This window comes from Oncorhynchus keta, chromosome 21 (assembly GCF_023373465.1).
Source record: "Oncorhynchus keta strain PuntledgeMale-10-30-2019 chromosome 21, Oket_V2, whole genome shotgun sequence".
Lineage (NCBI taxonomy): Eukaryota > Metazoa > Chordata > Actinopteri > Salmoniformes > Salmonidae > Oncorhynchus > Oncorhynchus keta.
In genome coordinates this window covers 23894926-24014877 of record NC_068441.1, presented here as the reverse complement: position 1 = coordinate 24014877, position 119952 = coordinate 23894926, and the positions used below count along the sequence as shown (strand labels likewise).

The 119952-nt window shown below is 43.4% G+C and overlaps 5 protein-coding genes and 1 long non-coding RNA gene across 8 annotated transcripts; 2 read left to right on the top strand and 4 right to left on the bottom strand.

Annotated features, from left to right (window-relative positions):
• Window positions 1-23796: 23796 nt before the first annotated feature.
• Window positions 23797-27420, top strand: LOC118399774 (vasopressin V2 receptor-like). The gene is made up of 2 exons (XM_035796018.1): window positions 23797-24731; window positions 24888-27420. The coding sequence occupies exons 1-2, from the start codon at window positions 23867-23869 to the stop codon at window positions 25055-25057; spliced, it is 1035 nt and encodes a 344-aa protein (XP_035651911.1). The 5' UTR covers window positions 23797-23866; the 3' UTR covers window positions 25058-27420.
• Window positions 27421-43856: 16436 nt separating this feature from the next.
• LOC118400306 (uncharacterized) lies at window positions 43857-45540 on the bottom strand. Its single transcript, XR_004828993.2, has 4 exons — window positions 45423-45540; window positions 45294-45320; window positions 44545-44567; window positions 43857-44198 (listed from the first exon to the last, which is right to left on the bottom strand). It is a non-coding gene; the product is annotated as an uncharacterized LOC118400306 (long non-coding RNA).
• Window positions 45541-46516: 976 nt separating this feature from the next.
• On the bottom strand, window positions 46517-55106 carry pa2g4a (proliferation-associated 2G4, a). The gene is made up of 12 exons (XM_052473554.1): window positions 54888-55106; window positions 51501-51629; window positions 50991-51096; window positions 49861-49930; window positions 49617-49773; window positions 49373-49451; window positions 48957-49035; window positions 48685-48818; window positions 48409-48503; window positions 48193-48320; window positions 47909-47962; window positions 46517-47826 (listed from the first exon to the last, which is right to left on the bottom strand). The coding sequence occupies exons 1-12, from the start codon at window positions 54970-54972 to the stop codon at window positions 47761-47763; spliced, it is 1182 nt and encodes a 393-aa protein (XP_052329514.1). The 5' UTR covers window positions 54973-55106; the 3' UTR covers window positions 46517-47760.
• Window positions 55107-55751: 645 nt separating this feature from the next.
• On the bottom strand, window positions 55752-99022 carry LOC118400304 (receptor tyrosine-protein kinase erbB-3-like). Its single transcript, XM_035797006.2, has 28 exons — window positions 98421-99022; window positions 88182-88336; window positions 85164-85350; window positions 84658-84783; window positions 83708-83770; window positions 83465-83583; window positions 83186-83327; window positions 82855-82968; window positions 82613-82730; window positions 75599-75672; window positions 75383-75473; window positions 72111-72328; window positions 71853-71985; window positions 71663-71756; window positions 71219-71373; window positions 71088-71141; window positions 70803-70944; window positions 70563-70682; window positions 70298-70396; window positions 69345-69530; window positions 67521-67670; window positions 67168-67243; window positions 66886-67032; window positions 63284-63381; window positions 62894-63055; window positions 62639-62698; window positions 60136-60400; window positions 55752-57875 (listed from the first exon to the last, which is right to left on the bottom strand). Exons 1-28 carry the CDS (start codon window positions 98497-98499, stop codon window positions 57016-57018), a joined length of 4287 nt encoding a protein of 1428 aa, XP_035652899.1. The 5' UTR covers window positions 98500-99022; the 3' UTR covers window positions 55752-57015.
• Window positions 99023-105977: 6955 nt separating this feature from the next.
• Window positions 105978-110534, top strand: LOC118400302 (peptidyl-prolyl cis-trans isomerase FKBP11-like). The gene is made up of 6 exons (XM_035797005.2): window positions 105978-108044; window positions 108255-108317; window positions 109290-109380; window positions 109768-109801; window positions 110042-110112; window positions 110268-110534. Exons 1-6 carry the CDS (start codon window positions 107931-107933, stop codon window positions 110465-110467), a joined length of 573 nt encoding a protein of 190 aa, XP_035652898.1. The 5' UTR covers window positions 105978-107930; the 3' UTR covers window positions 110468-110534.
• On the bottom strand, window positions 110519-117999 carry ccdc65 (coiled-coil domain containing 65). Of its 3 annotated transcripts, none has more exons than XM_035797004.2 (9): window positions 117818-117999; window positions 116683-116915; window positions 116383-116550; window positions 115958-116127; window positions 113940-114078; window positions 113323-113520; window positions 111335-111553; window positions 111066-111218; window positions 110519-110987 (listed from the first exon to the last, which is right to left on the bottom strand). In XM_035797004.2, exons 2-9 carry the CDS (start codon window positions 116827-116829, stop codon window positions 110694-110696), a joined length of 1488 nt encoding a protein of 495 aa, XP_035652897.1. In that variant the 5' UTR covers window positions 116830-116915; window positions 117818-117999; the 3' UTR covers window positions 110519-110693. The 3 variants fall into 3 exon arrangements, with proteins under 3 accessions (XP_035652897.1, XP_035652896.1, XP_052329513.1); XM_035797003.2 differs by lacking the exon at window positions 117818-117999 and adding an exon at window positions 117158-117786; XM_052473553.1 differs by lacking the exon at window positions 117818-117999 and having other exon boundaries at window positions 116683-117786.
• Window positions 118000-119952: the final 1953 nt, after the last annotated feature.

Genomic DNA, 119952 nt, shown 5'->3' with positions numbered 1-119952 from the left:
GTGGTTCTGGGATTTTTGCTCACCGTTCTTGTGATCATTTTGACCCCACGGGGCGAGATCTTGCCTGGAGCCCCAGATCGAGGGAGATTATCAGTGGTCTTGTATGTCTTCCATTTCCTAATAATTGCTCCCACAGTTGATTTCTTCAAACCAAGCTGCTTACCTATTGCAGATAGGGCGTTGGGGCGGTGTGCAAACTGAAGTGGGTCTAGGGTGGCCGGTAAGGTGGCGGTGATATGACCCTTGACTAGCCTCTCAATGCATATCATGATGACAGAAGTGAGTGCTACGGGGCGGTAGTCATTTAGTTCAGTTATCTTTGCCTTCTTGGGTACAGGAACAATGGTAGCCATCTTGAAGCATGTGGGGACAACAAACTGGGAAAGGGAACGATTAAATATGTCCGTAAACACACCAGCCAGCTGGTCTGCGCATGCTCTGAGGACACGGCTAGGGATAGCCGTCTGGGCCAGCAGCCTTGCGAGGGTTAACATGTTTAAATGTTTCACTCACGTCAGCCACTGAGAAAGAGGGGGGGAGGCACAGTCTTTGTTAGCGAGCCGCGACCGTGGCACTGTATTATCCTCAAAGCGGGCAAAAAAATGGTGTTTAGTTTGTCTGGAAGCGTGATGTTGCTACCTGTGACGTGACTATTTTTGTAGTCCATGATTTCCTGTAGACCCTGCCACATACGTCTTGTGTCTGAGCCGTTGAATTGCGACTCCACCTTGTCCCTGTACCGGCAGTTCACTTGTTTGATTGCCTTTCGGAGGGAATAACTAGACTGTTTATATGCAGCCATATCACCAGACCTCTTTCCATGGTTAAATGTGGTGGATCGCACTTTCAGTTTTTCGTGAATGCTGCCATCCATCCACGGTTTCTGGTTAGGGTAGGTTTTAAGTCACAGTGAGTATGACATCTCCAAAGCACTTATTTATAAACTTACTCACCGAGTCAGTGTATAGATCAATGTCGTTATTTGAGGCTGACTGGAACATATTCCAGTCCGCGTAATCAAAACAATCTTGGAGCGTGGCTTCTGATTGGTCAGACCAGCGTTGAATGGTTCTCATCACTGGTACATCCTGTTTGAGTTTCTGCCCAAATCCGTCATGGTCGGATTTGCCAAAGGGAGGGCGGGGGAGGGCTTTGTATGCATCGTGGAAGTTGGAGTAGCAGTGGTCGAGAGTATTAGCCCTTCGTGTCATGCAATCGATATGCTGATAACATTTAGGCAACAATGATCTCAAATTTGCTTTGTTAAAATCCCCAGCTACAATAAATGCAGCCTCCGGGTATATATTTTCTAGTTTACATAGAGTTGAGTGAAGTTCCTTGAGTGTCGCCTTGGTGTACGCTTGAGGGGGGAGATGTACACAGCTGTATAACTGACAAGAATTCTCTTGGTAGATAGAATGGCCGGTATTTGATTGTAAGGAATTCTAGGTCGGGTGAGCAGAAGGACTTGAGTTCCTGTGTGTTGTTATGATCACACCATGAGTTGTTAATCATAAAGCATACACCCCCGCCCTTCCTCTTCCTAGAGAGGTGTTTATGTCTGTCAGCGCGATGCATGGAGAAGCCCGGTGGCCCGGTACCGGCCAAACTGTGTTATAAACGTTGTGAGCGCCCTACTCTCTGGTGACAGCGGTATCTGCCAAAAGCCTGAGCGGGCATCCAGCTTTGTGAAGACTTGTGAGCCATCCAACTGAGCCAGTGACTCCTCCAATGATGGAAAGATGTATCTCTCTCTGCGGAGTGCCTTATTCAAGTTAGTCATGTCCACACAGATCCTCATGTCCCCATTGGCTTTTGGGACCACTACCATCCCTGCACACCAGTCAGTGGGACTCTCTATTTTAGACACCACCTCAATTTCTTCCATCCTCCCCAACTCTTCCTTTACTCTGGCCAATAAAGGGATAGGCAGAGGGTGGTAAAGGCATAGGGGACAGCATCATCTTTCAGGCGGATTTTGTAGTCACCTTCTATCCTTCCTAGACCAGAAAACACTTTTGGGAATTTCTTTTTGAAAACTTCACCTGGGTCCTCCAGTTCGCTCACTCTCTCAATGAGTTGCAAAGCTTCAATTACTGGCAGCCCCAGCAACGGTCTGGCTAGAGAGTCAATGACGAAGACAGGCTGGATGGCACTTTTGTCTTTACTCTCCTACCACTGGTAATATCTTATTACTGGGCCCGTACAGCTTTTTGTTTATGGAGAGCTATACAGCCTAGTTGGGATTGCTGTCACTGCTGCCCCAGTGTCTAGTTTAAATGACACAACCTCCCCATTGAGTTTAATGTCTGAGTGCCAGCCAGCATTGTTTTCCCTTACTTCTCCCAGCAAGATGCTGTCCTGCTGTACCTCCTCTGAAACCTCATGCATTTGCTTTAATCGACAAACAGCTGAAAGTGTCCTCTCCTGTGACAGTTCCTGCATTTTGCATCCTTTGCTGGGCAATCTTTCTAGCTGTGGAAAGGGGATTTCCCACATTTGCAACAAACACTTTAAGTAGCTACTTGTGCTGTCTGTGATTGTTTTCTCCAGTCTGTCTCTGTTCTGTTTTCCACTCCATTTTTTAGCTCGGTATGAAATAGCATTTATTTCCTCACTCTCTCCGCTCTGCAAGGAGCTGCTGCCAAGCAGCATTGTCTGCTGTCTTTGTACTGTCTCACTTTGCCTAAACTGAATTACAGCTTTGGACAAGGTAAGCTGGGAATCCAACTGTAACGTTTCAGAAAGTGATATATCTCTTATTCCCACGACAATCCGATCTCGGATCAGCTCTTCCCTGAGTGCACCAAACTGACAATGTTCTGCTAGCTTGTGAACTGCTGTGATAAAACTGTTGGTGGTTTCACCATGCTCCTGTTTGCGCACATTAAACCTAGCTCTCTCAAATATAATGTTGTGTCTCCCTACAAAATGCATTTCAAAACAGTCTTTAACGGCACTGTAGTTAAGTTTCTCTTCCTCAGTCAACAGTGAAGCATTTAATATATCCTGGGCTTCATCACCCATAGAGTAGATCAGTGTTTTCATTTAAGCCTAATGCTTCTCTGTACCTTTCAAAGCGCCTGATCCATTTAGGCCAGTTTTGAATGTCCATACAATCACAATTCTCCATGGGACTAATGCGAAATCTGTCAGCACTAGCCACTGACCTGTCCTGGTTTGCGGGAGAGCCTGTTGAACTTGGAGTCGCAAACCCTGAAATCCCGCCAGTTTCTTCCTCTTGCAACATGTTGCTTAGCAGTAACTTAGTTCTTGCTAGTTAGCTAACACAATAATGATCTGAGCTGTTTATCTCCAACACTGTGCCCTCCCTGCTTTCAAACAGCCTGAATGTATGATTTACTTGGTACGTCCTTCACATTTATGTGATTTTTAAAACCACTTCTGACACCATGTAGTATTATATAAAATAAGGAGGCACAACAACAAGGTTTTAGTTTAAGCCTGTTTACTAGCCCAGTCCCCCATGGGACATCCTACTACACTAGAATCCATGAAAGATAAGAATGTTTCATTAAACTTCAAACATTGAAAATAGCTAAAGCTTCTCCTCCTTCAGACTCTTGGTAATCCCAGTAAGGTCTTGTAGGCTCCAAAGCTGTGTCCATGACCTAGAGCAAGTATTACATCATTATCAGTCACCTGGCTGGGTGCTAGTCAACATCATCTCCAAAGAGACAATCCATTCTATCATAACTCACAGGCATGCTGTTACTCTAAAATATAGGCATCGCTTTGGGCCTCTCAGTCTGAAACCCTTTTATGGAGACACCAATATGCACTACTTCACAAAGCATTGTACTGATGATCAAATCCCATGCAAAGAAGGTAAGTCAGAGAAGACATAGTTCCATCCAAACTGTATGTTAGCTGATATTTAAATGTATATTCCGGACTCTGGCATTGCTCATTCTGATATTTCTTAATTTCTTTCTTTACATGTTTTGGGTTGCAATAACATCTGGAAATCTGTATACACAACCAATAATACTGTATTTCCTGTAGTGTTAAACCCTGGCATATGTGAGAATTAATTTACTAACCTACACGAGTCAGAAACATTTAGATAAGGGATCTAAGAGGATCTAAAGCAGAGGGAGGGAGTGGGTTACAACCAAAGCCTGTAGGAGAAGAAGGGATGGGGATTAGAGATCCTGAAGCAGAGTGGAGGATGTGTGTCAACTGTGGAGGAGGGATGGGTGTCAACTCTGTGGAGGAGGGGGAAGGATGAGTGTCAACTCTGTGGAGCAGGGGGAGGGATAAGTGTCAACTCTGTGGAGCAGGGGGAGGGATGAGTGTCAACTCTGTGGAGCAGGGGAGGGATGGGTGTCAGGCAGGGGAGGGATGAGTGTCAACTCTGTGGAGCAGGGGAGGGATGAGTGTCAACTCTGTGGAGCAGGAAGAGGGATGGGTGTCAACTCTGTGGAGCAGGAAGAGGGATGGGTGTCAACTCTGTGGAGGGATGGGTGTCAACTCTGTGGAGCAGGGATGGGTGTCAACTCTGTGGAGCAGGAAGAGGGATGGGTGTCAACTCTGTGGAGCAGGGAGGGGAGGGGGTGTCATGAGGGGAGGGATGGGTGTCAACTCTGTGGAGCATGAGTGTCACTCTGTGGAGCAGGGGAGGGATGAGTGTCAACTCTGTGGAGGATGAGGGATGGGTGTCAGGGGCAGGAAGAGGGATGGGTGTCAACTCTGTGGAGCAGGGGGAGGGATGGGTGTCAACTCTGTGGAGCAGGGGAGGGATGAGTGTCAACTCTGTGGAGCAGGATGAGGGATGGGTGTCAACTCTGGAAGAGGGATGGTGTCAACTCTGTGGAGCAGGAAGAGGGATGGATCTGTGGAGTGTGGGTGTCAACTCTGTGGAGCAGGGGAGGGATGAGTGTCAACTCTGTGGAGCAGGAAGAGGGATGGGTGTCAACTCTGTGGAGCAGGGGGGATGGGTGTCAACTGAGTGTCAACTCTGTGGAGCAGGGGGAGGGATGGATGAGTGTCAACTCTGTGGAGCAGGAAGAGGGATGGGTGTCAACTCTGTGGAGCAGGAAGGGGATGGGAACTGTCAACTCTGTGGAGCAGGGGAGGGATGAGGGTGGATGGTGTCAACTCTGTGGAGCAGGGGGAGGGATGAGTGTCAACTCTGTGGAGCAGGGAGGGATGGGTGTCAACTCTGTGGAGCAGGGGAGGGATGGCAACTCTGTGGAGCAGGGATGGGTGTCAACTCTGTGGAGCAGGAAGAGGGATGGGTGTCAACTCTGTGGAGAAGAGGGAGGGATGGGTGACACCTCTGTGGAGCAGGGGAGGGATGGGTGTCAACTCTGTGGAGCAGGGGGAGGGATGAGTGTCAACTCTGTGGAGCAGGAGGAGGGATGAGTGTCAACTCTGTGGAGCAGGGGGAGGGATGAGTGTCAACTCTGTGGAGCAGGATGAGGGATGGGTGTCAACTCTGTGGAGCAGGGGGAGGGATGGGTGTCAACTCTGTGGAGCAGGGGGAGGGATGGGTGTCAACTCTGTGGAGCAGGGGGAGGGATGAGTGTCAACTCTGTGGAGCAGGGGGAGGGATGAGTGTCAACTCTGTGGAGCAGGGGGAGGGATGAGTGTCAACTCTGTGGAGCAGGAAGAGGGATGGGTGTCAACTCTGTGGAGCAGGAAGAGGGATGGGTGTCAACTCTGTGGAGCAGAAAGAGGGATGGGTGTCAACTCTGTGGAGCAGGGGGAGGGATGGGTGTCAACTCTGTGGAGCAGGGGGAGGGATGAGTGTCAACTCTGTGGAGCAGGAAGAGGGATGGGTGTCAACTCTGTGGAGCAGGAAGAGGGATGGGTGTCAACTCTGTGGAGCAGGAAGAGGGATGGGTGTCAACTCTGTGGAGCAGGAAGAGGGATGGGTGTCAACTCTGTGGAGCAGGAAGGGGGATGGGTGTCAACTCTGTGGAGCAGGGGTAGGGATGAGTGTTAACTCTGTGGAGCAGGGGAGGGATGAGTGTCAACTCTGTGGAGCAGGAAGAGGGATGGGTGTCAACTCTGTGGAGCAGGGGAGGGATGGGTGTCAACTCTGTGGAGCAGGGGAGGGATGGGTGTCAACTCTGTGGAGCAGGAAGAGGGATGGGTGTCAACTCTGGATCAGACGGAGGAATGGGTGTCAACTCTGTGGAGAAGAGGAGGGATGGGTGACACCTCTGTGGAGCAGGGGAGGGATGGGTGACACCTCTGTGGAGCAGGGGGAGGGATGGGTGTCAACTCTGTGGAGCAGGGGAGGGATGGGTGTCAACTCTGGATCAGAGGGAGGGATGGGTGTCAACTCTGTGGAGCAGGGGAGGGATGGGTGTCAACTCTGTGGAGCAGGGGAGGGATGGGTGTCAACTCTGTGGAGCAGGAGGAGGGATGAGTGTCAACTCTGTGGAGCAGGGGGAGGGATGAGTGTCAACTCTGTGGAGCAGGAAGAGGGATGGGTGTCAACTCTGTGGAGCAGGGGGAGGGATGGGTGTCAACTCTGTGGAGCAGGGGAGGGATGGGTGACACCTCTGTGGAGCAGGGGAGGGATGGGTGTTAACTCTGTGGAGCAGGGGGAGGGATGAGTGTCAACTCTGTGGAGCAGGAAGAGGGATGGGTGTCAACTCTGTGGAGCAGGGGGAGGGATGGGTGTCAACTCTGTGGAGCAGGAAGAGGGATGGGTGTCAACTCTGTGGAGCAGGGGGAGGGATGGGTGTCAACTCTGTGGAGCAGGGGGAGGGATGAGTGTCAACTCTGTGGAGCAGGAAGAGGGATGGGTGTCAACTCTGTGGAGCAGGAAGAGGGATGGGTGTCAACTCTGTGGAGGAGGGGGAAGGATGAGTGTCAACTCTGTGGAGCAGGGGGAGGGATAAGTGTCAACTCTGTGGAGCAGGGGGAGGGATGAGTGTCAACTCTGTGGAGCAGGGAGAGGGATGAGTGTCAACTCTGTGGAGCAGGAAGAGGGATGGGTGTCAACTCTGTGGAGCAGGGGGAGGGATGGGTGTCAACTCTGTGGAGCAGGGGGAGGGATGAGTGTCAACTCTGTGGAGCAGGGGGATGAGTGTCAACTCTGTGGAGCAGGGGGAGGGATGAGTGTCAACTCTGTGGAGCAGGAAGAGGGATGGGTGTCAACTCTGTGGAGCAGGGGGAGGGATGGGTGTCAACTCTGTGGAGCAGGGATGGGTGTCAACTCTGTGGAGCAGGAAGAGGGATGGGTGTCAACTCTGTGGAGAAGAGGGAGGGATGGGTGACACCTCTGTGGAGCAGGGGAGGGATGGGTGTCAACTCTGTGGAGCAGGGGGAGGGATGAGTGTCAACTCTGTGGAGCAGGAGGAGGGATGAGTGTCAACTCTGTGGAGCAGGGGGAGGGATGAGTGTCAACTCTGTGGAGCAGGATGAGGGATGGGTGTCAACTCTGTGGAGCAGGGGGGGATGGGTGTCAACTCTGTGGAGCAGGGGAGGGATGGGTGTCAACTCTGTGGAGCAGGGGAGGGATGAGTGTCAACTCTGTGGAGCAGGGGGGGATGAGGTCAACTCTGTGGAGCAGGGGAGGGATGAGTGTCAACTCTGTGGAGCAGGAAGAGGGATGGGTGTCAACTCTGTGGAGCAGGAAGAGGGATGGGTGTCAACTCTGTGGAGCAGAAAGAGGGATGGGTGTCAACTCTGTGGAGCAGGGGGAGGGATGGGTGTCAACTCTGTGGAGCAGGGGGAGGGATGAGTGTCAACTCTGTGGAGCAGGAAGAGAGATGGGTGTCAACTCTGTGGAGCAGGAAGAGGGATGGGTGTCAACTCTGTGGAGCAGGAAGAGGGATGGGTGTCAACTCTGTGGAGCAGGAAGGGGGATGGGTGTCAACTCTGTGGAGCAGGGGTAGGGATGAGTGTTAACTCTGTGGAGCAGGGGGAGGGATGAGTGTCAACTCTGTGGAGCAGGAAGAGGGATGGGTGTCAACTCTGTGGAGCAGGGGGAGGGATGGGTGTCAACTCTGTGGAGCAGGGGGAGGGATGGGTGTCAACTCTGTGGAGCAGGAAGAGGGATGGGTGTCAACTCTGGATCAGACGGAGGAATGGGTGTCAACTCTGTGGAGAAGAGGGAGGGATGGGTGACACCTCTGTGGAGCAGGGAGGGATGGGTGACACCTCTGTGGAGCAGGGGAGGGATGGGTGTCAACTCTGTGGAGCAGGGGAGGGATGGGTGTCAACTCTGGATCAGACGGAGGGATGGGTGTCAACTGTGGAGCAGGGGAGGGATGGGTGTCAACTCTGTGGAGCAGGAAGTGGGATGGGTGTCAACTCTGGATCAGACGGAGGGATGGGTGTCAACTCTGGATCAGACGGAGGAATGGGTGTCAACTCTGTGGAGAAGATGGAGGGATGGGTGACACCTCTGTGGAGCAGGGGAGGGATGGGTGTTAACTCTGTGGAGCAGGAAGAGGGATGGGTGTCAACTCTGTGGAGCAGGAAGAGGGATGGGTGTCAACTCTGTGGAGCAGGAAGAGGGATGGATCAGACGGAGGAATGGGTGTCAACTCTGTGGAGAAGAGGGAGGATGGGTGACACCTCTGTGGAGCAGGGGAGGGATGGGTGACACCTCTGTGGAGCAGGGGAGGGATGGGTGTCAACTCTGTGGAGCAGGGGAGGGATGGGTGTCAGGATCAGACGGAGGGATGGGTCAACTGTGGAGCAGGGGGAGGGATGGGTGTCAACTCTGTGGAGCAGGAAGTGGGATGGGATGGAGGGATGGTGTCAACTCTGGATCAGACGGAGGGATGGGTGTCAACTCTGTGGAGAAGAGGGAGGGATGGGTGTCAACTCTGTGGAGAAGAGGGAGGGATGGGTGACACCTCTGTGGAGCAGGGGGGGGATGGGTGACACCTCTGTGGAGCAGGGGGAGGGATGGGTGACACCTCTGTGGAGCAGGGGGAGGGATGGGTGACACCTCTGTGGAGCAGGGGGAGGGATGGGTGACACCTCTGTGGAGCAGGGGAGGGATGGGTGACACCTCTGTGGAGCAGGGGGAGGGATGGGTGACACCTCTGTGGAGAAGAGGGAGGGATGGGTGACACCTCTGTGGAGAAGAGGGAGGGATGGGTGTCAACTCTGTGGAGCAGGGGAGGGATGGGTGTCAACTCTGGATCAGACGGAGGAATGGGTGTCAACTCTGTGGAGAAGAGGGAGGGATGGGTGACACCTCTGTGGAGCAGGGGGAGGGATGGGTGACACCTCTGTGGAGAAGAGGGAGGGATGGGTGACACCTCTGTGGAGAAGAGGGAGGGATGGGTGTCAACTCTGTGGAGCAGGGGGAGGGATGGGTGTCAACTCTGTGGAGCAGGAAGAGGGATGGGTGTCAACTCTGGATCAGACGGAGGAATGGGTGTCAACTCTGTGGAGAAGAGGGAGGGATGGGTGACACCTCTGTGGAGCAGGGGAGGGATGGGTGACACCTCTGTGGAGCAGGGGGAGGGATGGGTGACACCTCTGTGGAGCAGGGGAGGGATGGGTGTCAACTCTGTGGAGCAGGGGAGGGATGGGTGTCAACTCTGGATCAGACGGAGGGATGGGTGTCAACTCTGGATCAGACGGAGGGATGGGTGTCAACTGTGGAGCAGGGGGAGGGATGGGTGTCAACTCTGTGGAGCAGGAAGTGGGATGGGTGTCAACTCTGGATCAGACGGAGGGATGGGTGTCAACTCTGGATCAGACGGAGGGATGGGTGTCAACTGTGGAGCAGGGGGAGGGATGGGTGTCAACTCTGTGGAGCAGGAAGAGGGATGGATCTGTGGAGCAGGAAGAGGGATGGGTGTCAACTCTGTGGAGCAGGAAGAGGGATGGGTGTCAACTCTGTGGAGCAGGAAGGGGGATGGGTGTCAACTCTGTGGAGCAGGGGTAGGGATGAGTGTTAACTCTGTGGAGCAGGGGGAGGGATGAGTGTCAACTCTGTGGAGCAGGAAGAGGGATGGTTGTCAACTCTGTGGAGCAGGGGGAGGGATGGGTGTCAACTCTGTGGAGCAGGGGGAGGGATGGGTGTCAACTCTGTGGAGCAGGAAGAGGGATGGGTGTCAACTCTGGATCAGACGGAGGAATGGGTGTCAACTCTGTGGAGAAGAGGGAGGGATGGGTGACACCTCTGTGGAGCAGGGGAGGGATGGGTGACACCTCTGTGGAGCAGGGGGAGGGATGGGTGTCAACTCTGTGGAGCAGGGGAGGGATGGGTGTCAACTCTGGATCAGACGGAGGGATGGGTGTCAACTGTGGAGCAGGGGGAGGGATGGGTGTCAACTGTGGAGCAGGAAGTGGGATGGGTGTCAACTCTGGATCAGACGGAGGGATGGGTGTCAACTCTGGATCAGACGGAGGAATGGGTGTCAACTCTGTGGAGAAGATGGAGGGATGGGTGACACCTCTGTGGAGAAGAGGGAGGGATGGGTGACACCTCTGTGGAGCAGGAAGAGGGATGGGTGTCAACTCTGTGGAGCAGGGGGAGGGATGGGTGTCAACTCTGTGGAGCAGGAAGAGGGATGGGTGTCAACTCTGTGGATCAGACGGAGGAATGGGTGTCAACTCTGTGGAGAAGAGGGAGGGATGGGTGACACCTCTGTGGAGCAGGGGAGGGATGGGTGACACCTCTGTGGAGCAGGGGGAGGGATGGGTGTCAACTCTGTGGAGCAGGGGAGGGATGGGTGTCAACTCTGGATCAGACGGAGGGATGGGTGTCAACTGTGGAGCAGGGGGAGGGATGGGTGTCAACTGTGGAGCAGGGGGAGGGATGGGTGTCAACTCTGTGGAGCAGGAAGTGGGATGGGTGTCAACTCTGGATCAGACGGAGGGATGGGTGTCAACTCTGGATCAGACGGAGGGATGGGTGTCAACTCTGTGGAGCAGGGGAGGGATGGGTGTCAACTCTGTGGAGAAGAGGGAGGGATGGGTGACACCTCTGTGGAGCAGGGGAGGGATGGGTGACACCTCTGTGGAGCAGGGGAGGGATGGGTGACACCTCTGTGGAGCAGGGGAGGGATGGGTGACACCTCTGTGGAGCAGGGGAGGGATGGGTGACACCTCTGTGGAGCAGGGGAGGGATGGGTGACACCTCTGTGGAGCAGGGGAGGGATGGGTGACACCTCTGGGAAGAGGGAGGGATGGGTGACACCTCTGTGGAGAAGAGGAGGGATGGGTGTCAACTCTGTGGAGCAGGGGAGGGATGGGTGTCAACTCTGGATCAGACGGAGGAATGGGTGTCAACTCTGTGGAGAAGAGGGAGGGATGGGTGACACCTCTGTGGAGCAGGGGAGGGATGGGTGACACCTCTGTGGAGAAGAGGGAGGGATGGGTGACACCTCTGTGGAGAAGAGGGAGGGATGGGTGTCAACTCTGTGGAGCAGGGGAGGGATGGGTGTCAACTCTGTGGAGCAGGAAGAGGGATGGGTGTCAACTCTGGATCAGACGGAGGAATGGGTGTCAACTCTGTGGAGAAGAGGGAGGGATGGGTGACACCTCTGTGGAGCAGGGGAGGGATGGGTGACACCTCTGTGGAGCAGGGGAGGGATGGGTGTGGAGCAGGGGAGGGATGGGTGTCAACTCTGTGGAGCAGGGGAGGGATGGGTGTCAGGGATCAGGGAGGGATGGGTGTCAACTCTGGATCAGACGGAGGGATGGGTGTCAACTGTGGAGCAGGGGGAGGGATGGGTGTCAACTCTGTGGAGCAGGAAGTGGGATGGGTGTCAACTCTGGATCAGACGGAGGGATGGGTGTCAACTCTGGATCAGACGGAGGGATGGGTGTCAACTCTGTGGAGAAGAGGGAGGGATGGGTGACACCTCTGTGGAGGGATGGGTGACACCTCTGTGGGCAGGGGAGGGATGGGTGACACCTCTGTGGAGCAGGGGAGGGATGGGTGACACCTCTGTGGAGCAGGGGAGGGATGGGTGACACCTCTGTGGAGCAGGGAGGGATGGGTGGGTGACACCTCTGTGGAGCAGGGGAGGGATGGGTGACACCTCTGTGGAGCAGGGGAGGGATGGGTGACACCTCTGTGGAGCAGGGGAGGGATGGGTGTCAACTCTGTGGAGAAGAGGGAGGGATGGGTGTCAACTCTGTGGAGAAGAGGGAGGGATGGGTGTCAACTCTGTGGAGAAGAGGGAGGGATGGGTGTCAACTCTGTGGAGAAGAGGGGGGGATGGGTGACACCTCTGGATCAGAGGGAGGGATGGGTGTCAACTCTGTGGAGAAGAGGGAGGGATGGGTGACACCTCTGTGGAGAAGAGGGAGGGATGGGTGACACCTCTGTGGAGCAGGGGGAGGGATGGGTGACACCTCTGTGGAGCAGGGGGAGGGATGGGTGACACCTCTGTGGAGAAGAGGGAGGGATGGGTGACACCTCTGTGGAGCAGGGGAGGGATGGGTGACACCTCTGTGGAGCAGGGGAGGGATGGGTGACACCTCTGTGGAGCAGGGGAGGGATGGGTGACACCTCTGTGGATGGGTGACACCTCTGTGGAGCAGGGGGAGGGATGGGTGACACCTCTGTGGAGAAGAGGGAGGGATGGGTGACACCTCTGTGGAGCAGGGGGAGGGATGGGTGTCAACTCTGTGGAGAAGAGGGAGGGATGGGTGACACCTCTGTGGAGCAGGGGGAGGGATGGGTGTCAACTCTGTGGAGCAGGGGGAGGGATGGGTGACACCTCTGTGGAGCAGGGGGAGGGATGGGTGTCAACTCTGTGGAGAAGAGGGAGAGATGGAGTTAACAGGGAGTCTGCAGAGTCTGGTGGCAGCTTTATAAATATGAGAGAGATGAAAGTGTAAAGGTTGAGAAGGCCAGGGATCTTGCACAGCGGGAACTTAAACTAAAGAGACTTAAGGAGAGATCTCATTCCCTTCTCTCACATGTGTATGTGAATGTCACACTGTCCCGTGTGATATAGGTTATGTAAACCTGTGTAACCAGGGAGACATAAGAGGGGAGAAGACAAATGCCTGTTTATAAGACACTCACATTTAGGGGCCTTCTTCTCGATGGGCCAGTAGCGGAAACCCCTCCTGGCACGGTCGTTGTATTCGTTCCTGTACTGGGGCAGGTTTTGGAGAGAGGTGTTACCCCCCAGAGTACTATGGGACATGCCTAGAGGCAAACAAAACAGCATGACATGAGCAAATATGACCAGAAAAATTCCAGTCTGAGCTCAGTTAGATCAAGTCATTATCTCCGTCATTATTTATGTTGAACAGATCATTAATAACAATAGGAACCCTGAAGAGGATTTACCTTGTGCCTTAGAAGTGTTAGGATGATTAGGTGAAGCCTCAGACATTTGAGTCAGGGGAGGAAATAGATGGTTGTGCAAACCAGCCGGACCCATCCCATACACTTGAGGATCTAGGAACAAGGGCAGGGACCAACAATGTTCTTCATGCAAAATATGATTTTTATGTTTTTGGGGAACTCACCCCAGCACAGTAGAGCCTTATTTCAACCTACCAAGCCAACAACACACAGGACCCTCATAACCGGCCTAGCAAGAAGACCTACTGTAAGAAATACCAGTCACCAAATGACTAGATACACCAACCTACAAGCTGCAGAAGAGATAAATACAGCAAGCAGATCAACAGCTGTCAGCGCAGAGACAGTCAGTGAGTTTGAAAAGAGCCACTGCCACACTCCTAGTGACAAGGCTTTGAGGTCATGACAAAATATGTTGAACTTTACAGAACTATTCACAAAACCTGTTCTCTGGACTCTCGGGTTATGTCATCAAACTGCAAAGTAGGAGAAAGGCGAAACATAATCACAGTCAGTGTCAAATGTTCTCTTCAAAATCCCATCTATTACTTTTTGGAGACTGGTCAATGACTCCAGTGCTTGTGTGTGAATAGAGTAGAATGCTAAATGTGATTAAAATCTAATTCAATATGGACTGGTTGTGTTAATGAGAGGTACACTATCAGGAGTGGAGGAATAGTAGACTTGGACTTCAATCAATTCCATCAGCATTACTTAACTTAATTTAGAAGATGATTGGTTGCATGATCAGTTATGAGAAACCTTATCATATGTCTAATTAGTTTGCTCATGCTCAGGCGTAACATTACAGTACCTTTTTCCTTCACCATGGCAGCTGGCATTGAGACCAGATACGTGGGTACCTGGGTGAATAGAACCCAAATGTGATTTACAAATCATTCTAAAGGATATACAGTGCATATAGAAAGTATACACCCCTCTTAGATTTCTTCACATTTTATTGTCTTACAAAGTGGGATTAAATTGGACTTAATAGTAATTTCTTTTGTCAACGATCACAACAAAAAATAAAATGTCAAAGTGGAAGAAAAATTCTAATATTTGTAATAAAATAAAAAAAACACTAATACAGTGCATTCTGAAAATATTCAGATCCCTTGACTTTTTCCAAATGCTGTTATTTTTATTAACTAGGAAGTCAGAGCACCACGGGAAAATGTATAAAGAGTCTCTATTTCCCTAATTAAATCTTCTATTAATGTATTACCACATCAGTCTCATTCCTGAATGTCACAAACCCTTAGATATCTGCACAAACCCTATCATCATAAATCATGAATCAGTGATATACAAATTGGCTGAATTATTTATTTACTACCAAACTAATCAATCGCAGAATTACATTAAAAAAAACACACAACAGTTATACATTGGTAACTGGCATGATACACTGAAAAGTCCCGAGTGGGCTAAGCCGATATGACAGTTTGGTAGAAAAGGAAGGGGGGGCAGCTCAAGAGCGGGAAACTCAGAGTGGACCCACGTCCATACAGTCAATAACTACACTCATGGAAATGCGAATACTTTGAACATGAACAACCGCTCATTCGAAAAGAAAATGCAATTGACATATTTACGAGTGTCTGCCTTTGTTGTTCTTCTCTGCGATCGCCGGTCTGTCTGCTGGATAGTCTGTTGACAGATCAAAGTCTTTCGTAGTTGTGGCTTGTTATAATGGATACGTCAGAGTACCATTCGGAATTGTTCTTGAGAATAGATCTTTCAGAGTACCATTGTTCTTAGATCCGATGCGTTTACCAGACTAAAGTATTTAAACAGCTGCAGACTGAATAGTTAGTCTTTAGTTTGTAGATTTCTTAACCATTTCAGCGTGGGGAGGATCTCCACGTTCTCTGGTCCTATGGTAGAGATTTAGTTAGAACATTTTTGCAACATCCGGCTCAGTCTGCTTGGTCTATAGAGTGGAAGCCATTCCAACGTTGGGACCTCGTCCCTGCGTTCTCTTGACTATTTAAATTGCCAACCATTTCAACATGTAGCAACAGCTCCATGCTTTCTGGTCTAATATACATTGTGTCATGAGTCATTTATTAACTCTGTGCAAGGGGAAGTTCCATGAGGTTTGGTTATAATGTCTGCGCTCACCCTTAACTCAGTACTTTGTTGAAGCACTTTTGGCAGTTATTACAGTCTTCATGAGTATGACGCTACAAGCTTGGCACACCTGTATTTGGGGAGTTGATCCCATTCTTCTCTGAAGATCCTCTCAAGCTCTGTCAGGTTGGATTGGGAGTGTCGCTGCACAGCCATTTTTAGGTCTCTCCAAAGATGTTAGATTGGGTTTAAGTCCAGGCTCTGGCTGGACTCAAGGACATTCAGAGACTTGTCCCGAAGCCACTCCTGCGTTGTATTGGCTGTGTGCTTAGGGTCGTTGTCCTGTTAGAAGGTGAACCTTTGCCCCAGTCTGAGATCCTGAGATCCTGAGTACTTTGGAGCAGGTTTTCATCAAGGATCTCTCTGTACTTTGCTCTGTTCATCTTTCCCTCGATCCTGACTAGTCTCCCAATCCCTGCCACTGAAAAGCATCCCCACAGCATGATGCTGTCACCACCATGCTTCACCGTAAGGATGGTGCAAGATTTTCCCCAGACGTGACTCTTGGCACTCAGGCCAAAGAATTCAATCTTGGTTTCATCAGACCAGAGAATCTTGTTTCTCATGGTCTGAGAGGCTTTAGGTGCCTTTTGGCAAACTTCAAGTGGGCTGTCATGTGCCTTTTACTGAGGAGTGGCTTCCGTCTAGCTAAACCATAAAGGCCTGTTTGGTGTAGTGCTGCAGAGATGGTTGTCCTTCTGGATGGTTCTCCCATTTCCAAAGAGGAACTCTGGAGTCTGTCAGAATGACTATCAGGTTCTTTGTCACCTCCCTGACAAAGGCCCTTCTCCCCCGATTGCTCAGTTTGGCCGGGCTGCTAGCTCTAGGAAGAGTCTTGATGGTTCTAATCTCCTTCATTTTAAGAATGATGGAGGCCACTGTGTTCTTGGGGACCTTCAATGCTGTAGACATTTTTTGGTAGCATTCCCCAAATCTGTTCCTCGACACAAACCTGTCTCAGAGCTCTACGGACAATTCCTTCTACCTCATGGATTGGTTTTTGCTCTAACATGCACTGTCAACTGTGGGACCTTATATAGACAAGCGTGTGCCTTTCCAAATCATGTCCAATTAATTCAATTTATCACAGGTGGACTCCAATCAAGTTGTAGAAACATCTCAAGGATGATCAATGGAAACAGGATGCACCTGAGCTCAGTTTTCAGTCTCATAGCAAAGCGTCTGAGTACTTGTGTAAATTTGGTGTTTCTGGTTTTTATATGTTATAAATTTGCAAAAGTTTCTAAAAACCTTTTTTCGCTTTGTCATTATGGGATATTGTGTGTAGATTGATGAGGAAAACAATGAATTGAATCCATTTTAGAATAAGGCTGTAACTTAATGTGGAAAAGGTCAAGGGGCAAGAATTACTCTCGATGGCACTGTATACCTTATTAGATAAGTGTTCACTCCCCTGAGTCAACACATGTTCGAAACACCTTTGGCAGAGATTAGAGCCGTGAGTCTTCTTGGGTAAGTCTCATAAGAGCTTTCCGCACCTGCATTGTGCAATATTGGCCCTGTATTCTTTTCAAAATTCTGTCAAGGTCTTGTCATCTTCAGTTTTCTCCCATCAAACCACTGTAGCTGTTTTAAAATCAGCACTGGCCGCAATGTGACCATCTCTGAGCAGTTTCCTTGCTGCAGCTCAGTTCAGACGACTGCATCTTTGATGTATCTGGGTGGTTTAATACATCATCCAGAGCATAATTATTATATTGACCATGCTTAAAGAAATCTACCAATCACTGCCCTGTTTTATGAGACTTTTGAAAAGCTCCCTGGTCTATGTAGTTGAATCTATGCTTGAAATTCAATACTTGGGTGAGGGATCTTACATATGTTGAATGTATGGGGGACAGAGGAAGGGGTAGTCATTAAATTATTATGTCAATTTATTATGAGATTTGTTAATAAGCCAAATTTTACTTCTGAACAAATTTAGGCTTGTCTAAATAAAGGGGGTGAATACATATGCAACGACTATATTAAGTTATTAACTTTTTATTAATTAGTAAAAACTGTGTATAATTTTCTTTTCACTTTGACATTATGGAGTATTTTGTGTGGATCAATGACCAGAAATTACAATTAAATCTATTTTAATCCCACTTTGTAATGTAACAAAATATGAAAAAGTTCAAGGGTGTAGCTACAGTATATGATAGTTTTCCTCAATTATTAATGTAGGGCCAGGGGATTTTCCTGGCCACAAGACCTTACCAGTTAAGACACCTGGCCCTGTGCATAACCAGTGATACTGCTTTGAGCACATCAATCAGGCTACATATAAAGTACTGGTGACGTCCATACCGCGGTCTTCATTTTGGTCCAGTGGTCTGTGTGGACATGTGGAAACACCACAGGGTGACCCTGGGGCCAAAATGTCATGCTGTTGAAGTAAACCAGAACTTCATCAGTGTGTTAACAGTCGCATCTTTACTATTGGGATAAATTCACATAACTGAAAGCTGGCAGGAAACCGTTTATCTTCTATTCTATATCTGATTGACGTCTTTGGCAGAGGAACATGTTGTAATCTGCAAATGTCTGCCAGAATCAAGATAAGAGGCAGATAAATATCCACCACAAAGAGAGCACTCAATCTGTATCTGTGATGCTGTGTGTGTCATTGTGTTCACACATTCAAAAAAATATGGTGGCATAAATGATCTCCACATTTTCACCCATATGAGATACAAAGTGCCTTCCTACATACAATTGCTTGCATGCATACACATTACAGCCTACTGCATACTATTTTGGTATGTGAATCAGTATTCAAGTATAATCAATACAGCCTTGCTTAACCCACGAAAGTAAATAATCTAGCTGTGTCTACTCTGCATATAACCCTGTGGTGTATGGTACATGTACTGTACTGTACATGTACTGTATGTCAGACAAATGAGCTGTGGAATAGGGATAAGAGTTAAATGGTTCCACAGTGAAAGAAAAATGAAAGATGATTGGACTCACTGCTGTTGCCTGAAGGGACTGGGGTCCCAGGTTTTCTTCCTCTTCTCCCCAGCCTGCATGTTTCTGCAGCAACTACAAAGATAGGGACAGATTGTGTTTCTTCGTAGCCTAGCAACAGGTCACCAACAATCTCCCTCCTCTGGCATGACGGGTGCTGGGGGAAATAATTTTAGCCACTGCCTTGTAGCACAAATTCATATCTTCAGAGGTGAAGTTGCATAGAATGCACACACACACACACACACAAACTGAATATAAAAATGACATTGGTCTCTTTCCTTAATAGAATTAAACTCTGTCGGTAGTATAACCAAAGCATATATTCACTTATGCTTGAGGAACTTTTCACCTTATGCAACATTGGTGGTCTCATGAAGATAACATATGTATTATTCTGTCAATGGTTAAGAATTTGTTGTCCCGACTTCATCTTTAATCTCTTCCAAACCCAGTAAATGTGACTAACAAGCTGATGAGCAAAGCCTGCTCTAAAGTCAGGCCACTGAATTGGTATTATTATTGTTATTATTAACACATTATTGACTCAATGAATGCACAGACATGTAGGCTACAAAGTCCATATTAAGCAATGGCTAAATAAATGGAGAAGACCTCACTAGTTGCTACAGCACTGAATTCACCCTAACCTACCTGTGTCCAGTCATACCATTTTACATGCTGTTATCTCATTATTTGTATAGATTCAGAATTCATCAAATACAGCTGAATCAAAGCCATATAAAGATATCTAGTGTATATATATATATATGACTCTGAGCTGAATAATTACATTACTATCCATGTCATATTCATGAAGTGTCCTAGAGTAGGAGTGCTGATCTAGGATCAAATCAAAATGGAATCAAATTTTTGTCAGGATTTGGCCAGGGTTGTTCCGGTTTTGGTCACTAGACGCCCCCATTGTGCTTTTTGACCCTTTTGTTTTCCCTTGTTCCCAGTTATTATTTGCACCTGTGCCGTTTCCCTTGATTGTATTTAAACCCTTAGTTTTCCTCAGTTCTTTGCTCTGTGTTTGAATGTTGGCACCCAGTGATGCTGTGAACATTTGTTGCTCCAGTTGGACTTGCTTGTGGTATCTGTTCTTGTTTATTTATTTTTCTGCTGTACCTACCACCTTGTGGATTTACCTTTTTGTCTTGGAGGATTACCTTTGTTCTCTTGGAATTACTTTTGACGTTGTGGATTTATATTTTTGCCTGAAGAACTTTCCTTTTACTTTATTAAAACACCGTCTCAAGTACTGCTGTGTCTGCCTCATCTTCTGGGTTCTGTTGACTATTCGTGGCTCAGTTTGCTAAGGGACTGTTTCTCACACCGGGGACCCGGGTTCGTAACCGGGTCCTGACAATTTTGTTGGTCACATACACATGATTAGCAGGTTTTATTGTGAGTGTAGCGAAATGCTTATGCTTCTAAATCTGACGGTGCAGCAGTATCGAACAGGTAATATCTAATAATTCCACTACAAAATCTAATATCTAACAAATTCCACAACAAAATCTAATACACACAATCTAATAAAGGAATGGGATGAGAATATAGAAGTATAAAATATATGGATGAGCAGTGACAGAGCTGCTAAGATAAGATTAAAAGGACGGGGGGACCTGATCCTAGATCAGCACTCCTACTCTGAGACACTTGATACATTTGGCCCCTGTCCTTATGCCTCCTTGGGTTGCTGCCTGTCCTCTAGGTGGCACTGTTCCACACACTGGGTGATGTGGCTCAGGTCGTTCAGCACGCTGGGAAGGTCCTCATGCTCCTCATGAAGACACCAGGCTCCATGAGAAGAAGACTGAAGAAGAAGAAGGAAGATAGTTTCCAGTAATCTATCTAGGTTTCCCCTTTTATCTGTGGATTAATTGTCGGAGTAGAGAACACACTATTTTGTGTGACTCAAAATGGGTCCAAATTCTAAAAAGGTCCAGAAAAAAGGACTTTGAGCATTTCAGGTAAAACAAAAACCCAATGTTTATATCCCAGGACTAAGTAGCTAGCAACAGCAAGCTAGCTAGCTAAATGGCCATGAATGTTTCATGAGTTTTGACCTGTCCCCAAATTAATACAAACAATTCCAGTTCACAAAACTTTGACGATTGTAACAGTTCCCAGTTCATCCTTTACCCAGCATGAAACAACATACTGTATGGGTCGGCTAAAGCAACCTCACTCATACAGGTCCAAAATCATCTCTCATAGGACTCTCAGCGCAAACATTTGAAATCTCTACCAACACACCTGCCACCACAGGTAGGCCTTCATCCTGGTTGGGCTCAATTTCAGAGGAATCATTACTGCCGACTGACTCCATCTCATGATTCTCAAGAGAGACAGCAGACCGATGGGATCCAACATCCTAAGGATAAAATCATATCAGAACTTTATTTGTCACATGCGCCGAATACAACATGTATTACCATAAAATGCTCACTTACAAGCCCTTTACCAACAGTGCAGTTCAAGAAAGAGTAAAGTAAAAAGGAATAAAAAGTAACACAATAACGGGGCTATATACAAGGGCTACTGGTACCGAGTCAATGTGCAGAGGTACAGGGGAATCGAGGTAAATTGTACATGTAGGTAGGGGTGAAGTGACTATGCATAGATAATAAACAGCGAGTAGCAGCATTGTACAAAAAAATGGAGGAGGGGGGTTGTCAATGTAAATAATCCAGTGGCCATTTGATTAATTGTTTAGCAGTCTTATGGCTTGGGGGTAGAAGCTGTTATGGAGCTTTTTGGTCCTAGACTTGGTGCTCCGGTACAGCTTGCCGTGCGGTAGCAGAGAAAACAGTCTATGACTTTGGTGACTGGAGTCTTTGACAATTTTTTGGGCTATCCTCTGACACTGCCTAGTATATAGGTCCTGGATGGCAGGAAGCTTGCCCCCAGTGATGTACTGGGCCGTACGCACTACCCTCTGTTGCGCCTTACAGTCAGATGCCGAGCAGTTGCCAAACCAGGCGGTAATGCAACTAACTGGTCAGGATGCTCTCGATGGTGCAGCTGTAGAACTTTTTGAGGAACTGGAGACCCATGCCAAATCTTTTCAGTCTCCTGAGGGGGAAAAAGTGTTGTCGTGCCCTCTTCACAACTGTGAACTATCATGGTGTGTTTGGACCATGATAGTTCATTGGTGACATGGACACCAAGGAACTTGAAACTCTCGACCCGCTCCACTATAGCCCCATTGATGTTAATGGGGGCCTGTTCGGCCCGCCTTTTCCTGTAGTCCACGATCAGCTCATTTGTCTTGCTCACATTGAGGGAGAGGTAGTTGTCCTGGCACCACACTGCCAGGTCTCTGAACTCCTCCCCATAGGCTGTCTAATCGTTGTCGGTGATCAGGCCAAATCACTGTTGTGTTAGATTAGGGCCTAATTTATTTATTTCAATTGACTGATTTCCTTATATGAATTGTAACTCAGACGGATAATCAGATTCCCCCCTCCCCCTCCCCCTCCTCCTCCTTCTTAGTGGGTAAACCCATGCTGTATGTCTTACAGGACCAGAGGAGCACCTGTAACTCACAGGGATTCTGATCCAGAGGAATATGTGCAGCGAGGGAGGGGAGGACAAGCTGGGCACAGAGGCTGAGCTCAGTCAGATTCACAGATCATAAGGCACCTATCATCACAACATCTTTACAATGGGCATGTGAGAGTAATTAGTGATATAATTATCCTGATTTTTCATTTTTTCCACATGAACACTAGCGTGTGATATAGTTGTGATAGTCACCTCCAGAAGGAGGAACCCAAAGGGCAACAGTGTCTGAGTAATTTCTCCACAGAAAAGATATTTAACCAGCTGAAGTCAATTGTCTGTCTCGAATCAACACGGACTGTTTCAGGACATCTGGGGGTTGTTAGGAACACTAATGGTGTTCTGCTACATTGGCACATCTCCATGCCCTGTGATGGGACTGATTGTTTGTGTCTGTCTGGATAGGCCAATATAGGGAGGATATAGGGAGGATGAGACTATAGGTCATTGGGTATTAAGGCACTCAAAGAAATATAATATCATTAATTTTTAAGCAATGCTACCGACCATCAGATTTAGGATTATGAATTGTGATAATTGTATCAAGTTTTGTTTTTTAAACGTGTAAATTTGTATTATGGAAACCTACTTATTTGAGGAACATTACATTTTGGAGTTTGGGGTTAGGGTTGCAGGAACGCTCAGATCTGTGTAAATTGGGATGATCTCATCCTCCCAGGAAGCTAATACATAGGCTAAAGACCTGAATTATTATGTAGAAGCATGTAGCTCTTTATGGAAAGGGAAACTGAATTCCAGGCTGAGACAACTTCCAAAGACTGGGTGCTTACTGTATATAACAAGTAGGCCTATACCTAGTGCAGTCCAATGTAAACATATGTTAGCCTACAGTACAGACAACCTACTGTAGCAGCATGACACGCTAGAAATTATTTGAATTCTAACGACACATCCAACCTTTACACACAGACTTACACACACACACACACACACACACACACACACAGAACATACACACAGTCAACTATGATGTTCTATTAATGATTCCACTACCCACTTTATTCTTGTAAATACAGTCCATTATTACTATGCATACTACCTCTTCTATTACTTCTACTACTTTTATTTTTGTAAACTATTTTCGTTGTTATTGTTTATTATTTATTAATGTAGGCCTACTGCGTTGTTGAGGGAGCTATAGCACATTTTGCTGCACCTTTTATACCTGCTGTAAACTGTAGCTATGTGACAAATACGTTTGACTTAGATTTAATTCGATTTTAGCTGACCGAACTAAATAAAAAAACGAACGCGTTATGCTAAAAAAGAAAACAATATTTACATTTTTTAAAATTATACAAGTGATCATATTTGAGACTTCTCGCTAGAGTGTAAAGGGCTCTCTAGTCAAGAAAAGCCGCAGCCGCTGTACGCGCGGATTGTGGTGCGGAAGCTCCACCCCACCCTCTCCCATGCGAATAATATAAAACCCAGAGAAACCACTGGAACACCTCATCAGTAGACTTATCCTGCGCACTTCAATCAAATGAATTATCAGTAAGTTGTGTCTGTTTAAGTTATAGGCCTACGTTTCTTTAGCCTATGGTCCTATTTTTTGATGGATTGAAATCATTGAGTTCTTTGGACATTTATGCCATTTTGTTTTGACATAGATGTGATGTCAGTATTTGATACGCATTTATTCATTGTAATTTCGAAGTTTAATTAGCCTAAACGCAACTTAACTTGCTCACTCAGACTCGCTTTTTATTGTTATTTGAGAAGTTAAGATCAGATATGGTAGGTAAATCATAACAATAGTATAATAGCATATCAACGTTTCTCATTTAGTCAGTGTATGAATCTTTGTATTTGTTTCTCTGAAGAAGAACACTCGTGCGTAAAGTTGCTGCCCTCCTCTTCGCTCTCCATCAGTAAACCATGCACCCGTTTAACAGCAGTCTCGGTAACTTCAGTATGATGATGGAGGTTGAGGACACGCCCCGGGATGAGAAACTTGCTAAAGTAGAGATCGCGCTGCTCAGTGTTATCTTCGTAAGCGCCTCTATCCTGAACACCGGGCTATTACTGGTTCTGTGGAAGCGGCGCAAACAGGTCTCCAGGATGCGTGTCTTCGTGTTCCATCTGTGCATCGCAGACCTGGTGGTTGCGTTTTTCCAGGTTTGCCCGCAGCTCATGTGGGAAATTACTGACAGGTTCATTGGACCAGACCTGGTGTGCCGCTTGGTGAAGTATCTGCAGGTAGTGGGCATGTTTGCGTCCACCTACATGATTGTGGTGATGACCATTGACCGCTACCAGGCTATATGCAACCCCATGGTCAAGTTTCAGAGGAGGCACGCGCGCTGGAACATCCCAGTGTGCGTCGCCTGGACGATCTCCCTCTTGGGCGGCCTGCCTCAGATGTTCATCTTCTCGAGGGTCCAGGTGGCGCCCGGGGTGTTCGACTGCTGGGCGGACTTCATCCAGGCCTGGGGCCTGAAGACCTACATCACTTGGACCACGCTGGTCATCTTTTTCTTACCCATTTTGACTGTGGTGGTGTGCCAGGTGCAAATATGTCGAGCCATCCAGGTCAACCTTTATCTAAAGACGCATCAGGAGGGGGGCAGCGGGGTGACCTTTCGACTGCCCTCCAGAACCAGCAGCTTGGCCGGGGTATCCAAAGCACGAATCAAGACCGTGAAGATGACGGTGGTTATTGTGTTCGTCTATATCATCTGCTGGACTCCGTTCTTCATGGTCCAGCTTTGGTCTGTTTGGGACATGGACGCGCCGACGGAAAGTAAGAACACGGATATCAATCTTATTATAACTAAATAATAAAGTTAACAATTATGACTGTTGATGTAGCCTAGTGCTTTATTGTTTACACGCCCTCTGATTTGGGGTAAGCTAGTCTACCTGTGCGTAATTTCATATTGTGTTATTGTCATTGTAGCGACAACGTTCACCATCCTGATGCTGTTGGCGAGTCTGAACAGCTGCACAAACCCCTGCATCTACCTGCTCTTCAGCGGCCAGCTGCCCAAGAAGCTGGAAACGGTGCTTTGCCGGAATCCGTCCGAAGTGAAATACTCCATTAATGATGAGGCCGCGGTGGTCAGCTAGCTCTACGTGAGCTTCAAAAGCATTTCCGACTCCAAATAGAACGCACGGTTTTCAAATCCCCACGGTGTGTTGGGAAGCAAGTGACTAGAGGCAGGCACAGTCAATCAGGTAACCAACGGCGAGTCAAGGGCAGTTCTGATGACGGGCCATTTACTCCCTCGATATCACGGTCAAGATGTATCAAGTGATCTTTCGGGGACATTAAAGCACTCACTATAATGGAGCCAGAAATAGGTAGGATAATTGTGAGCGGACCGTAGGGTATTTGCGCAAATACGCGCCAAATCCTGGGGGGTAAACCCCCGCTAATGGATAAAGGTAGGCGGTTGGTGCTATAGGCTGGTGCTGGGCATCACAGGGAGCTAAATCACGGTTGTAAAACCTCTGTCAGACAACATAGTAATGAGAGACATTGTGACAAGGTGTGGTCAACATGTCGGTGGAGTCCAGAAAATAGATTCGTTTGGTACCTTATGTGAATAATTTTCCAAATCTAATCTAACAAAATCCATGTTAACACCTGCAAATTGTTTGACAAAATATTGTGTAGCAGGCATATAGAATTCATTTACTGCCTGTTATTATTGTTATATTTCAAAAATATATTGTAAACGATCAAACTTTCATCATCAACATTGGAGAAGCTGTTTAGTGCTTTTATGAATTTTTATTTGATTTATTTAACCTTTATTTAACTAGGCAAGTCAGGCCAGGCAGAGACATGGTGAAATAATCCTTTACTAAATAGAAGCTGTGTGTTCACAGAGACAGTTCGAGTTTGATGTAGCTTAACAAGACAGGCCGACAGGCCAACTTTAGAGTGACCAGACAGATCTTTGGTCAAACTTAACTTTGTACATATAAAAAACGATTTATGAAAGTCTTCTCTAATGTTCATCTTCTATGTTGTAAACTGAGAAAGACAACAATGATTTTGCAGTGCATGCGATTATAAAATAAACTACCACATTTGTGTGTGTCAATAGCTAGGTTGTTTTCATCCAACAGATTTTCATGTGAATTAATATTAAAGAATTTTAAAATCCGCATAATAACAATATGCGCATTTTCGCACTAAACATGTGTTTCCATCAAATTGATTTGTTGCACGATAAAAAATACATTGTACCGATAAATTGCCATGTACCGAATAAAAAAATACAAGTTAAATGGGTTTCCATCGCATTTTCAACTCTACAGATGGTTTACTCACACAAAAAAAGCGCTTTGTTTAGCATGTGTGCCCACTCTGGTATTGGCGCGTGCGCTCTAGCCATATAGTAGATTCTGTACAGTACTATATCTGAGCGCTGTTGACGAGAGCGCACGTATAGCCTACATGATGAGATTATTATGGATAAAAGAGCGAGATTATAATTTTTTGTCAAATGGCAGCCAAACATCGATCATATGTCACCAGAATAAGACCCTCAACATGTATTGGAAAAGAGCAATAAGCTCATCACAGTGCACTTTCACCATTCTGTGAAGTTCATCATAATTTATTTAATCTGCAGTTTAATAAACTGCATGCTTCCCGGTGTCGTAGTGGAAGGAACACACAAGTGTACTTAGTTAGATATGATGGTTATTGCAGTATATCAATATTTGCGCATAAAGGCGTTTCCACCGCAATTTCTCGCATAATAAATTGTACAAAACGATCCCATTTTGTCTAGAGTATTTTGAAAAGTTTACCGACAAATTGTTGTTTTCATCATCTGTCACGACATTTTTTATTCAACATGTCCTCTAGTAGCATAAAAAGGTTGGATGGAAACCTGGTTACTGACAGCAATGGAGCTGGCATGAATAAGAACATACCTGGGACCAAGCTAGGTTTAGGAGCCTGGCAGACCGGTATGTATCTTTATAAGAGCTGCTTGCCATAGTTTCTCCCTGCCGGTTTCAAGAAGTGGTCTGATTTCGGTTCACTGCGGTTCCCTTTTTCAGGGAAATGTTTTATTTATTTTACCATGATTTAACTAGGCAGGTCACTTATTCTTTGAGTTGTAATTGCAGTTGTAAATGTTTCCACTAGGGATTGATAGATTTACAGTTAGTGTTACTTTATAGCCTTTTATCTATTTCACACAGCATTTTATGTCATAACTAGATAGCTAGCTACGTTTTTAAGAGAGAGCTTTTCAATTCGCATCTCTCCCACTGTTTTCAGTCACAGGAGGGGACTGGATTAAGTGTGAGCAGTGCAGGAGGTTGGCTACAATTTTACAGGGGGTAGCTTTATTTGTGACCCATGTTCAAATTAGAATTGTGCAATAGCAGAGCATAAGAGCCAGATCAATGTTACACTGAGTTAAGTTGTTACAAAATGTTATATTCCAGTGTTATTTAATGTTATTAGTTACAGTATATCCCATTAATTAATTAAAAACAACTATCGAAAACCTTTTGCTCCTGAATGTCATTTTAAAGGCTGCTGGGATTCAAAATCTTGCATTATTAAAATAATATTTAGTGCAATTGTACATAATGGATTGTATGGAAAAGGAACAAAGAAAGAACAAAGAAAAGGAATGAGGAGTTAAAGAGTGATTTTACATCAGATCTCCTCACAGTGCGGATAATAATGGTGACATGTGCAACACCATTCCCTCCCCCCATATTTTATTAAAATAAGACAACTAGACTTAGCTTTTAAGTATTACTTACCAAATCATTTCTAAATAAAACAGATACATGGATTTTAACACACTTGTGTAAAACCCTATGCCATAATCTTCTACCGGGGTGACCCTGGTACTTTAAAGCAATGCCATTTCTAACTAAAAAAGTGTCAACTGTAACCATTTATTTCCCTTAGTTTATTTGCCTAAACATGACCTTCATCCACATACACGTTGCTTTTTTGTGTCAGCAATTAGACATTGTTCTTAGGGGGGTCTCGTTACCCCCTAGAAACCTACTCACAAGCGTAGGAGTGCCACAAGCGGGGGTGGAAGGCAAAACAACTCAAATTATGTATAATTAAACTAAATGAATGCCACTTTCATGAGGCCCCGGATGATGTGAGGCCCCAGACAATTGCCTAAGTTGGCTAATGGTAAGAGCGCCACGGTGTGTGCGTTTTTGTGTGTGTGTGTGTGTGTCAGTCTCATTTCAGTCTGATCTAAGCAAAATTACGACTCAGTTGTATCATGTACTACTTTGAAGCATACTTCATACACAAACGGAGAAAGACACAAACAAACACACACAAATCGAATAGTTCTGTACTTCAGATACACACTGATATGGACAAAGAGACAAACACACACACATCTAACAGTTCTATACCTCAGACTAAGAATATACTCAGGGGATGTCAAAGTTCTTTGACGCTGTCCTGAGACACAGATTAATGTTGTTGTTGTGAACTGAAAACCATCTGTGGTCCTGTCCTAGAAATGCTGTCTGTGCCTTAGGCCAGCCAAGGTCTCAATATTCTGCCTTCACAATTAGACACAGAATTGATAGGATTCTACACAGAGGCTCTTTCACAGGGGTTGAACTGGAATCCTGTGTACGCCGGCTTTAAATGTGCCAACATTCAAGATTTCATTATTTAATCTTCTAGGAATTCTAGGCTAAGAAATATTGAAACTTGCACAAATACAGACTGAGTTTATTGGTGTGATAATTACAAACACAGTTTAATGTTCCATAGGTCCCCCTTGTCCCTGTGATATTAAGCTGTCACTTTGACACATACATCAGGCTACGTCCTATAATCATGGCTTTAGTGCCAAAGATGTATTGTTCCTCGAAGTTCTGCGGAATTGAAACATTCCAAGGCTCATTTATGTACATTTAAGCATACAGACAGGCATAAACACACACACCTTTTGAAACTTGATACAAACAATCACTCTTAATCCCAGGCATAACAGTCAGGCAGGTTATAAAAGGTAAACATAAGAGGCCTGATGGAACTCCTGAAGCACCATTTTAAATCTTGTATTTTTCTCCTTCATCAAACGCTGGTTTCTAAAATGAGAAAAGGGTGAAAGGGAAGAAAGCGAGAAATGGATAATTCATGTATACTCCAGCAATGTACGTGTGAGGGATGATCACTAGACTAGGGAGAATCAATCTGTATACCATTTAATATCCATATTTAAACCAAACACACCTCAAGCCACTCCACTGCCCTGAACTCGTAATGGAACCAACACTATGTTCCAAAACAAATGACTTGGCTTTGCTTTGTACCCAGCCAGCCTGTAGGCTACCAGGGGGGCAGGCAGTTATCATGACAGACCTACAGGTAACTGACAAAATAAAGGAAACACCAACATAAAGTGTCTTAATAGGGTGTTGGGCCACCACGAGCCGCCAGAACAGTTTAAATGCACCTTGGCATAGATTCTACAATTGTCTGAAACTCTACTGGAGGGATGCAACACTATTCTTCTATGAGAAATTACATAATTGGGTGTTTTGTTGACAGTGGTAGAAAACTCTGTCTCAGGCGCCGCTCCATAATCTTCCATAAGTGTTCAATTAGGTTGAGATCTGATGACTGAGACACACACACATTTTGTTCTACCGTCTTGGGGACCTAAAATGTATTTCCATTCAAAACCGCTACCATAACCCGTAACCCAAAACCTAACTTCTAAACCTAACCACTCAACCCTTATCCTAATTCTAACCCCTAAATTTAAAATAGCCTTTGTCCTCATGAGGACGTGGGACATGTCCCCACGAGGTAGAATTTTCCTTGTTTTACTATCCTTGTGGGGACTTTTGAAGAACCAACACACTCACCCTTTAAACCACGATGCTCCTTTGAGACCCCTCTTTCAAAGTCACTGAGATCTCTTCTAGCCATGGTAGCCAAAATAATGGACAACTGGGCATTTGAATATGGTTTATGCAGTGTGGGATCCTTGGGATGCTCTTTATTTTGCAGCTGTAGAATCTTTTGAGGATCTCCGGACCCATGCCAAATCTTTTTAGTTTCCTGAGGGGGGAATAGGATTTGTCGTGCCCTCTCCACGACTGTCTTGGTGTGTTTGGACCATTCTAGTTTGTTGTTGATGTGGACACCAAGGAATTTAAAGCTCTCAACATGCTCCACTACAGCCTCGTCGATGAGAATGGGGGCGTGCTTGGTACTCCTTTTCCTGTAGTCCACAATAATCTCCTTAGTCTTGGTTACGTTGAGGGATAGGTTGTTATTCTGGCACCACCCGGCCAGGTCTGTGACCTCCTCCCTATAGGCTGTCTCGTCGTTGTCAGTGATCAGGCCTACCACTGTTGTGTCGTCCGCATACTTAACAATGGTGTTGGAGTCTTGCCTGGCCATGCAGTCGTGGGTGAACAGGGAGTACAGGTGGGGACTGAGCACGCTACCCTGGGGAGCTCCAGTGTTGAGGATCAGCACCTGGGGGCGGCCCGTCAGGAAGTCCAGGATCCAGTTGCAGAGGGAGGTGTTTAGTCCCAGGATCCTTAGCTTAGTGATGAGCTTTGAGGGTACTATGGTGTTGAACGCTGAGCTGTAGTCAATGAATAGCATTCTCACATACGTTTTATTTTTGTCCAGTCTGGGAAAGGGCAATGTGGAGTGCAATAGAGATTGCATCATCTGTGGATCTGTTTGGGCGGTATGCAAATTGGAGTGGGTCTAGGGTTTCTGGGATAAGGGTACTGATGTGAGCCTTTACCAACCTTTCAAAGCACTTCATGGCTACGGACATGAGTGCTACGGGTCTGTAGTCATTTAGGCAGGTTGCCTTTGTGTTCTTGGGCACATGGACTATGGTGGTCTGCTTGAAACATGTTGGTGTTACAGACTCAATCAGGGTCATGTTGAAAATGTCAGTGAAGACACCTGCCAGTTGGTCAGCACGTGCCCGGAGCACTCGTCCTGGTAATCCGTCTGGCCCCGCAGCCTTGTGTATGTTGACCTGTTTAAAGGTCTTACTCACGTCAGCTACAGAGAACGTGATCACACAGTCGTCCGGAACAGCTGAGGCTCTCATGCAGTGTTGCTTGCCTCGAAGAGAGCATAGAAGTGATTTAGCTCATCTGGTAGGTGCATGTCACTGGGCAGCTCACGGCTGTGCTTCCCTTTGTAGTCTGTAATAGTTTGCAAGCCCTGCCACATAAGATGAGCATCGGAGCCGGTGTAGTATGATTCAATCTTAGCCCTGTATTGACGCTTTGCCTGTTTGATGGTGCAGAGAAGTGCTGTGATTAAAGGAAGAGGAAGAGTCACCACTTTCTCAGAGTTTGTGAAAGAGAAGTACAATATTTTATAATACCATATGCCATTTAGTAGACACTTCTACCCAAAGGGACTTGTCATGCGTGCATACATTTTACATATAGGTGGTCACGAGAATCAAATCCACTATCCTGGCAATGCAAGCAACATGCTCTACCAACTGAGTTACACAGGGTGAGTTACTGAAACTTTCCAGACAACGAGGGCCTATGGTCTCGGCTCTGATGATGTGAGTGATGACTCTTCCTTATGAGCAGGATACACGTGTATTGATCATGTACTGTAGCGCCCACTCCAACCAAATCATGACTAGCTCCAATAAAGAGCACCATTCAGGCAGTCACAAAGCCACCAGGTGTGAGACGAGAGCCCTGGAGTGCTCTGTTACTCCTGACAGAGTGGTTAGCTCCAGCTGGAGTGGCTGACTTAGTTGACGTCACAGGGCAAAGAGTGGGTGGATGAATGAGACCTGTGACTTAGACCCATTGTGAGACTCCACAACACAGTCATAATGAGCTATTATAACATACAGTGTAGCTAGCTCTGTGCCTACCTGCTCTCCTACACACTGGCTAACTAAAGAGGACAAATAGCCGAGAGAGGACAGCAAGATGGAGAGAGATGCTGGAACTATTGAGAGAAAACAAAGATAATTGATTATCACACACCCACACTGCTTGAGTGTAGGCAAAGAGGAAACAACAAGATAACAAGAGAGAGGCCATCCATCTTTTCTCTTGGGTTGTTTTGAAGGAGTTTGAGGTGTGGTGCTGCACAACTTGATTCAGTTGTAACTCCCAATGTCTCATCATAACAAAACATATGCTGAGTGATAAAACCAAAAATGCTGTTGTGAGGGCCATGCAATGGCCCATAATGTCATAAAACTTGCTTGATGCTTCAAATGTTTTTGAAGATGCTGGAGGTTAATTCTGTTCTTTTGTGAATTGCATTCAAATGGCAAGAGATCACATTTTTCTTTGAATGCAGTTTATAATTACAATTTCTGAAGAGAAGAAAAAAGTGTATTATTAGTCTACATAGAAAGACAACTTCTGAAATCCCAAAAGGTCATCTCAGGCAGAGAAGAAAAGGTTCTTGAATATACCAGCTGGTGGAAGCTACTGTATGAACAGTGGTGCAGGAGGACTGTGTGTGTGTGTGCATGCGTGCATGCGTGTGAGATATATATATATATATATATATGCTGTATGTTTACTGAATGATGGGACTAATGGCCCAGCATCAAAGAGCAACAACACCATGACAACCATCAGCTGTTATAGCTGGCCTATTCCAGCATAAATCCCAGTGCAGTCAAAATCCATTGTTTTCTATGTTTTGTATCGCATTGTATGGTGTCTAATCAAACAAGGCTAATTTTGACCAATGGGTAAAATAATGTTAATTTCAGATACTCCTCTAAGTATATGTCTCTATAAAAGTTATTGGAGCTTTTAACATTGTAGGATGGCCAGAATTAGGGTGACCAATGGAGGCAAGAGGAAAAAGTGGTACAAAAAAGATCTGGATAATTGCATCACGTCAGCTAGTGTAGGCTAAATTCTGTAAAAGAATTAAGGCTACTGGCTACCCGACTGGCTCACTTTCCCATTTAACTAATCTTTCTTCTCGAATCCTCAAGACATACAACAATATAGAGGTAAGATTGATATCAATTTTGAAACAAGCGTATCTCTGTGAAATGTCAACAGAGCACTCAGCATATAACAAGCTTTCAGTTTCAAAGCATTTTACATTTCATTCAAAAACTTTGAAAGTGATGACCACAAAATGTAAAATCCTTAAAAGTTGTTTGAGAAACCTGCACAGCTATGTCAACAGAGCTTGGTGCTTATTATTCAATGTTTTCGGTTACGAAATCTGACTTTTTGTATATAATGGTGTTGAAATGTTAGTGAAAGACCCCACTGAACAATTCAGAACATGAATAATCATATTTGTCTTGGTAAAATGTATTTTATAACATAAGGAAGTGAAATTTCATCACCGAAGCACGTTTTCACCCACTCTGGGGAGAGCAGATGGACACCATATGTACTGTAAAACAGCTGAAACTAACACTGTAAAAGTGTGCTTTTTTAAAATCAGTGTTAATTCCTACTTATTGAAAATAAAATGTACACAGGACCTTCTAATGTTTGCAAGGGCGGGAGTTTTAGCTTTCCATAGTGACATCACCATGTAGTAAATTGGTTAATAGAGAGTTCCAAACCTCTGCCAATAACAGCTAGTTTTCCCCTCCTCACTCAGACTACTCCAACAGTCCAAGCTAAATTATTGCTTGAGAAAGTTTTTTGCTAAAAATATATTTTTGCTCTCATTTAAATAAAAATATATTACAGTAAGGTTAGAAACTGCTGCAATTTTCTTAAATTCATCACTCACTTTGATAATCTTGTTCTATGGGCACGTGTGGTTTCTGAGTGCCCATGTCAGGGAAGTGGAGTGTATCAGAGAGTGGGTGACTCATAATAGCTTATTTGTTGTCCCTCTCAGATTCATCCCTCCCTCCCTCCCTGTTACTCTCTCACTCACCATTTTTTGCACTTATGCTTTTCCACCAAATATATAAAAGCCACCCAGTCACTGTGTTCCTCAGGGTACATGGATTTGGATTTAACTGAGTGGAACACACTGAGTGCTGAGTCTGCATAAGTAATCACCAGTCAAAAGGTCCTCTTTAGCTCTGTTGGTAGAGCATGGCATTTGCATCAGCAGGATAGTGGGTTTGATTCCTGAGACCACTCACACTATATACTCTGATTTTAGAGCACTCTCGTCTGAGTGTGCCGGAGCGCGGAAAAACTGATGAATTTACAAACACACAACAACAGTTGAATATGACCAGTGTCAGTAAACATCAGCATAAAAACATAATTAAATTGTTGCCAGCAGCAAAGTGACCGTCACCAACACTCTAAATAACATGAAAACAACCTAACTAGCTCTGCTAGGGCGAGTAATATGGTCAGAGTGAGGTGTTCTCTCATTTGTGTCTGAAAGTAGCTAGCCAATGTTAGCCAGTTAGCGTGGGTGCTTGACTATGCTCTGATCAACCCTACTCCCCGGCCAGAGCATCCAGTGTGCGCTCTGAACGATCTGAGAGCGAAACACTGAATTTACAAACGGACAATCTGACAACACTCTGATTTTACAAATGCCCAGAGCGCACTCTGGAATTCCAGATTGAATTTACGAACACACCCTTAAAACCTCTTAGAACTACCCATCCCGGATCCGGTATATTTGTCATCAGCAACCGCAAAATAAAAATATTACTAGAAAATATTCATATTCATGAAATTACAAGTGAAATATAGCGAAACATAGCTTAGCCTTTTGTTAATCATTTTATTTTCTAGATATTTTTTCAAATATCTATTCGATAATATATCAACCGGGACAGTTGGCTTTTCACTAGGACCGGGAGGAACAATGGCTGCCTCTCTCTTTTGCACAAAAATCACTCGGAGAGCACCCACCTGACCACTTACCTAATGTGGTCGTTTACGCTCAATCTTCAAAATAAATGCCTGAAACTATGTCTAAAGGCTGAAGACACCTTAGGGAAGCCATTGTTGATATCCCTATCCCTTTCAATGGTCAATAGGGATGCATAGGAACACATTGGTTTCAAAATAAGAGTCACTTCTTGATGGATTTTTCTCAGGCTTTTTCGCCTGCAATATCAGTTCTGTTATACTCACAGACAATATCTTTACAGTTTTGGAAACTTTAGAGTGTTTTCTATCCTAAGCTGTCAATTATATGCAAATTCTATTATCTGGTCCTGAGAAATAGGCCGTTTACTTTGGGAACGTTATTTTTCCAAACATAAAAATAGTGCCCCCTAGCTTCAAGAGGTTTTAAGGATCCGCCCTTTTCCCCCCAATTTTTGCCTAAAATGACATACCCAAATCTAACTGCCTGTAGCTCAGGACCTGAAGCAATGATATGCATATTCTTGATGCCATTTGAAAGGAAATACTTTGAAGTTGTGTAAATGTTAAATTCATGTAGGAGAATATAACACATTAGATCTGGTAAAAGATAATAAAAAGAAAAAAACATGTGTTTCTTTTTGTATTTTTTGTACCATCATCTTTGAAATGCAAGAGAAAGGCCATAATGTATTATTCCAGCCAAGATGTCAGCAGTGAATTTGTATTATTCATAAAAGTGTATTATTTAAAATTTGAATTAATCTATTAGAGCATTATTTAAATAAGTTATTTATTTCATCAAGAGGCACAGGTACATCATTCTAGAGCAGAGTGGATTTTTTAAAGAGGTCACCATGGAGATGAAAATGCCTCAACAAAGAGACTCCATTTTGATCAAATGTCTTAGAGAAGTTCATAACCCTGCTTGCACAAGCTCCCAACATGCCCCTGGGGAGGAAGATGTAACAGATGAATAGCGTCAGTGACTTCATGAACCTAACTTGAATACTTTTCTTTAACTGTAAAAAATGTTTACGTATCTTCATTTCTTTAAACTACCAGTTTCCATGTCTCTAAAGCATCTTTACCTGGCTCACTGTAAGAACGTCTGCTGTAATGAGTAGGGCTGTTATGCTGAGCGGTCACGAGTCATGAAGACAGTCAGTGGTCCTTCTGTAGCTCAGTTGGTAGAGCATGGCGCTTGTAACGCCAGGGTAGTGGGTTCGATCCCCGGGACCACCCATCATGACTGACTGTAAGTCGCTTTGGATAAAAGCGTCTGCTAAATGGCATATATTATTATTATTATATATTAAATTCCTTGTTTAGTCAGCAAATAGGCTTGTCCAAGATCTGATGCTGCTGATAGTCATTAGTAGCCTACCAAACTTGCTAACTGCTTGGTACTCAGCACTGTCCCTCTAATCACTGACACCAATGCAAATGTATTCGAATATCTAAACAAACACTTCATGAGAGCCCATGACACTTTCTATAGGCTAGGCCTACTATATTTATTTCTAAAATGACCTAATATTAAGCACATTGCTTCTCTTTACAACAGAACTATAGCCTACCTTGCAGGCATGAAAACGAACCATGTGAAAAGTGTCCTCCATTTGCTATTTAAGTGCATAGATGACATGCATTTTCCCCCGCTGCCCGTTTCACGACAGGTGCATGATAATGGTCCATTCTAAATCAAAACAAATTTCACACACATTATTTAGTATATGTAAATACCAGATTTAATCAAGAATAGTGGGATGGGTGACAATATTAGCCTATCACTTGTGAATGATGTCCAGTTTAAGGCAAACAGTGCATTCTTTTTTTGTTGCTACATTTTCAAATCATAGTTGCACGCCTCATGTAGCCTAGCTCATAGGCCTAGCTCATAGGCCAATGCATTTTGATACGGTTTTGATACGGTTTGTATCACAACCAAAGTGGCCAAATAATAAATCACATTAATCCGCTTTAGAGCCTAACTGGCATCCATATGCAGCGAGTGAGTTTCAAGTTTGGGAAGATAATTTTCACCATAAAAATGCACCTTTATAATAAAAGCAATAAATGCATAATCACATTTGCGGTCACTTTTGAGAATAGTGTTTTCCTGCTAATGGAACATTTGTGCTTATAACCTACTGCTGTGTGCGCATTGCTGCACTTATAATGTGATGGAATAGCCTAATAGTTTATCAACACTTTAAGGTAAACAATCTCATCTGTTGCGTCAGGCTCATTGCTTAATTGTTTTTAAGCTAGTGGTTGTATTAATTTAGGATCTTTTGCATCCCACAAATGTTTGGGATATTTATTTCTAGCACAGAATAGGTCAACGTTTGTACTATGGGAGAATAGTAGATTGACATAGGCTAGTGCTTTGCTGTTCGGTAGGCCTACTCAACTTGTTGGCTAACTGAAAAGTAAATGTGGAAAGTTCTTCCAATATTGTCAATATGCACCTCGTTATTGAATAAGGATGCGTGCAGTTAAGTCCCAGATGTGTCTGTCTTCAAGACCCAATCACGTGACAGAGAGCCATGTGAGTGTGAGATGATTCTGGAAGCAGCCGAATTATAGAAGGGAATTATAATTATTATATTCAGCTACAAAAGGCACAGATTGTTTTAGGGGGTATTAGAGGGGATGCACCCGGGAAGTTTGAGGCATTATCAGGTGCTTGTCAAATTGTGAATGAGAGACTGATGAAGTGTGTACAGCCTGCACAAAAAAAACAAAGCAGAGCTCATGCAACTTTTTCAAAGTCATAATTGGAGTCACATCATGCAGCCTTAGAAAGTATTAATAATCAAAAACATATACAGTGCATTCGGAAAGTATTCAGAAATATCACATTTCCATAAGTATTCAGAAACCCTTTATCTCTGTATTTTGTTGAAGCACCTTTGGCAGCAATTGCAGCCTTGAGTCTTCTTGGGTATGACCAGCCAAACTGAGCAATCAGGGAGAAGGACCTTGGTCAGGGAGGTGACCAAGAACTTGATGTTGGTAACTCAAAGCTCTAGAGTTTGTCTGTGGAGAACCTTCCAGAATGACAACCATCTCTGCAGCACTCCATCAATCAGGCCAGATGGAAGCCACTCCTCAGTAAAAGGCACGACAGCCCACTTGGAGTTTGCACCTTAAGACTCAGACCATGAGAAACAAGATTTTCTGGTCTGACGAAACCAAGATTGAACTCTTTGGCCTGAATGCCAAGCATCACGTCTGGAGGAAACCTGACACCATCCCTATGGTGAAGCCATGTGGTGGCAGCATCAAGCTGTGGGGATATTTTTCAACGGCAAGGACTGGGAGACTAGTCAGGATCTAGGCAAAGATTAACGGAGCAAAGTACAGAGAGATCCTTGTTGAAAACCTGCTTCAGAGCTAAGAACCTCAGACTGGGATGAAGGTTCACCTTCCAACATGACAATGACCCTAAGCACACAGCCAAGACAACACAGGAGTGACTTCGGGACAAGTCTCTGAATGTCCTTGAGTGGCCCAGCCAGAGGCCGGACTTGAACCCAATCGAACATCTCTGGAAAGACCTGGATATAGCTGTGGAGCGACACTCCCCATCCAACCTGATAGAGCTTGAAAGGATCTGCAGAGAAGAATGGGAGAAACTCCCCAAATACAGATGTGCCACGCTTGTAGCGTCGTACCCAAGAAGACTCCAGGCTGTAATCACTGCCAAAGGTGCTTCAACAAAGTACTGAGTAAAGGGTCTGAATACTTATGTAAATGTCATATTTGAGTTTTTAAAATTTGTAATACATTTCTAAAAATCTGTTTTTGCTTTGTCATTATGGGGTATTGTGTGTAGAAAGATGGGGAAAAAACGATTTAATCAATTTTAGAACAAGGCTGTAACCTAATAAAATGTGGAAAACGTCAAGGGGTATGAATATTTTAGCACCAGTAGTACATTTAACATTAATTCCTATAATTCTAATCTACAATGTTTGTTACTTTGGCAAAGGTACTGTTAATTCCAGTCTTCTCATTATCATTGTCGGAGTGGACATATTGTTTGCAGAGTGCACAACCTATACTACATTTGTGAGAAACAAGTTTTGGTTTATTTAATTCCATTTATGAGTTTTGTAAATTTAGTCATTGTCTTTTGTTTGGAGCGCTTCTGTCAATGTTGAGTAAGGACACGCACGCATAGAAGTAGGCCTATAGGCTACCTGGCCTGATTATACATAGTAGGCCTATAGGCTACCTGGCCTGATTATACATAGTATTAGGCCTATAGGTTACCTGGGCTGATTATACATAGAATTAGGCCTATAGGCTACCTGGTCTGATTATACATAGAATTAGGCCTATAGGCTACCTGGTCTGATTATACATAGAATTAGGCCTATAGGCTACCTGGTCTGATTATACATAGAATTAGGCCTATAGGTTACCTGGGCTGATTATACATAGAATTAGGCCAATAGGCTACCTGGTCTGATTATACATAGAATTAGGCCTATAGGCTACCTGGTCTGATTGTACATAGAATTAGGCCTATAGGCTACCTGGTCTGCATGCAAATGTAGGCATATAAATGTGCCCATTTGGGGATCTGATATTATTTCTGATTGGCTTAACGCACCACCACTAATGACCTGTGGAGCTTCTCAAAGTAATGTTTTCTTCACCTCAAACAGCAAGCAAACCAAGTCTGTTTTTACATCCATTGAGAATGACAAGTTTCTCAATGTATTTGAAAAATCTTTCCAGCTTTCTCCCTTTCGATAACCACTCAGCGTGAAAGGGGAAAATATCATGCTCTGATCCAGTGGATACGTCATAAAATAGGCCTACCTGATTACTTCTTATCAGTGCTTGACTTGGACTGAAATAGGTTCCAGTACTCCTTTGGGGTGCTGGTACTGTTTATATTTAGGTACAAGAGCTCCGCAATATTTTTGAGGTAATATTTTATAAGAGGAACAGGAGCTCAAGCAGTAGAACATTTGAAGTGACAGTACTCAGCTCCGGTGAGCTCCTGCCCAAGTCAAGCACTGCTTCTTATCCTTGCGCAAATAGCCTACAGTTGTGTCTGACCCAAGTTCACTGGCATGGAAAACTGAGGGCCCAGAATATTTTATACAATGTTGAAAGGCACTAAAGTAACTGCAAAGAATGTGACAACACAATGAACTTTTTGTCTTGAATACAAAGTGTTATGTTTTGGTCAAATATAACACATGACTAAGTACCACTCTCAATATTTTAAAGCATAGCAGTGGCTGCATCATGGTATGGGTATGCTTGTAATCATTAAGGACTATGGAGTTTTTCAGGATAAAAAAAATAAATGGAACGAAGCACAGGCAAAATCCTAGAGGAAAACATGGTTCAGTCTGCTGCCCACCAGACACTGGTGGAGATTAATTCCCCTTTCAGTAGAACAATAACCTAAAACAGAAGGCCAAATCTACACTGGAGTTGCTTACCAAGAGAGTGAATGTTCCTTAGTGGCCGAGTTACAGTTTTGACTTAAATCCACTTTAAAATCTATGGCAAGACCTGAAAATGGTTGTGTAAACAATGATCAAAAATCAATTTGGCAGAGCTTGAAGAATTTTGAAAAGAATAACGGGCAAATGTTGCACAATCCAGGTGTGGGTGGAACGCTCTTAGAGACTTACAGCTGTAATAGCTTCCAATGGAGCTTCTACAAAGTATTGACTCAGAGGTGTGAATACTTACGTAAATGAGATATGTCTGTAAACTTTTCCAAAAATATGTTTTCACTTCGTAATTATGGGGTATTGTGTGAAGATGGATTAAATGTATTTATTTTCTTACCCATTTTGAATCCAGGCTGTAACACAACAACATATGGAATAAGTCAAGGTGTATGAATACGTTCTGAAGGCACTGTATGTGCTTTTGTCAGTATATATATTGTTTAAAAGGCTAGTATATTATATCACCTCCCCATAGTGTCTAATGTGCTTTTCTACGAAAAGGATAAAAAGAATGAGTGTGCATAGAGGCTATGTCAGAATAACCATAGCTGCATTCTAAATAGTAGGCTTTTAGGGTATGTGAAAATAGAACGTTTTATAGTATGTGACATTTTTTTTAATTGAGTATGTTTTAAATGCCAGGATGTCATATTAATTTCTGCTTTTCATCTAGTAGAATTTGCTGCACACTATTGAGGAAGAGAATCGTATTTTTACACACACGTGTGTTTGATAACAGCTGATAATCAGAATAGGGGACGCACTCTACAAAAATGTACAAATGGCGGGGAACAAGCATGATTGAACAATAGATGACATCTTCTCAGTATGGATGAGTAATATGTTGATATTTGTTGCTTAATGCATGTGTTTTTATTAAACAGTAAGATCTAGTATGCAGTACTATTAGTACACAGTATGTAGTTTTAGTAAGAAGTAGGCAAGGTGGATTTCGGACAAGGCCAATCTCTACTTATAAGGCCATGAAAATAATAACGCCTTTATGAAAGTGAGAATGATGATTACATTTAGAGATGAAGCTCAAGTGACAGACAGATTGGATAGATTTTGGTCTTCTGTCTATAAGCTGTTTTACTCATTACTCTGCCCAGGTTCTACGAGGTTTCAGGTGGTTCTGTTCAGTAACATTTGGTTCCACTCACCCATCTGCCTGGGTTCTGATCTCATGGACCTTGAACCGCTGCCGTCCGACTACCTTCACTTTGACAGTCTCGATGCCGTACTCCTGCCCCTCCCGATAAGCATAGATTTCAGCTGTCGTCCCAAACTCTGCATGCACCTCACCTGTCACTGGAGGGTAAGGTGAGAGGTACAGACAGCCACACACATCTAATTAAGAACACTCTACTGTGATCACACACACACACACACACACACACACACACACACACACACACACACACACACACACACACACACACACACACAAATCAGTGGTGCAAAGTACTTAAGTAAAAATACTTTAAACTACTACTAAAGTAGTTTCCGGGGGTATCTGTACTTTACTATTTATTTATATTTTTTTACTTCACTACATTCCTAAATATAATAATGTACTTTTTTACTCCATACATTTTTTCTGACACCCAAAATTACTTGGTACATTTTGACAGGAAAATGGTCCAATTCACACACTTATCAAGAGAACATCCCTGGTCATTCCTACTGCCTCTGATCTGGTGGACTCACTAAACACAAATACTTCGTGTTATAGTGTGCCCCTGGCCACCCGCCAATAAAAAATAAATTGTGCCTTCTGGTTTGCTTACTATAAGGAATTTGAAATGGTTTATACTTATACTTTTGATAGATAAGTACATTTGAGCAATTCCATTTCCTTTTGATAAGTATATTTAAAACTAAATACTTTCACACAAGTAGTATTTTTACTTTTACTTTAGTCATTCTCTATTAAGGTATCTTTACTTACTTATGACAATCGAGTACTTTTTCCATCACTGATTCAAACATGAGGCTGTGCATTTTCAGGCTGAAACATGAGGTGATGGCGTTGGATGAATGGAATTCATATTGACATCGATAAAATGCAATTGTGTTCGTTGTCCGTAGCTTATGCCTGCCCTTACCATAACACCACCCCCACCATGCGGTACTCTGTTCACAACATTGACATCAGCAAAGTGCTCAAATTTGTTGATAAAATGCAGGACATGATTGTTTGGTTGCGGGACAAAGGGCCAAAATGCGGGGCTGTCCGGCACAATCTGGGATATGTGATCACCCTAAACAGAGCCCATTCCCATTCTTCCCACCCTCTACTTCTCTCTCTCCCTTCACTCAATACCCGTGTGCGAGCACAGCAAAGGTGGGGTCTCTCTGGATGATGTTGCACATCCGCAGGGTCTGTCCAGGGATAAGCATGACGGCGGTGAATGGAAGCACTGGGATGGTCTGGCAGCTGTCGTCATCGTACCGGGAGGGGGGGCCGAAGCACTAGCGCAGTGTAGAAAACCAAGAACTCTATACTCAATGACACATCTGTACAACAATACTTTGTAATGTAAATATGAAACCCACAGCATGTGAAGTTGGAAGACTCGGGTCAAAGTTTATGCTTGGTTTTTCTGCATCCTCACTGTCCCGAGTTTAAGTCCCAATCTCATCCTCTTAATTTTCTGTAAGAATAGTCAAAGTGGCCATAAGGAAATATGTACTTTCACTTTTACTTGCCCCATTGCAAAACAATTTCCAGAGTCATTGCGTTAACAATAACTTGGACATTAAGATGCATTTGGAAGATAATTACAGAAAACCTAGGTTTGGCAAGCTAATACTAGTAGACTGACATGACTAGCAGCTGGGAATTAAATGACATTAGCATGCAAGGTAGCTAGCTAACGAGACATTTCTCAGTTGTAACTAGCAAGATTTATTTTAATGAAAGCAATCAATCCGTGAAAATTAGCATTACTACGACAGTGATTGAATGAGTTCATTATGCTGTCAGATGAAGTATGGCCTCGTTTCTTTGAATAGGAAACAGATGCGTTTAGGGTCCCATTACAATAACCAACGTATGCTTCAGTACACTAGTCTACCAATGCAATTAAAGACCTTTGTACCGGGTAAGTTGTAGCTGATTGCCCATGTCGATATTGTTGCCTCCACATCCTGTGGTTTTCTATCGCATCCAAAACGACTCACTGTCGAGCCCAAGTGGACTGAGTTAATCTTCTCACAATTATGCATTTTGGGGCTTGGAATTAGTGGTGGACATGTTCCCGCTTTATAAGAGCTCCAAAACTGCCATTCCGTTCATTTGATCTAAATCCTAAACTATTGTAATTGTCATAGTACTATTAAATGACGTTGGTGAAAATGAACAGGAGCCCTTGTTTCACACTAAGCACGATCGTATTATACCCCCCCAAAAAAAAATAGATCCCCAAAGGCTACCCTTAAGTAGAATCAAGAACCTGAACCCATATCAATACCCAAAGGCAGTTCACAAACTAAGTGTGCTGCAACATGGTTTCAAGAGTTGCCTCCTTCTCATAAGGATTTTACTGTAGGGTTAACTAACACATGGCTTGAAAGAGAACCAATAAATCAATTAACAGGGAGCAATGTAGTTAGTAAACCAAAGATTTATTATGGTCTTTACAACAAATCAGCTGTGCTGGGCAGATGGTGTAAGGCCAGAATTAAAAACGACCAAAGATTCAATTCTCAGGTCTTCCTCGCCATTCTCCAGTAGTCAGCCAGCAGCCATTTGCAGAGTAGAAGACTGGGTAACCGGAATCTGTCCCTTACGCCATTGCAACATTTGCTTCAGACTACCACATTCAGCTCTTCACATCATGGACTGCAGACTTCAGTCACCAGAGAGGGATTGGAGATCACAGCTGTAGGGTATGGATGGGCCAGTCTACTTAGACCTCTGCCTCATCTTTCGCCTTTTACGCTTCAGCCTACAGACAAGTGTGACAATGAGTGAACAGCACTACATTACATGCAAAACTACACAGGCATAGTTGAGATTGCAAAGTAACTGTAGGGACTTTAACAATGATTAATACTCCACCAGTACTCAATGACAAAGTGTACACCCAGAATTGAACTCAATGAGCCTGAAATTGTGCTAAGCATGATTCTCATAGTAAAACGCAAGTCCAGCCAATCTTGCAGTGTATCAATTGCTCTGGATACACGGAGCACCATGTTTGGCTAATGACAACTTGTACCATTCATATGCAACAAGTTAATTAAGGCAAATAATGAATCTTACCTGCGCATACGGCAAATAATGAATCTTACCTGCGCATACGCTTCTTCCTCCACTGTAATAAAAAACATTTGTCAAGTGAAAATCCACATTCAAAACAAGCCAAGAATTGTTAACATGCTGAGCATGATTTGAGATTATTCAAAGCATGCAGTGAAGTTAAACATGGCACTAGAAATCCCTAACATGTTGCATTACAAGGAATTACTGCAGGCTACAAAATACATCAAAAGCAACATTGCTAGTACCTTTCATGTGCCACTGGGCCGTTCTTAGTTTAAGTAAACAGAATAAAAAAAACGCAACATGTAATGTGTTGGTCCCCACGTTTCATGAATTGAGCCAAGAAATCTCAAACAAAAAGCTAATGGCTCTCATTTTGTGGACAAATGCTGACATTGGTTATTAGCATTTCTCCTTGCCAAAACAAGCCACCTAGCAGTTGTGGCATATCAAGCCTATTAAACATGTGGGCGGGCAAGTGCCCCTGTCCAGTCATGTGAATGCCATAGATTTGGGCCCAATTAATTGTCGATTGAGCGACTAACTCCTTAAGATGTGTTGAAATTGTTGCGTTAACATTTTTGTTCAGTAACGATAAATATATATATCGCCATGGGCGAGGCTAACCCTGCGACAAAGACCATCCTACAAGTACACCAGTTAAATGGAAAAATAAAGGAAACTAGAAAAAGGTTCGTCTGGCGTCAGCTAGCCACTGACGAGTGGTGACAATGAGCCAAACAAAAACCCGCCAATAAGTTGATATTCATCAATTTACCTTTGCTCTCATCTTGTGGAGATGTGTCTGCAATAAAATATATAACAAAGTTGTTAGATGCAATCGATGCCAACCATTTATTCCAGATTAGTTTGGATTCGTTTCGGGATAGCGTACTATAAGACTTACCACTAAAGCGAGGACACCAACTTGAAAGAGGATGTGACGAAGAAAGGGGAGGGGATTTATAGTGCCAACGCAAAACAAACGTCATATTAAATTGCCCCTTGCTCAGCTTAGTGCTCACTGGGAGATGTAGGCAGAAAGGGTTGAACATAAACTATTATTTTATGTTGGAATTATGCACCTGTGCACAGGTATGTTTAGTTGGTCTACAACCGTGTAAGTCTATGGATTCCGTTTGTAATAGCAAGATGGGGCAGACTTAAGCCATAAGACTAACAAAATGGCCACAAAGACTATCTGCATTGACTGTTCTATTTTATTTTTTAGTTTTGCACGGACTCTATGTACACTTTACTTTATGTAAATAGAGCCAAATATGTTGATACATTTAGTTTAGTTTATTGATAAAAGTCACCTTGTCCAAAATATTTACATAGCTATCGAAACATCATGCCAGGGTAAGCCAACATGAAACAGCCCTTATTTTAAGGGTTTCTAAAATCCCCTGAGAAAACGTTAAGGTGGAAAAACGATTGGAACAATTTCCATTTGACGCTAGTTTTTATGGGTATTGTGACACCTCCAATATGGAGCTCTATTGTAAATCTGGTATTGTCACTGACCTATATCTTACTTTGTGTACTTACTTTGATTTCTCATGTTTTTTTCTACTTGACTTTTTAATGTACTTTTCATAGTAATACTGATATTGATTACTGCATTGTTGGGAAAAAGCAAGCAAAAAAATACATTTTACTGTACTTGTGCACAACTTTAAAAATGTGAAACTTTCCATCCATGTAACGTTCCTTTAAAATCTCATCAAGCAAATCAAACAGGTTTAAATACGCTGTGAGCAAGACATTTTTCACCACACTAAATATCTGCGGTCCTCCTTACTGATATATATAATCAGAACTCCGATCATAGTGAAACTGAAGGTCCAGGGACCCGTAGATAATATAGGATTTTCATCTGTGCCCTATATAGTCCATGAGTTATGCTCTAATGGTAGAATTGTGTTTCATTTTGTTTCATATATCAAAAGAATCAATAGAAGAATAGTGGAAACATTTTTTGAAAATAAAAACACAAGGCACTGGTATAAAGTTTATTGAATGTTTTCTTCATTTTTTGAAAATAAAACAAAAATACAGGGGATCTGTATGTTGACTTACATGAACTCTTTGTGCATGTCTGAGCTGACCAAATTAGGCTACATGGAGAGGTTATTCTGATGGCTGGCTTAAAAAAAATACTTGTATGCAATTACATCAAAAATGTGTGCATAGTTTCCACAGAAAAGTAAACTAACTAACTACCTGTCACTAAAATCATTCTACTACAACTGTTGTAAATGTAGCTTTGCCAGATAATGATATATCTTACTTAGCAGAATAATGGGTTTGCATAAAATATGATTTCATGCAGTTCTGATTGAAGACACTGTTTAAAAGCTCCACTAAAAAGTCTCATATGTTAGTAGATGGCTGACAAAAATTAGGTATCGTTGAAAATAAAAACATATTTCTAAAATTGTTTGACTGAAAACAGCGCACTACTTCCAAAAAAAAAAATCCCCTACCAGGAAAGAAGGGGCTGGCAGTAAACGTAGCAGGGTTCGTTCCCCATAACCTATTCAGGTGTTGGTGCGAGAATTCTGTTCTTTATATTCTGTGCTCTAACTGTTCGATTCTGTCATGTTTGAATAACTAACACTTGAAACAAATAGGATTCTAGGGCAAAACATTTGAGGGGCTAAGTCGGTCTCCTTCATGTACAATGAAAATACCAAGTCAGTTTATCAGGGTTTGGAATTATTACAAAGTGTGACTGGCACCCCAACATTATTTTACAACAAATATCATCCAGTTTAAATTCAAACTTGCTTTATTGACTTTTTTTTCAATTTAGAAAGTTTATAAAACTTCACCTATAGATGGCAACCATCCTGAAGTCAGGAAGTTACATCACCTCACGATAAGGTGTAAAAACACTGCTACAAAAGGTTATTTATCCATCATATTCCAAAAATGTGTTTCCCCAATCTAATATTCCAGTTAAGTATCAATGGCAAATATGTTGTTTACAACAATGTGTTATACAGGTGTGACCCTCATTCAGAATCAAATGAATGATGTGGGACACAAAATTGTATTTTCAACAGATTTTAGATCTATCAGATTTATTCAATGGGCCATAAGCTAGAAAAGGGCATGTGGGTCAAAAAGAGCTAACAGTTGGGGAAGATTTAGATGAACTTTTTAAGATTCCATTCTTTGGGGGGGGGGGTGAGTGTGTGTGTAAGCATGTGTCAGGGTGTTGGAAGACAGGTAGCCATCTACTCTGCCGCCTTTTTGCTCTCCTCAGTTGGCTGTCCAGTAGCGGTTTCCACAGTCTTGGAGGCCTAGGAGAGAGGAAGGAGGGCACAGATAAGAATGGAGAGAGCGAAGAGTGTATCGACTAAATTCGTTTTTCATATCAAATACCTTCTTTTTCTTCTTCTTCTGTGTTTTGCGACTAGCTGAGCTCTGCAGTAGAGTCTGGGGGAGAGAGAGGGATTTTGTTGTCAATCATGAGATTTCTTCAATGGAAGCCACAACAGAGCTGGCAAGTGTGGAAATATAACGGTCAAAACCTCAGACACCAACTCACAGTTATCTAGTTCAGGCTCCGAGATGCAAATCCCTGTTCATGGATAGTTATTCATGTAATATGAGCAGTGAAGCGCCTTTCAGGTTGCCTGGGGCTCTGGGCTGGGAGCCTTACTTACCCTAAGTTCTGCGTCCTGCACTTCGTGCTCTGACTTGTAGAGCTCTGGCTCAAAGGGTCCGCTGGTGATTCTATGGGGGCCGTTGGCCATCAGCAGCACTGTGAACTTAAACTGGGCCACAAACTCTCCTGAGAGACGGAGTGAGAGATGAGACAGGTAAATCGAAACAGAAGGAAAGAGCACAGAGGATAGGAAAAGACAGATGCAGAGACTCACCCTCCTTCTCGTTGAGCACACTGAAAGGCTGAAGCAGTTCGTGTTTGGCACACTCGACAACGCCCAGGCGGGCTTTAGCCTCATCCTCAAACGCCCTGAGAGGAGAGCAACAGGACAGAACCGTTAGCTGAGGAGGTTTCCAACAGACATTCAAAGCACCTGACTCAGCATCAGAGATGGTTGATGAAAAAAATGTAAATAAGAGTACGGTCTTGATATGGGGTTGGTTATAACATCTTTCTGACACTCCTAATGTGCTTCCATTTGGTATCCTACCTGAGAGTGAAGGGCATGGCGTCGAAGCGTCGCTCCACCTCACTGAAGAACATGCGGGAGGTCTTCATCTTCAGCCCGTACTGCTTACTGGGGTCCCTCTTGTAAATGGTGGTCCTCTGGCCTCCATCCCTGGCCTGTGTATAAGAGCATAGAAACATTGGACACTCACATTTAGCCAGGTAAGAAATGTAAAGGAAAAAGATTAGGGGCTTCTTAGGACAGTTCATTGGGGCAGTGAACAAAAAAAAAATGAACATCTCCCTCTCTTTTACCTTCCCTTCACCAGTGCTGATCAGGACATCCACAGCGTAGACCTCGTGCACCTCAAACTCCGCCTTCTCATGGTCCTTCCTGCAGACAGGCATCATCAGTAGCCAATCAGAGCAACTCGCGCAACTCCTGTCTGTCTTTGTGGTATTGCACTTTGTCAAAGCACTATTCTCTGGTGTGACTGGGTGGCAGGTAGCCCAGTGGTTAGAGCTTTGGACTAGTAACAAGTAACTGAAAGGTTGCAAGATCGAATCCCCGAGCTGACAAAGTAAAAATCTGTCGTTCTGCCCCTGAACAAAGCAGTTAACCCACTGTTCCCCGGTAGGCCATCATTGCAAATAAGAATTTGTTCTTAACTGACTTGCCTAGTTAAATAAAGGTAAATTAAAAGTGTTCAAGTGCTCAGACATTAATGTACCTTTGCTGGTCTGTGGGGTTCTGAATGATGGTTTTCTCTCCATCGATGATGTGCTGCTTCAGCTGATGAGATAACATACCTTAAACAGAAAGGCACCAAAAAACAACATCATTGCAACGTTTTTCTCCCTACATTTGACTGTTGTCACACAACAGTAAACTTCATACGTTAAAGGTCAGATAAAACTGTTGATTCACTATCTTAGACCCATGAACCAGTCAACTTAACTAGTGAAGGCACTCACCCTCAATGGCCGTGCATTTGAATGACTGAGCAATCTTGTTCCATGCCTCAGTCACCTTTGAGTTCTGGTTGCCAGGCTTGACAAGGCGTAGGGCTGCCTCCGCGCACATGTAAGCTGCATTGATCACATCAGCTTTCTTCCCTGTCACTGGAGCCTCCTACATACACAGGGCAGACGTGGGAACTGTAAGCCTGTTGCGATGAGGGATCAAAAACCAAGTCATAAGGCCATACAAGGTACATACCTTAGTAGCTCCCACAACAAAACTATGAGCTACATTAGAGATGAAGCCGTCAACATGGACACCAAGATCACTGCAGAAATAAAGGGGGCAGAGATGGAAAGGAAAAGGGGAGATGAAAATGTGATAAGTTATGAGGAAAATATAAGTGCATCAGACATTCAGAATTATTTCTGCCAGGGGTGTGAATATTTATGTAAATGAGATATTTCTGTATTTCATTTTCAATAAATTTGGAAACATTTCTATAAACATGTCATTATGGGGTATTCTGTGTAGATAGGTGAGAGAAAAAATCAATTTAATCCATTTTGAATTCAGGCTGTAACAAACTGTGGAATAAATCAAGGAGTATGAATACATTTTGAAGGCACTGTATGTAATTGTGTAAAAGGACTAAATGAGATTATTATTTCAATGTTGTGTTCCCATCATATGGGAAAGACGTCAACAAAAAATACAAGGTCAGACAAATACGAAAGAATCGAATGTGTGTGATTATATTACGGTGAGTGAGGATATGCTGAGGGTAAGTTTGGTTACTGGTTTGTTCATGTTCACCTACAACAATACTGCAGGGAGCTCAATGTATCTCAGACAGCAACACGAGACATTTCATTGTCATGGTGGAAGGACACACCCAGGATTTTGTTATAGTCATGAAAAAGGTTACTTTTCAGATTCTAAGAATGGCACAGCCATACAGTACCACAGCATAAGCTGGCATTTAACCATTAGTTGGGTCTTAAACACATTACACTCACAATATTCCTAACAGTGACATTATTATATATTGACACAAAACAGGAAAGGTAGGGTCAGAGATGAAGACAAAAGTGGGCAATTCAACAACGAAGATGAAGGCTTGTTTAACTACGCAATGGCCAAAGTGACAATTGGAACACCAATGCCAGATGAACAAGACATGTAATCCAATCATTACTTAGAATTTGCCACATGACAGATAGACATACGGCACACATAGACATACAGAGACGAGACCTAACAGAAAATACAAGCCAACAGCCAAGCATCAGATGCATGAGAACACAGCACACAAGATGACAGACGAGAGGGGTACTGGAGACACACAGAGTGATGGGGGCCACGTTACTGCAGATGGAGGTTCCTACATTTTGACCAGGTCCCCATCTTTAAGTGTGTAGTCAGGGTCACTCTTCAGGGGAGAGAAGTGGCAAACACAGTTATTGACTGAGACGCTGGTAGGGAAGGCAATGCCTGGAAAAGGGAAGAGAGAACCACCAAATCTTTAATTTAAAATAATCTGTAGTGTTTGTGAGAGAGACTTGACTGATGTCAAATTACATCCCTATTCTTGCCCCATATCACTCTTCATAGTTCTGTCATCTCACTGGCATATTCAATGACCCATCCCACGTTCAGGCTCATTGTGAATGTGTGGCATGGACACATGCAGACTCCTGCCACAGGCTGAACTGATCAGGTGAATTTTCTAATTTGGAGACAGTATGACAACACATTAACCACATCATGAGAACAACCACTGCCCTACATAAATAGCTATGGGACACAGGGCAAACAGTTTTATCAGTACAGTAAATAGCCCCATTCCTCTTGCACTTCTCACCCATACTTATCTCCCCTCTATCCCAGCCCCTCACCTTTCTTTAAATCCTTCTCCTTCCTGAAGACCTTGCCAGTCTCGACCATGATGTGGGCATCTCCCTTCTCACACAGGTTGACGACAGACACCCCTGACTTGGCCGCCTCAATCACCACACGCAGGGCCTCTGGATAACAAAAGAGAGGGCGGTCAGGGGAATAGAAGGTGGAGCGGTATCAGACAGATGAGGTCAAAAAGATTAGAGTGTAGAAGTGAGACCAAAGATGTCATTATTATATTCAATCACACCATATGCATTCTCTATGAATAAGACTACCCATTATGGTTGTAATGTGTCATGATGAATCAGCAGCAATTTAACAAGTTTCATTGTCAGGTTACTTTTATTTTATATATTTTTTATTTCACCTTTATTTAACCAGGTAGGCTAGTTGAGAACAAGTTCTCATTTACAACTGCGAACTGGCCAAGATAAAGCATAGCAGTGTGAACAGACAACAACACAGAGTTACACATGGAGTAAACAAGTCAATAACAGAGTAGATTTTTTTTTTTAAATAAAAAAAAAAGAGTCTATATACATTGTGTGCAAAAGGCACGAGGAGGTAGGCGAATAATTGCAATTTAGCAGATTAACACTGGAGTGATAAATGATCAGATGGTCATGTGCAGGTAGAGATACTGGTGTGCAAAAGAGCAGAAAAGTAAATAAATATAAACAGTATGGGGATGAGGTAGGTAAATTGGGTGGGCTATTTACCGATGGACTATGTACAGCTGCAGCGATCGGTTAGCTGCTCAAATAGCAGATGTTTAAAGTTGGCGAGGGAGATAAAAGTCTCCAACTTCAATGATTTTTGCAATTCGTTCCAGTCACAGGCAGCAGAGAACTGGAAGGAAAGGATGCCAAATTAGGTGTTGGCTTTAGGGATGATCAGTGAGATACACCTGCTGGAGCGTGTGCTACAGGTGGGTGTTGCCATCGTGACCAGAGATAAGGCGGAGCTTTACCTAGCATGGACTTGTAGATGACCTGGAGCCAGTGGGTCTGGCGACGAGTATGTAGCGAGGGCCAGCCGACTAGAGCATACAGGTCGCAGTGGTGGGTGGTATAAGGTGCTTTAGTAACAAAGCGTTTGGCACTGTGATAAACTGCATCCAGTTTGCTGAGTAGAGTATTGGAAGCCATTTTGTAGATGACATCGCCGAAGTCGAGGATCGGTAGGATAGTCAGTTTTACTAGGGTAAGTTTGGCGGTGTGAGTGAAGGAGGCTTTGTTGCGAAATAGAAAGGCAATTATAGATTTGATTTTGGATTGGAGATGTTTGACATGAGTCTGGAAGGAGAGTTTACAGTCTAGCCAGACACCTAGGTACTTATAGATGTCTACATATTCTAGGTCGGAACCATCCAGGGTGGTGATGCTAGTCGGGCGTGCGGGTGCAGGCAGCGAACGGTTGAAAAGCATGCATTTGGTTTTACTAGCGTTTAAGAGCAGTTATGAGTCATAACCTAGGGACTGAGGCCAGTCTCTGAAGTCCATAGCTGGAAACCAGCCAAACATCCAGTGCCAAACAATCAGAAAGTATTCTTACCCCTTGACCTTTTCCACATTTTATTGTGTCAGAGCCTGACTTAAAAAAATATATTAAAAAATGGAGATTGTAGGCCAGCGACACACACACAATACCCCATAAAGTCAAAGTGGAATTATGTTTTTAGAAATTTGTACAAATGAATTACAAATGAAAAGCTAAAATGTCTTCAGTCAATAATTATTCAACCTGTTTGTTATGGCAAGCATAAATAAGTTCAGAAGAAAAACGTGTTTAACAAGTCACACAAGGTGCACATGCATTGTGTGTAGTCTTAAACATGATTTTTGAATGACTACCTCATCTCTGTACTTCACACATACAGCACCTATTAATATATATATATTTTAAATTAAATGTAACCTTTAACTAGGCAAGTCCATTAAGAACAAATTCTTATTTACAATGACGGCCTACACCGTCATAAGTTAGTTTTGTGGAGTAACTACAATGTTGTTGATCCATCCTCAGTTGTTTTCTCCGATCACAATCATTTAACTCTGTAACAGTTTTAAAAATCACCAATGGCCTCATGGTGAAATCCCGGAGTGGTTTCCTTCCTCTCCGGCAATGGAGTTAGGAAGGACTCCCTGTATCTTTACAGTGACTGGGTGTATTGACACACCATCCGATGGATAAAAATTTAAATAGCCAACACTGCATTGAGCATGGTGAAGTTATTAATTACTCATCTACCAATAGGTGCCCTTCTTTGCGAGGCATTGGAAAACCTCCCTGGTTTTTTGTGCTTGAATGTGTGCTTGAAATTCACTACTCAAATTTTTCTTTAACACAGTGAGACCATGCAACATGACTTGTTAAGCAAATATTTACTCCTGAAATATTCAATACTTAGGCTTACCATAACAAAGGGGTAGAATAATCATTGACTCAAAACGTTTGTAAAAGTCTCTAAAAACAAAATTCCACTGACTTTGTGGGGTATTGTGTGTAGATCAGTGGCACATGTCAATTTAATAATTTTGAAATTCAGGCTGGAACACCAAAATGTGGAAAAAGTCAACGGGTGTGAATACTTTCTGAAGGCACTGCAGCCAACAGTATATCCGTTAGACCTACATTTCACTTCACTTGAAACAAGTAGCAAACGTTAAATAGCTACCTACCCACACGGCTGGCTAACTATCAAACGCCGTTGTTCCAATTAATCTGTTAGTCAGGCACCATCATATAGCTACAATTTGTGTGGTTGACATGGAAACATAAATACAGTTATCCCCAAACCGTGAACTAACTAGCTAGCTATGACTTCTAGAGTAGCTAGCCAACTAGCTACATCTAGATAACTAACAAATAGGGTGGTTGGTTAGCTAGCTTGCTTGCTAAACTCGACAGCTAGCTGTCTGATGTTACTAACTGTTAAATCATCTACAGCCTACGTTGTTGACAAAATAACCACGTTAACATTGTTCACGTGAAGTCAGCTTGCTAGCACCAAGTTACTAGACGACTGGGCCCCATTTCCATTCCACACGTTTCTAAATCTGCGACTAGCAGGTCAAAGCACATGGCTGTGGACTGTGCCTACTTAGTCATTGATTGGGCTTGTTCAACAGTACAAGCGACTGCCAACTGGCTGATGTCCAACATCACCTTGAATCATAAATAACGATTCATTATTATTTGCAGATCCGTCAGTCACAATTCACCCATGATACATTCACTGTTTTGACGCTCTCGAACAAGGCCATTGGTATGTGCCTACCTGTTATGGTGTCTACTACACTGTCACTACGGGCTGTGTGTACGAAACGAATGGCATGCAGAGTAGGTCACCTCATTTCAAATCATTCCGATCGGACACTTACGGTTGGCGATGTCACCTCCCATTTTGTACTTGGTGACAACCAAGTCCTCTGCGATGGTCTGTTCTTGTTCTTCGTTGTCAGACATCTTGACAACGTCTCTCTTTACAACACTTTTCCCGATATGTCAAGCTCCAAGACCAACACACATCCAAAGCTCCACTCCGCTGCTAAAGCCCAGCACCCTCATTCCAGATTCTCCCCCCACCTCCTTCCTACGTAAGAACAAAAAACGTCCCAACAACCATGCCGCCAAAATGAGAAGTGAAGCTTCATGGTTTAGATTGTAGTTTTTCAATCCCCTTCAAGTTACTATACCTATACACGTAGCACCACAGAATAAACTACATTTCACACATTCATCTACATCCACAACATGGGTTGCGTCACAGGTCGTCTTTTTTTGTATTGGCACTGTGGCGGAGCACCACCTTTGCTGCAAGTATAACATGCCAAGAAAGGTTCTAATCACTACTGACTCAAGTAGTAAATATTGTGCAAAATGTGGGTGACGCATCATCATCCTAATCATCATATTCTCCGGTGACTCTGAAGCAGTCTAAGCTCTGGAGAAGAGTCCTTTAGATACAGACGGAAAATGATTCAGTGGTTATCATCAATCCAGACAACAGTGATCACTCAGACTCACTGAGCACGATATACGGAGAGAAACCCCATCCAAACAGGGGGCCTTACTGCCTTTGTCAAGACAAGTTGTTACTTTATAATGTGATAAAATACAAATACCACATTATCATCGGCTTTGAATTAAGTTTGTGTTAATCATGGAAATGGGAATTTCAGCAGTGCCATTTCTTTTGATGCCCTAAGGGGAGACTAACATGTATGAGTGTCTTACAAGCAGGCTAAACATTTGAAAACATTGATTTATTTGATATTCGAATATGGTAAAAACTGATTTGGTTTCTTAAAAGATAAATTAATAAAGAAGCACTGAACTGGAGAGCTAGGACAAAATTACAGTAGGTGCACACACACTTCCCAGCTGAGGAAACGGTCAGCCTGAGGCATGGATTTCAGTACCAGAGTGCATGCTGCGCTTTTAAGCATGGATGTTGTTTCTGGTGTTGAGCTCTAGTAATCTGCTCAAACCAACTGCAATAAAGATGACATGGAACGTGCCCCTTTATTTCTCACTTACCCCAATAAATGGGACTGTCAGAAGAAACAGCAAGACCAGCACAATAGAAATGAATTAAAGATCTAGTATTAACAAACTGAATGAGAATTATGTCCCCCTGATAATTGTTATTTATGTACATTCTTCAAAGATTTTATTATTTAAAAAAGCTAAAAAAAATATATCACTAAAAGGTAACGTTAAAAACATGAAAATACAAGTGAAAAAGGAGATTGTACAAATACATTTTTGTTCTTGTTCTTAGTAAACACAAATACAAAGCTTGTAATCTGGCCATTTCATTTAGTGCCTTCCTCACTCACAGTGCATTCCACTTGTAATACAGAAAGAAAACATCCCAAAGCTTATGTTATTATGGATAAAAACAATGATAAATGTAAACCTGTAACAGACACATTAAAAGATACAAACATAGAGTTTCTGGGTTCGAGTCCAGACTCTGTCGCAGCTGGCCTTTACCGGGAGACCCATGGGGCGGCACACAATTGACCCAGCTTTATCCGGGTTAGGGGAGGGTTTGGTCGGCAGGGATGTCCTTGACCCATCGCGCACTAGCAACTCCTGTGGAGGGCCAGGTGCAGTGCATGTTGACACGGTCGACAGGTGCAGTGTTTCCTCCGACACATTGGTGAGTCTGGCTTCCTGGTTAAGTGGGCATTGTTTCAAGAAGCAGTGCGGCTTGGTTGGGTTGTGTTTCGGTGGACGCACGGCTCTCGACCTTCGCCTCTCCCGAGTCCGTACGGCAGTTGCAGCGATGAGACAAGACTGTAACTACCAATTGGATACCACGAAATTGGGGAGAAAACGTGGTAAAAAAAACATAAAATAAAATATAGTTATAAACATGCCACACATTTTTTATATTGGATGGCTTTCTCCCCTCCCCTGGTCCTTCATTGATTTCAATTGGCATGGAAGAGCTACAGAGGCGTCTATCCTCTTCAGCGCCAGTGAGGGAGGTCCACTTCCCTACGTGTTCACAGCGTTAAGCTTCAGGAACAACCTGCTCTGCCAGTAGTCTGGATTGTCAAAGGAGCAATCTCCGCCACTAGGCTCCCCTACCCCTGCACGCACTTTTACAAATGCCCCCATCCCTGTGTGCTGACCCCCCATGTCTCCCACTGCGCCTTCACCTTCTCTCTGCACATTCTCGTACTCCACTGGGTCCACAGCTCCAGGGGCGGCCAGGGAATCCATGTCCTCATACTCATCCACCTCTCCCTCTCCTTCTCCTTGCATCCTCAGACCCTCCCTGCCTCGCAGATCCTGCCGCAGCTTGGGCTGCCTGTTAGTGTATTGATAGTCGTCCTCTTCTACGTATTCGTCGTCCTCCTCTTCCTCCACCTCTCTCTCGCCTTTCATCCGCTGTTTAGGCGTAGCTGCAGGGTGAGGCACATCTCGTGTTGGGGGATCGTCTGGTCCAACACTTTGAATGTCCATGTACTTGTATTCCATGTCACCGGAGCCCTGTTGCTCTGTGTTGTCTGAATCAGAGTTGAGAGCTGGGAATTCATAGTCCTGGTGTTCTTCATTCTTGGTTTGGCCTCCCCTGTTCTCCCCAGCTGATGTCCTGTACCCCATGCACTTTGAGTACTCTGTGTCCGGCACAGAAGAGCATTGCCTCTTGTTCATCTTCAGTCGATGTGGGCCATCTTTGGAATGTCCAGGTTGCTGCCTGGGGGAGAGATACATAATGGACGCCTGTTTGTTCATGTACTCATATTCCTCACAGGCACTGTCATGGTCCTCCGAGGGTCCTGATGGGTATGAGGAGACCTTGGACGTCCTCCAGTGAGGAGGGGTGACCTGGGAGCTAAACAGTAGGGTCTCTGTGGAGAAGGGTGACAAGAGAAAAAGGAGTGAGTAAGGTGATCCAGAGATCTGAAATGATCTGAGTACTCTTGTAATTAATACTGACATTCATATACTCAGAGTTATAACAATACCATGCAACCATCCCAAAACATGTCATGCAAAACCATATACACTTTTTATATGGCTTAACTTCTCTAGGATAGGGGGCAGCATTTGGAATTTTGGTTGAAATGCATGCCCAAATTCAACTGCCTGCTACTCATCCCCAGAAGATAAGATATGCATATTATTAGTAGATTTGGATAGAAAACGATCTGAAGTTTCTAAAAAACTGTTTGAATCATGTCTGTGAGTATAACAGAACTTATGTAGCAGGCAAAACCCTGAGGACTAACTGTTTAGAATTATTATTATTTTTGCCTCTGACTGTTCCCTGACTTGTCATTGCCAAGGTATATTTCTTAGGAACCTGTTTTCAGTTACTACCGCTTCCACTGGATGTCACCAGTCTTTGGAATTTGTTTGAGGTTATTCATTTGTGCAACGAAGAAGAAGCACATCCAGGAACAACGTTACACTATTGAGAGTTGCGCAAGACGGAGCATGGTTTGTTTTCTTCCTGTATTGAAAACAGATTGCCCCGTCTACAATTTGATCGATTATTAACGTTTAAAATACCTAAAGTTGTATTACAAAAGTAGTTTGAAATATTTTGGCAAAGTTTATAGGCAACTTTTGAAATATTTTGTAGTGACGTTGAGGTTTTTGGAAACAGTTTTTTTTTTCTGGATCAAACGCGTCAAATAAATGGACTTTTGTATATATCGTAATTGCTGGACTATTAAGCGCACCTGAATATAAACCGCACCCACTGAATTATAAAAAAAAAGATTTATTTTGTACAGAAATATGCAGCACATGTCTATAAGCCTCAGGTGCCTACCGGTACATTGAAACAAATGAACTTGTTCACTATCTTCCTCCTCCTGTGCACTGAAACCACTGAAGTCCTCTCCTTCGGTGTCGGAGATGAATAGCCTAAGAATTGCTTCATCCGATGTTGGATCGTTTTCATTGTCGCTCTCGTCACTTTCATCCGGAGGCAAATACCCCGCTGAGCTCATGCTGCCCCTTCAACACGCAGCAGTCCAGCCTTTCGAAACCCATTGATGATAGTGGATTTTTTTGACAATGCTCCACGCTGTCAGGACCCACTGGCAGACTTGACCATAAGTTGCTCTTCGCATGCAGCCCGTTTTAGTGAAGGATTTCTCCCCACTTGTCATCCAAGACTCCCACTGAACAAGGAGCACCACCTTAAATGCACGATTTACACTGATGTCAAGTGGCTGCAAATACTTTGGGCCATCTGCTTTTCTTCCCTCTGAAAGCCTTTGTTGTCTTTTTGCACTGAGTCAGTTCCTCACGCTGCTGTTTCCAACGTCTTATCATCGACTCATTAAGGCCAAGCTCCCGTGCAGCAGCTCTCTTTCCTTTTCCAACAGCCAGATCGATCGCCTTCAACTTGAAAGCTGCATCATATGTATTTCTCCGTGTCTTTGCCAAGATGAGGGTGACAAAATGACTACCGTAATCAGAATGATGGGAAGTTTGAGCGCGCTCGATTTTACGTCACATTATGTGACGGTGCTCAGTTTTTTAGCGGCATGAATCTTGTGAAAGCGGGAAAAATCCATAAATTAGCTGCGTCATTGTATAAAACGTGAGGTTCAAAGCGTGGGAATAAAGTAGCGGCTTATAGTCCGGAAATTACGGTATATGGAAGGAATTAAGCGAACAAAAGGACCAATTGTGATGTTTATGGGACATATTGGAGTGCCAACAAAATAAGCTTGTCAAAGGTAATGCATGTTTTATATTTTATTTCAGCGTTTTGTGTAGTGCCTGCAGGGTTGAAATATGCTACTCTCTTTGTTGACATTGTGCTATCATCACATAATAGCTTCTTATGCTTTCACCGAAAAGCTTTTAAAAATCTGATATGTTGGCTGGATTCACAACGAGTGTAGCTTTAATTGAGTATCTTACATGTGTGATTTAATGAAAGTTTGATTTTATATCATTGTATTAATTTGCCGCGCTGCATTTTCCCTGTTTTTTTTCTCCAAGTGGGACGCAACCGTCCCCTATACCATAAGAAGTTCATGAACATTCATAAATGCAATATGTTCAACAGACAGAAACTCAAAGATAGATGTTTCTATGCATATTGTGTGGTATGTTAGTTTGCGTCATCTATCTCTGGTATATCACCTCTCTCTGGGCTGTCACCCAGTCCGGGGAGCATGTATCCGCTCTGGTCCTTCTCCCCCTCTGTGTCAGGGGAGGGGGTCTCAGACATGCTGTCCCTCTGGGACATGTAGGCACTGTCCTCCCGATGCCGCTTTCTCCGCATGCTGCCAGCCAATAAAAAGTATTCACTCATCTCCAGCTCCACCACAGTGCCCCGCCCTTCAGAACTCTCTGACATGGTGCGGGTGGAATTGAGGCGAGAGCGGGATGCTGACGGCCACACCATCTATACAGAGGAAAAAGGGATATAATGCAATTTGATTGATCAATCCTATAGGATTGATATAGGGTGGAAGACGTGTTAGCATGTTCACGTTTTCATGTACACTCCTGTTCAAAAGTTTGGGGTCAATTAGAAATGTTCTTGGAAAGAAAAGCCATTTTTTTGTCCATGAACCTTTTTGGGATAGGGGGCAGCATTTTCACTTTTGGATGAATAGCGTGCCCAGAGTGAACTGCCTCCTACTCTGTCCCAGATGCTAATATATGCATATTATTATTAGTATTGGATGGAAAGAAAACACTCTGAAGTTTCTAAAACTGTTTGAATGATGTCTGAGTATAACAGGACTCATATGGCAGGCGAACACCTGAGAAAATTCCAACCAGGAAGTGGGACATCTGAGGTTTGTAGTTTTTCAAAACTTGGCCAACCGAATACACATTGAGATATGGATGAGATTGCACTTCCTAGGCTTCCACTAGATGTCAACAGTCTTTAGAAACTGGTTTGAAGATTCTACTATAAAGGAGGGGCTCATGAGACCTCTTTGAGTCAGTGGTCTGGCAGAGAGCCTTGGGCTCATGACGCGTGCTCCCGACAGAATTATCTCTCGTTCCAGTGCTTTTTCTGAAGACAAAGGAATTCTCCGGTTGGAACATTATTGATGTTTTATGTTAAAAACATCCTAACGATTGATTCAATACATCATTTGATATGTTTCTAAAGGAACTTTTCGAGTTTGTCTGGATGAAGTGCCTGCGCCTCATGAAGATGAACCCGCTAACAACAAGTGGCTATTTGGACATAAATGATGGAACAAATCAGTCATTTATTGTCGAACTGGGATTCCTGGGAGTGCCTTCTGATGAAGATCAAAGGTAAGTGAATACTTATGGTGTTGTTTCTAACTTTGTTGATTCCAAAATGGCGGATATTCCTCTGGCTGTTATGGGTTCTGAGCGCCATTCTCTGATTATGCTTTTTCCGTTTATTTTTTTAAAAATCTGACAGTGGTTGCATTAAGGAGATGTCTATCTTTAATTCTGTGAATAACACTAGTATCTTTTATCAATGTTTATTATGAGTATTTCTGAAAAATCACCGGATGTTTTGGAATCAAAGCATTACTGCACGTAAGGCACCAATGTAAACTGAGATTTTAGGATATAAATATGCACATTATCGAACAAAACATACATGTATTGTGTAACATGATGTCCTATGAGTGTCATCTGATGAAGATCAAAGGTTAGTGATTCATTTTATCTATATTTCGAATTTTGTGACTCCGTTGGCAGAACCCCTGCCCTAGAAAGGTTAACAAGTAAATAAATAATAACACCAGAGTAGGCAGAGTTGCAAAGAAAAAGCCATGTCTCAGACTGGCCAATAAAAAAAAAGATTAAGATGGGCAAAAGAACACAGACACTGGACAGAGGAACTCTGCCTAGAAGGCCAGCATCCCGGAGTCGCCTCTTCACTGTTGACATTGAGACTGGTGTTTTGCGGGTACTATTTAATGAAGCTGCCAGTTAAGGACTTGTGAGGTGTCTGTTTCTCAAACTAGACACTCTAATGTACTCTTCCTCATTTGTGCACCAGGGCCTCCCACTCCTCTTTCTGTTCTGGTTAGAGCCAGTTGCGTTGTTCTGTGAAGGAAGCAGTATACAGCGTTGTACGAGATCTTCAGTTTCTTGGCAATTTCTCACATGGAATAGCCGTCATTTCAGAACAGGAATAGACTGATGAGTTTCAGAAGAAAGTTCTTTGTTTCTGGCCATTTTGAGCCTGCAATCGAACCCACAAATGATAATGCTCCAGAAACTCAACTAGCCTAAAGACGGACATTTTTATTGCTTCTTTAATCAGAACAACAGATTTCAGCTGTGCTAACATAGTTGTAAAGAGTTTTCTAATGAACAATTAGCCTTTTAAAATTATAAACTTGGATTAGCTAACACAACGTGCCATTGGAACACAGGAATGATGGTTGCTGATAATGGGCCTCTGTACACCTATGTAGATATTCCATTAAAAAATCTGCCGTTTCCAGCTATAATAGTCATTTACAACATTAACAATGTCTACACTGTATTTCTGATCAATTTGATGTTATTTTAAATGGACAAAAAAATGTGCTTTTCTTTCAAAAAACAAGGACATTTCTAAGTGATTCCAAACTTATGAACGGTAGTGTATCTTTGTATGCAAAATGGTCATGGTTCATCTCCAGTGACTGACCTGAGGGTTATCCAGTCCTGGTGTCATAGGCAGGTATCCAGCCTGACTGCTGTGAACACCCTAAGGGGAATACAGAAATGGGACAGCACAGGATGGGGATTAGAGGAAAACAGGGTACCCAAAAGGTGGTTCGATCTACCCATGTTACATAGATACGGGCCAGGGGTTTTCCTAGATAGGTCACATGATCCGGAAAAACTTGTGGCTCCTTGTATAGTGTATGAATATGGAGAGATGCCTCATATGAGCCCTCACCCTGTGACTGTCCATTCCTGAAAGTCTCGAGAGACTCCTGGCCTGTGACCGGTAGAGAGGGGGCGTGCCGTCCTCATCCTGGTCCTCCTGCCCCGCCTCCATGTCATCCAGCTTTGTGCTTCGTTGGTGAGATACATCTGAGGGAGAGTCTGACGGGCTTCCCTGGTGGAATGCAACTTCAGTCATCATCATCATCAACTTCAACAACATCATTATTATCCTCATGAGCTGACATTTGGTTTGGATGAACAAGAGTGTGACTGTCAAGTAAATGGCACAGTCTTTGGACTGTAATGACTGGCATTTGGGAGTTGAAAAGCACATTCTTAGCATATAGATTTGTAGGGCTACTGGTAACTGATTTCTCCCAAAGATGGCATTCTGTCTTACCTTGATTACAAGGTACCTCGGCGGGTCCCTGGCCATTCTGGTAAACTCATTGGCCAGTTCCTTGAAGGTGGGACGGACATTCTCGTCAATCATCCAGCCTGTAAATTATAATAATGCCACGTGAGTCCCATTGAAAATAAAGTGCCAGTTGTTTGTGCATTCTTTATCAACTATACTTTCAGATCAAACCTAATTAATTCAATGTAATACATCCAGTGTACTCTTGTGACATGTGGGTGAGGACATGTGCAGCACAGTTCTGGACATATTGTAGCCTGTTTAGGCACTTGGCAGATGCGCCAACAAAAAGGGTGTTAGAATAGTCCAGACGGGATGAAATAAAGGCGTGTAGGAGTCGCTCAGCTGCAGGTTGTGATCGCATAAGTCTTAACCTGGCAATGTTCCGTAAATGGACATATTGAACTTTGGTCATACTCTTGATGTGGGCATCAAATGAGAGCTGACTGTCAAATATCACACCCAGGTTGTCAACCTGACTGGAGGGGAGGACACCATCAATATTGAGGCTGTAGCTGCTGATGTTGTTGATTATAGTGCGAGTGCCAATCAGGACGACCTCTGTCTTTTTGCAGTTTAACTGCAGGATGCTCAACTGCATCCATGTCTTGATGTCCTGCAGGCAGCTGACCAGGAGTGCAGTGGGCATTGGAAGTAGGAGTGCTGAATTTAAAAAATATATTACATTTAAAAAACGTAGATATTTTAGTGTACCCTGCATGCACAACCCATGTGGAATTCCAGGTCTCTGGCAGTGTTTCGAACTGCCGATCTGCGGTCATGAACACAGAGTTAATCTCAGCCTATGCTGCCCTTCAGTCCCTTGACTTTTTGGCCCTGACGGAGACCTTGATCTCCCCAGGGAACACTGCTACTCCAGCTGCTCTTTTTTCTCTCTCATAGTCCGAGAGCATCTGGTCATCACGGTGGTGTCACGGGTCTACTCATTTCTCCTAAATGGAGATTTTCCATCTCCTCATTTGAATTCCATAATGTCACTGTCACTTGTCCACTCAAGCTTAACATTATTGTAATCCATTGCCCACTCAATGAGCTTGACACGTTGATAAGCTCATTTCCAGGCGATGGCTCGCCGCTCTTCGTACTTGGCGACTTCAACCTCCCAACGTCTGCCTTTGATTAATTTCTTTCCAACTCTGTTTTCGTCTCGCTTTCCTCCAACCCTAACCACAGCCCCTACCCAGATGGTCATGCGCCGTTGCAATCTTCACTCTCTCCCCAACTACACTCTCCTCTGCTATCCTATAATCTCTCCATTCTGCTAAATCCTTCTCCCTCCTGTCTCCTGATTGTGTCTCTTCGTCCCTACTCTCCTCCATTTCCGCATCCTATGACTCACGCTGTCCCCTTTCCTCCCGGCTGGCTCTGCCTTCACCTCCTCTTCTGTGGCTGAGTGACTCATTGCGAGCTCACAGGACAGGGCTGCGGGCAGCTGAGTGAAAATGGAGGAAACTAAACTAATCCTTTCAAGCCACTTTCAAGCCACTTTCTGCCACTCTACATTTCAAGATTCTGCCTCTAACCCTAGGAAACTCTTTTCCACCTTCTTCTTCCTGCTTAATCCACTACCCCCTCCCTGCTATCTCTCTGCAGATGACTTTGTCAACCACTTTGAGAAAAACTAATCATTCACTCAGCCTATTGAGTCTACTGATCTCACTCACACAGAACTACCCTACAAGGTGACGTGTAGAGGATCTATGTCTGCACCACGTAGTCTCCCTAAAGGTGTCCCCCAGAGCTCGGTTATAGGCCCTCTCCTCTTCTCTCTATACACCAAGTCACTCGGCTCAGTCATATCCTCACATGGCGTCTCCTATCATTGCTATGAAGATGACATTTAACTAACTTTCTCCTTCCCCCCTTCTGACACCCAGTTGGTGACACGCATCTCTGCGTGCCTGGCAGATATCTCAACTTGGATGTCGGCCCACACAGGCTCAATCTCAACTAGATGGAACTGCTCATCCTCCCGAGGAAGGTCTCCCCGCTCAAAGACCTCTCCATCAAGGTTGACAACTCCACAGTGTCGCCATCACAGTGCAAAGAACCTTGGCGTGACCCTGGACAACCCCCTGTCATTCTCTGCAAACATCCCAAGCATTGACCTGCTCCTGCAGGTTCATGCTCTACAACATCCATAGAGTACAACCCTACCTCACACAGGAAGCGCCGCAGGTCCTAATCCAGGCACTTGTCCTCTCCTGTCTAGACTACTGAAACTCACTGTTGTCTGGGCTCCCCGCTTGTGCCATCAAACCCCTGCAGAACACTGCAGCCTGCCTGGTTTTCAACCTTCCCAAGTTCTCTCATATCACCCCACTCCTACACACACTCCACTGGCTTGCAGTTGAAGCTCACATCCACTACAAGACCATGGTACTTGCCTACGGAATAGCAAGAGGAACTGCCCCTTCCTATCTTCAGGCTATGCTCAAACCCTACACCCCAACCTGAGCACTCCATTATGCCACCTCAGGTCTCTTGGGAAGCTCCGGCTCCAAGCTCCTCAATGTCCTGGCACCCCAATGGTGGAACCAGCTTCCCCCTGCCCATCTTCCAAAAACATCTGAAACCCTACCTTTTTAAATAATCGTCCCCCAAAAAAAAAAAAAAAATACATAAAAATTAAATAAACGTAACCAGCACTAGCACTTGAGGCACCCCCCTATTGGACTACAATTGTGCGTGACCTACTAGGAACAATGGCTACAAACGTGTAGCGATCAGTGAGATAGGACCTGAATAAGTTCAGGACAGTGTCTGACAGGCCAAGGGCTTCCCCATGCAGTTTAGCAGGATGGTGTGGCTGACCGTGCTGAGTGCTGCACCGAGGTCCAGCAGTATGAGGATGCTGGCAGCCCCAGAGTCAGCATTCATGAGGAGGTCATTAGTGACCATTATCATGGCAGTCTCAGTGTTGTGTCTAGCTCTGAAACCCAACTGGAAGGGCTCAAGTAGGTTGTGAGTGGCAAGATGGTTTTGGAGTGGGCCAGAAACAGCTTACTCAGGAAGGGCACGTTGGAAATAGGCCTATAGTTCTGTAGGTTGTCAGGGTCAGATCCAAGCGTTTTAAGTACCGGTGTGACTGCGGCCAGTTTGAGCTGAGGGACACATCCAGTGATAATAAACTTGTTGATAATTTCAGTGAAGAAAAGGCTCCAGAGCAGGTAAGCAGGTCGTCACAAGGGAGGTGGTAATAGGGTCAAGTGAGCAAGTGGTGGGCTTCATTGTCCTAACCAGCTTGACTACATCAGCTGTAGTGACTGTGGTGAAGGTGGAGAATCTTGACTCAGGGAGGGTAGGACTTAATAACTCAACTACTGGGGCCGGAGAGGGCAGGATGGTGTTATTCATGTTTTAAATTTTGCTGTGGAAGAAGCACAGGTATTGATTGCACCATTCTGTGGAGACTGAGGTAGAAAAATTGTTCACAGGTTGGAGGAGCTTGCTCACAGTAGATAACAGCACCCGGGAGTTACCACTGTTTCTTCGGCAGAGTGGCTAGAGGGATAACTAGGTATATTGGTATTGAGGGTGAAGGAGAGAGGGTGGTCACTCACACTTGACCATGACCATGTAGACATCTATGGTGCAGATGGGTGGCTGGGAAAGACGCTCGCCCTTCTCCAGAAGGTCTGGCACTTCTTGTGGACGCATCACCGAGTAGGGCTCCGCCCCATATGACATCATCTCCCACACTGTCACTCCTGCAAGACAGAGAAATATAATAGACACTGTAGAATTATGGTAATTCAACATACACACAAGTACTTTGAACTTACTTACCGTTGATATAGAAGTCTATAAAAGCACATGAAACCCACACACAAACAGTGACTCACCATAGCTCCAGACATCACTTTGATGTGTGTATCTGCGGAACAAGATGCTCTCCAGAGCCATCCATTTAATGGCCGTCTGTGGTGAGAGAGACAAGACAGGGAACTATGTCACCATGAATTACATCGAGTTCAAAGCCTGTGGCCATTGGAAAAAAACATATATTAGTTAGTGTTCATGGCAGCAATACAAAACACGTATAGAAACAGGGCATTTATCTAGTCAACATCTCACTTAAGACAAATGACAACAGATGTTTCTAGCCAATTTTGAGCAAAAGATAAATAATAGGCTGAGACATTATCCATGTCTAGTTTTTCCATGTGACCTAACGAGGACGTCAACACACTTTTACCTCATTGTAGAAGTACTTTTTGTCATCGGGGTAGAGCAGGTCTGTGATGCCGTAGTCAGAGATCTGGACCATGTAGTCACTCTTCAGGAGCACGTTACGGGCTGCCAGGTTTCTGTGGACCATCATGTGTTCCTGCAGATAGTACATACCCTGACAGGGGAGAGCACACACACCTCGGTCACATACACAATCACACACACCTTTATCACATACACTTCTGTCATATACAGTGCCTTCAGAAAGTATTCACACACTTGACATTTTACAAATGTTGTTAAGTTACAAAGTGGGATTAAAATGTATTTAATTGTCCTTTCTTTTGACAACGTTCAACACACAATCCTCTGTAATGTCAAAGTGGAAGAAAAATTCAATGATTAGAATTACCTATGGCAGCGGTTATAGCTGTGAGTGTTTCTGGATAAGACCAAGAGCTTTCAATAACCGGATTGTACAATATTTGCAATAAATACATTCTTCAAGCTCTGTCAAGTTGGTAGTTGATCATTGCTAGACAGCCATTTTCAAGTCTTGCCATAGGTTTTCAATCCGATTTAAGTAACTGTAACTAGGCCACTCAGGAACATTCAATGTTGTCTTGGTAAGCAGTATATATTTGACCTTGTGTTTCAGGTTATTGTCCTGCTGAAATGTGAATTTGTCATCCAATGTCTGTTCTAAAGCAGACTGAACCAGGATTTACTCTAGTATTTTTTCTGTGCTTAGCTCTATTCTGTTTCATTTTATCCTAAATAACTCCTTAGTCCTCCCTAGTCCGAGTCCCTAGTTTATCAAAAAAATAAATACAGCAATCACGTAATACTAACATACATTATTCCTCTGAAAAATACCCATAACATGATGCAGCCACCACCATACTTGAAAATATGAAGAGTGATTATGTGTTGGATTTTCCCGAAACATAACACTTTGTATTCAGGACAAAAAGTTAATTTCTTTGCCCCGTTTTTTGCAGTATTACTTTAGTGCCTTATTGCAAACAGGATATGTTTTGGAATATTTTTGATTCTATACAAGCTTCCTTCTTTTCACTCTGTCATTTAGGTCAGTATTGTGGAGTAACTACAATGTTATTGATCCTTCCTTAGCCACTGGCGTGACTGGTAGTACCAAAGGGCAGTGCACAATTGGCCCAGCGTCGTCCGGCTTTGGCCGTCATTGTAAATAAGAATTAGTTCTTAACCGACTTGCCTAGCTAAATAAAGGTTCAATTTAAAAAAAATGTAAAAATATTATCACAGCCATTTAACTCTGTAACTGTTTTAAAATCACCATTGCCCTCGTAGTGAAATCCCAGAGCCGTTTCCTTTCACTCCTGCAACTGAGTTATGAAGGACGCCTGAATTTTTGTAGTGACTGGGTGTATTAATACATCATCTAAAGCGTAATTAATAATAAAAAAAAATAGTTGCCCTTCTTTGCGAGGCATTGAAAAACCTCCATGTTCTTTGTGGTTGAATCTGTGCTTGAAATGTACTTCGACTGAGGGAACTTAGAGATAATTGTATGTGTGGCGTACAGAGATGAGGTAGTCATTAAAAAAATCATGTTAACCACTATTATTGCACACATTGTGAGTCCATGCAACTTATTATGTGACCTCTTAAGCAAATTTCTACTCCTGTATGTTTTTATGCTTGCCATAACGAGGAGGTTGAATACTTATTTACCCAAGACATATCAGCTTCAGGCTGTAACACAACAAAATATAGAAAAAGTAAAGTGGTGTGAATACTTTCTGATGGCACTGTACATAATCACTCACCCGCTCAACCACACACACACACACACACGGTATCTCACCTTGGCAATCTGCACACACCAGTTGAGCAGCCTCTGTGGGTCCAGGCTGTCCCTGTGGTGCCTGATGTGCTCCAGTAAGGACCCCTGATTGCTTAGCTGGGTGACCAGCTGGAGACTAGCACCTGGACAGACACCTAAGAGCCTGACGATGTACTGGTGGTCCAAGCTACCCATCACCATAATGTGCTGCAGGGGTTATCAGAAAAAAATCTAACAGCATTAATAAAAGTTTATTTTTTCCCCCAGAGATTCAGTGTTTAATAGTTACATGTACATGGTTGCAGGTGTGATTACAGGGTAAAGTGAAAAGCCTAGGCCTTGAGCTCCAACATGCAGAACTAAGTGAAATAAAATAATGAAATTGTAATAAAAAACAACAATATCAATATAAATAGCACTATATACAGTACAAGTCAAAAGTTTGGACACACCTACTCATTCAAGGGTTTTTCTTTATTTTTATTATTTTATACATTGTAGAATAATAGTGAAGACATCAAAACTAGGAAATAACACATGGAATCATGTAGTAACCAAAAATGTGTTAAAAAAAATCTAAATATATTTTATATTCTTCAAAGTAGCCACCATTGATGACAGCTTTGCATACTCTTGGAATTCTCTCAACCAGCTTCATGAGGTAGTCACCTGGAATGCATTTCAATTAACAGGTGTGCCTAGTTAAATGTTAATTTGTGGAATGAGTAGGTGTGTCCATTCTTTTGACTGGTACTGTACATCATAACAACTGTAGCTGTGATGAATAAATAAATGTCCATTGGGATGGAAGCAGAGGAAAGACTATGGGGTGGTAATAACATATACATATTAACAACTGCAACAGTGATGTATGTCGGTGGGGTGCAGCAAGAGTCAAGGTAAGTGGGTATCAGGTCAGTATGCTTTAAGGGGCAGGGGTTCTTGAGAGTGGGTGTGTGAGAGTGTTTTCTTACCTCTGTGATCTCATGGAAGGTATTTTGCCCCATTCGATCATGAATAGTCTTTATGGCCACGGGGATCTTCACTGAGTCTCCCTCAGGAATCCAAATGCCCTGAGAAACATGGAAAAGAGCGGGGGAGAGGGGTTACCTCACAATGAAACGAAGACAAGTAAGGTAAGTAGCACAATACATGTAGGGCCTACGGGAAAATCGGAGAGGTGCAGGGTGATGATGATAATAGGGGCTTTAAGAGGGCGACGGTTGATGATGTAAACACCTTGTGGACGGAGCCGAACACACCGGTGCCCAGTAGCTTGATCTTACGGAGTTCAGTGACCTTCAGGATCCTGGCATGAACTTTGACCACTTTCTCACCAGGGTCCAAAGGCTCAAAACTCTACAGACACATGCACGTCATGCACACAATTAATATCGACACATATCAAGACAATAGACTACACATACTCTTATTAAGAGATCCTAATTCTCTCTCTCACACACACAAACACCATCCCACCTCTCCACTCTCCAGGTATCGCCTCATGGCTCTCTTGCGCCGGATGGCAAGACCTCGGCGGTACAGAACACTCATCACAAAGATGGAGAAGCCCACTATCACTGCTGCCAAAACTCCCAAAACTATTCCTGTAATGGATTGGCTGGAAAGAGACACATGTATCAGCCAATCAGCACCTGATATACAATAATGAATAATGCTACGTTCTAGACTAAACAAAACTTACAGTGAGGAGAAATCAGGTTGTCAGTCACAGGTAGAAAAAAATATAGAAACTACACTCACCCATCAGTTAATCTGGTGGAGTCCAAACAGTCCCCAATTCCTGGGCCTGAGCAACTGAAAACACAGAGCAGAGAGATATTTAACACACACGCACACGCACACACTCCCCCATTCTCTAACTCGTCTCTCACCCCTGGGTGCAGTTGAGGTGGCAGGGCTCACAGCGTCTCTGCTGGTTGGGGTATTTAAAGATGAGCCCCTTCTCCCCCATCACTCCTTCAGGGCATGAGGAAACACAGTGAGGACCGTCCCTCAGACTGGCACACATCACACACTCATTAGCTCCCTAAAGAGAGAAAGTGAGAGTGAGAGGGAGAAAGAAAGAAAGTGAGCGAGCGAAGGAGCGAGAGAGGCAGAGAGGTCGGTAGAAGGGGATAGAGAGATGGAGACAGTTGACAATATCCATGTAATTGTGGTTCAAAATATTATCCACAAGGTGGCAGTGAAGCACTACATTTCAGATAGTCCTGAAAACCTTGAGAGACACTTTTCAACTAATCACTCTGAGCTCATAGAACTGTCTTTTTAAGATGCTTTGAGAGAGGTCTATGGGCAGATGTTAGAAGTGAGCATACCAGTCCTATGCAGGTGGGCTGTCCCTCCTGGACCTCACACTCCGAGTGACAGGGCATACACTCTCCCTTTGGACTTGTAAACTCACGCCCCTTTCTGGAGAAAAGCAGAGATTGAGATTGAAAAATACATAGAGACATACTGACAAATCTACATTATAATAAAGACGCATTTTTTTGAATGAGTACTGACCCGGTGAGAAATCTGCACTGATTGACACAGGTTCCCCCTCGGCTGTAGTTCTTACAGGATAGACACTGGTCTGGCCCAGGACCCCAACACCCCTCCGACGAACACAGAGGGTCACACATGTGCCCCTCCGCAACTACACACACACAGACAAAAAAGATGCAAAAAACTATTACTAATTCACTAGTGTACCCGCAAAAAAAATGTACTTAATGATTTTGAAGATGTCACCCAGTCTCTCTCCTCTATCCCCCGTCTCACCACATTGGCTCTGGGGTCGGTTGTCCTTGACGTCGATGTTCTTCTGGTGGCGCTGTGGACGGGAGCTACTACTGAAGAGGCGTGTCCAGTTGACGGTGTGGTGGTAGCATAGCTTCCTGTTTCCTGTGATGTAGACACCGCCGTCATTGATACTCTGCAGTGAGTGCAGCCCCAGGTAGGTCAGTGACGGGATACGCATCACCAGCAGGGCGTAGCCCCTGGAGAAGAGGGAGGAGGGAAGAACGCAGGAGGAGGAAGAGAAGCAAGGTAGAGGGATAGGGTGATGACAGGAAGAGAGAGAGCCAAGAGAGAGAGAACCATTAAGGTGGAGGGAATGGAGGATATTTCAGAAAAAAATATGTACAAATGTATCTTGGTGCTGGGAACATCAATCAAGTCAGGAAAGTGAAGTAAATGAATCCCAGATAAGGCATTGCTGCTCCCAAACATGAATTAATTGTCTACATGTAGACAGAAAATGTGTGTGTTATTATGTATAGAATTCATATGCTATTGTGGTAGACTCTTAATAGCCAATGTGGTCATCAGTGGAGACTGCTCACGGGAGGGAGGGGAGGACCAGCCTCCTCAGTGAATTTCATAAATATTTGAAATGTAAAACATTTAACAAGTTATTCAGATAAAACTATAGTAAATACAATGATATGTCACCAAATAACTGATTAAAACACACTATTTTGAAAAGAAGGCCAACAGTAGCCTCAACAGCACTCTGTAGGGTAGCACCATGGTGTTGCCGGAGGACAGCTAGCTTCCGTTCTCCTCTGGGTACATTGACTTCAAAACAAAACCTAGGAGGCTCATGGTTCTCTCCCCCTTCCATAGACTTACACAGTAATTAGGACAACTTCCGGAAGGACGTCCTCAAACCTATCAGAGCTCTTGCAGCATGAACTGACATGTTGCCCACCCAATCAAAGGATCAGAGAATTAATCTAGTACTGAAAGCATAAACTACAGCTAGCTAGCACTGCAGTGTATAAAATGTGGTGAGTAGAAACAGAAAGACAATAGTTGAACAGTTTTGAACAAATTACTTTCTTCCAAAATTAAGGAGAAGCAAGAGCGAAATAGAGAGTCATTTCTTTCACTTTCAGTTTCCCTTACTTAGCTAGCTAGTTTAGCTTACTGAAACACCCTGCTCAAACAGAGGGATGCTATGTTAGCTAGCTGGCTATGACCTTCCAACACAACACTGGAATTCTTCCAAGTCAAGTTGTCACTGTGACTAGGGTGGGCAATCTAGTTTCTTTATTTCTATGTTGGTGTGGTTCCCAAGCAGAGGCAGCTGTCCATCGTTGTCTCTGATTGGGGATCATATAAAAGTTGTCCTTTTTCATTTAGGTTTCGTGGGTAGTTGTTTTCTGTTTAGTGTCTGCACCTGACAGGACTGTTTCGGTTTTCCCTCTTTGTTATTTTGTTAGAGTGTTTTGAGTATTACATTTATCATGAACACTTACCACGCTGCGTTTTGGTCCACTCCTTCATACGACGATCGTTACACAAGTTAAGCTTTTGGTATTAGTAATTTATTGCCACCAGGGCCTGCCGGTGTAACTGCTTACTGACTGTACACTAACTTTACTGTATGATTTTAGCGGGTTTACTAACACGTTAGTTATTTTAGCTATGCTGACTATGACGTTACTTTAGCTTATGGTGACAACGATGTAGGCTGTTTGTAGAGGTTTGGCCTGGAAAGGTTTTTTCGCCTGGTCGCATACAGCTGATTTGTTGTGCATTGAAGTCCACAAGCGAAGGGAAGAGCAGGAATACAACGTGGCTGTTATGAGAGTGAACTCTGTTACGCGTGATCAGGGGTGTAATCATTCTGTCGATTCTGTTGAAAACGTTCCTTAAACGTAAGCGAACACAACAAAACGGGGATAAACACACCTGAATTTGTCCAATAGAAACTCTCGTTTGCAACTGTTGGACTAATGATCACAGCCTATATCAGCTAGATGCAGGCAAAAGTGTGCAAGGCGGTATTGAATGTCACTGTCTGTCACCTCAAATTTGTCTCTCGACCTGTGTGCGCCTACGCTGTAAACTTTCATTCATAGGCTAGGTTGTAGCAATCTCATTATGGGTATATGGAAAATTAGAGGATCATGTAGTAGCCTACACCTATAACCTGTTACATTGAACTGGGTGAACGGAATATGAATGAGAGTCATCCAATATGCTGTAAAAGAAATAAGGCCATGCTCATGAAAAGAAAATCGTCCTCCTTCATTTTAAACGGCACTGACCTCCACTGGTGGTCATAAGGTATGATCAAATTCAAAATACAATCATGAGGATTATACCTCAACTACACTAAAATCCCCCACCCATCACCAGCTGAGACACTTCTACAGTTCAAGACCACTCGTAACCACTTCAGAGGATTTTTGTTATGTTTAGCATTGTCTGAGTATGACGCTGTTTTTTCAGTTCACACAGTATCAGGAAGATTAGTAGTCAGATTAGTAAAACAACTGTCACACACACTACTGGACTTTTTAGAGTTCCCGCCGCTGATGGAACAAATGAGAGAGAGCGAGAGAGGAATAGAGAGAGCGAGAGAGGAATAGAGAGAGCGAGAGAGGAATAGAGAGAGCGAGAGAGGAATAGAGAGAGCGAGAGAGGAATAGAGAGAGCGAGAGAGGAATAGAGAGAGCGAGAGAGCGAGAGAGGAATAGAGAGAGCGAGAGAGGAATAGAGAGAGCGAGAGAGGAATAGAGAGAGCGAGAGAGGAATAGAGAGAGAGAGAGAGCGAGAGAGGAATAGAGAGAGCGAGAGAGGAATAGAGAGAGCGAGAGAGGAATAGAGAGAGCGAGAGAGGAATAGAGAGAGCGAGAGAGGAATAGAGAGAGCGAGAGAGGAATAGAGAGAGCGAGAGAGGAATAGAGAGAGCGAGAGAGAGGAATAGAGAGAGCGAGAGAGGAATAGAAAGAGCGAGAGAGGAATAGAAAGAGCGAGAGAGGAATAGAGAGAGTGAGAGAGAGAGAGAAGAGACCGAGAGAAAGGGGAGCAGAGCAGGGGATGAGAAATGGGGTGAAAGGGGATGAGAGATAAAGTGGTGACAAGACACACAAGACACAACAGGGCAGTCTATGCATGCATGTCTACAATGCAGTTAAGCACAGATGGAGATGAAAATGGGTTCAGTGGACACATACTGTAGAAAGTGATATTTCTTAAGTGCAGAGAGACAAAGACAAGTCTATTGTCAGAGAGTGAGTAAGACAGAGATAGATGGTCACCTGTAGAGGGTTCTTCCTTGTATGGTTCCCAAGTTGGAGAACACCGACAGGTCAGTCAGATTCTCAGGCCATGACTGGATACTCAGAACGTCTGGCAACCGCAGAAGGTGTTAAAACACAGAACACCTTCCAAACATGAATACATCATATCACTCACACTGCCGCCACTAAACAGACACATGCATTTGAAACTTCAACACACACACAAGCACACACCTGTGATCTCGCTCACAGTTCTGAAGATCTTCAGTTTCTCTGGGTCCAAAGCTGTGATGTTGTTGTAGGGATCACTGTGTATAGAAGATCATCCAACATAAATAGTGAGGTCCATTGAAAAGTGAACACATCAAGTTGACATTACTGTGCCATTTTGCATATGTATACAGCAGCAGTCAAAAGTTTGGACACATCTACTCATTCGAAGGTTTTTCTTTATTTTTACCATTTTCTACATTGTAGAATCAAAACTATGACATAACACATGGAATCATGTAGAAACCAAAAAAGTGTTAAAACAAATGAAAATATATTTGAGATTTTTCAAAGTTGCCACCCTTTGCCTTAATGACAGCTTTGCACACTTGGAATTCTCTCAACCAGCTTCACCTGGAATGTTTTTCCAACTGTCTTGAATGTGTTCCCACATATGCTGAGCACTTGTTGGCTGCTTAACCCTTCACTCTGCGGTCAAACTCATCCCAAACCATCTCAATTGGGTTGAGGTCGGGTGATTGTGGAGGCCAGGTCATCTGATGCATCACTCCATCACTCTCCTTCTTGGTCAAATAGCCCTTACACAGCCTGGAGGTGTGTTGGGTCATTGTCTTGATGAAAAACAAATGATCGTCCCAGTAAGCGCAAACGGGATGGCATATCGCTGCAGAATGCTGTGGTAGCCAGGCTGGTTAAGTGTGCCTTGAATTCACTGACAGTGTCACCAGCAAAGCAAAGCACCTACACAGCATCATCCATGCTTCACGGTGAAAACCATACATGCGGATATCATCCATTCAGCTACTCTGCATCTCACAAAGACCCGGTGGTTGGAACCAAAAATCTCAAATTTGAACTCAGTCTCTCAGATTTTCACCCACCTAATGTTGCTTGTGTTTCTTTGACCAAGCAAGTCTCTTCTTATTATTGGTGTCCTTTAGTAGTGGTTTCTTTGCAGCAATTTGACCATGAAGGCCTGATTCTCGCAGTCTCCTTTGAACAGTTGATGCTGAGATGTGTCTGTTTCTTGAACTCAGTGAAGCATTTATTTGGGCTGCAATTTCTGAGGCTGGTAACTCCAATGAACTTATCCTCTGCAGCATAAGTAACTCTGGGTATTCCTTTCCTGTGGGGGTTCTCACGAGAGCCAGTTTCATCATAGCGCTTGATGGTTTTTGCAACTGCACTTAAAAAACTTTAAAAGTTCTTGACATTTTCTGGATTGACTGACCTTCATGTCTTAAAGTAATGATGCACTGTCATTTTTCTTTGCTTATTTGAGTTGTTCTTGCCATAACATGGACTTGGTCTTTTACCAAATAGGGCTATCTTCTGTATACCATCCCTACCTTGTCACAACGCCACTGATTGCGCTGGAGGGGATGGCTGCCCTTTTATTGGCTCTTAACCAACCGTGCAATTATTATTTTTGTTGCCGTGTTGTTTGTGAATTATTTTGTACATACATAATGTTGCTGCCACCTTACCTTCTCTTATGACAGAAAATAGTTTCTGGACATCAGAACAGTGATTACTCACCTCGAATTGGACAATGAATTTAATGAGTCGGATGGGAAGGATATACTCCAAACGCCCTCATCCCTGTCCTTCGCTGGAGATAGAAACTGATATTTTGTGGAAAGAGATCGGGGTGCCTTGTGAGGATCATGCTAATCTGCCTTTGCCATCCGTACTGCTAGACAACGTTCAATCGCTGGAAAATCATTGGGATGAACTGAAAGCACGTATATCCTACCAACGGGACATTAAAAACTGATATCTTACGTGTCACAGAGTCGTGGCTGAACGACGACATTAATAACATACAGCTTGCAGGTTATACAGCTTGCAGGTTATACACTATCGGCAGAATAACACAGCAGCCTCTGGTAAAGACACAGAGTGGGAACCTATGCATATTTGTAAACAACAGCTGGTGCACGATATCTAAGGAAGTCTCGAGGTTTTGCCCGCCTGAGGTAGAGTATCTCATGATAAGCTGTACACCATCTACCTAGAGAGTTTTTATCTGTATTTTTCATAGCTGTCTACATACCACCACAGACTGATGCGGGCACTAAAACCTCACTCAATGAGCTGTATATGTCACGCCCTGATCTGTTTCATCGGTCCTTGTGATTGTCTCCACAACCCCTCCAGGTGTCGCACATCCTCCCCATTATCCTCTGTGCATTTATATCTGTGTTCTTTGATTGTCTGTTGGCAGTTCGTCTTGTTTGTCAAGTCAACCAGCGTTTTTCTCAGCTTCTGCTTTTCCCCAGTCTCTCTTTTTCTCGCCCTCCTGGTTCTGATCCTTGCCTGTCCACCTGCTTGACTATTCTGCCTGTCCCTTACCCTGCTTGCCGTCCTGTACCTTTGCACCTACTCTGGATTACCGACCTCTTCCTGACCCTGAGCCTGCCTGCCATCCTATACCTTTGCCCCACCACTCTGGATTATCGAACCCTGCCTGCCTTGCACTGTCGTTTGCCTGCCCCTGTTACTGTAATCTGTAATAAACATTGTTACTTCAACACAGTCTGCATTCGGGTCTTACCTGAAATGTTATAGTACGAACTGGCCATGACTTACCCAGCAGACTTGGACCAGCTCTGCAATGCCATCTTCTCCCAAGGAGCCACCATTGGCAGGCATAAGGAGTTGCTTCGCGGTCTGATGGAAGGGTTTCAGGCCGTGGCTGAAAGTCACGACCTAGCTTTGGACGCCTGGTACCCCAGCTGGTAGCAGCACCATCACCCCGGTTTCCCAGGAACCCCACTTACCACCCCCGGAGCCCTACGATGGAGATTCCAGAACCTGCTGGGCCTTTCTGTCCCAGTGCTCCCTTGTTTTCAAGCTGCAGCCTTCTTCGTTCCCCTTGGACCGCTCGAGGATAGCGTACATCATTACGCTGGTGTCCGGGAGGGCACTCACCTGGGTCACGTTGGTGTGGGAGCAACAATCCGCCATCTGCCTCAGTCTGGAGGTATTCGTGGTCGGAGGTGACAAAAGTTTGAGGCGCCGGTGTCCAGGGGAGAAGATGCCCAGAAGTTACTCCAGCTTTGGCAGGACTCCCTCAGTGTGACTGACTATGCGGTGGATTTCCACACGCTAGCAGCGGAGGGTGCCTGGAACCCGGAAGCGCTGTTCAACACTTTCCTGCACTGAATATCGGAGGAAGTAAAGGACGAGCTTGCAGCCCGGGAACTACTGATGGATCTCGACTCACACATCGCTTTGACCATCCGGCTCGATGGACGGCTATGGGAACGTAGGAGGGAGAAGAGGTCTAATTGCTGTCCCAATCTCTCACTCAAGGATCCCACCTTGCATCTGATGGACTCAGGAAGTCCCCGGCGTCTACGTCCCAGACTGCCAGTTTACCTCTTCCCAAGCCAAAGCAGCTCGGCAGGGCTAGGCTGTCTCCAGCCGAACGCGTATGCAGACTTAACACCCAGAGTCTGTATTGTGGTACTGCCAACCATTATGTGTCTACCTGTCCCTTCAAAAGACCTAGCTAATTGGTAGGGATGAGTACTCTGGTGGGTCCTAAGGACAATTTAGCTTCTCCCCCTAATCTCCCCCCTCTCCATGCCACCCTGCTGTGGGGGGGGGGGTGATATGAGTCTTACGGACATTTCCCTGGCGTCCGAGCTGGGCATCCCCACTCAACCCCTCTCCTTTCCCATGAATGTTAGAGCGCTAGACGGGCGTTCTATAGGCCGGGTCACCCACCATACCACCTCCATCAACCTACGAGTGTCGGGAACCACAGTGAGACGATCCAATTCCTGCTAATTGATTCTCAGCAGGTTCCTTTGTTATTGGGATTCTCTTGGCTCCAGTGACACAATCCCTCGATTGACTGTCTACTGGTGCCATTGTGGGCTGGAGCCCGTTCTGCCTCGGACATCTCCGCCATTCCCGCGGTGTATCAGGACCTCCGGGAGGATTCAGTAAGGCCCGGGCCACTTTGCTTCCGCAACACCCACCGGTACCCAAGGATGTTAAGCCGGATGTGCTGGCACACCGCTATAGCCCCTCTGGATTACCGACCTATGCCTGACCTGACCATGAGCCTGCCTGCCGTTCTGTATTTTTGCCCCACCACTCTGGATTATCGACCCCTGCCATCCTTGACCTGTTGTTTGCCTGCCCCTGTTGCTGTAATAAACATTGTTACTTCAACACAGTCTGAATTTGGGTCTTACCTGAACCGTTGTAGTATACCGCCATAAGCAAACAGGAAAACGCTCATCCAAAGGTGGCGCTCCTAATGGCCAGGGACTTTAATACAGTGAAACTTAAATCAGTTTTACCTAATTTCTATCAGCATTTTAAATGTGCAACCAGAGGGAAAACAACTCCTTTACTCCACACAGAGTGCAAAGCTCTCCCTCGCCCTCCATTTGGCAAATCTGACCATAATTCTATCCTCCTGATTCCTGCTTTCAAGCAAAAATGAAAGCAGGCAGCACCAGTGACTTTGTCTTTAAAAAAGTGGTCAAATTAAGCAGATGCTAAACTACAGGACTGTTTTGCGGAGTACACCACATCAGTCACTGGCTTCATCAATAAGTGTATCGATGGAGTCGTCCCCAAAGTGACTGTAAGTACATACCCCAATCAGAAGCCATGGCTTATAGGCAACATTTGCACTGAGCTAAAGGGTAGAGTTGACGCTTTCAAGGAGCGGGACTCTAACCTGGAAGCTTATAAGAAATCCCGCTATGCCCTCCAACGAACAATTAAACAGGCAAAACTTCAATTCAGGACTAAGATTGAATCGTTCTACACCGGCTCCGACGCTCTTCAGACGTGGCAGGGCTTGCAAACTATTACAGACTACAAAGGGAAGCACAGCCGAGAGCTGCCAAGTGATACGAGTCTACCAGACGAGCTGAATAACATGAATGAGAGCATCAGTTGTTCCAGACGACTGTGTGATCCCGCTCTCCTCAGCCGATGTGAGTAAGACCTTTAAACAGGTCAACATTCACAAGAGCGCAGGGCTAGACGGATTACCAGGACACGTACCCCGAGCATGCGCTGACCAACTGGCAAGTGTCTTCACTGACATTTTCAACCTCTCCCTGCCTGAGTCTGTAATACCAACATGTTTCAAGTAGACCACCATAGTCCCTGTGTCCAAGAAAACAAAGGTAACCTGCTTAAATGACTACCGACCCATAGTACGCACGTCTGTAACCATGAAATGCTTTAAAAGGATGCTCATAGCTCACATCAACACCATTATCCCAGAAACCCTAGACCGACTCCAATTTGCATACCGCCCCAACAGATCCACAGATGATGCAATCTCTATTGCACTCTACACTGCCCTTTCCCACCTGGACAAAAGGAACACCTATGTGATAACGCTATTCATTGACTACAACTTAGCAGTCAACACCATAGTGCCGTCAAAGCTCATCACTAAGCTAAGGACCCTGGGACTAAACACCTCCCTCTGCAACTGGATCGTGGACTTGACTCCAACACCATCATTAAGTATGCAGATGACACAACAGTGGTAGGCCGGATCACCGACAATGATGAGACAGCCTATAGGGAGGAGGCCAGAGACCTGACCATGTGGTGCAAGGACAACAACCTCTCCCTAAATATGATCAAGACAAAAGAGATGATTGTGTACTACAGGAAAAGGAGGACCTAACACATCCCCATTATCATTGACGGGGCTGTAGTGAAGCAGGTTGAGAGCTTCAAGTTCCTTGGCGTCCACATCACCAACAAACTAACGTGGTCCAAGCACACCAAGACAGTCGTGAAGAGGGAACGACAAAACCTATTCCCCCTCAGGAGACTGAAAAGATTTGGAATGGGTCCTCAGATCCTCAAAAGGTTTTACAGCTGCACCATCGAGAGCATTCTGATGGAATGCATCATTGGTATGGTATGGTAACTGCTCGGCCTCCAACCGCAAGGCCCTACAGAGGATAGTGCGTATGGCCCAGTACATCACAGGGGCCAAGCTTTCTGCCATCCAGGATCTCTATACCAGGCGGTGTCAGAGGAAGGCCCTAAAAATTGTCAAAGACTCCAGCCTCCCTAGTCGTAGACTTTTCTCTTTGCTACCGCACGGCAAGCAGTACCGGAGCACCAAGTCTAGGTCCAAGAAGCTTCTAAACAGCTTCTACCCCCAAGCCTGAACATTAATCAAATGGCTACCCAGGCTATTTGCATTGCCCCCACCCTCTATGCTGCTGCTACTTTCAGTTATTATCTAGTCACTTTAATAACTTTACCTCCATGTACAGATTACCTTAGTTACCTCGACACCGGTGTCCCTGCACATTGACTCTGTACCTGTACCCCCTGTATATAGCACCACTATTGTTATTTACTGCTGCTCTTTAATTATTAGTTATTCTTCGGGAATTTTCTTACAACTGCATTGCCCGGTTAAGGTCTTGTAAGTAAGCATTTCACTGTGCCTGTTGTATTCGGTGCATGTGACACATACAATTGGATTTGATTTTTATTTGTTTGCCTCAAATGCATGAAGGAAAGAAATTCCACAAATTAACTTTTAACAAGGCACACCTGTTAATTGAAATGCATTCCAAGTGACTACCTCATGAAGTTGGTTGAGAGAATGCCAAGAGTGTGCAAAGCTGTCATCAAGGCAAAGGGTGGCAACTTTGAAGAATCTTAAATAACATATTTTGATTTAACACTTTTTTGGTTACTACATGATTCCATGTGTTATTTCATTGTTTTGATGTCTTCACTACTATTCTACATTGTAGAAAATAGTAAAAATAAATAAAAACCTTAGAATGAGTAGATTTACTGGTACTGTATATATTTAAGTATTTTGTATGTTTATTGGATAGAAAGAGCTAGAGCTGAAAGGTAGGAGAGAGAGTGCTGTAAAAACATTGGGCCAGATTGGAACCTAAGCTGGTAGCAATACATCATACATGTGCTCCAGAGGCAGCTAGACTACCCCATGCCATGCCATTTTGATAGAATATTGCTGCTGTCACTCACCCTTTAATCCCGGTGACCAGGAAGTGAAGGCTACCCTGGATCTTGGTGCAGTTGATGAAACTGTCAATGTTCTGAGAGTCCACTGTCTGCCTGGAGGCTGTGCCTGTTCCTTGACAAGCTACAGATTTGAGGAGAGGAGAGAAGAAAGGAGAAGAGAAAAGGGCAGGTTGCTGGAGTAGAAGACTCTCTATAAAGCAATGATAGTTGAAGGGTGTATGTGTGGGCACTGGACAGCCGGGTACCTTTGGGACAGAGGCCTCCACAGGGCTCACACCTCTTCACTCCTTTCTTCTCCATCTCCATCTTATAAGAAGGGCAGCTGCTCACACACGAGCTCCCGTCCACCACAAAATTAGCTGAGGAGGAATGTAATGTGAGAGAGAAAGAGTGGGGCAGAGGGACAGGTAAAGGGAGAAAACCAAATCATTACAATCCACAGGGAAATTCACAGGAAGATTGGACCCTGCTAGAAAATTGATAGATTGAATGAGGATAATGAGTGAGACATGATGGTCATGACCAGGAGTTGACTGGTGAGGGGAAGTGGGGAGAGCATGCTGTGTGTGGACTCACTGGGGCACTGGGCCACACAGATGGAACTGTACTGGTACTTGGCGCTGGGGTTGGGCTCCAGTTTGAAGGTGTGCTTGTTGTAGATGAGAGTCTGGGGACACTGGGGCACACAGGAGCCTGAGTTGTTGAAGTTACGGCAGGCCTGGATAGAGAAAAAACACAGTTATATGATACTGTATGCATTGCTTAGTAGTATAGTTTTAACCCATTCATTTCTATGCAATGACTATCAGAGCAATCAGAGACTTCTTTGCGGTGTGTTTGTGTTTACAAACTCACAAAGCAGTCGGTGTCCAGGGGTCCGGTGCAACCTCCTGCACACTCCATATGACAGCATTCACTAGGACTCCTCCCAAAGCAGCGGCCATTACACTGAGGGGCACACACTGTCTTCGTCACTGGGGGGGCAGAGAGAGAGATAGAGAGAACTTTGAGCCAAGCAAACTGACTGAGCTGGGTTGTAGGAAGCGAAGCTATCTAGTGTTGTCAGAAAATGAGAGCCAGGGGTCAAAAGTGACTCACAGCTCTGGCAGGTGTCATTCCTGGGCCCCCAACATGGACCGCCGCATGCCTCATCACACGGCTCTGAAAAACATGTCAGACATTTTAGAAAATGTAGAAACTACATCACACAAAAACATAGAAGAAGACGGCCAGCATCCCGGAGTCGCCTCTTCACTGTTGACATTGAGACTGGTGTTTTACGGGTACTATATAATGAAGCTGCCAGTTGAGGACTTGTGAGGTGTCTATTTCTCAACCTAGACACTCTGATGTACTTGTCCTCTTGCTCAGTTGTGCACCGGGGTCTCCCACTCCTCTTTCTATTCTGGTTAGAGTCAGTTTGCGCTGTTCTGTGAAGGGAGTAGTACACAGCGTTGTACCAGATCTTCAGTTTCTTGGCAATTTCTTGCATGGAATAGCCTTCATTTCTCAGAACAAGAATAGACTGACGTGTTTCAGAAGAAAGTTAATTGTTTCTGGCCATTTTGAGCCTGTAATCGAACCCACAAATGCTGATGCTACAGATACTCAACTAGTCTAAAGAAGGCCAGTTTTATTGCTTCTTTAATCAGAACAACAGTTTTCAGCTGTGCTAACATAATTGAAAAATGGTTTTCTAACAATCAATTAGTCTTTTAAAATGATAAACTTGGATTAGCTAACACAACGTGCCATTGGAACACAGGAGTGATGGTTGCTGATAATGGGCCTCTGTATGCCTATATAGATATTCCATAAAAAAAATCTGCCATTTCCAGCAACAATAGTCATTTACAACATTAACAATGACTACACTGTATTTCTGATCAATTTTAAGTTATTTTAATGGACAATTTTTTGCTTTTCTTTCAAAAACAAGGACATTTTTAAGTGACCCCAAACTTTTGAACAGTAGTGTATATAGTAGCAGTTCTAGCACTAATCTGAATACATGTCATGTACTACCATCTACCTCCTGCTATACTCACGTTCAGGCCCGTTCTCGTTGATGATGACTTCAGAGTCTCCATCCTTCACTATGTCCAACCAGTTCACCTGAGGGGTATAGCTCAGGAACTTATTCTGAATGATCTGCACCCCTCCCTCCAGTATCTCTTTGGAACACACACACACATACACACACACAAAGGAAGACAAACAATTAGTTTAACAGGCCAGAACACGTTGGTGAGTAACCAAATCAAAACGGTCACAGATTTGTATTTCTCTCTCCGCAGTGCCTCCTCTCATCTCTCATGCTACAGTTGGGAATTGAAATTTGAATTTCATTGTACTTCCTGGATTGACTGGAATTGACCCCAATCCTGCTACTGAAGTTCATATGGTAATTGGCATGTGGACCATGATAACCATGTTGCTGTTCATGATGATGATGTGTATCACTTAAAGACTTATCTTCATCACAATAAAAAAATGTTGTGTGTGTGTGTGTGTGTGCGTGCATGCGTGCATGCGTGCATGGGTGCGTGCATACCTGTGAGGTGTGTGAGGCCCAGCTCCTTCAGTCCGTGTTGGCCGTCCTTTTGGTAGTTGACGAGGACAGCCAGAGCAAAGCGATCCTCGTACAGAGTGGTGCCTCTTATGACACGGAGCTGGTCCAGCGGGAGCCGGCTGAACTGGTTAATGGCAATGAGGATGTAGCCCGTCACTTCTCTAATAGACTACGGGGGAGAAGAGGTCAGGGAAGAAGGAAAGAGGAAAAGAGAAAGCGGAAAGAAAAAGGTGTTACTGTAGACGGAAACAGGATACGGATATGTTCCTCATTGTTGATCTTGGAGAGCTGCAGTGTGAGCAGGCATTTGTCACCTGATTCAATTGAATCAACTACACATCAAGACCTTGATTTGCTCAATCAGGTGTGTTAGAACTGGGCTGGGAAAAAAAGCCTGCATGCAAGTATCCCTCTAGTATGCGGAGTAAAGAACATTTATGTAGCGCAGTGGTTCCCAAACGTTTTATAGTCCCGTAACTGCTTGTTGCAATTTCGATGAGGCTCTCGTGTTTAGATATCGGTAAGTGGACTGGAGGCAGGGCATGACAGGGATAACAAATCCAGTTGTTTGTGTCGTCCGTTTCAGGGAAGTACCTGCGTAATTGTGCACCCAGCTCACTCAGGTGCTTCGCTATATCACATTTGACATTGTGCATAAGCTTGAGTTAATTTGCCTGTGTGTTGTCCTTGTTAATGCAGACAGAAAACAGCTCCAACTTCTTAATCCAAGCCTCAATTTTGTCCCGCACATTGAATTAAATTGAGGAGAGTCCCTGTAATCCTAGATTCAGATCATTCAGGCGAGAAAAAACATCACTCAGATAGGCCAGTCGTGTGAGAAACTCTCATCATGCAAGCGGTCAGACAAGTGAAAATTATGGTCAGTGAGAAAAGTTTTAGCTCATCTCTTGATAAAAAAAAAAACATGTCAATACTTTGCCCCTTGATAACCAGGCACTTCTGTCATATGTAAAAGCGTTACATGGTTGAGAAAGAGTTCAGGGGCCTTGCTTTAACAAAGTTAACCATTTTCACTGTAGTGTCCAAAACATCTTTCAAGCTGTCAGGCATTCCTTTGGCAGCAAGAGCCTCTCAGTGGATGCTGTAGTGTACCCAAGTGGCGCCGGGAGCAACTGCTTGCATGCGAGTTACCACTCCACTATGTCTCCCTGTCATGGCTTTTGCGCCATCAGTATAGATACCAACACATCTTGACCACCAAAGTCCATTTGATGTCACAAAGCTGTCCAGTACTTTAAAAATATCCTCTCATGTTGTCCTGGTTTGCAGTGGTTTGCAGAAGAAGATGTCTTCCTTAATTGACCCAGAGGCGAAAGAAACGTACAGCTATTTGGGTGAAGTGGTGGCACTTAAAAATTAAAGAAGAGCCGCACACTCTAGGAGCTCAGATGCAATAATTTAATAACCTAATAATCAACGTTTCGACAGAGAAGCTGTCTTCATCAGGGTATATTTCCTTAATTGACCCCCCATAAACGTAACGGAATATATACCAGGAGCTGTGCCAGGACCACCACATCTGTTGAATCATCCAGCTGTAAAGCATATCATTTACTGGCTTGTATGCGAAGCAGTAATTGTTTCAAAACATCTTCTGCCATGTCACTGATGCGTCGTGAAACAGTGTTGTTTGATGGCATTGTCTGTATAGTTTTTTGGCCTTTTCCCCCAGCATTGTGCCAGCCATATCTGCGGCAACAAGAAAAATGAAGTCCTCCACAATAGTATGGGGCTTTCCTGTCCTAGCCACTCGGTAGCTCACCATATAAGACGCTTCTAGCCCCTTCATATTAATGGTATCTGTTGCTTTTATACATGTCTTACTACTCAAAAGGCTTTATTCTCGCTCAAAAAAGTCATGTGGCTTATTTTTTAAATTGTCATGTTTCGTTTCTAAATGTCTGTGCAAGAGTGAAGGTTTCCCGCGAGAGAGTAACGGTTAATGTGATTGGCTGTTGATTATTTGACTAGGCTACCTGTATTTGACATTGTGTTGTTATTTCACTGAACACTAGATGGTTGATTTTTATTCTTGGCAGTGAAACGAGGCTACTCAGGCGAGAAAAAAACCTCACCCAAATGTACAGCCCCATTGGAAAATATAAATGTACTGTTTGAAAATGTGAAGAATTATATATATATTTTATATACATATTTCTTTAAATATGAATCACATTTTTATTTGGTGTATCTCCGACAGCATTGCGTACGCGTGCCCCAGTTTGGGAATTCCTGATGTAGCGGATCATGTACTGTATGGTAGCCTGACATCTTAATTCTAAAATTCAACAACTTCGACTATAACATCACAACAGCCCTCTTACTCTCTCACTTATCAATTGTTACCATGACAGCTGTACCATTAGGTAACTACAGTACAGATGTGGGATCTTAATTTGATCACCCTGTTGCAGGAGAATTTGTAGTGTATTTGAGGTTTAAAAAGGCTTTTGAATGTATCAACTCCTACAAAGAAATGTCCATTAATTATAATCCACATAATATTTTACACTTCCTGTTGCTGCAGGATCATTTTCCTGCTGTACCAAACTGGCTCAAATTAAGATCCTATACCTGTGCCATGACAGATAATCTAGTTATAGGCAGAGGCATATACAGTATATGGCTCTGTTTACGGATAACTAACTGGTTTTCATGGGTTTTGTGTTAAGTTACCATGGCTGTGTGATCAGTTACCATGGCCGCACCACAGTGATAAAGGATTCACAGGGGAATGTAAGAGGACTCATTGTGTACAGGAGACAGTGACATCATCCACAAGAGACACACAATGATAAAATCTCTGTGTTGTTCTCTGTGCCCCAGAGGGAAGTGTGGCCTGACATGTCTGATTGTGTGTTTAGTGTTGGCACTATATATATAGACTTCTATTGACTGAAGTAGATGATACATTCTCCTGGTGCAAGACACACACACATACACACCTGTTGCCATTCATCCACCTGTTCATCCCCTCACCTGAAGAAAGGTGAAGTCCCTCCAGTGTTCCATCATGGTGATCTCCAGGTTACCCATGACGATCTCACAGCCACTGTACATCTCCTTCATTAGCGTGTACTGCGTCTGTGAACTTCCTGTCACGCTTAGTGCATTTTGGGTGCCGGAGCATATCACTGGGGGAAAGATGGGTAAAGACAGTTCTTCAGTTTTAAGGATTTCAATTTTTAACTCTAGCCTATGTTGTTGTACTGACACATTTTGTGTAGTTTTGATGTAACACATCAGGTCACAACTTACAGTCAAATCTGACTATGACTAATACATGTTAGTGCTAGGAATAATAAATAACTTGTTCACGCTTCCTTCTCATTCCCTTTAGGCTAGTGCTACATATAATACAGTGACTGACTGTCTCTGGGGCAGACCTACAAGTCCTTGTTAATTGTGGACTGTAGGAGTCCAGTCCTTTTCCCTTTCAATGTCATTGCAACTGAGACTGTTTTGCTAATCAAATCTTAGCCAGATGTCCAAAGAGAGAGAGAGAAAAAGTGAAAGAGGGAGAGAGGAAGGAAGAGAGGCTAACTGGATAATAACATGTGTTTTTTTAATTGTAGTTGCTGTTGCTGTTCCATTAATATTTTTCCATATAAATCAATAAGTTATTTATTCACAGACAGATATGTCTCTAAGAACAAGATATACTGTGTTGGGTTTGATGGGACATTGAACTTTAACTAACATGAGGTACTGTAAATAGACCATGTTGTAGACCAAGTTCATTTGCACTTTTTACATGTTGTCTATGTGCTGTGTTCCTGTGCTCTCACAATTATCTGAAATAAATGTTCAGCATTAAATCTGGAGACTGTGAGGAGTCACACAGACATGTGCTAGGAGTGTGTTAACATGTACTAGTTAATTCGCTTCACACAGGAAAAAACAATCAGTAAAAGCTAGCAGGTGATTCTGGTGAGAGTAGCATAGTGTGTGAACAGTCCAATGAGCAGGCCCAGACATTATAAAGCAGTAAAGCAGAGATAATAGACACTTTATTGTGTTTGTGAAGGAAAGAGAGCAGAGAGAGAGAGAGAGAGAGAGAGAGAGAGAGAAAGAGAGAGAGAGAGAGAGAGAGAGAGAGAGAGAGAGAGAGAGAGAGAGAGAGAGACGAAGGACAGGGTTTCAAATAGTGTTAGGTTCAGAGTGAAATGATAGTTTCTTAAGGCTCATCACAATATTTCCCTGTGAATGGATGTTAGAGAGAGAGAGAGGGTGTATGTGGGGGGGGGGGGGGGTTCACAGGTGCTGACTCTAGTATGGAGGAATGTGAACACACACAGAGCCAGACAGTGCACACTGACTCTACCTTGTTAGAGGGTCAAGGGACATTCCTGAACACTAATTTAGCAGCGTGCTACATTAGACCAGTGCTCTTCTATCCTGGTCCTGGACACCCACAGGGTTGCACATCTTTGCTATAGCCCAGCATTTGCATACATGTGCAACCCGCATTGTGAGGTTGCATGAGAGTAATAAACATGTATAAAACAAGGATCAGAAATTATTATATACTGAACCACCAACTAGATCCAAGGTGTACAAGTTAAAGTCAAGCACAGTGTACTGTAGCAGTTTCGTTCAGCTCAAATTGGACCATGGACATTGTGCAATGTATACACATTTGGTCATTGGAAACCCATTAGATTGTAATTATGTTCTTATGTGTACATTTCCCAATGAGAACCATGTTATCACTACCCCACCTAGGTTAAGCGCTGGGAGAAGCATGAGCTGGGTCACTGCTATCAGTAGATGGCTTAAAGCTGTTGACACTCAACCAGTTCAATTGCCTGTTGAGAAATAGTCCTGTGCACCTGCACATGTACACCCAGGCACACACAATCACTAAAGTATACAATCACCACACAAACACTAATGTGTATGCAGGCACAATAATTGAACACAAAGAAATGAAGGATCCATGTATACCAGGTCATCGGATGAAAAAGAACACACATACAAAATGTTCCATCACAGTAATTTACATTAACACACACACAAATACACAGACAGGCAGAGCAACATGCATGTTCAAATATTGCTGGAGAAGTGAAGAATCTGAATGGGCTGATTAGGTGGGTTCCCTTGGTTTTGAGACACTTCAGTATTTGCAGATGGCAGACAGAGAGATGGAGAGGGGTGGAAGAGTTCACAGAAAACTCACACACAGTAATCTAACACGCTTGAAAACATTACTTCGATAGACAGTAACCTAACACGCTAGAAAACATTACTGCCATAGACAGTAACCTAACACGCTAGAAAACATTACTGCCATAGACAGTAACCTAACACGCTAGAAAACATTACTGCCATAGACAGTAACCTAACACGCTAGAAAACATTACTGCCATAGACAGTAACCTAACACGCTTGAAAACATTACTTCCATAGATAGTAACCTAACACGCTAGAAAACATCACAGCCATAGATAGTAACCTAACAGCTAGAAAACATTACTGCCATAGACAGTAACCTAACACGCTTGAAAACATTACTTCCATAGATAGTAACCTAACACGCTAGAAAACATCACAGCCATAGATAGTAACCTAACAGCTAGAAAACATTACTGCCATAGACAGTAACCTAACAGCTAGAAAGCATTACAGTCATAGGCAGTAACCTAACACGTTTGAAAACTGCCATAGACAGGAAACTAACACGTTAGAAAACATTACAACCATAGACAGTAACCTAACACGTTTGAAAACTGCCATAGACAGGAAACTAACACGTTAGAAAGCATTACAGCCATAGACAGTAACCTAACACGTTTGAAAACTGCCATAGACAGGAAACTAACACGTTAGAAAACATTACAACCATAGACAGTAACCTAACACGTTTGAAAACTGCCATAGACAGGAAACTAACACGTTAGAAAACATTACAACCATAGATAGTAACCTAACACGTTTGAAAACTGCCATAGACAGGAAACTAACATGTTTGAAAACATTACAGCCATAGACAGGAAGCTAACACGTTAGAAAACATTACTGCCATAGATAGTAAACTAACACGTTAGAAAACATTACTGCCATAGATAGTAACCTAACACACTAGAAAACATTACTGCCATAGACAGTAACCTAACACGTTTGAAAACTGCCATAGACAGGAAACTAACACGTTAGAAAACATTACAACCATAGACAGTAACCTAACACGTTTGAAAACTGCCATAGACAGGAAACTAACACGTTAGAAAGCATTACAGCCATAGACAGTAACCTAACACGTTTGAAAACTGCCATAGACAGGAAACTAACACGTTAGAAAACATTACAACCATAGACAGTAACCTAACACGTTTGAAAACTGCCATAGACAGGAAACTAACACGTTAGAAAACATTACAACCATAGACAGTAACCTAACACGTTTGAAAACTGCCATAGACAGGAAACTAACATGTTTGAAAACATTACAGCCATAGACAGGAAGCTAACACGTTAGAAAACATTACTGCCATAGATAGTAAACTAACACGTTAGAAAACATTACTGCCATAGATAGTAACCTAACACACTAGAAAACATTACTGCCATAGACAGTAACCTAACACGTTAGAAAACATTACTGCCATAGACAGTAACCTAACACGTTAGAAAACATTACTGCCATGGACAGTAACCTAACACGTTTGAAAACATTCCTGCCATAGACAGTAACCTAACACGCTAGAAAACATTACTGCCATAGATAGTAACCTAACACGTATGAAAACTGCCATAGACAGGAAACAAACACGTTAGAAAACATTACAGCCATAGATAGTAAACTAACACGTTAGAAAACATTACTGCCATAGATAGTAAACTAACACGCTAGAAAACATTACTGCCATAGATAGTAACCTAACACACTAGAAAACATTACTGCCATAGACAGTAACCTAACACGTTAGAAAACATTACAGCCATAGACAGTAACCTAACACGTTTGAAAACATTACAGCCATAGACAGTAACCTAACACGTTAGAAAACATTAGAGCCATAGACAGTAACCTAACACGTTTGAAAACATTACAGCCATAGAGAGTAACCTAACATGTTTGAAAACATTCCTGTCATAGACAGTAACCTAACACGTTTGAAAACATTACTGCCATAGCCAGTTGCCTAACACTCTAGAAACATTACTGCCATAGACAGTAACCTAACACGTTTGAAAACATTACTGCCATGGACAGTAACCTAACACTCTAGAAACATTACTGCCATAGACAGTAACCTAACACGTTAGAAAACATTCCTGCCATAGACAGTAACCTAAAACGTTTGAAAACATTACTGCCATAGACAGTAACCTAACACGTTTGAAAACATTACAGCCATAGACAGTAACCTAACACGTTTGAAAACATTACTGCCATAGACAGTAACCTAACACGTTTGAAAACATTACTGCCATAGCCAGTTGCCTAACACTCTCGAAACATTACTCAGTCCTGGATTAGGTTTAGTTGTAATTTTCATTAATGTTTCCAATGTTTTAACACTCAAAAAGTGGAGTGGAAAGAAAAGGGAAGAAAAGAAAGATAAGAAAGAAAAGAGGGAGGAGGAGATAAACACGTTTTATAAAGTGATATAAACGATGGATGAGGTAAACAGAAACTTGGCACAGGACACCAAGACATTACCTCATACCTTAGAGGTCTATTCACACACACATGCCTCACTGAGATGTATGTTTTTTATTACTTTGGTACTATTTTCACAAGTATAGGGTGAATTTTAAAAATGTGTAATGCAGTCAGTCTTAAATTAAAAACCTTTCATTGTGCATTTATTTTGTTTGTAAACATCTTTCACCACACAACATTTACATTTACATTTACATTTAAGTCATTTAGCAGACGCTCTTATCCAACTGATATACACACACCAATATACGTTTACTATGAAATATAATGAGTATTGTATTGATATTGTATTACAGCACTGTAGGAGCTGGAAAAACATGCATTTCGCTACACCTGCTGTAACATCTGCTAATCTTTGTACGCAACCAAAAAACTTTGATTTGTTACATAATAGTCATCATCATAGTAGTACATTTGAGTACATATCATACTTTTTATGTTTGGTATTTGCTATTTTGGAATGTTGGTCCACAGAAAACATGACATAATACAGAACATTAATAAACAAGAACAGCTCAAGGACAGAACTACATCAATTTACAAATGGCACACATAGCCTACATATCAATACATACACATAAACTATCTAGGTCAAATAGGGGAAAGGCGTTGTGCCGTGAGGTGTTGCTTATCTGTTTTTTGAAACCAGGTTTGCTGTTCATTTGAGCTATAAGAGATGGTAGGGAGTTCCATGCAATAATAGCTCAATAAAAACTGTACACTTTCTCAAATTTGTTCTGGATTTGGGAACTGTGAAAAGACCCCTGGTGGCATGTCTGGTGGGGTAAATGTGTGTGTCAGAGCTGTGTGTAAGTTGACTATGCAAACAATTTGGAATTTTCAACATATTAATATTTCTTATAAAAAGAAGAAGTGATGCAGTCAGTCTCTACTCAACTCTTAGCCAACAGAGACTGGCATGCATAGTATTTATATTAGCCCTCTGATTACAGTGACGAGCAAGACATGCTGCTCTGTTCTGGGGCAGCTGCAGCTTAACTACGTATTTTCTTGCAGCACTCGACCACACGGCTGGACCATAATCAAGATAAAACAAAACTAGAGCCTGCAGGACTTGCTTTTTTGAGTGTGGTGTCATAAAACCAGAGCATCTCTTTATTACAGACATTACTTTCCCTATCTTTACAAACATTGAATCTATGTTTTAACCATGACAGTTCACAATTACATTTTAGTCATTAGCAGACGCTCTTCTCCAGAAGAGTAGTGAGTGGATACATTTTTGTACTTTTTCCCGTACTGGTACAATCTACAGTAAAACCAAGTAATTTAGTATTCTCAACTTGTTCAACAGCTGAGTTATTATTATTTTTTTTTACCAGGCAAGTCAGTTAAGAACACATTCTTATTTTCAATGACGGCCTGGGAACAGTGCCTGTTCAGGGGCAGAACGACAGATTTGTACCTAGTCAGCTCGGGGGTTTGAACTCGCAACCGGTTACTAGTCCAACGCTCTAACCACTAGGCTATGCTGCCGCCCCTAAAGTTACAGAACTTAGGGAATGATTTGTACCAAATACAATGCTCTTAGTTTTAGAGACGTTCAGGACCAGTTTACTACAGGCCACCCCTTCCAAAACAAACTGCAACCTTTTGTTAAGGGTTTCAGTGATTTCATTAGCTGTGGTTGCTGATGCGTATGTTGTTGACTCATCAGCATACATAGACACACATGCTTTGTTTACTGCCAGATCATTGGAAAAATAGAAAAGAGTAGAGGGCCTAGAGAGCTGCCCTGCGGTACACCACACCTTACATGTTTGACATTAGAGAAGCTTCCATTAAAGAAAATTCTCTGTTCTATTAGATAGATAGCTCTGAACCCAACATATGGCAGATGTTTAAAAGCCATAACACATTGTTTTCTCAACAACAGGTTATGGTCAATAATGTCAAAGGCTGCACTGAAATCAAACAGGACAGCTCCCACAATCTTGTTATTATCAATTTCTTTCAACCAATCAGACATTCGTGTCAGTGCAGTACATGTTGAGTGCCCTTCTCTATAAGTATTCTGAAAGTATGTTGTTAATTTGTTAACAGAGCAATAGCATTGTATTTGGTCAAACACAATTTTTTCCAACAGTTTGCTCAGAGCTGGCAGCAAGCTGATAGGTCTGCAGTTAGAACCAGTAAAGGCTGCTTTACCACTCTTGGGTAGCGGAATGAATTGGTCTTCCCTCCAGGCCTGAGGACAAACACTTTCCTCTAGGCTCAGATAAAAAATATGACAGAAAGGAGTGGTTATAGAGTCAGTTACCATTTTCAGTAGCTTTGCCAGGAGCTTTGCAAGTTGTCAATGCCAGGAGGTTTGTCATTATTGATCGATAACAATAATTTTTCCACCTCTCCCACACTAACTTTACAAAATCCAACTTGCAATGCGTTTGCCTACGTTTGCCCACTTTGCCAATGAAGTAATCATTAAAATAATTGGCAACATCAAATGGTTCCATCATTCTTTATATCATCGATCTTGGCTTCATAATACAGTTTATTATTATTTTTGTTGAGTTTAGTCACATAATTTCTCAATTTGCAGTAATTCAGCCAGTCCGATGTGCAGCCAGACTTATTAGCCACTACTTTTGCCCCATCTTTTTCAACCATACAGTTTTTTAATTCCTCATCAATCCATGGAGCCTTAACAGTTCTAACAGTCAGTTTCTTAACATGTGCATGTTTATTAATAATTGGAAGAATACATTTTATAAATTCATCAAGTTCAGCGTCTAGATGCTCCTTATTAATCACATCAGACCAACAAAGATTTTTAACATCATCCTCATAACTCACAGCAAAATCTTTTGTATAATCTCTTAAATACTATTTTAGGCCCAGCTTTCGGAACTTTGTCTTTCCTGGATATAGCCACTATATTGTGATCACTGCAACTAATGGGTACGGATATAGCTTTAGAACAAAGTCCTACAGTATTAGCAAAAATGTGATCAATACATGTGGATGATCTTGTTTCTGTAGTATTTGTAAACACCCTGGTAGGTAGATTAATAACCTGAACCAGATTCCAGGCACTGATTACAGTGAGAAGCTTATACTTTACAGATATATATTTTACTCATGTAGTTCTCAAAAGTAATATGAGCATTGCATTGTAAAAGGCAATGACTTAATATGAACAATGTGAAACATGTATTTCTAGGTGTGTGTAGGATTTTGTGTGTTGTACTTAGAGTTTTGAAAGAACTGCCTTTTTGATGATCTGTTTTGAGGTTTGTACTAAGAGTTGTTAAAATGTACCACATATTGGTGAAAATTGCATCAGTGATGCAGGGTATTATTTGTGATTGATGAAAATGGTAAATATTCACTGTAAGGGGTCCAACTACCTGTGTTGCGAAGGGAACACTAGTGTTGACTGAGAGGTTCACATTGAAAAGTTCAGGGGTTACACAATAACATGCTAAAGTACATGCCTCACTAACCGGTGCGACAACATTTTTTTGTGACGTATCCGTAAATAAGAACAGGTGTCCCTCTTGTGAAGCAGTAAACACTGAGAGGATTACCTGTAAGGCACAAATTGTTTTGTGTGGGCAGTTATTGTGCAATTACAAAGAAGGAAATTAAATCAAAGCTTTAAATACATATTGGAACCATTTAAATTATAATAATAATATTGCGATATATCGTCAAAAATAATATCCTGATGTATAACTGTATTATAAAACCTGAACAGGTAAATTGTTTTTTATTAACCAAAAATAATGCATTTTCTACAAGGGTGTGCATCATAATTCAATTAAGGTCTTTACCAGATATCACTAAATTATCAATCATTAAAAATACATTTGTGTCACGTAACAAGAATTCAATGATTCAGATAAATATGCTACAGTCACAAACATCTGAGCATTAGAATAGTCATGCCAGGAATGTCAACCCTCACATGCACACGCGTACGCGCACGCGCACGCGCACGCGCGCACACACACACACAAACACAAACACACACACACACACACACACACACACACACACACACACACACACACACACACACACACACACACACACACACACACACACACACACACATACAAACATACGTGCACACAGACACACACACACATACATACACAGTTCCAGGTGATAGAAAACAAGCTTGAAGAGATTGAGGAAAATCCAAGCTTCAGAGATGCCTGAGAAAGTGTTGTGATAGGTATATTTTTATGACATGGCAGTTATCGTTATCTCTGAACCCTGATATGAGTTTATGGCACACAGGGCCTTGTGATCTTGAGCTCTGTGCCACATCCCCGATGGCTAAGACAACAAAGCACTACCTGACCAGTGCTCATGTTCACATATAGGACAATTAATCAACCAGTCCATCAATCGAATTATATTTCATTAAATTTGACTGGAGCCAACCTGTTACATATAGGACCAGCTGTCCCTCAGTAAATAAAGTGTGAGTATTCTAACATGCAGATTCAACTCTGGTCCATTGTGTAATAAACAATTTATTAACATGTTAAAAAAAATGGATCCATGCAACATTTACCAGCAATGAATGAATTGTTTACCAGATATTGATGAGGAGTTATAGATCTCTAGAGAATACATTGAAATAAGGATAGTGTGCTATGCAGAGGAAATAAAGTATTGATTTGATGCTTTTCAAAATCTACATGAAATATATTTGTACTGTTGTGTGACATGTACAGTATGAGTCTATTTACTTCAGCCTATTATCTTCCATTGACTGTCACCTGATGGGGATCACCTGCGCCCTGACCTGTTGTTTACATGGTTTCCCTCCTGCAATGCACCACCTTATTTACCTACAGCTGGATGACATAATTACAGAGGCAAAGTTCAGCCAGCGTTCGTGGTTGTTTGTGATTTGAATCACAACACCTCACTCTGACATGGAGGCTATACACACTCACACCTGACCCACTATGAATACCAGGTGAATACACTGCATAGATTTGAAAGTATTTTCCAGGAACACTTTTGAGGTGCAAAGTGAGAAAGACACAGAAAAACAGAAAGTAAACATTGTTTTCTTCGACATTTATAGGGAGGAGCTGCTTTTCCTTAACAACTTGCATGGCAAGCGATAACACAGACACAATTGACACAAACACATACAAGCACACTGTTTCGAATGTCGGCTAACTTAAGTCGACTAACGCACAGCAAACAGGTTCAGCACATATGAAACTGGTTTTGTCTCTAGGGTCAGATTCACAACACCGATTTAGGTGAGGATAAGTGATGCCATGTTGACTATTTAAGTACACAACTGTGGGATTGGTCCCTCCTAAAAAAACACGAACCATATTGGGATTATTGACAAAATAATAGGCAACTTTCTTGGGGCGTAAATGAGGTATGCCACAAAATGAGACACTTTGGGCCAATTCCCAAATGACTCCTCATTTTCATAATAGTTTTTTTAAACAGACATTTGGGCACTGTCGGGGGAAGAGGAAAAAACTTGAGAGAAAGTCTAATCAATTTTACGGGAAGCCCAATAGAGGCACGAAACTTACCTTCTTGAGTTTGAGCGCAGGTGAGCTGGAGCCATGGTAGCGCGAAGCATAGCGCGAGCACCTTCCGGAGTCCCCTCATTCCGACAGTTGACACAATTTATCAAACATTACGAGCTGGGAGAGATGTACAATATTGACTACCCTCGACGGTTTCCTCCTGCTCATGCATTGTTAGTCAAATAAATCAATTAAATGTAAACATGTATCCCCTGCTATGTACCGTATCTCAAAGAGAACAGGCTAAATAAATACATTCGGATTTAAGAGTCCCCAATCTTGAACGTTCTCTTTGCAGCAGAAGGCTACTCAGCAGATTCGAATGGATTAAAACATTCATTTAATTTACAGAAAAACTAAACGTAAAAAGCCTACTCGTATGCCTATTGACAAAAAATATAGGCTAGGATAGAGCGAGGGTATATCAGTTTGGCACAGAGTTTACAATCTTTCAACCTCTCTGATGTGTAAAATCATCAGTAGTCACTGATTGGACAAGAGACCGTCATTGAACCAACCAGAGACAAATGCGCCGTCTGTAGCCTACTCCAAAACTGTCTGCGTCAAATCTACAACGTAATACTTGCAACTAATTGTTTAAGGAAACGCTCTTCACTCCACTTCTATACTGAAGTGACTGTTTCGTAGCAGGTTAGGAGAATTTACGCAGCAGGCAATGATAATTAACATAACAGGTTAGGAGACTGGGGTTAAGGTTGGGAAATTGGTCTCCTAACCTGCTACGAAAAACCTTGTGTCGAAGTGTCCCGAATTGATCATTATTGAACCATCTTTGTGAGTAAATACACTTCCTATTCATCATGTTTTTTTTATTCGCCTATATTAGTCGTATTGGTCATGTCAATATGCAAAATACAAATAATTTTCGTATCATCTTTCTGATTTCTGTAATGTCTTTAGGATATCCTTCCATAATTATATACATAAAGTATTTGAAAAATTAAATTGTAGACATTCGTGTAGCCCTGCCAATTAATGATGATTAACAACACTACACACAATTGACTCAACATCGTTTGGTATTTCTGGCTTATCGCGGGGCTAATGTAAGTCCACCATTGATAAATGTCTGCTTATTGAGAGTTACATTGCTGACAAACCACGCTGTTCTCCGTGAATGGCGGAATTGTACCTAGGTAGCGTGGACTGGTCACTCTTTCTTTGAAGGGGGCTGGACCAGCGCTATCAGAATGACAGCATTGTCCACGGGTCAAATTTACTTCTCAACCCCTACAAGCTCGTGCACAGAGGGGGAAAACATTCTTGCATTCTCTCGTGTGCGTCACTGAAACACTGTTTTTCTCAGTACATCAAATAAATTCAACTATTTAAATGTTGGTATTCTGTGACAGACAGTGATGAACTGATGATTATCCTAGTAGAGGACCTGCATATGAATATACTGTCTATATGTCATCAGGATGGTTGTCGATTGAACAATGACTCAGAATAGTTCACACACACACACACACACACACACACACACACACACACACACACACACACACACACACACACACACACACACACACACACACACACACACACACACACACACACAGAGGGAGAGAGACTGAGTGGATGAGCCAGCTTAACAACTGCTCTCTTGAAACTGGCTCTGCCTGTAACTCCAGTCTGTGTGATTGTGTTTGTCGGTGACTGAACAGACAGGCACTAATTGAATTCTTTAAGAGTGTATTGACGCACCCATGAGGCAATCTAATGAACATCATTTTAAAAATCCCTATCAAAATCCATTAGTTTAAGATAGAGAAATTGGTCTGCGTCTCACATCCGCCAATGTCACCCTTATGCATCTGCCTGGAAAGTGGCAGAGGTACAGCTGTTTGTCAGACCAGGAGACATCCCAAAAATTAGTCTTCTCACAGAAACGTCTGTAGTGTCCCAACATTTTGGGCTACAAACTAATGACCACTCTATGGAAAGAAGAGACTGACGAACATGATAGGGTTCTCCATTTTGCTCTACTACCCCCACAAGTGTCTCAGGAGTTATCTGAACATAACCCATACAAATGAATAGAAGTATGGAGGTAGTTTTGTGCCAACAAAAATAAGGGGTTAATTAATATGTGTCCCCAAAAAAATATTTCTGAGCTTTCTTATATCTCCTAGATAATAGGACAGACACTCACTTATGATTTTTTTTTACTGTTTTTTGCCATTTATGAATGTGTTAATCAATGCGTTTCTATGGGCTATAATATTTTATTCAATATTGTATCAAATATGTTTTTTAATATTTTTTTTTATACAAAAAAGGTTCCTAAAATTCCAAATCATATAGTTAAATGATCCATGGTATGCTCATCCTGAAACAATTCCATATATTAGCTTAGTAGAACCCCCCAAATGTTCTTATTTGTGCCATTGCCATAAACCTACTGTTGTTATGCAATGTTAAAAAACAAATAGTAAATATCTCTTTATAGCCAGAGATTCGACCAGGAAGATCTTCTCAAAGATCTTATAATTTCGAAAAAGGACCTCTTGTTTCATCTTGGTTAACAGTGAGGTATGGGGTCAAATACAATAAACAAAGATAGACAGTTAAACACAAGCATGTAGAGGTTGTTTCACAATATCTTCATTCAGCTAGACTAAAGTTGCCTTCATGTTAGGCCAGGCAATGAAACATTTCATAGGCATATGGCAATAACATTTTTGAAATGTTGGCCAACATGAAAAGATGCACATGTTTATTATAGAAATGACTTCATGTGATTATGTCCTGGCTCTAGGTAAGATGTGATGGAGCACTCTATACCAGTGGATCCCAACTCTGGTCCTTGAGTACCCCCAATGGCACACATTTTAACCCCGGACGAACATACCTGATTCAAGTCATTGAGGGCCTGATGATTTAGTTGAATCGGTTGTGCTTGTCAAGGGCTACCATAACAATGTGAACTGTTGGGGGTACTGGAGAACCACAGCTGGGATCTAGTGCAGATAGAGGGCTATAGCCAATAATACTCTGATTGTTGATTATGTCATCTACTTTAGTTTAATCTGTCACCACATCTGTCAGATACATTTCAGTAACGTTCACACAGAGCCTATGAGACAGGCCATAGAGAAAATTAGTCTATTTTCCTTTGTTTTATTACATCACTTTACAGCTTTACAAGGTAGGGTGTCCATGACACCCCAGATACTTGATAATTAATCAATAAGTCACTAGGTAATTCATCTATTTCCCATTGATTATCATAATTTATGTTCACAGACAACATCACATTTTTGTACCTGTCACACCCTGAGAGAGCCGTTTTATTTGATTTGGGGTGGGCATTCTATATTCTCTATTTCTTTGTGTTTGGCCGAGTGTGGTTCCCAACCAGAGGCAGCTGTCTTTCATGGTCTCTGATTGGGGATCATACTTAGGCAGCCCTTTTCCCTCCTTCAGTGTGGGACCTTGTCTTTGTTTGGGTGCATGTAGTTTGCACGACAAAGCTTTTCATTCGTTGTATTGTTTATTTCAATCACACTTCTGTGAAATCAAACTGTCCACTTAGGAAGCAACACTGATTGACAATAAATTCCACATGCTGTTGTGCAAATGGAATAGACAACAGGTAGAAATTATAGGCATTTAGCAAGACACAATAAAGGAGTGGTTCTGCAGGTGGTGACCACAGACCACGTCTCAGTTCCTATGCTTCCTGGCTGATGTTTTGGTCACTTTTGAATGCTGGCGGTGCTTTCACTCTAGTGGTAGCATGAGACGGAGTCTACAACCCACACATGTGGCTCAGGTAGTGCAGCTCATCCAGGATGGCACATCAATGCGAGCTGTGGCAAGAAGGTTTGCTGTGTCTGTCAGCGTAGTGTCCAGAGCATGGAGGCGCTACCAGGAGACAGGCCAGTACATCAGGAGACGTGGAGGAGGCCGTAGGACAGCAACAACCCAGCGGCAGGACAGCTACCTCCGCCTTTGTGCAAGGAGGAGCACTGCCAGAGCCCTGCAAAATGACCTCCAGCAGGCCATAAATGTGCATGTGTCTGCTCAAACGGTCAGAATCAGACTCCATGAGGGTGGTATGAGGGCCCGACGTCCATAGGTGGGGGTTGTGCTTACAGCCCAACACTGTGCAGGATGTTTGGCATTTGCCAGAGAACACCAAGATTGGCAAATTCGCCACTGGCACCCTGTGCTCTTCACAGATGAAAGCAGGTTCACACTGAGCACGTGACAGAGTCTAGAGACGCCGTGGAGAACGTTCTGCTGCCTGCAACATCCTCCAGCATGACCGGTTTAGCGGTGGGTCAATCATGGTGTGGGGTGGCATTTCTTTGGGGGGCCGCACAGCCCTCCATGTGCTCGCCAGAGATAACCTGACTGCCATTAGGTCCCGAGATGAGATCCTCAGACCCCTTGTGAGACCATATTCTGGTGCGGTTGGCCCTGGGTTCCTCCTAATGCAAGACAATGCTCGACCTCATGTGGCTGGAGTGTGTCAGCAGTTCCTGCAAGAGGAAGGCATTGATGCTATGGACTGGCCCGCACGTTCCCCAGACCTGAATCCAATTGAGCACATCTGGGACATCATGTCTCGCTCCATCCACCAACGCCACGTTGCACCACAGACTGTCCAGGAGTTGGCGGATGCTTTAGTCCAGGTCTGGGAGGAGATCCCTCAGGAGACTATCCGCCACCTCATCAGGAGCATGCCCAGGCATTGTAGGGAGGTCATACAGGCACGTGGAGGCCACACACACTACTGAGCCTCATTTTGACTTGTTTTAAGGACATTACATCAAAGCTGGATCAGCCTGTAGTGTGGTTTTCCACTATAACTTTGAGTGTGACTGATAAATTTGATTTCCATTGATATTTTTTGTGTGATTTTGTTGTCAGCACATTCAACTATGTAAAGAAAAAAGTATTTAATAAGAATATTTCATTCATTCAGATCTAGGATGTGTTATTTTAGTGTTCCCTTTATTTTTTTGAGCAGTGTATTTATAACTAACCCTAACAGCTCCTTGCAGTGTTGCCAACTCCTCAGTAAGGAAAGTAGCCATTGGCTGTGCTAAACTATGCTAAATGATGTCATCGCCAAATTTGCATAATTGGCCATATGCATGTAATTGTGATGGACGCTGTAGGAGAGAGGAATAACGCGGGAGAGACAAAAAGTGAGTAAAAAACACCCTAAATATGTTTAAGACAAAAAATGAACTTTCTTCTGTCGATACTTGTTTTTTTTATGGTCACAATTCCAACCCTCCTACTTTATCCAGGCTTGGAACCGGCAAAAGTGACCCAAAAGAGACACTCTGGTGGAGTTACTTAGTTTTATATTTTATATTTTATTTTTCTTAATTTGGTTTGGTTTTTAACCTTATGGTCCACTTAGGAGCCTACAACAAGTCACAGTAAAACATTAACATTTTTAACCATATATTTTGTTTTACATCTTTTGTATACAATCTACATTAACAATCTAAATGGACCAAACAGAGACAATAGAAAAAACTGTCAATGGCAATGTGAGAAAATTATGGTAACTAGTCTGGCCCTAATTCAGGTAAAAAAAAAAAAAATCCTCATCCCCCTCCACACACACACACAGGCTGTGCTGGCTCACAAAGAGTGGTCATCGTCATTTTGGTCAAGGCTCTCTATGGCAGGTTCAGCAACTGAGGGAGTTGACTTAAATGAGTAAGCGGCTGATGTGCCAAAAAGCTGCAAAACATTATCAGGCAGCTGGTGCTCATAGCAAACCTCACCAGACAGCTTCAGTCCATATCGAATGTACAGGATGGAGTTAAGGGTCTGCAAGGACATCCGATTTCTAAGTTTGCTTTTTACCACACTCATCTGGCTGAATACTCTCTCGACTTCAGCATTCGAGTGTTGCAAGGACAACACAGACACAGCAGTCATGGCAAGTTCTTGAAACGGGTTGATATCAGCTGCATCCCTGAACTTCCAAATCTCACTCCAGAAGCCCAGTGTGTTTTTTTTGTCTCATTCCTTTTACTAAGATGAATCTTGTCTATCTCTGCAGGGGAGTAGCCAAGGAGTTTGGCAATTTTTTATATTTCTCCAGGGCTCTTATTGTGCTTTAGAGTTTCCTCCACATTGAAAACTGACATGTACTACAATGAATGCTTCTTATTGGCCCTTTGAGTACATCAACATTTGCTAGTGGATTCAGCATCCTGCTGCTCACAGACTTGATCAGGCTAACCAAGCTGTCAAGTAGCTTAAGAGGATCTACTTGTTCTCCCTCAAAAGCCTTGATGGCCAACTGTACCTCACCCAGCACTGACTTCAAAAAAGTCAGATACAATAATGTTTTGAGGATCACTATACATGGAGTATAAAACCTCAGCCATGTAGCAGTGTTCACTGGACTTGGTGACTGCGAAATGCAGCCTAAGCTCCTCCCACTGGTCCAAAATGCGTGAAACCGCGGGTTCAATGGAGAGCCAACATGTGGCACACACCTTGGTTATCTGTAAAGGTTTCCCCCCACAGTTGATGGTCTCATATATGGCCTTGTAGGCCTCCCTGTACTTTGGAGACACTGAAAACCAGTTATAAGTCTCTCATACCAAGTTTATTATTATTACTCCATACTACAGGGGATGGTGTCATTGGAAGCATGACTTACAGAAAGCTGCAGAGTGTGGCACACACAGCGAATAAGAACCAGATATTTGAGGCCATACTCCTCCTTCAGCACTTTATGGACCCATTGTTAATCCCCGTCATAACAGAGGCATTGTCGGTCCCTATCCCCAGGAGTTTCTCTTTTTTAAGACAACACTTCTCGTGGAAAGCCACAACAGCACGGGGCTATAGATTTGGCATCTCCTCCCTCTAACTCAACAAGCCACAGAACTGTTGATACTATTGTCTGCTTGGTGTCACTAAAGTACCTTACCACAACCCCCAGGTACTTAGAAACACGTACATCCGTAGACTCATTGAGGAGGCTGAAACGCTGGTCACCCACATCTGAGACCAACTTTTTCAGAAAGTATGGTGCTAGAACACCGTTAATCATTTCTGTGCACTTTGTCCTGTGCATTTTGAAGTGGGTAGCAGCAGTGGAGTCTGAGAAAGCAGCTCTACATGCTTCTCCAATGTGATCACATGCCAGCATGGAACAGTGTTCAGCGATAGCTAATGCCATGGTGGCCTCTGACTTTTTTGCAGAGTCTATTTTTTAAACCATAAATGGCAGCTTGTTTTGGGTGGAACTGTTAGAAGGCTTTGCCTTTTGAGTATGTTTTTGAGTTGTCATGTATTTTTTTACATCACTAAGTTTGGCGTAGAAATCGGACTTACAATACAGGATGCCCGTGTATTATCTCCAATAAACAGCTTCAAACAGCCTTTGAATTCAGGGTTTGATTCCCAGTCCTTTCTGTATTTTTGAGTGTACTGTTAAGACTGAGACATGATGAGCTAGCCAGCTAGATGTTTAGCTTATGTCACAGAGAGGCACACACACAGTGGCAAGGTGAGTAAATGACAGGCTGTGGGAGTCAAATGCAGTGATTTATTTTTGTGCAGTGATTTATTTTAGACAAAGAACATTTTACATTTACATCCCGTCCAGAATGTAAGCCAGCATCAGCTTCCCACTTGCGCGATTCATTTGCAGTCTGGACGCGGAGGGGTGAACATCTCCTGCTCTGACTGCAGCTTGGAGGGACTGCTGCGCGAGGACTGGGCTGCCTGTGAGTGCTTTGTGACGGGGGATTGGGCTCACGGCAGCACCCGCTGCTCGTTGAGAAGAGTAAGAACGATACGTGCTTTCACGTCAGTCTCCAAAAGTCTCCAATAACACAAGATAAAGTCTGGACTCGCCTCTGTCCTTCTGTGGGGTTTATTGGTGGTTCCCATCCAACTTTATGGTGCATTACTGCCACCTAATGTACTGGAGCGCCCCCGCCTCCAGACTGTGTACTTATGGGATTCCTATTTTAGAAATGGACCAACAGAAGTATATATAGTGGGGTTCCTGCCAATGCCCAAATGCTTTTAAAGAGCTACATTTTAGCTAATGATTCATAAATACACTAGATGACTAATATGTGGTGCTGTGTTGAAACCAACGTGCCTCCATCTTGTAAAACATATTTTGGAAGCTATAGAAATGCATTTATTAGTGTCTATATGTGTTATATTACAGACACCTTAATGAATATTGTTTTATTATATTATCGTGAGATAAACAAATGTAAAAAAATTCTTAAGCTATAATTTTTTGGAGATTTCTAATGTTACTAAATACAACCACAAAAATGCTTTAATACATGTACTTTTGTCCTTGAAACATTTAATTGAAATACTGTAGAATTCCATTAATTCCTATGGAGGGCTGCTTATATTTTCTTAAAATCTGTGCCACTCCATTTAGATGAATTGTTACTTTATGTTACGTTACATTACATTGGTCTATGTACATCCAGGACACTGAAATTAGTATGATATGTTATGTTTGGTCTGACATTAGATTACTTAAGACAAAGATGAAAGAAGCGTGATTGGATGTATAATGCGAAAATATAGCATCCCAAAGGTTGCGTGTTCGAATCTCATCACAGACAACTATAGCATTTTAGCTAATTAGCAACTTTGCAATTACTTACTACTTTTTAGCTACATTGCAACTACTTAACATGGTAGCTAACCCTTTAACCTAACCGCTAGCCCTAACCTAACGTAGCATATCATACTAAAGAAGTCAAACAAAACATGTCATACTAAATTATCAAGACGTAGGATACTATACATCTTGCAATTCATATGATATTGTACGACCGCTACAACATTGGTTGGTCAGTGTAATGTAACATATCACACTAAATGGAGGTGCTGGATTTTAGTGGAATATAATACGCTTTGCTCTGAGACCAGGTTGCACTGGGGAATGACAATATGGCTTCAAAGCCTCAATGGTCAACCATAACATCAACAATCTAGGGTTTATGTATACATAATTGAGTCCAGCTGGCACACAGGTCAGTACAGACGGTGGTGACTGTCATGTGAGGTATGGAAAGTAAACAAACAAGCAAATAGGCTATAGAGCTAATCAGATACAGCACAACGGGCAGCAACCATGGGAACCCCCATGATCTGAGGTTTCAGATCGCGATGAAAGTAGCCTGGTCCTAGGCCAGTTGAAAGGACATATCCTAACTGCTGGGGCTTTTATCAGACTCGCAACTGCCCTCAACCGACACGAAGAATGTAATTACACCGTTACCCATCAGCAAGGGACTTCTGGGTTGCTGGCGGAATGTTTTTTGGCGGGCACTTCGGCGACCCAGGTGTTTTAGGACAACGTCCGCGGTTCGGCTGCCCTGTTATCGCCATAGCCTAATATAACAACACATCAGCCTTAACCGGCGTCTAGCCTGCTTTACCTTCGATAGTCAATCGTCGGCGCTTGCATGCTCTACTGAAGTTAGTTGGATAGTTTTCCAAAAGATCGGATTTACAATGAAAGCCAAGACTGGGGTCATCCTAGTCATGCTTGCTGCTTTCGTTTATGTTGCAGCACAGGATGCTGAAGCCGAGCAAAATGTTGTGGAAGAGTTATTGGTGGAAACCTTGGTGAGTTCTGTCCATTTTCTCCAAAGCAATGAATCTTGCACGTGCCGAATACAATGCATTGCAAACATTCAGACCAAATTGAAATCATGTAGGCCTATCAGCTTGTTATTGTTAACATTGATAATGTATCGCTTATTTATGTAATAAAACTGTATTTTGTTTATTTGGAATGCAAATTACTTTCTTTTTTTTCTTCTCCCCCTTCATAAGGTGAAACCCGAAACTTGCTCTATAATGTCAGAAATGGGAGACACGCTACAAATCCACTATACGGTAAGAAAAAAAGTGTAAATTAATAGCCTAACTAAAATTTCAATTTCAAAGGTAGGCTAGGCACCGCCCTGTTTGACATAAGCCTACATGCTTTTTGAGACAAATGCCGATTTTTATGAAATCTGGTCAAAGGTGTTCTGCAGTTGAAGTGGTGCTGATTCATAGCACCTCGATACATTTGACTCGATACGATGTTGCCTATGTGGCACGGTGTGAAGCAGCAAGTTAATTTTTCACTAAATACGGGGAAATTCGTGTGCCAATCAAATATTGTCAAATAAAATAAACTTTCAGTTTTGCATTACACTTAGTTTGTAATCATATCTGGGATGGCAAGTAAATTGCGTGTTTTTACCCCATGTGCAATGGACACGTTTTCCGCGTGCCAAACATTCTACTCGGTAGGTAGTGTGATGGGGGAGCTGCAACACGTCAGCACTCCTGCTCATTACCAGATTTCTATAACATGTGGTTTTGATAAGTAAAATACCTAACCAGGCGTTGTAAGATCTGTCATGTCTGAGCAGGAGAACATGACCAAACCACAAAGGATGATGCATAACTGGGCCTAAAATCTGTCTTCAGCAGTAGGTGACGTTTTCTAATCTTAACCACACTGCCAACCTTACATTAAAACCAAAAAACACATTTTGTTTTCATTTTTACGATAAAGCCATTTTTGACTGGCTATTAACTAGTGAAAACCGTTGTGCTGGTTGTTCACCGGCGTGTCGGCCATCATTGGCTAGAATGGTCCCATGTGACTTCATTGACAGACGAGGTCATTGATTCAACCAGTGTGCCCAGTGAAGCCACTCCTGTAAAGAACGTTAAACAGTATGTCAAGTGTTTCACAATTTACTGTGACTTTAACGGGATGTGCATCTTAACCTTCTATTTAGATTAGAATCACAGCATAGGTGCAAAATCTCTTAACATGCACCTACCATATTGTTCCAATGCTCTGAACAGGGTAAACTGCTGGCAGATGGCAAGGTGATTGACTCATCACTGTCCCGGGACCCCCTTGTTGTTGTGCTGGGAAAGAGGACCGTTATCCCTGGTAAAATCACAACCATTCAAAAAGACAGTTTGACAATATATTGATCACACAAAACAGGAACACTAGCTTAAGTTAACAGTATTCTAAACTGGGTGGTTCTAGCCCTGAGTGCTGATTGCATGACAGCTGTGGTATATCAGACCTTGTACCACAGGTATGACAACATTTATTTTTACTGTTCTAATTAGGTTGGTAACCAGTTCATAATAACAATAATGCACCTGGGGGGTTTGTGGTATGTGGGCTGTATCCAGCCCTTAGTGGTATATTGGCCATATACCACACCCCTTTGTGCCTTATTGTTTAAATATACCTTCAAATATAGCTCACACTTGCAGTGCAGTGTTTGTTATTGCATCATTCACTGGGAGACTGTATTTCCAACAGGTCTGGAACAGAGCTTGGTAGGAGTTTGTGAAGGGTAAGTAAACAGTCTAGGTCTGCCAATACAACATTTTGAAGTGGACTACATTCATTTAGAACCACTTCCACTAGGAATTCAATACGACTTGGCTAAGCAAGGACAATGTTTCAAATATCGATATTACCACTATGTGAAACAAATCAAAGATCCTGTCTCAAATTACTTTGGTAAAATGTCACAAATAGTGGATAACATAAATCTATGAGAATAACCTTGTTCTGTCTTATGGTCCTCTAGACAAAAAATCAAGACTACTATTCCACCACACCTTGCCTATGGAAAGCGAGGATACCCTCCCACCATCCCAGGTACTTAAACACATCTGCATACACACAATAATAAATGTCTCACCTTGATAACTGTCTAGCTAGTCCAGCACCTTTTCAAATGTCTGGCTGAGCACAGCAACACACACAACTCAGTAGTTGATCCTCTCTCACTCTTTTTCCCTCTGTCCTGTTAGCTGATGCTGCCCTAGAGTTTGAAGTGGAGGTGATGTCACTGATCCAGGTAACCCCATGGCAGAAGATGGTGAATGATGTCTTCCCTCTAGTGTGTCTGGGCCTGGTTCCCACTCTGCTGGGCATGGTGGGCCTCTACCTCTATAACAAGGCCAATGCCCAGCGGCCAGGCAAGAAGGCCAAGAAGAGAAAGAATAAATAAAGGAAACTCACAGAACTATTTAAATAATAAAATGTAAAAACAACAAGGGAATGTTGTTATTATCGGATGGAATAGTCCTCTTTTATTTGATGGATATTGTAAGACACCTGGTAGAAAGAAGTAACACACAAATAGAATAAGGAATTGAGTTCTGTCAGAAGGAGTGCATTCTGGCAGTTTAAAGTTAATCTAGGAGTGATGGTGTGATGTGAGCCTGTTATTGAGTTTACAGCATGCGCTGCACAACATGTGCTGCCTCAATGACAGTGTGGCGCTTGCGTTGGGCATCAGCAGTGGGTTGAACGCCGAGGGTGGGCCGTGACACCATCAGCAGGGGGTTGCGATGGCGGAGGATCTCGTCACTAACGGAGATGCCATCCAGGTACTGGCGCAGTAAAATCCGCAGTTGCTGGTTCTCCTGGGTCAGAGCTCCTCTCTCCCGTTCCAAACACAGCCGCTCCAGCAGAACCTTGTTATAACGCTGCCAGAACCGCTCCAGAACCAGGTAGTCCAGCATGGCCTGAGCAAACCGGGTTACAAATGAGAAGTTGGGTGGGAGTCTCAGATCAGTGTGTGTATAATACAGTACTACCAATACCTGTGCCAGCTCCTCAGATGGAGTCTCCATAGCATTAGCTCTCTCCTGGCTCTCTTCCTCAGCAGTGAGAGATGAGGTGTAGAAGGGCAGGACTTTCTCATGTTCTGTCTCCAGTTTACGACACATCTCAGCCAGACGCAGCAGCCTCTCCCCCTGTGTGAGAATTCATAGGAAGTGAATGTGAGTCAGTACACATGCATAAGTGTGCTGTGTATGTTTGGTTGCTAAATGTACATACTGTATGTGTCTACATGCATTAACGTTAGCACCTTAGTGATGATGCCCTGTAGGTTCTTGGCAGCGGCGTTGCTGTGCACGGTGAGGTTGGTGAGCTGGTTCCTCTCGGCTGCGCGGGCACGGCTCAGCTGGGCCTTGAGCTGGCGAGCCTGCAGGGTCACCTCCTCCCTGGCCGCCCTCAGGCCCCGTGCTGCCCCCTCACTCTCCTTCTGGCTGGAGTTCAGCCTAGAGCGCAGAGCAGATATGGAGTCCTGCAGGGGAGAGACACCAATACAGTAGGAAACGAGCACTCATGCTGACATACAGAGGGCATGCATGAATACTGTATTCAAATAAAGTTAATAATACAATCACATATAACAGATGAGCAATATAAGCATTCTATTTTCATATGGTAGACTGTTGCTCAGAGTAGTCCTCTTGACCCTATTCTACATAGGAGGAATTCAGACCCGAGTTACGTGCCTGTAAATGGAACTTAATTCCCTTTTTATGCATTTCTCTGCGTATTCTGACCTTAAGTATGGGGAAACGCATGTGACAGCCAGATATTATTTTGAGGAGGTGATCACAGAAATGGAGGTGTGTCTACAGATTAATCTATTCTGACCTTGACTTTTAATTCCCTCATAATTTCACCACCTTTACTCGCGAGGAAACCATGAATAAGGTCAAGCAACCCGTCGGTTCCACTTTATTTTTACCCGATAGTAATAACGCCATTCTCCACGCACTGTAATTTATAAATTAATAAAGAGCTAGGTAAATGAGTAATCCATTTGGATAAGGGGATTGTAAATATAAATAAATTGGTTTTGGTTTATTTTAATTTATGATCGCTGGAGACAAATTTGAAATCAGTAATATGGCTGCAAACTGAAAAGCTTATCAACATGACAGGTATTTATGCTCCTTTCCCACAGTACGAAATGTTGTGCCGCTATGCATCATTTAAATCATATGGCCTTAACTTTTAAGGATAAATCTTGGAAATGCCGAGCAAAATGACAGTCATGCCAATTTGTACCTTTGTGCGCTCTAGAATGTTTTAATCATATTCCCCAACTTTTCCTGTTTCCTACAATTTCCTATTGGTAGCGACCATAAGTAATAACCACACATTTAACTGACAATTTAGGGTTAATTCCCTTCATTCCATTGTTTGATTTTGCCGGCCTTTATTTGTTTCCTCTAAACGCTGTCCTGTCCATGTGGTTGTTGCGGAGGGTCGCTAGCAGTAGTAAATCATTTTTATTTACAAGTTGTCCAATATTTTGGGACATGTAGCCTATTTGAATAATTATGGAAGGCAGACCAAATGTGGAAGTTTAAACCTGGAGCTTGGCGCACGGTTCACGATAACTGGACTGTTGTCATCACAGTTCCATCATCAATGAGGATTAAGGTAGATTTATATGACTACACTTTTCTCCCCTTCCAATATTTCATGGATTGAACAACTGAATATGGCAACTTTCAGGATGAACCAAACCTATGTATTTTTGATTAATCAATATACGTTGTGCATAAAGGCACTCAAAACCATTTTTAAAAATGTATTAATTATGTAGATTCATAAATACTTTCCTAATCCTAAATAATCAACAGATTTTTAAATCTACTAAACAGAGACTAATATGATTAACATATTTTGATGGCTTTCTTCATTGATCTCTAATACTCAGAACCCGTTCTCTCGATATATTTGAGAAAATTATAATTAAAAGGTACACTGTATTTAACGGGATGGCTTTTGATAAATGTACTGAAAACCCTATTAAATTAAAACTCCATGAGAAAATCTGTTGGCCAACAAGTGGGAGGGTTTTCAGCAGTTTAATTAAATGTATTCAGTGCAGATATTGGAGGCACACCTAAAGAGTTTGTTGCACACCTGCATACGGTAAGTCTGAATACCAAATACTGAGAAGTGTTTCAATCAAAACATGTTAAAAGGGCATAGATTTCTGAAGTCTGAATTGGCCCCCATTGGAAAAGTAGTATCTAGCCCTACACTGACCTGCATCTTCTGCAGCCTCCTCATCTGCGTGTCGATCTCCTGGGCACTGCGCTGGTCGCGGGTCCTCAACGACTCAAAGGCGATGTGACGGTCCTCTGTAGCCTCATTGTAGCTGCGTAGGGCCTGTTGGAACTGACGCCACAGGCCCTCCACCGTCCCCTCTAACTGGATCCGCAACGCATGTTTCTCCTCTATGTTCTAATGGGAGAGGGAAAGGAGATCACAGACAGGGAATGTAAGCCAGCTCACACAACATCCCCTAACAGCTGGTTCAAGGCTTGTTTTGTTCTGTTCATAACGATTAAGGTTAAAGGGATACTTTGGGATTTTGGCAATGAGGCCCTTTATCTACTTCCCCAAATGATGAACTCAGATGAACTCGTGGATACCATTTTTATGTCTGTGTCCAGTATGAAGGAAGTTAGATGTAGTTTTGTAAGACAATGCTAACTAGCGTTAGCCCAATGGCTGGAAGTCTATGGGTATCTGCTAGCACACTAAAGAGGAGAAATTATCCTAGACCAATTGTGAGGATCTGCAAATGGAGGGAGGGGAAATGAAAGAGGCCCACCAGAGGGAAAAACAACTGATGCTGGTTGTTTGAGCCAGACCCCTACCCTGTTCTTGATGTCGTCTCTGGTGCTCTGGTAGTCCTGGCGAGCCTCCCCATCTACCTCCATGTAGAACTGCTCCATGGCAAAGGTCACATCCTCCAGGTAAGCACACTCCTGCTGGTGCTGGGACAGGATCTGCTCCCTGGGAAACACACACACACATTTAAGTAATTTAGCAGAAACTCTTATCCAGAGCGATTTCTAGTTAGTGCATTCATCTTAAGACAGCTAGGTGAGACATCCACATATCTTAGTCATAGTAAGTACAATTTTCCACAATAAAAAAGCTATCAACAAAGTCAGTACTAATAGGAAAAAGTAAAGTGTGAGTGTTAGTTCACGAAAGGTAAAGTTTTTTTTTTTGGGGGGGGGGTGGAATTATTTAAGATACACACTCACACACACAACATGAGGCTGCTGAGGGGAGGACTGCTCATAACAATGGCTGGAATGGTGTGTAATGGCTGGAATGGACTGAATGGTATCAAACACATGGAAATGATGTGTTCCACACCATTCCATTTACTCCGTTACATCCATTACTATGAGCCCGTCCTCCCCAATTAAGGTGGCACAGGTCGCCTGTGACACACACGCAGCTGTCAATTCACACCCTATTACAGGGGCTGAGTCACTGGCTTACTGGGGCTCTCTCATGCCGTCCCTGCAGGGGGTTGCGTCACCTGAGTGGGTTGATTCACTGTTGTGGTCATCCTGTCTGGGTTGGCGCCCCCCCCTTGGGTTGTGCCGTGGTGGAGATCTTTGTGGGCTATACTCAGCCTTGTCTCAGGATGGTAAGTTGGTGGTTGAAGATATCCCTCTAGTGGTGTGGGGGCTGTGCTTTGGCAAAGTGGGTGGGGTTATATCCTTCCTGTTTGGCCCTGTCCGGGGGTGTCCTCGGATGGGGCCACAGTGTCTCCTGACCCCTCCTGTCTCAGCCTCCAGTATTTATGCTGCAGTAGTTTGTGTCGGGGGCTAGGGTCAGTTTGTTATATCTGGAGTACTTCATCCTGTCCTATTCGGTGTCCTGTGTGAATCTAAGTGTGCGTTCTCTAATTCTCTCCTTCTTTCTTTCTCTCTCTCGGAGGACCTGAGCCCTAGGACCATGCCCCAGGACTACCTGACATGATGGCTCCTTGCTGTCCCCAGTCCACCTGGCCATGCTGCTGCTCTAGTTTCAACTGACCTGAGCCCTAGGACCATGCCCCAGGACTACCTGACATGATGACTCCTTGCTGTCCCCAGTCCACCTGGCCATGCTGCTGCTCAGTTTCAACTGTTCTGCCTTACTATTATTTGACCATGCTGGTCATTTATGAACATTTGAACATCTTGGCCATGTTCTGTTATAATCTCCACCCTGCACAGCCAGAAGAGGACTGGCCACCCCACATATGCTCTCTCTAATTCTCTCTTTCTTTCTCTCTCTCGGAGGACCTGAGCCCAAGGACCGTGCCCCAGGACGACCTGACATGACTCCTTGCTGTCCCCAGTCCACCTGACTGTGCTGCTGCTCCAGTTTCAACTTTTCTGCCTTGTTATTATTCGACCATGCTGGTCATTTATGAACATTTGAACATCTTGGCCATGTTCTGTTATAATCTCCACCCGGCACAGCCAGAAGAGGACTGGCCACCCCACATAGCCTGGTTCCTCTAGGTTTCTTCCTAGGTTTTGGCCTTTCTAGGGAGTTTTTCCTAGCCACCGTGCTTCTACACCTGCATTGCTTGCTGTTTGGGGTTTTAGGCTGGGTTTCTGTACAGCACTTTGAGATATCAGCTGATGTACGAAGGGCTATATAAATAACATTTTATTGATTGATTGACATACAACACGGAGCATATCTAGTAAATATCAAACTTGCATCAAGGTTAGAAAAGCTTTTCATCTAAATAGTTTAGTGCAGCATAATTCAGTTATTAATTGTTGTGCAGAACTGTATAGTGTCTCTGGCTGTCTATTATAGAACTGGACGGATAGGTCTATATGTCATGGTGTGTGTGAGAAGGTTTTACACACACCTCTCAGAATTGAATTCGTAGCTCAGTCCCTCCAGGCCGCTGTTCCACTGCTGCTCCAGGGATGCCAGCCTACCCTTCTGCAGGGCCAGCAGGCAGTCCACACACTCCAGGTGAGAGCGCAGGGCCTGGGCTGACTGCTGCTCTGCCTCACTCAGGTCACACACCAAACACTACAGCAGAGAGAGAGATATAGACTGTCACACCACAGGCGGCCGGTGATACCTAAATTTGGGAGGATGTAATGGCTGGAACAGAATTCATGGAATGGTTTCAAAGACATCAAGCACATGGTTTCGATGTGTTTGTAACCACTCCATTCCAGCCATTATTATGAGCCGTCCTCCCCTCAGCAGCCTTCTGAGTCTCTCACACACACCAAGAAGAAGTCTCTCACAGATGCTTGTGGAAATAAATAAATACCTAACCTTGATGACACTGTCCTTCCGGTCCAGCACCCTCTCAAAGGTCTGGCTGAGCACAGCAATGTCACTGCGCAGTTCAGCTGCCCGTGTCTGGCGGAGAACTGCTCGCCACTGCTGCGTCAACTTGTGCAGGTTCACTGCACTGTTGCGCTCCTCCTTCTGCAGCTTATCCTGGTTGCATTACGGGTAGAGATGATGGGGACAGTACTTAGAGGTCATGCAAGGACATTTTGAGAATAGAATAGGCTTAACAAGTTGCATCGGGCTGTGTGACTTTTCATTGGGTTACATTCTTGAACGTACCTTGAGAAATTGAGTTAGCATGTCTTCCTTCCTTTTGGACATCTCGTCCTCTGCCTGGGCCCTCTGCTGCATGTACAAGAGTCTCTCTTCCTCTGTCATCCCTGCCTGCTTCCCTGCTCCCCCCTTTTTTGCACCCTTCTTTGGCATGGTTCCTCTCTCAAGCTCCTCCTGGGGTGCTGTTTTGGTGTCACTCGGCCCACTTCGCTCTCTTCATTCAAAATGGGAAGCCAAGACTTAAGAGATAAGACAGACATACTTAAAAAAAAAGAGGAACCCACACAAAACAGCCTAAACATTTAATTAACATCAAGTTGGTTGTCATTGTCCAAAAACCAAGCAAACGCATAGTAAAGAAAACTCATGACCAATGCCTAGCTACTGTCATATGGTCTTGTCCAGAGCCTGCCATGTCCATGCAGTTTTACAAACAACCCGTAATTGTATTTGCGACAACTAACATGATGCGATGTCTTACCTGTGTGAATTCTAGAGATATGATAGCGGGATCTCTACAAAATGAGTTTGTGTTTGGTCTCCTAGCAACATTCTAGGAGTTAAACCCCCCCTGGCGGTATGCGCCAGACTGCACATACCGCGTCGCCAATGTGCCAAAAAAGTGTTAGGAAAAATGCTATGCATCAACAAAGCAATCATTATCAATGAATGAACAATATCATAAAATGAATTAATTTAGTAACTTGTGATAATGTGCAAAGTAGGTTTATCAATACCCAGTTGCAGAAACGATACATTATGCAAATAAAGCAAGCGTAATTTGCGTAACATAATGGCAAATGTGCCCTTTCTTGGGAGACATTTCTCGCTGTCCAGGACAGACAGGAAAACGTAGAATAATTTACAATTAGCATTGAAAGGAAAGTATTGGAATGCCGAAGCGAAGCGCCAGTCAATTTGTAAGATCAACAGAGAAACTTCGATTGTACAAACAAATGTTTGTAAATTGCGGATTAATGGAAATGCATAATGGGAAATTACGTCTATTACTAGCAAAGATGCCACATACATATCCTTCCGCAGAAAAATAGTATTGTTATTTTGTAGAACTAAAATAAGTAAACATTTGATTTATTTGATAATAGCATAATTATGCAAACTATATATTAAAAACAAATACATATGAGTGCTTTCTGTCATTCACAACATCCAGGGTTGCTAGAGAGATATAATTCGGTCGGCACCCATCCCTCAAATCCTGTGGTGTTGAGTGCTTAGCTGAATTGCCCATGATTTTGAAAACGAATTAGTTTTCTAAAAACTCTCATTGTTGTGAAATGTACGGTCGGCACCCATGCTTCCGGTCCAGTTCGTTTATATTCTGATGCAGAAAAAATGGAACGTAGTCGCCTTATTCTGGAACGTCACAGCGAGTTCATTGCAATAGTGTTTCTATTTCCGGCAACATTCGCGTGACGCTAGTGTAACGGATGTGAAACGGCAAGCTTAGTTAGCGGTGTGCGCTAAATAGCGTTTCAATCGGTTACGTCACTTGCTCTGCAAGGGCCGTGGCTTTTGTGGAGCGATGGGTAACGATGCTTCGAGGGTGACTGTTGTCGTTGTGTGCAGAAGGTCCCTGGTTCGCGCCCGGGTATGGGCGTGGGGACGGTTTAAAATTATACTGTCACACTAGCGCATGCAAAAGTGGTACTTTCGTTTGAGAACCGCACAAAATCTTAAAATCAATCACCCTGACAATCATTATATGTACAGTACGAGGCTGTTACAATTTGACGAAGGAGGCAGTTTTTACAACAGCAATGTTTTGAACACCAACCGGAGTCCCATATGACCTGCATCCACCTCCTAAAGACACAGTCTTTGCGGTTCTGGCTCAAAGCGTTTAATCTAAAGAAATCACCAAAACGTCCCTTTGTATGCTCCTACCAATTCTTTGACAATAAGTTTACAGTGGAGCAGCCTCACTCAGAAAAATGTCTTGGCTACGATACTCCACTCGTGAACTCCACTCGTGAAGACGCGTCGGGTGTTGGTCAGGCAGTCATCAGTGACAGGTAACGTTAAGCCAAACGCTTGAGCAGTTTGCATGCTCTTGTAGCTAAGAAGTCTCATAATAGCACAATTTATTTCCTCTACAACTCAATAAAAAAATATATATATATACTTAATTATTATGATTATTACATATTATTAGGAGCATCCATGCAGTATTGTGTTTTGTTATAAATTGTCCATTGACTTGTTTAGCAAGCGATACTGATTTCTTAACAGATGACACAACAGGTTCAAGTTTTCACCAAATTGAAAATGAGGATTGGCCAACACGAATAGAAAGAATGGATTTACCTTCAGAGAAGGATGCCCAAACCCAATGGGAAGACCCATCTCTAAGTGATCACAACTACAGCTCAGGTGATCATGTAAAGCTCACTATCTGTGAGGCAGGGATACAGTGCCCAGCAGCACTGCTCTACAAAACCCTGCTGAGGAATGAAGCACTCTGTTGACTGCATACAGGCTTGTCTCTTGCCGCCCTTTCTACCCTCCTGGTAGAACATCTTCTACCCTTCTACAAAGGCAGCTTTCAATTAGACCTAACAGACCAACTTCTGATGACACTGATGAAGCTCAACTTGCTGCAGCAGTACCTAGCAGAAAGGTTTGGTGTTTTCCAGGGTATTGTCAGTTGAGTGATTAGTTATTGGATTGACATGATGGAAGAGAGTCTGAGGGACTACATTCCATGGTTGCCAAGGGAGATCATCCGTGCGACAATGCCACAATGTTTTAAGGACTACTACCAAGGACCAACCTGGATTATCGACTGCTCAGAAATAGCTTTACAGAATGCAAGAATCTGGATTCAAGGGGGGAGTCATTCAACCATTACTACACCCAGAACACTATCAAGTACCTTGTGGTCGGTCTGGTGATGTTAATTTCTTCAGCATATGGAGGTAGATGTAGCAACAAATATATAACGTTGGATTCTAGGTTCTTGGAGAACCTCTGTCCAGATGATGAGGTCATGGCTGACCGGGGCTTCACAATCCATGAACTGGTGTATGAGAGGAAGGTTAAATGAACAATTCCAGCCTTCACAAAAAGAGGCGCACAGCTGTCAGTGGAGGACACCATATGTACAAGATTGATAGCCAACGTGAGGGTTCATGTGGAACACGTAATTCAAAGGCTCAAACGGTTTAGAATCATCTCACAGTCAGTGCCAATCGACCTCTCATCGAAAATGGACAAAATACTTTGAATCTGTGCTGCCCTGTGTAACCTGTGTGG

Excerpts from the sequence above, each read along its gene's own strand:
- LOC118399774 (XM_035796018.1), top strand. The coding sequence starts at position 23,867 with ATGCACCCGTTTAACAGCAGTCTCGGTAACTTCAGTATGATGATGGAG. Across the intron at positions 24,732-24,887 it reads CATGGACGCGCCGACGGAAA|CGACAACGTTCACCATCCTG; the intron begins GTAAGAACACGG and ends TTGTCATTGTAG.
- LOC118400302 (XM_035797005.2), top strand. The coding sequence starts at position 107,931 with ATGAAAGCCAAGACTGGGGTCATCCTAGTCATGCTTGCTGCTTTCGTT. Across the intron at positions 108,318-109,289 it reads CGCTACAAATCCACTATACG|GGTAAACTGCTGGCAGATGG; the intron begins GTAAGAAAAAAA and ends TGCTCTGAACAG. Across the intron at positions 109,802-110,041 it reads TTGGTAGGAGTTTGTGAAGG|ACAAAAAATCAAGACTACTA; the intron begins GTAAGTAAACAG and ends ATGGTCCTCTAG.
- LOC118400304 (XM_035797006.2), bottom strand. The coding sequence starts at position 98,499 with ATGAGGGGACTCCGGAAGGTGCTCGCGCTATGCTTCGCGCTACCATGG. Across the intron at positions 83,328-83,464 it reads CCCTGGACACCGACTGCTTT|GCCTGCCGTAACTTCAACAA; the intron begins GTGAGTTTGTAA and ends TTCTCTATCCAG. Across the intron at positions 63,056-63,283 it reads CGAGGTACCTTGTAATCAAG|GGAAGCCCGTCAGACTCTCC; the intron begins GTAAGACAGAAT and ends GCATTCCACCAG.
- ccdc65 (XM_035797004.2), bottom strand. The coding sequence starts at position 116,829 with ATGCCAAAGAAGGGTGCAAAAAAGGGGGGAGCAGGGAAGCAGGCAGGG. Across the intron at positions 111,554-113,322 it reads GGAGGCTGCAGAAGATGCAG|GACTCCATATCTGCTCTGCG; the intron begins GTCAGTGTAGGG and ends TCTCCCCTGCAG. Across the intron at positions 110,988-111,065 it reads CATCTGAGGAGCTGGCACAG|GCCATGCTGGACTACCTGGT; the intron begins GTATTGGTAGTA and ends CGGTTTGCTCAG.
- pa2g4a (XM_052473554.1), bottom strand. The coding sequence starts at position 54,972 with ATGTCTGACAACGAAGAACAAGAACAGACCATCGCAGAGGACTTGGTT. Across the intron at positions 51,097-51,500 it reads GGAGAAGGATTTAAAGAAAG|GCATTGCCTTCCCTACCAGC; the intron begins GTGAGGGGCTGG and ends TCCCTTTTCCAG. Across the intron at positions 49,036-49,372 it reads AACCCCACAGACCAGCAAAG|GAAGGACCATGAGAAGGCGG; the intron begins GTACATTAATGT and ends GCCTGTCTGCAG.